General features: G+C 42.3%; 12 protein-coding genes across 13 annotated transcripts; 5 read left to right on the top strand and 7 right to left on the bottom strand.

Annotated features, from left to right (window-relative positions):
* The first annotated feature begins 34,117 nt into the window (after positions 1-34,117).
* Positions 34,118-41,776, top strand: csf2rb (colony stimulating factor 2 receptor subunit beta). The gene is made up of 15 exons (XM_070848179.1): positions 34,118-34,181; positions 35,189-35,374; positions 35,992-36,109; positions 36,213-36,394; positions 36,564-36,718; positions 36,959-37,103; positions 37,400-37,532; positions 37,622-37,776; positions 38,440-38,573; positions 38,671-38,851; positions 39,023-39,119; positions 39,374-39,440; positions 39,537-39,616; positions 39,730-39,892; positions 40,428-41,776. Exons 2-15 carry the CDS (start codon positions 35,272-35,274, stop codon positions 40,830-40,832), a joined length of 2,118 nt encoding a protein of 705 aa, XP_070704280.1. The 5' UTR covers positions 34,118-34,181; positions 35,189-35,271; the 3' UTR covers positions 40,833-41,776.
* A 5,155-nt stretch (positions 41,777-46,931) lies between these two features.
* pdgfbb (platelet-derived growth factor beta polypeptide b) lies at positions 46,932-57,358 on the bottom strand. The gene is made up of 8 exons (XM_070848699.1): positions 57,157-57,358; positions 52,974-53,070; positions 52,123-52,179; positions 50,682-50,875; positions 50,380-50,568; positions 49,156-50,008; positions 48,806-48,956; positions 46,932-48,682 (listed from the first exon to the last, which is right to left on the bottom strand). Exons 1-7 carry the CDS (start codon positions 57,220-57,222, stop codon positions 48,823-48,825), a joined length of 1,590 nt encoding a protein of 529 aa, XP_070704800.1. The 5' UTR covers positions 57,223-57,358; the 3' UTR covers positions 46,932-48,682; positions 48,806-48,822.
* A 25,991-nt stretch (positions 57,359-83,349) lies between these two features.
* tmem150b (transmembrane protein 150B) lies at positions 83,350-86,362 on the bottom strand. Its single transcript, XM_070848520.1, has 6 exons — positions 86,268-86,362; positions 85,063-85,122; positions 84,774-84,841; positions 84,485-84,612; positions 84,226-84,403; positions 83,350-83,731 (listed from the first exon to the last, which is right to left on the bottom strand). Exons 1-6 carry the CDS (start codon positions 86,330-86,332, stop codon positions 83,520-83,522), a joined length of 711 nt encoding a protein of 236 aa, XP_070704621.1. The 5' UTR covers positions 86,333-86,362; the 3' UTR covers positions 83,350-83,519.
* An 827-nt stretch (positions 86,363-87,189) lies between these two features.
* On the bottom strand, positions 87,190-93,226 carry adsl (adenylosuccinate lyase). Of its 2 annotated transcripts, XM_070848346.1 has the most exons (13): positions 92,949-93,226; positions 90,489-90,692; positions 90,243-90,287; positions 89,908-89,987; positions 89,607-89,778; positions 89,443-89,489; positions 89,084-89,174; positions 88,900-88,969; positions 88,637-88,784; positions 87,964-88,144; positions 87,716-87,892; positions 87,467-87,552; positions 87,190-87,404 (listed from the first exon to the last, which is right to left on the bottom strand). In XM_070848346.1, coding segments are annotated over exons 1-13 (1,446 nt in total). In that variant the 5' UTR covers positions 93,093-93,226; the 3' UTR covers positions 87,190-87,403. The 2 variants fall into 2 exon arrangements, with proteins under 2 accessions (XP_070704447.1, XP_070704446.1); XM_070848345.1 differs by having other exon boundaries at positions 87,296-87,552.
* Positions 93,227-94,152: 926 nt separating this feature from the next.
* Positions 94,153-98,381, top strand: LOC139217207 (GTPase IMAP family member 8). The gene is made up of 6 exons (XM_070848519.1): positions 94,153-94,583; positions 95,407-95,962; positions 96,914-97,011; positions 97,113-97,244; positions 97,488-98,078; positions 98,175-98,381. The coding sequence occupies exons 1-6, from the start codon at positions 94,553-94,555 to the stop codon at positions 98,246-98,248; spliced, it is 1,482 nt and encodes a 493-aa protein (XP_070704620.1). The 5' UTR covers positions 94,153-94,552; the 3' UTR covers positions 98,249-98,381.
* Positions 98,382-101,856: 3,475 nt separating this feature from the next.
* atf4b (activating transcription factor 4b) lies at positions 101,857-104,744 on the bottom strand. Its single transcript, XM_070848106.1, has 3 exons — positions 104,595-104,744; positions 103,372-103,827; positions 101,857-103,226 (listed from the first exon to the last, which is right to left on the bottom strand). Exons 2-3 carry the CDS (start codon positions 103,721-103,723, stop codon positions 102,241-102,243), a joined length of 1,338 nt encoding a protein of 445 aa, XP_070704207.1. The 5' UTR covers positions 103,724-103,827; positions 104,595-104,744; the 3' UTR covers positions 101,857-102,240.
* A 191-nt stretch (positions 104,745-104,935) lies between these two features.
* Positions 104,936-106,900, bottom strand: LOC139217314 (apolipoprotein L6-like). The gene is made up of 5 exons (XM_070848641.1): positions 106,813-106,900; positions 106,630-106,695; positions 106,441-106,480; positions 106,110-106,164; positions 104,936-105,838 (listed from the first exon to the last, which is right to left on the bottom strand). The coding sequence occupies exons 3-5, from the start codon at positions 106,466-106,468 to the stop codon at positions 105,097-105,099; spliced, it is 825 nt and encodes a 274-aa protein (XP_070704742.1). The 5' UTR covers positions 106,469-106,480; positions 106,630-106,695; positions 106,813-106,900; the 3' UTR covers positions 104,936-105,096.
* Positions 106,901-111,804: 4,904 nt separating this feature from the next.
* napsa (napsin A aspartic peptidase) lies at positions 111,805-116,591 on the top strand. The gene is made up of 9 exons (XM_070847244.1): positions 111,805-111,947; positions 112,295-112,448; positions 112,886-113,009; positions 113,774-113,892; positions 114,061-114,260; positions 114,430-114,552; positions 114,844-114,988; positions 115,086-115,184; positions 115,814-116,591. Exons 1-9 carry the CDS (start codon positions 111,880-111,882, stop codon positions 115,973-115,975), a joined length of 1,194 nt encoding a protein of 397 aa, XP_070703345.1. The 5' UTR covers positions 111,805-111,879; the 3' UTR covers positions 115,976-116,591.
* Positions 116,592-118,435: 1,844 nt separating this feature from the next.
* On the bottom strand, positions 118,436-121,929 carry mief1 (mitochondrial elongation factor 1). The gene is made up of 5 exons (XM_070847243.1): positions 121,805-121,929; positions 121,407-121,560; positions 121,119-121,299; positions 120,364-120,635; positions 118,436-120,089 (listed from the first exon to the last, which is right to left on the bottom strand). The coding sequence occupies exons 2-5, from the start codon at positions 121,551-121,553 to the stop codon at positions 119,250-119,252; spliced, it is 1,440 nt and encodes a 479-aa protein (XP_070703344.1). The 5' UTR covers positions 121,554-121,560; positions 121,805-121,929; the 3' UTR covers positions 118,436-119,249.
* Positions 121,930-124,491: 2,562 nt separating this feature from the next.
* Positions 124,492-129,637, bottom strand: LOC139216676 (uncharacterized). Its single transcript, XM_070847871.1, has 3 exons — positions 129,189-129,637; positions 128,663-129,067; positions 124,492-128,427 (listed from the first exon to the last, which is right to left on the bottom strand). The coding sequence occupies exons 1-3, from the start codon at positions 129,630-129,632 to the stop codon at positions 124,525-124,527; spliced, it is 4,752 nt and encodes a 1,583-aa protein (XP_070703972.1). The 5' UTR covers positions 129,633-129,637; the 3' UTR covers positions 124,492-124,524.
* Positions 129,638-136,099: 6,462 nt separating this feature from the next.
* Positions 136,100-138,839, top strand: LOC139216857 (3-mercaptopyruvate sulfurtransferase-like). Its single transcript, XM_070848088.1, has 2 exons — positions 136,100-136,692; positions 138,055-138,839. The coding sequence occupies exons 1-2, from the start codon at positions 136,101-136,103 to the stop codon at positions 138,354-138,356; spliced, it is 894 nt and encodes a 297-aa protein (XP_070704189.1). The 5' UTR covers position 136,100; the 3' UTR covers positions 138,357-138,839.
* Positions 138,840-139,132: 293 nt separating this feature from the next.
* mpst (mercaptopyruvate sulfurtransferase) lies at positions 139,133-141,060 on the top strand. The gene is made up of 2 exons (XM_070847739.1): positions 139,133-139,752; positions 140,347-141,060. Exons 1-2 carry the CDS (start codon positions 139,164-139,166, stop codon positions 140,643-140,645), a joined length of 888 nt encoding a protein of 295 aa, XP_070703840.1. The 5' UTR covers positions 139,133-139,163; the 3' UTR covers positions 140,646-141,060.
* The last annotated feature ends 411 nt before the right edge of the window (positions 141,061-141,471 follow it).

The raw sequence follows: 141,471 nt of genomic DNA, 5'->3' as shown, positions 1-141,471 counted from the left end.
TCAGCAAGTTTTTGACAAGGTTTTGCATTCAGATAAAGTCATTCCACTAAATTTATTTAGTTCGGAGCAGCGTTTGAGTGCTGAGGTTTGTGCAAAGTGACAGGCTTGATAGACATAGACATGATAGAGGCAGAAAGTCATGATGAGGAAAAAGATTGGATGGAATAAATGCTTTAGTAGAGAGTAAGTGCATCCAACAGGCGTAAGTACCAAAGTAGTTTTGAAGCAATAAGCATTTCGATTCAAAGCATACTCTAAGATTTTGATGTGCTGCTTGTATGTTAATAAATTCATGGGTCATTTTGGGGTGCTGCAGTAACATTTTACATCATACTATCAACAAATCAACTATATGTGTTGTGTTAGCCACTGCAAGGAACATAGAATCCATTTAGAATAACTGAAGGTGGTTGAGGGAATATGTACGAACGTGAAACGTCCTATGCGAAGACACTATTTTGAAAGTCATGACAGACATGTAGTGTCTATGAGAAACAGACAGAGAAAAAAAGAGCTATATTTCATCATCTTTGTCCTCCACGTACACTATTATATTTCTCCATCTCAGCATTTTTATCCCATCTGTCTCTCTCATACTGAAAAGGTGCAGAGAGAAAAACGAGTAGACTAACAATGGAGAGGGAAGCATGAAAGGCAGAAACAGATAGATAGATAGATAGATAGATAGATAGATAGATAGATAGATAGATAGATAGATAGACCTGCTTAAACATTGCTCTTTTTACAGACGTGGCAAGGCATCAAGGCAGCACCCCCCCACCCCCTTACACTATATAATCAGATCCTTTTGATGCAAAGGAACACTCCTTCCTGCAGGGCCTGCAGATATTGGACAGAATTCACCCTCTATCAGAAGTACAGAGATACCAAGAGACTAAGAAGATCGAAAGAATGATTGGCCTGTGTGTATACACAGAGACAACCTTGACAGAGAGAAGATAGAATGATGGAGGGCAAAAAGAGGAGGCAAAAGGCGGCGAAGAGGGAAATATAGATTTGTTGGATGTGATTTAGGGAGGAAGATGTATGAGTGGGATGACAGAAGACTATCAGGCGTCTTTCTGTGTCTGTCCCTCGCTCTGGACAGTCTGCAAAATTAGATCTCGCAGGTCAGTGTTGAAACTCTCCAAGCCATAAAGTGTCATGGTTGTTGTCATCGACAGCATCTTTATCACGTTCATCACTATATCGCCACTGTCATCATCATCATTGTGTTGATAAGGTTGTGTTGCTGCTGGCTTAGCTGGCTGAGGCTGGAGACTTCTGTGCTGATTTTTAAAAAATATACTAAAGTACACGTTAAAAGGAATATTCAGGTTTAAGGGCAGTAGAAGATGGAGTACTTCTCAATAAAGGGAAATGTCTGACAGCTTATTTAGTTCATTGTCATACATTTGCCACCTTTCTTCTTAATCTACTATGGCATCGCTCAAGACTATCTCAGTTAGCATGCTAACATTTGCTAATTAGTACAGAGAGTGCTGGGAATGAAAGTTTAAAGGATCACCAAAGTTATTTCAACTCACCCAGAGGGGTGAGAGTGTGCAGACTTCAATCTATTCAATAGTTAGTTGCAAATAAAACATGAGCTCGGCTACATTAAACACATAATTTCTTTTCTTTAAAAAAAAACTACGATCCAGCTCAACTCAAACTAAAAGTAAATCTTTTATTTCTATGGTAATAAAAACAGTCAAACTACAGGATTAAACAGGTTTAAATAAAGACGTTGCTTGTCTCCATTATGAGTTCAGTGTCTTGTTTCGTGTGTCTCTTCAGATTTCTTTCAGTCGCAGAGCCACCGACGAACTGAACAATAAATGAATCAATAAAATATTACCCTACCCAAGCATGCCTCAATCTCATAGTGTGAGTGGTGCCACACCAAAATTGGAGTGAGATGGAAATAAGGCGACACTCCTTTTTAAAAATTCTGCACTGCACTCCTTCCAAAATCTTCCCACCCAATCTCTCTTCTCTCTCGCACTTCACTATGCTCACATGCTCTGGTTGACATGTTTACCAAAATGGTGGACAAACCGGCTGGCTCAGCTTACATATCTCAAAAAAAGAGAATTTCTGTCCAGAGAGATGTGATCAAATTGGGCTGGAGAGCTCCGGGGCTCTTTGAGCTTTTGCTTAATTTCGTTCTGGTATCCTTAACTCTGGACTAATGTAGGCCATCTTCAATTTTAGACCTTGAAAATGTCAAATCCACTTAGATGCAACTTTCATTGTGGTTAAGATTCAGCTGAATAAGTGCCAGGATGGACAAGTGTGATCATCATCCTAATAGTCCTGTAGAGTGTCTTAACTATCCCTGATCCCCTCTATGGCCTCATTCTGCTCTGATGTGTCTTATCCCGAGTAGCAGTAACACCAAAAAAGATAATCATCATAAAAACAGCCATGATGACATGAATACGCACACAGTGCAGTTTATAGTAACAGACAGATGCACACCGCCAAAGGCCCAAACAAATGAAAAGATCCCCATTCAGATGGATATGAAACATATGTGGTGATATATTTACTAGGACAAATGCAAGAACACAGAAACACAAACACAGCAGGAAATCCCGAGGAGACCTACAATGTGTGAAGTGCAGAGTCTAGATGAGACATAGGGTGGGGGTGATTGTGTGATTCACACAGTATCTGGTGCCGGCCTTGGCTGGCAGAATAGTGTGAACCCCGGCAACAGGTGTCTGGGAATAGTTGACACTGACTTCAGAAGCAGTGTGAGTTCCAGCACCGTGATATGAGAGTCGGTGAGTATTCAAAGACACACGAAGAGAGAGGGACACAGAGAGAGAGGGAGAGACAGAGGGAGAGAGAGAGAAAGGGGGGGGGGGCAATAGAAAAAGAGGACAAAAGGACTAAATTTGATAAAAGTTTTAAACCAAAGTTAAAAATGCTAATAATAATGACAATAATTAAAGTTAAGGTATCATTGGTAAAAGAAATGAAATTGATGAAACAAATATTTGTGAGACATTCAGATGGTAAAGCAAAGCTATTAGACAGGAAAATGACTCAGAAGATGCTTGAGACATGTATGGGGATGGAAGACGACAGGGGGAAAAAGTATTAGTGGTGGTCCGAGGGTGACCACTGACTGAGTCTAGATAAAGCCTTTATGGTCACTGGTGTCCCTAGAGGAGAATATTTGCAAAACATAATTTGAATGTAGTGACACAGAGCCAAAATCACAGCTCACAAATTCTAAGCACTTAATTTATAGTGGGTGAAGTTATTCAGATTAGATAATCATTTCTTCTAATTAAATAGAAATGGCCTCTGAAAGATGAGATAAATCTTGAAATCTGGTGGAAGTGAAGAGAGTTTATGAGGGGTCATGAGGCAGTTTTCAAACTTTGACTTTGACTATAAAAAAATGATTACAGTACATGATTGAATGATGATTGAAAGAGTTTCAGCTCTCAGTTTTCTGTACTTACAAATACACGTGCATAAACACACACAGTCACACACTCATACAGGCATACATGGTACATGTAACCCCCTCCCTCCTACTCTCAGTTGCAAACACCTACACAAATTTGCCAACGTATGCATGGAAATATGCAGATATGCGCATATGCAGTAGACCTACACACATGCTACACACACACGTGTTCTAAAAATGAACAGAGAAGCGTTTGACCTTGAAGTTCTGTGTGTACAGGGGAATGTGTTGCCTATGGTATGTGTGGGGCGTGAGCAGCAAAGTATATCGAATTCCAACAAATCACTAGTGTCAGGCAATAAAAAAGAGAAAATCTCTGAAGATTTTTCCACCCTTAAATCCTCTCGAATTTGAATTACATCAGCGGCACATGGCCACATCTGCACGTTAAGATAATAACCAGCAGCGACTGTCTGTCACAGGCGGCCTGACGTTCATGTGTTCCTTTTGTTAATCCAAGGGCGACTTGGTATCACCACGCTACTAAATGCTGCACATTATAAAAACATTACAGCGATAACAAGGCCAATGTTCACGGAGAAAACAGCAGCTGCTCTGTATGCTCATCCTGCAGATGTCTGACTTTATCTGCTCTTTATGGACAGTATAAGCTTAAGAGCCATTCCTAAGTGGATGGTCCATTAACACGCATTAAACTAACTAACTGTGTGCTGTGCACTGAAATCCAGCCGCATTGCAGTTAAAATCTAATTTCAGTCAAGGACTCGCTCAGCTGAAGGATTCTTCTGGACAACACTTTGCAAGGCAGGAAGGGGGGACCCATATCATTATATCGATCACTCAATTAAACGACAATTTAAAGTCATTAGTGCACATTAAATACGGATAATGTAGCTGTGTGTGCATGCAAGTGTCTGTAGTTTAATCATGTGCTCCTTCATTAATGTCCACAATGTGAGTGTATTTGTGCTGCTGTGCATGTTTGTGTGATGGTGTGCTCATTTAGTTCAGAGTAACTACCACCACATTGGCTCAGAGAGGTGTTTCTGACATTTAGCCTACCCTCACTGATATAAATGTTGTGGACAAAACAGTAGCGTAGTACTCCTGGGGTAGTGTAAAGCATCACAGTTCAACAGCACCACAAACTGTAACCTAAAAAAAATGACCACACAGCTGAATCAGCACCTCTCTAAAAGTGGTCATTATAGCTGCCATGAGCGCAGGGCTTATTGCAGGACTGTTGCATTAGTTTGAGCTAGGTGTTGCCGGGAGGGAAGACGTGGCGTTTGACACAAGAGAGACACTATAATTAAGTTAAGTTAATGCACTGGGTTCTTGTGTGCATTGATCCACTCCGAGCTAATGTCCCATGGTGGCATGACTTGTTTGAGTTATTAAGTGCACACCGACAACCACAGTATGATCTGATTAGATAAAAAGAGCATTCACTCAACCTGCACACGGAGCCATTGTTTCTGTCACTGAATGCAGCAGCAAGGACACTAAAGGCAGTTTAATGAAGTCAGGCAAATAATGGAAAAACCTTTTTTTCTTTTCTTGTGTGGGGCCAAAGTCCTCTTACGTTAATGTAACGAGAAAACATGTTTCATTTTATGCCCTGCGAAGAGAGAAATTGGTTCCATTGTAATTCTTGGATTAAAATGAGTTCACCCACGACTATCCGCGATGCATTTTATGGGGGAGATAGAGGCAGAGCGCTGTTATAATTGAGCAGTGTGGGTGAGGTGTCGCCGGGCCTTTGAATAAACCCTGCATCATTCATGACTTCTTGGGAAACTGATCTAATTAATCTTTCGAAGTGTGGCTTGCTCTCACTGTTCCCCTCTGCAGAAATGCACAAAACTCTCGATTAGCAAAGACCGCAGACAGAGACTCACCTGTTTCATCTTGGGTTTTAGAAAATTACACGGCAAATATGTTAATGTCAAATAGTGAATTATTGTTGAATTATTTATATTCGCCATAAAAAGGGGTTAGTGTTGATGCTAGTGATGTTATACGGTAGCTAATGGAAAGTTTAAAAAATCCCAATGGAACAAGCTGACCAATGGGCTCAAGTATTAATATAATGAGGTATCCATCCACCCATCCATCCATTCATCCATCCAGCCATTGTTTATTCCCTTCAGGGTTGCAGGGGGGGGCTGGAGCAGACAGACAACCATTCACATTCCCACCTACAGACAATTTAGAGTTATAATGAGGTATGTTTTGATTGAAATAATAAAGAGATGAATAATAATCAAGTAAAATAAAACTGCTTATCTAATTCAATTGTTTGAAAACGAGCAAAACAAGAGAAGAGATAAAGCAGACAAGAAGTAGAAAGGGGAAAGAAAAGAGGAGACAAGAGAAGAGAAAAGAAGCGTTGTTTTAGGAAACTGTTTTGTCAGAGCTTCTCTTTAAAACAAAAAAAGAAAAGAAAAGAAAAAAGGACATCCAACGGCCTCGGGATTTGACTTCATCTTCAGTTTCTTTTCTCATGCTTTCATGCATAGCTTGCTTTGGATCAAACAGACTCTTCCAAATGTGGCTTTGTCTGCCCCTGGCTTTCCCTTTGGCCTGTTCATCTCTCTAAACACACACACACACACGCCTACACACACACGGGTGCTTCTCTCAGTACAGTCCTAACAGTTAGTATTACTTTTGTATTAACCTATATGACCTGCTACCTGCTATGCTACAATAGCACATGTGAAGCTAATGCACACAAATATAATACTATGATATAAAAGTGACCGTCCAGTTACTGCTCTGACCTCACAGCGTTAGTGTGCATCGGCTTTGGCTTCCAGCACCAAAAGCATTACATAATGTTTCATTATATATGTTCTGAGCAGAGCATTTATGTGTTTGTGTAGGAATGTATGCACGCATGTACATACTGTATGAACATGTGACTGTGTGTGTGTGTGTGTGTGCGGCATCTTTAATGAGTAGGATGAAAATGACTCTATAGCCCAAAGTGCAACAATAATGTAGGAGTGAGTCACGCAGCTGAGCTCCGCAACATTGACCGTTAAACTATGTAGAGGGTGTGTGTGTGTGTGTGTGTGTGTGTGTGTGTGTGTGTGTGTTTGTGTGCTAGAAGAAAGACTGGCTTCACTAACTCACATAACTTGTGAGAATGAATAAAGATCAATACTTTGACCTTTGTTGTTGCCACCTGAAGGGTAGCTGCTGCACCTGAGGCAGTCAGCGCTCTGCTGCCTGCATCAAAACTTAAACACCTCACTACTGCATTTCAGCTTTCACACACTAGGTTTTTGTGTGTGCAGTGTGTGCGCGCGTGTGTGTGTGTGTGTAGGGGCAGCACACACAGAGCTGCAGGGCATACAGTACTTCCTACATACACAAAGCTCAGTTCCAGCTCTTCACTTCTGTCATCTCGCAGAGCAAAAAGAGATGAAGGGAATGCTGGGCGGAGATGATAAGTGAAAGAGAGAGAGAGAGCAGGAAACAAAAGGGAGTTAGTGGATGGCAGAAAAGGAAGGAAAAGAAGGTGTGTTTGAGTAAGAGTGATTTCCTCTGATCTCCTTGTCCCCTAGGAAGGGTTTGGTTTATCATTCATTCAGATCGCATCACACACGTCCACAGAGACAGACACACACACTCGCACACAGAGGATTTCGGTTGTAGTAGTCGTTGAATCGGGCCTGCCAATAAAGGCTCCTGACGTGGAATCGGAGGTGACAGATGAGGCAGGTGAGGCGAGGGGCAGGGGGGTGGGGGGTTGGGCTAGGGAGAGGGAGACAAGGAGACAGACAGGGGGAGTAATCAAGAGAGGCGTGCGATGCTGGGGAATGGGGGGATGCGGGAAGGAAACGGTCGAGATGAGACAGAGAGCAGAAACAGAGTGGAGAGGTGGGGATGGAAGAGAAAACAGGGCTGGACTTGTGGCCCCTCGTTCAGCAGTGAATGTGATTCAGCAGCAGTGATGAGATTGGTGAGAGGCCGAGCTGTTTGCAGCTTCCTTACACTGTTTTCGCTCTTTTTCTGTAGCCATGCTAGCAACATGGCTCAGGGGACAGACACAAATATCTCTATTGGATGGCTTGCCATTAAATTAGATTAGCTGCAGACATTTATGGTCCCCTGATGATGAATATAACTTTGATGATCCCTTATTATGACTAAATACCCTCAAAAAGTGACATTCCCATAAGTGCCAGCTGTACTTTGTGTTTAATTAGCATGTTAATCGAAGATGGTAAACAGAAACACTGTCCTTGCCTAACATCAGCATGTGAGCGTTGCTACCGGGAGCATGTTAGCATGCCCACATTAGCATTTATGTCAAAGCACCAATATGCCTCACAGAGTTGCGAGCATGGCTGTTGGCTCTCGTGTGTAACGGACATTCATCTTCTCAGAGGGAAGAAATTCACACTTAAACTGCTCAGTTTGAGTTAAAGAAAACTTCTTTTTACCCAAACAGAAACCACCCAGAGGTGTCCATATGCAGAATATTTTCAAATTACAGCCAATTGTCTCCACTTCACGGCTCTCGCTCTTTGCATCTTGACTCGTCCCTCTCATCCGCTCTTCTTCTTCTTCTTCAGTTTCTTCCATGTCATCCCATGTTCTCTCCACTCTTCCCATCTCTCCTTTACTTGTCAAGCTAACATCTGGTGCCAGGACACCGGGATGTGTACTTTCTTTCTCTCTGGGAGAAACATCTGTCTCCCTCCCTCTCTCAGCTGGGTGTTGCCAGCTGTCAGTTTCATCAAAGTCTATGATGGGTTTCTCGTTCCTCTCATTTCCTCATGACGGCATTCTCTATTCAGGTGAGACGAGGCGAGATCAGATGCCGTGCCTCAATGGGCAGGTGCCTCTTTGCATCTCAAGCAGCTACTGAATGCCTCACATCAAGCAGAGATCACCAAAGGAGGAAAAGAGGAGGAAAAACACCCATTTTTTAAAATCTTTTTCATTTATTCTTTGGTTTAATCCCTAAAGAAATTTCGTGAAATGAGCAGCATAAGTGCAAATTTAAAAAAACTAGCAACTATGTTGCTGAAGTAAAAGTATGGTAATTGGGGTGGCGAATGGTTCTACAGTAGATTGGCTGTGAACTGTGGTGATCTGGCAGCACAACATTTAAGAAAACACACCCTTTCCCCGAAAGTGAGGCTTCAATTGTAAAGTCAGTGCCAGTCATGCCAATTTTAAGTTGGGGTTAATTTGGCATTATATTTAAAAGATGCGAAGTAGTAGTTAAACAAATTGCCTAAATGTCTTTATGCAGGTTGCAGAATCATCCATCTTTACACCTGAAAGTTTTACATCATCTATTGCATAATATTCTCTAGGTTCATCTCCATGACCGTGATCTCAAAGTCATGGACTGGGTTTCTTGAGCAAGATGTTTTTTAGTATCTATCACTTCACGTCAAGCTATTCACTCTTTATTTGTGTGATGATAAGGCCCTGCTCTGATGACATCTAGTTGGCAGCAGTACTGACATCTCCTAGCCAATTGTTTCAGGTGCATAATGCAGTGACACGGCTAAATATGTTGTGTTTTCGTCCGATGGTATCTGACAGCAGCGCTCGGGCAGTCGATTATGCTAATAATAATCAAACCTCTAGATCGTACGTGAACAGGTGCCATTTATCAGGTTGAAACAAGTGACTGACGAAAGATGTAGATGATTTTGGACAAAATGTTCCTGCAAAAGCCACATTTCATTCGTGTCCATTTCACACCGAAGTCAAAAAAAAAAGAGAAATCAACTTAAAGAAATCTTTCTACAAGGACTTTTTCATGCTCTTCAGATTACAGAGTAATTACACACTGCATCAGTTTGTCTCTGCCAGCTACACAATTTGAAAGATGCTTTTTAGGGTGAGTGAGTTTGCGAGAGGGAGAGGGAAGTGTGTCCTTGGATATCACTTTTATTCATTTAATGCCAGAATGATGTTAGAGTACCCAGAAAGTAGTGCTCTGATATTATACATTGGGACTGGAGCCAGACTGTTGGGCAGAGTGGAAATATTAAACACTAAATAGCAATAAAATGAGGCTTTCCTCACTTGTTCTTTCTGTTTTCTGTTTTGTTTCTCATTTCAATCACAGTTTGGCATCATTCTCCCTCTCCATTCTGTTTTTTTTTTTTGCTTTGTTTCTACATTTACTTTTTTTTAATTCGGTTTCCCTCATTTGCCTGTGTGGCTCCTCTCCATCCTCTTGAAGCCGCAGAGACAATGAGTCCCTGCAACCCAAATTAACACCCTCATCTATCTCGCTGCCTCTCCATCCATCTCCTCCCTCTCATTTGGCTGTCCTTACCCGAGCCTCTCTCTCTCTCTCTCTCGCTCTCTCTTCCTCCCGTCTCCAAGTCTCCTTACATTAATTTTACGCTTTCATTTTCTCTTAGCAACACACATCTATGTAGTCGCATCATCCTCCTCTCCTGGCACATTTTGCATCCCCCTTTTCTCTCACCCCTAAATCCTTCCCTCCCTTTTTATCTCTCTTCCTCCTTTCCTGCGTCCCTCCACCCCTCTGGCAGGATCATTTAGCCGCAGCAGAGGGGCTCTTATACCTCAGGTGTGGCGCATTGAATGATGACCACAGGCTCACACACATTTGCACACACACACACACACACACACACACACAGTGAGCATCAGTGCCTCCCATCATTGCAACAACCTTTCTTTTCCCATCATACCTCCTTTTTCTTTCTTCTCTCTCCTGGAAAACTTTCATGTTTTTGCCAGCTTCCTCTAAAATGCCTGAATCAGACAATAGCGTCATCACATGGTGAGTTAGTTAGTTAACCAGTTAGTTAATATTTCACATAAATATCCACATGCAAACACACAGCCACAAACAGGCATGGTCCAATCCTTTTGAGAACACTCTTGTGACAAATGTGTGCTCTATGCCGCCGCTTTGTCCACTGGGTCCTGTGCCAAACCATTACTGTCTCCTCCTCTCCTCGTCTCCGTCTCCTCCTCATTCCAAATGGATTAATTCATCTAGCCGATTAAACAGACAGCAACATCAATAGTTTCCAAGACTGCGCTATCATAATTTTGCCTCTAGGCTCAATGAGGTGTAAAAACGACCATTATAACTTGTTGGTTGGGAAAGACAGAAGAATCACTGTATCTGAATGGGAGTCTCTGAATGGAAGTAATCTTTCATGGTAGAAATCAGTGAGACATTTGCAAACGGCGAGGAGAAATTCTGAATTAATTAGTTTTCGTATTGATATTTGCGTTGAGGGACAGACTTACGTGGTTTCTGCGTTTATCGCAAAATGGAAATGCCTCCGATGTTGATAATTTCAATCAAGCAAAGCAGATGAAAAGGTTTTGAAATGCGGAGGAAAGAGGCAAAACAATGCAGATATACACTAATACATCAAATATCTCATTTGTTCGGTCCACAACTCTGCTAAACAATATTTTTACTCCTAACAGTCTCTCTCTATGAGAAGTACATAAGGTGTCACATGCACTTGCACTGGAGTTTTTTTCTAGGGGCAAGAAGACTAGTGTAATGAAATCATGTCTGAAGGAAAAGAAACACTGAGACGGCCTCTTCTGTGCTCGTCCAAGCAGGAAAGAGAATGGGTTTCGGATGGACTGTGTGTCAAGCTGCAGTCTGGGTTGAGAATGCATCTTCATAATATTGGAAACACACCACTTCACAGAAACTGAGCCACATTCTCATAATGGGAAACAATGACACTATAAATGCCTCTGACAATCCACCCACAGAAAAGAATAGAGCTTCAATGTTAAATATAGGACTGCATCTAGATAATTTGTTGCACTTTCGAACTTGTAGTTCGCTCCCTATCTTGTCCCCTGAAGATGTGTTTTAAACCCTTTTTAGATTTTTTTCGTATTTGCTTTTTGGAGCAGTAGAAATAGGTTTGAATGATGTGCTGACAGCAAGTCTCTGCAAACCCTGAAGGTGCCTCATAAAAATGTTTTTACAGACTTGGGTTTCATTCATCTTTTATACTCGTTTTATCCTTTTCAGGGTTGCAGGCAGGGGCTGGAGACAATCCCAGCATGCATTAGGTGAGAGGCAGACTACTCTGGACAGGTTTGCCGGTCCATCATTGGGTTGACACCTACAGTGTTGACCGACCGGCACTGACACATACCGGCCATTTAGAGCCCCTAATTCATCAAGCCTGCATGTTTTTGGACTTTGGAGGGAGAACTATGAGTCTCCACACAAACCATCCATGATGAGAAAAAGATGCGTTTATGCTTTGCTTCATCAGCAGAATTTAGTAATTCAAATCAATTTATCATTTATCAATTCATATGATACACACGACCTTGACTCTGACGGTGAAATGTCTTGTTTTTAATTGTTCTGTGTCACCGTCCTGCAGGCGTCACGTCAGTCAGACGGAGTCATCCTCCCTCCTCTGTCTCTTTACTGCACTGCCTCATCCTTTTTACTGTCTTTTTCGCTTCTTTTATTCCTCAGCGTTGCAAGACGGAGAGCCTGAAGAGCAGGTCGCTGCCAAAACACACACACACACACTCAAAAATCCACCAACACAATCATGCATGCATGCACCCTTAGAGAGCACGTATTGCACACACACACACACACTCACACTCTCTTGTGAATGACAAATGCTGAATAAGGCATTGACCGTAACAGTCATATAATTCATTCAGAACAGGAAGCAGGTCTTTTGAAACCAATGTCACACACACCGGAGCAGCTTCAGCATACACACACACACACACACGCATAATGCAAAAAGGAATTGCTCCACACGTATAATTTTCTTTGACACTGATGGATTCATGCAATGGAAAAACTAAAAAAGTGAAGCAAGGTGCAGAGCATCAAAGTGTAACTTTAACCTTCACCTGCGACTGCACTGAGAAAACATTCAGAATCTTCCTCTCGAAGTTGCACACCAGTATAACAATCTCTAAATACTGTTATTTGTCACTGAAGGTGCAGCGTTATAGAGGGGATGACGAGTCTACTATGGTGTCTTAAAAGAGCACCAGGGCCATGGTGTGTGTTTGTGTATGTGTGTGTGGGGGTGAGTTTGTGTCTCCCCAGCTGAAAATACTGCAGTCTTCGTCATGCCTGGCTGCCTCACAGCAGCGTGATGTAAGGGCACATTTTTTCCTTGCCTGCTTTAAAGTGATGGAGTCCAGTTTGGCCGGGGTTTGTTTAGGGAAAAGCACAAAATCAAATGAGACAAATCAATCGTGTGTGTGGATGTGTGTGGTAGCCGGTGTGGCAACTGCAAAAATGTCATGGGGTCACACACACACGCACACACACACGCACACACAAAATATGAAGCATGGGCATATGTGATCACACAAACAAAGCACCCCTGGCCTTTTGGTCCTGATCCTGCCCTCCTTCTCGTCTCCTCCTTCCCCCCTGTTCCACGTTGTTTCCTCTAATGTTGTCTCTCTGTCTTGCTCTCTGCCAGCCGCTGCATGCGGCCGGCCAGCTTGAGCGAAGCAGTGACATCCTATGGCGTGAGTGGCAGACAGGCCCATTTCTGTTGATTTTAATAAGGGTTGATGGCCTCCGAGGTCTGAGTCACTGTGTGCGGTCTACGCGGGGCACAGGACAAGCTTGCCTAGTTAAGACCAAAGGCTTGATTCGTCAGTGCCGCGGTCGGGATAGCACAGGTCTTTCATGTCAGGAAGGAATGGCCACTTTTAGCCTCTTGCTCAAAGGCACTTCAGATGCTTGTCGATGCAGAAAAAGTCTATGTCATACTGATACCTCAGTAGCCTGGAGGACTGAGCGTGGCAGAGATGAAGTTCACACACAGTACGTACATCAGCACAATCGCACAGAAGCTCCTTCAAGTGTGGTTTGAGCTCCATATTTGCTGCACGTCAGATGAAATTACAAAGGTTTACTTGTATTAATTTCCCCAGCTCTGGAGATCAGTGACAAATCAAACTAGTGATCTTCAGAAATAATTTAAAGGGCATTATTAAAGGGATGATGTCATCAGGGTTCATTTACCGTAGGGATGCTTTTCTGTGGTTGTAGTAATGAAGAGAGTAGTCCAAGATTCATTCAAGAAGTTTATGTAGGTTTACGAGCTCGGAGTCTAACATCACAGGCATAGATGAGACTAAAGAATACAGAGCAAAGCTTTCACATATATAGAGGATTTCACAAGCAAGATCTGGTTTCAGGTATGTGAGGGGGTACCCCAAAGATGGACTTAACCTTTACATGTGCTGACCATCGTCCAGACAAAGTGGAGTCAGGAAGATAGAATGCTGACTTGAGGGGAACGTGTATGTTATCTAGGACACATGTCCCTACAGCATGTTACATGAAAAAGACATTCTAACATTTACAAACTTAAGGCGTGGGGTTTGAAAGAAGTGGGCATTCAGGGGACCTGGAGAGTCTAATGAAAGATACTATGGAGGTGCATTACAGGAAACCTAAGATTCAGTATTTCTGAAGCTTGACCAATACTCGGGACTAAGAGTCACATTATTTTAGTCTCTGCTGCTTCGATTTTGAATGTTCTTACTTTTTAATCTGTCTCCTCCCAGACGAAGGTTATTGTGGGGAATGTTATTTGAGCATGACATGGCCTGATCACGTAATATACATCTATCTACTACTGTCTGGTTGCCCTCTGGTGTGTAGTAGGTACCTATGGTGGGACTCCCTCTGAATCCCGTGAGCATGGCAGCTGTTGCCTGAACACAAGGTAAAAGGTAAAATGCCCAAACTGACACTTACAGTAAAAGAGAGATGACATTTTCAGCCCAATTTCAGAGGGCAAGCGCCATGTAGACGCTTTGTAACCCTACTTAAAAGTTGCTTCACGTCAGGTCTGTGCATGCATTAAAAAATGTGCCAAAGATAAGAAAGAGTTTAATCATCACTCTTAAGTTTGATTTTGTCACCAGGACATTGCTTCTTGTTGCCCTTCATTTCAAAGCAAGCACCTCATCTGATACACCCTGCGAGATCAGAGTCAGGGGATCAGGTAGTACCTGATGAGCTGTATTATCTTACGGGGGAAAAGTCAAAGCTCCAATTGATCAATATTTTTGATCTGAACATGGAACATAAACATAATGACTCGCTGTAATATGAAAGGGTCACTTGTACTGTTGATCCCACTGAGAATCAACATCCTGCACTATTCAGCACTGTGCAGTGTCCACTATTGATGATAAAGTACTTTGTAACATTGTTGCTTGGAACAAATAATGAATCACATCTATGAAGACTATTCAACGGCCCGTCTTTTATCAAAAACAGCTCAAGTATACCAACCATTATCCTCCTTTTCCCTTTTGTCTTCATATCTTTTTTCTCTGTCTTTCCCTGTTCCTGTATCTTCCATTCATCTTAACATATTCTCTCCCTCTCACTGTGTCTCTATTTCTACCTCTCTTTGTCCTCTCTTTTTTTTTTTTGTCTGTAGAGCAGCTTTACCACCCCATTGTTACCTCGCTTTTCCCTTTCATTTTGGTGGGACATATTCACTCCCGTCTCCCATTCTGCTCTAGCCTACAGCATTATAGGCTACCCATATAAAGAAAGGAAAACACAATTTGTATTCTGGACCATGTCTGTGATGCGAGAGGAAAGGGGAGGGGGGGGAGAGGCAGTGGGGGCTGGGGGGGGTTGTTAAAGTCACAGTTTGAAGACTGGTTAAATTCATTGGACATAAAGTCATGTGTCTGGGGGCATTCGCTCACATTGTCGGCAGATTTGTTTCCTGCTAAAGATGGAAGTTTGACCTTGAGTCAGCGAGGCAAATGCTCGTGAGAGAACGTGATACAACTACACTGTCATCCACTTCATATCATAGTAATCATTCTCACTTCTGCTGCTACTTCTAATTAGGCATTCATCTTGTAGGGTGTTATTCATCCATCTAATTTTGTGCATCATTACACAAGGGATTTGTATATTGACACATGACTTGTCTGCACTGCGCTTCAGTCCACTGGTGGTTGTTTGGAATTGTCTAAATATAGACTCTCAATGTATCCTCACAGTGGGATAATGATGTGTTTAGCGGAATTGGAGAGTGAGGATGGTTATCCACGCATCAGAACTCAAGTTCTCATCGATACGCTTTTTTTTTCTCAGAGCCGGTGGCATGGTATGTGCCTCTGAATCTGTATTTGCAAGAGTGAGCAATGCTGGCCAGCACGCATGAGTGGGCACGTGGATGCCAGTTTGTACCAGTATGTGTGTGTTGCCCTGAATCCTTAACCCCGGCAGTGATGCATGATCAGCAGCAGCAGCTGACACCCTCTTGTCACTGACAGCAACTCCTGCAGTGCTTTGAGAGAGAGAGAAAGAGATGGGGGGGGGGGGTGCTCTATTGACCTTGCAGCAGAAAACCCTAACAGCAGTAGTAGCACACCCTCGACTGCTCATACACAAAGACAACCACTCCGAGAGGGGCATACACAACACTCACACACACTCTCCCTCTCAGTCATTCATGTTCATTCTGACACTCGACCCACACTCTAGTGCCTCCGGCCTGTTTGCCGGGGCCAGCCTTCGTACAAAGCAAGAGAAAGAGAGCAGGATGTAAAATGGGTGGAGGGCAGGGGGTTGAGGATGGAATATGCACATTCACATAATAAATGTGCAGTCATTCATGAAGCCACAAAAGACAGAGACAGTGTAAGTTGTAGCTTCAGGGGAAGAAGTGAATAGAGACACACACAGTTATACACACTTACATGTATGTGCAGAGATACAGTATATGGACATGGGAACAAAACTCACTCACTGTCATAAGCATACAGCCTCTGTACAAGTGAATGTAGCGTGAATTACACGGCTATATAATGCCGCCACATCCACACAGACTCCCACAGGCACCACAAACCCTCTTAACTAAAGTTAGCTGCAGAAGTCTTTGTTCCAGGAGTGTAAAATGAAAGTGAAAATAGCCTCATCAAAGTATCATCTGTCTCCAGTCTAGTGCCTCAGCCTCGCATCGCCAGATTGAATATGACACTGAAGTGAATGGGTCTCATGAAAGAGTGCAATATGGGGTAAACACAGTCATTGAGTGTTGCTTCTGCTGCTGGCCTTTGTTTATCCTGCTGGATCAGACCAGCGATAAGAATACTGAATGAAAACATCACAGACTTTGAGATTTATTTTATTGCTTACAACCCCCAGAGAAATACTACACAAGAGCAATCATTTTCCTTGCTGTATTTCAAAGAGCCTTAGTGTTCCATTATGTGAGACTGAGACAGAATGTTTTAACTGCACAAACTTTAGGACAGGTCTGTTATCACAATTGTTCACTGTGAGCTAAAACTTTACTTACATTTTGGTCAAGTATCCAAAAGTATTGCAAGACATTGAATTAAATTCAGTATTACAGTAGTACAGGGAGGTAATTACAGAATGCACATACATTAAAGGGCTATTAAAAAAAATGCTGATCTTAAATAGACAAAAGTCAGGTTTCATGGTTTCTTGTGGATTACAATTTTAGTGCTGCAGCTTTAAAAAATGGTACCAAACATACTTTGTGGAATATGTACACAGAGTGTGGAGAGTGGATCTCTGCACAAATATCTTGTGTATGTATCATGTTCCTTGCATGAACGTCCTTTGCAAATCTAAACACCTCCACCCCTCAGCAATTGTGAGTACAAGAGAGAGAATAGAAGGATGGGAAGTTTCAATATTAAAATACTGTTGCTGAGGTTGGAAGCTTCAGGTTAGATGAAAAATGTTCTTTAATCCCACAACGGGCTCTGGCCTGGCTGGGTTCGGGCTAGCATCAGAATGGCTTTTTTTCCCACTTGGGAATGTTTCTGCAAAGAAATGAGTAGCAAAGCAGGCGATAATGCAGAGGTTTAGGCAGGGAAGAGAGAGTATGGGTGATGGGATAAGGATTGCGGATTAAATGAAATGTAGAGTCAGGGAATTGGAAATGAAGGTCAGATGAAAGGGGAGTAGAGTAAGAGGAGGAAGCGATAAATGGAAGTAGAACTTCCCTGTAGCTGTCCTGGCTTTTGTTCCTGAGGGGCAGGATGTGGCCTGGGATATGACATTCAACGGGGATTGATGGATATTGTTCACAATGAATGCTGCTTTGCAAGGCCACAGCTATGGCTCATTTCGCCCAATCTCTGCTATTGAGATGAGCTGTCATTCACTTCATGGGCTGATAATGCGATTCCATCTGACCATTGACAGTTCGTTGCTCCACATTAGCTTGAGCTGTTTCAAGATTACTTTGCTTTGCATATAGGGCGCTAAGCCTGTATGGCAGTTTTTCCTTTTCCAACTTGTTCTCCTCTGTTGTGCTGGGAGCTGAGAACTTTTCACTTACTTTGAATAATCCTACTTTAAAACATTAGATGTGGAACAGGAATGGGGAGCAGGTAGAGAATTTAAAGTGGTGCTCCATTTTTGGAAATTTCTTTTTTAGATTTAAGCTTTTAAGGACACAGCTAATGAGCCTAAGCCAAAACCCATGTATCAGCACCTCTGACACACACTAATTAAGACATCGTATATTTTAAGTTTAATCCGCCTTGTCATCACTGTGGGGTTGCCAGGGAACCACTATTGTTCCTGATTGAATGGAGGAGTAATCATGTAGGTAATTAGCAGTAAAAGTAATGATTAGCTGATATGTGTTGACCGTTGTCTAATTTATATTTTGTAGTGTATGTAGTGTGTTGATGGCTTTGCTGTCATCTAAAAGTTATTTTGTGGAGAATTTGTATAATTTAGCATAAGTACACTGATACTACAGAGTCACATCATTCTAAAGCAGCCACCAGATTGAAATAAAAGGGAGAGAGAAGGAATGAAGAATATAGATTTTGTTAACAATATTTATTTTTGTATTTATCTTATATTTTCTATATTCACATTTTATTTTTATATTTATCCTCTACTAAATAGTGGCTGCACTAGTTGCAGGCTAAATGAAATATAACACGCAAAAAATGTTGCTTTCCCTTGATCTGTAAATGTGATATTCTTGAAAACTTGAGTTATGCTTTAAGAGGGGAACCTTTTTTGTTGAAGATATTATTTGCCAAGCTTGGGAGAGAAGGAAGCATATTTTGTTTGAGAAGAAGCTTCAAAATAACCAGAAATTTTGAAATAAAATGACATGTTATGTAATGAGATGTTTGACCACTGCAACTGTATGTTTTGTGTTGTGTAAACCCATCAGGGTCAGCTGATCTGGGTGCAGGACGCAAAAATAAATGCAATCAGTGGACATGAAATGCACCCCCAATTATAAACTGACTCATATACCATGACTTTTTTTCCCCAAAGATGGAGGCTTTAAGTGGCTTTGACAAAATAGGCCACATCATCATCCTACTTAATTTTTTGTTTCTAAAAAAAATGACCAAGCTCTAAAATAAGAAAAGTCTCAATCCATTTTAGCTCGCTCTGTCTCCCATCTGACCGTGGGTTTGTTAATGATCTCATTTAAGAGGTCATGGTTTTTCTAATTGGAAGTGGGCTGATTCCTGATGCACTGGGCTGACCTCTGTGACAGTCTAAAGTTAGTGTTGACTTTTTGACCTTGCTAAAAATACTTCTTTCACCGCTGTCCTTAGAAACACACCCAACCCCTAAAGTAGCTCAAACAACCCTTGGACCAAATATCTCCCCTAGGGAGAAAAAAAAAGTGCTTTGCTTGAAGGACATTCGAAAAAAGGTGAGTTAATCTTAAATGTGCATGTAGGTATGTGTGGTTTTATCTGTGTTTTGTGATATTAATTCAACATATGGTGCATGAGAGCGAGATGAACAAGGAGGAAGTGAAAAAACCTGCAGTGATGACGCTTTTAAGAAGAGGAACTACGATTGAGCTGCAGCACCTTTAAAATCAAGGGCATTTAGAGCAATGCAGGCATTGCAATTTAGACACTTTTAGGGCAGCATAACACCTGATACCTTTCCATACCTTTATGATTGTGTACAACTCCTTAACGTGACCTCAGAAAGTCCAGCTGAGCACCATTTGGCAGAACACAGTGCACCGCTACAATCCCATCGCTTATTCAAATATTAACTAAACCGCAGCATCTGATGTTTCAATAGATGCAGCTCACTTCATGCTCATAATTCCTTATTAGCAGGTGGCTCGGTTCCAGCACGGGTGCTGCCACCCACACAAACAATGGCTTGTACACTCACAACCTTACACTAGTGTCTGCAGGCACATACACACACACACACACGCAATAATAATAAGCCCCAAACAGGCAGCGACACACATGTTTTTCATTGATCATCCTGCTTATCATGGAAACTATCAAGCGCTGTCCAGATGCCAGTCACCTCACACAACATCTGTCCTTGACCTTGGCAATGAAGACTCACTTAGTGATGATTCCAGAGAGCCTGTCTGCCTATCACAACCTTCTATCTAGGCCCAATGTGATATCAGAGGCATTCATTAATGTGTGTGTTGTGCAGATGTGATTGGGTGGTTGGTGGGAGGGTTGGGGAAACGGGAAAAAGTGTTGTCATCTGTGTCACATCAGCACACACTTTGTATGTGTGTGCACCTGTACAAGCGCATTTGTGTCAGTTTGTATCTGCAGGACAAGGTTCAGTGATCTGTAGTGCTGCAGTATATCATAAGTTACGTGTTATCAACCTAGATGACTTTGCATGCAGCCCCATAAGCAAATGCAGCATAAAGTGTACTGTATGCATGCTTATCAAGCTGTGCAAGATAAATGCAATTATGGTTTCTTCTTCATTCTCTTTTATCAAAATCTGCATTTTAATTAATTCCTTTTAACAAGGGCCGTGAACACTGGGTTAATTGTGCTTTTCATGACAAAATCAGCATAACCTCTGTGGGAACAGCGTTTTAATTATCCAGACAACCTCTTAAGTGGTGGAAACAGCATAGTGACGAGGTAACCATATGCTCAGCAGCCACAACTTAATCATCTTACAAATATAGACAAGCTCACAGGTGATGGAGGATTTGAAGAAAAGGGAGGACAAAGCTGAGAATGTGCAGCTAAGATTTACACGGTAGTGACATGAGAAAGTAGTAGAAGTAGAGAAATGTGGGGAACGGAGAGTAGTCAGAAGAAAAAGAAGATAAAGAGCTGATGGTGATGTATAGCACTGGAAAAAGGTCAAGATGAAAAAGCAAGATAAAAAAAATTTTAAAAACGGCAACACGTATTTTCATTTCCCAGGGTACATCTTGCCATGGATGTTTGCCCACAGAAGCACTGTGGTTCCCTCTGACTACTTACAATTAACTGGCCCTCTGCTGATACTCTCTCACCTACGATAACAAGCCCACACAAACAACCACCCCTCTATCTTTCTCAGTAAAATTACATTTCCCTATCCAGTCCACCCACTGGCAGGCTTCCATCCTACCCACTCACATTCACAATGGAAGTCTCCACACAACAGTGAACAGCAAAGCAGAGAAAATAGACAACCAGAGGGCAATTGGCAATGTAGGACAAAGCATGGACTCGGCAACAATGCAGAGGCATAACACACAAACATACTGTATATATACCCACACACACATGAATGCCTCCACACAATCAACACCCTGACCACCAGTAGTGTTTTTTTTTTTCATTGTGTGTGGTTTCACATCAAGTCTGAATACAGCACTGCATAATGGAGCCAATGTAGCGACAGATAATGAATAAATTTTTATGCGTATATGTGAAAATGTACGTACAATTGCTGTTTGTGTGTGTTGCTGTACCTTGTGTCAGTTGGTCTACCGCTTTGGTCCAAGCCGAAATATTTCAACTGTTTTTACGTTGTTTTTTTGGTGGCATGTCTCAACTACTACTGTATAGACTAAAGGATTCACATCAACACTTACAAAATCCATCAGCTTCAGTCACACTGCTAAATATCAACACACTTTGTCATTGTGATCATGTTAGCACGCTGAGGTTAGCATTCAGCTAAAATCATCCGAGGTAACATTTAGCTCAAAGCACGGGCTACCACTTGCATGTTTTTATTCTTATTTAAATTAATGCTGTGTTAAAGATTCATAAATTAAAGGCAGTTGAGATTTTTACGTTTCAAACGATCCTACATTACATGTAATTATATTTTAAATGATTTCACAGTTTTTAGATTGATCTATCATTTGTATCAAGGCAGATCTCTGCACGCTCCATTAATGATAATCGTTAAGTATAAGGGCTGAGTCATATATTTTAGCACAGTCTTTTGAATCAAACCACTGAAGCAAGTCTTCTTGGGATCATTCATCTGATAATAGATGAATTCAAGAGCCATTATGGTATGCAGTACACACAATGTAACAATTTATCACCTCCTATATGTAACATTGAGACAGAACATATTGCAGGAGTGGCCCACAGTAGAAGAAAAATGATTCCTGATTGAGTCTTAAAATAGAAAATGCTGTTTCATTCCCAGTCTCCTTTTTATCATTTCGTCATGACAATTTTCATATGAGGATGTCCCTTCAGTTTAGCAGATACTGTATGCTGACAACAAGGTTGGTGGTCTGCCCCTGAGCCAAGCACAACATGGATATACAAGAGTGGATAATGTGTTAGTGTGAAGGACTGTGTCCAGATCCATGAACTGTAACAGCGAGAGTAGTGCAAACACAGACACACAGATGCACACTTGTTTTTATCATCTCACCTCACTGGCACAAGAGCCACCTCATATTAGCATTTAGGAGCACTTTCAGCTCTTGCAATTAACCAGAGTGCTTTGTAGGATCACCTTGACAATATTGTCAAACATACATATAAACACACGCAGACCTCATTGAACCCCCACTGTAGTTTGACTGTTATGGTACTTGAAAACCTCTCCCAGTCCACCTGTCCCAGTCTCATGGACACTGGTCTGAAATTTCTCATACACCCGTTCTCCACACTTCCCTAAACACACCAGCATCAGTAGTGCACAGCTCCATACACACTCACTCCTTTCTTTATGTACCTCTTTGTCCTTCTCACACACACTCATCCATACTTCCACCTGTCTGTCCCTCTTCTTTTCTTACTTGCTCAGTTCATACACAGACATGAATAACCTTTCTCTTTCTCCCACACACATCCCATACCCACACTGTTAGGTCTCCTCCCACAGGAGTGTTATATCACACCAGGGTATTTCACACTCCACAGAGCTCCACGCTCATTAAATCACTGAATTCCCATGAAATCAGGAGAAGATGTGCTACCATGCATCAAGTCTGACTTTTATATCAAATGGGGAAGTGATGATAAAGTTTATGGAGATGTGTGATGTGTGGACTTAAGAGTGGACAGAGGTAGCTCAAGGGACAGGAGGGAGGTTCAAGGCGTGTGTGTGGATGGTTAAAGTCTGTATATAATCTATAGTATCCTGTTTTTTTTTATTTTGTCTACTTACATGTTTAATCTCCTCTAAACTTCCTGCCTTCCTCCTACTCTTTATCTGCCTTCTCCTGGCATGTCACTCTCTTAAGTGTTTCAAATCATGTCTCATCTCTGACAGGCATTTTTCTGTGGAACTTAGTAGCTCCTCAGATCCTCAGATAGAGGTGTACCTCAAGGGTCAATTAGGGGCCCTATTCTTTTCTCTATTTACAGACGTCCCCTTATCCTTGGTCTATATATATATATATATATATATATATATATATATATATGCCGATGATACACAATTATATAACTCTGTCAACCACACTGATTCTTGTAGTTTGGCTGCCCTAAAGCGCTACTTTGAGGATGTTAAAGTCTCCACCTTCTCCAGCTTAATGAGGACCAGATTGAGATAATCATATTTTCCTCCCCTTTGTACGGGGTACAAAGTTAAAGGGGAAATACCTCCAAAGTGAAACCATTTCAATCCGCCGTTGACACAAATAAAGGTTTACATCACGTCTTCATTATTGTAACTTCCACTCAGTAAAAAGGCTCTAAATTATCTTCATTTGGTCATAATACAGCTACTCTAACTTCTAACTAGAACTACAACAAACACAGTTTAAAATTCTACTATTCACATCTAATCCATTAAATAGATTTGCTTCAAGCTAAATCTCTGACCTACAAGGTTCATTCATACAAGGGCGCACACATAGGGCAGCAGAAAAAGGTCTTCTTGCTGTCCCGAAGTCTAAATGAAACAACACCTAAATTAAAAACACTTCAGGATCCACATCACCACGATCCATTATTTTTCTGTAAAATTCACCTAAAAACACACATTTTAAAACTAGCATTTAACGGTCTTATATAATTATGAATTGCCAGGATAGTCTCATTGTCTGTTTTCATTTATCATTTTAGTTATTTTACGTTATTTACCCAGTTTTACTTTTTAGCAACACTAGTTGTGTGGCTCTCAGGATGGCAATGTTGGTCAGTCAGTCCACCCATTTGGACCAGACTAGTATGTCTCATTAGCTATTAGATGGATTGCTATTAAGTGTATAATAATTATTCTGGCAAATATCTCAACATCTATTTCCTCAATGTCTCTTCAAACTTTAGCTTTATTTTACTTATCTTTCTGTCTGTCTTTGTCTCTCTACATTGTGACCTGTGAAGGTATCTGAAGTTACCCATCTCTCCTCCTCCTCCTCCCACCTTTCACGCCTCCATTCCTCTCCTTTACCCATCACCTCTCTGCCATCCAAGCCTTATACAGTGACTACCCCCCCAAACAAATGTCACTTTTTAATTGGCCAGCATTGGCAGGAGAGGCAGGAGAGCATCGCTGTTTGGACAGCTGTTAATCTGGGATGGTTGGCGGTGGCAGTGAGATTGTGGCGGTGACGGTGGCGGGGAGAGGGATGACAATCTGGAGCAGCACCGAGAATGACGCAATGAGGGAGAAAGAGTTAGAAAAAAAAAAAGAAGTTTGAGTCTGGTGCAAGATCACCACTTGCACCCCAGTCTGTCCACACATCTGTCCATCATTGTGATGTTATGTTGTGCCAATGAAAAGATGAATCCACAAAGTAAAATGCAGCGTCACCATATATCTCTCATCTCATCCACATTCCTGTATACTTTGCACTGTGTAATACAGGTAATGTTAATGTACAAGCGCAGACCCTGCAGTTTCATTCAAGCCTCTGCCTCAGCATCACCCGCACAGGAATGTAATGGGTTTTCTTCCCCCCTCCTCCCTTTCTCTTGCTCCATCTCTCCCTCTCTTTCTTTCACATACACACACGCAATGAAGTACACAGACACACGGTGCTTGGGGAACCAATCACCATCGCCTGTTTTCAGGTCCTGTTTGTGAATGGGATTTTTACGGGAGAGGAGGAGGCAGGCATCGCTGCGTTTGTAGGCATGCAGATGCTACACCGGGGACACATCACCATCCAATTCTCATTTTTTCCTCCTATTATTTGAAATATTTATCTTGCATTCTGTTTGCAGCTGTCTAGTTCATTTTTGATGCTTTGGTTTGCTTTTTTTCTCATGCCCTCATTTTTGCATTTTTCTCCATCTCTCAAACTCTCTCTCACTCTTTTTTTTGTATTTTTTTAATGCTGCAGTCGATTGTGACTGCTGCATTAAAGTAGCCCTTCTTTTTCAATGCTTTTCTTTCACTTTTCTGCTGACACATCATCATGGTCATCTTCACCCTCATCATCGTCAAGCGCTTTTTACCCCCTCTACATCTAGTTCACTTTCCTGTCATGTCACTATCCCATATACCGCAGACAGATGGCTTTCTCCAGTACACCTTTTTTGTCTCCTCCCTTCTTCTCTTGTTTTCACCATTCATCCCAGCTGCCCCCTCAATCAGCAGCCAACGCAGGTGAGGTTAATGACCATCACTGACACGCACAGACTTACTGTAGACACTTACCTCCAGTGACAGTCTTCGTCCCGAGTGCTTCTGAATCCTCAGAGGTTGAAGGAGGAGCAGCAAGCCGGCGAGCTTCTGGTGGCTGGAGAGAAGTGAAGGACAGAAAGAGAGAAAGAGACCAAAAGAGGGAGAAAGAGAGATAAAAGACGAGAGACAAGAGAGAGAGTGAGAGGAATAAAGAGAGAGAGAGAGAGAAAGTGGACGAGAGCAGGCGGGCTGTGCGAAGAGGAGGAGGAGGAGGAGGACGGTGCTCCGGCTGGCTGGAGGTGAGATGAAGGGGAGAAAGAGAGAGGGAGGGAGAGATAAAGGAAGAGGGAGGGAGAGAGTGAGGGTGCGCTGGATTGGGATAGGAGGGGATTGTGTGATGTTTGAGAGGAGGAGGAGGGATTGCAGGGAATGGAAGGAGAGGAAAGTTGGAGGGGGGGGGGGGGGCGGTGAGGATGCGGAGATAAAGAGAAAGGGGAGGAAAGGGTGGTTAGAGGGGAGAAAGAAGGGAGGAGAATCAAAAAGGGCAGAGGCAAAGAGAGAAGCAGGTACTTTGACACTGTAAGCCTGGTGTACGCTTGGATTTGTCGAAGGAAAATAAGTGAAACCATCAGATTTCAACACAAAATTCCATTACAACTGTAACCTTTTACAGCCAGCAACAAATACAAGAACAGCTCATGTCAAGCTGTCACATGCTGCTGGTCCTTGGAGATTAATCAATTTCAGAGTGGAGAAAATGTCCTTCCATCCATTAAATCACACTGTAATCCAATCCTGTGTTGGTGTGTTGCAGTACGGATGCTGCAATTAACTTTGCGGCAATAACTTAGCGGAGCTGGCAGACGATCGGCTGGGAGAGAAAAACGGAGGCAGAGAGGATGAGGGGAGAAGAGCTGCCTGAGTTTTGTGAGAGCCAGCGACAAAAATGGAATCGGCGAACACGGCATACTTAGAAAAGGATGGAGGGGTAACGACAGAGGGCATTAGACAGGACATGGGGAGAGTAGAGGAAGAGGAGCAGATTGGCCTCTGGCTGAATGCACTCAGGGATGAAAAAGTGGTGTAGAACAGAGATGGAAAGAAAGAAGAGGAAAGAAAAAAAAAGAAGGCTAAATGGAGGATGATGTTATTGTGAAAATCCACTGATCCTTGGATTGCCTTTCAGAAACTTTAGGGAGGGTGATGGGTCACATGTGAATGGAAACAAACAGTACAGCATCGCTTGTGCTCTTCCTTTTGGTCTTTTTGTGTCTCCTCATTTTTTGTTTTGTTTGTTGTAATTTTGCATCTGTTCGTGGTCATGTTTCTAGGTTTTGTTTTTACACTCATTCAACTTCTCTCTGTTGCCTTTTTCTGTCTCTTTGTGTTCTTTTGCATCTTTGTGGACATCTTGCATCTCTTCTCAACGTCTCTTTGCAGACATTTGATTGACTTTCCAGCAAGAAATGTTAAATGTCACTTCAAACAGAGTCTTCCTGTGCCTGGCAGGCCCTGTCAGTAATCCAGCCATGATTTCAGTGTGGTAGAAGAAAGCCTGTGAAGTGCTGAATCGTGTGCAATATCGAGCTCATGTGCTTTCTTTTGGTGCAGGTGTGTGGCTATGTCTGGGACTTTTTTATTTTTGCAGATGAGCGCATGTGAAGCACCAAAAAAGTGCAGCACAGTGAAATACTTACCGTGGATGATCTCAATTAATGAGTCCAGCCTCATTCGTCACAGCAGGCCCAGAGGCCCATAAAGGGGCCTGCGATAATACAGGTGTGATGCACTTGAAAATCTTTTTGTATCCAGTGTCAGGGGTTTGGGTCAGCTGCAGTACTTCAGAGCTGACGAGGCGAGGATTCATTTTCTCAAGGTGAAGATTCAGCTGCTCAAGGACGCTCTAGCATGGTGGATGCTGGCCAACACAAAGCTTAATCCCAGGACTTCTTGTCTCCCTTTCAAAGAAACAGCTTTACTCAGCTGTTCAAACACATTACTGACAGTGGAAATCCATTTTCTGCTAAAATCAACTATACAGAGCTATGAAAATACCTAAAATGCCCCAAGGCATGCCTGTAATGTGTTGTTTTCCACACACTAATGTGCTGCACCATGGGATTCACCCCTGTGAGAATGTGTGTGTATTGTACATCTGTGTGTGCGTGGACTTGAACTGCAAGCAAAGCCCACTCACATATTCTGCGTTTGTGAACGAGACGGACAGCAAGAGAGACAGACAGTAAGAGAGAGCGAGAGATACGGGCGCTTTGAGGGATTTCATCTTACAAGCTGCGCTTTTGACTGCAGAGCTGCAGCTTCAACATCCCAGATCAGACTCGGCCCTGAACAAGCTCCACTGGCAATAAAAAAAAAAGGAAGTGACAGGGCCGGTTTTAGTCCGCTGTGTTAGGGTGGGCTGGTGGAGATAATAGTGGGGCAACTTGGGCGATAGGGAGCCCAGAGGTTAGAGAAGCAGATTTAGCACCCCGATAATTGCCGTTTCAAGCCCCTGGCAAGATGACACAAAAATCTGGCAAAATTGGAGGGTTGTAAGAGTCAAGATCAGATGCAAGCTTCTGCCATTGTGCCCTCAGGCCTCTTCAGCTTCTTCTTTAGTGTTTATGTATGTGGTGTTTGGATGGGTTAAATACTGAGGATTAATTTCCCCATGGGGATTAATCAAGTACTATTTTATTCAACGCTAATTTATAAAGAGCAATTTTAAGCAGGGACATTTAAGTCTGATTTTAATCTAAAATGAATAAATGAATAAAACCCCTCATGTGGATTCCAACGTAATCAGCTCCATAAAATGTTATTTTTATCAGTTCTCATAAAAAAACCTAATTGAACGAGTTTTGGCAAAACTGGAGGGTAAAGGACAAAGAAAATATCCGAGTCAGCTAATCAAGTAAACACAACATTTATTCATTTATTGTATATCTACACTTCTATCTTGTTTGTTTTCAATATTTAAGTGACTTAATAGGAAAAAAGCAAATGTTTCACGCTCAATCTACTGTGAAGTGAAGTAAGCAGTCAGGAAATGGTGTCATGTTTTTGAATTTATACCGATACTGCTAGCAATGGCGCTAACGGCCAGTGTTCGTCATGTCCATCCCAGTACAATGACAGGGGGATTAGAGCGCCATGACAAGAAGAGGTGGTGGGCAGTGGGCGACTGTGGGGGCAGGCTGTAGGCTGCACACATGTGTCAATTTTCCATTGGCTGAAAAAAAATAATTCTTCACTTCAGATTGGGTGGGCTGAACCTCCATTGCCCACAGCCACCGCCGGCACTGGGAAGTGAGTGCACTGCACACTTTTCAAAGTAAAACCACAGAATTGATTTATTCAGATAAAAATCATTGTTTGACTCTAGACTTTTCTTTCTACGCTGTCTTGAGGGAAAATTGAGAAAAGCAAGGGAAGCGACTGTACTATCATTGCTCCCAGGCTGTTACATGCATTGTTAAGTAGATGCTTTTGAGTGCTCATGTCATTTTAACTGGTGCATGCACCACCGCTGACACCAGCATAAATCTCAACGTGATTTCTAGTCTTGCTTTTGACTTCATTGTTCTCAAGTGATTTGGGGAAACAGGCAGTAATGAAATGCAACTGTGCTGTGACGGTAATAACATCAAGTGTGGTGTGTGTGTGTGTGTGTGTGTGTGTGTGTGTGTGTGTGTGTGCGTGCGTGTGTGCGTGCGTGTGTGTGTGTGTGCCCTGTGATAGAAAGAGAAGGAACAAAATTAATGACAGCAGAAAAAGAGCAAAACGCGTCTCCACCAGCTGTTTATCAGCCCAGAGCACTCTGCTGAGATTAAACTGCAACTACTTTATAATTACTATAATGTATTCTTATTGGACAAGTATGTCTTTCTTAATAAAGAGTCCAATAATTGACTCTCACACTTATTTCTCCTCTCTCTCTCAAACGCACTCACTATTGATCTCATTAATTTACATTACATTCTCATTAGCTTCAGAGAGTATTTAATTTTACGGCAGCAGGATGATTGCTGTGCAGTCTTGAAAAGAGCACTTGATTGTTAAAAACAACAGATTGGTCCAATCACACTGAGTTTAAATGCCATTAACTCTTTTTTCAGAGTAATAAAAATGTTATTATTCCCATTGATTCCTTTTTTTTTTTATGTTTATGTTTATATATTAAAACATTCCACCAAAACAAAGGTTACAATCTTTTAATAGAACTCCTGTGGAACTACCTGCTTTCAATTACATTGTTTGTTCCTGCTGTGAGACTTCCTCTCTTTAAAGTGAAAATTACACACTTGAGAAGCATTGTGTGTAGATTATGCTATGATCCCTAACGGTGTAAATCTATGTAAATCTTGAACATGCAAATTACTTTTACTTAACTGCAAAATTCTTGAATATGTCTTTGTAAAATCAACCTAAGACGTATAACTGAGACCATAAATCAAAGTTCTCATGCGCTGTCACAGCTACAGAGGGCAGGATTTATAACATTTTTCTTATCAGTAGAAATCCCCAAAACGGGAAGACATTTTAAGCTGAAATCTAAAAGTAGCGTACAGACTGTTACCTCAGCAGAGAGCTATTTATACCTTTAGTAAAATAAAAAGCATTGACAAAATACTGCAAATAATCAGACATAAACAAACCCTAATCTGAGTTATTTTATTCCTCTTTCTCTGTCTTTCTCTGCCAACAAGGCTGAACAGGATGCATGGTGGTAAAGCTGTTAAAGTGGTAAAGGAAATGAAAGTTTCCTGTTGATTCCTGTTCAGTCACGTAAAACAATTCAACTCGTTTTACATTTAGCCTTCAAACTATTATCGTTTCTTAACTGTAATCTAGTTTAACTGTGCATGCAGTCCTTTCACTCAAAAGCAATATATGCAGTACAACAATATAATCAACAATATAATTTATTGTATTTCTGGAGTTCAAAGTATGTAAACAGGGAGAGAGGTCAAGTTAATAAGAGTGCACATTCTTACACACTTGAAATCTGTTTTACGCGACTAGGTTGTGGTGTGTGTATTTAATGAACTGAGTCTTTATAGAACTGAGCTGGAAACACACTGTGGCTGTTGACATTTCATTTGGGGCATTTGGAGATGATGGTCTTTGGGACTGATGTTGTTTACCGTTCACTAAAACAGAGAGATAAAGCCATTCAAACAGAAACCCATTTCAACCCCCAGAGGTAGTTGCATGATTAGATAACTTCCAGTACAGCCCTCTGTAGCTGGATGTCTTTGCGTTTCTAAGAATTTCTCCAATTCATTCCAGTCTGTAGCGATTAAAGGGTTTGCTCGTTTCATTTTTTGTAGTTGCTGTTTGCTGTAACTTTAAGGTAGATTTACTTTTTTTTTTAGGCACATTGCTTGAGTGTTTAAATTGTATTTGGGTTCATAATTTCACTCCACTATATTTCAGAGGGGAATGTTGTGTCATTTGTATTCCCAGTACATTACATATTCAGATTTCACAGAGAAAACATATAATACGTTGAATTATATACATTTACAATACTGCACTATAAACCCAACTGTATATAAAGTAGATGAATTGAGCTCCACCTTACTGTATATACTAAAACATCAGTATGATAACGACAGTGTCATGTGATGCAACACTCTGAAATGGATCATTCTGCCCAACAAGTATTTTCACTTCAATATTTTAAGTAGATTTGGCTGTTTTGTATTTGGAGTACTTTACTTGTAACAATGGCATTGCTAAGTAAAAGATATATGAGCACTTCTTCCTCCACTGCAGTAAACCCCTTCAAATATATCAAAAGTAGAAAAGACTCCATTGTTGCAACTGTTCACACGCTGCTTGTTCTCCCTTCTATGTAACTCATCAGCTCATCATCGATTTGGGGACGCACTTCCATTTATTTTGTTTTTCTTTGCGGAACACCACAGAGAAGCCCATGAGCTTGCGTCCCGTCGTACATCCACACGGCCCATTTTGACCTTACATGATTATTCAGCCAAGCCAACCGCAAGTAGCTGACATGTCGAGATCAGCAAGATCACTGTCAAGTTCCTCGTTGCTTCTGAGAACCACAGGGAGGGTGTTTTTCTCTGCTTTCTCTTGAAAAAGAAGCTATTCTAGTCTTCCCAACTTGTCTGTGGTCATGCCAAATGCACTGTGAGGTGCTAATACTGACAGCTCTGTACTGCAACTGTAATCAGGTGTCTGAATATCTGTTTTGGTTTGTATTGGAATGAAAAAAAAAAGAGAATTGGTTCATATTTAGGCAAGAAATGGAGGGCGTTTCATTGTTTTGTGTCCCTTGCGCACTTGGCATCTGATGACATGTTTCGCATCTATTTTGAATCAAATGGTTTTGTTTATGACTGTTTCTTGCAGACTGCAACAAGCATTCATTTAGAAATATAAGGAATGGCGACTGCCGATTGCGCGAGTCGCAGCTGAAATGAGGAATTGTTCATTCTATATCTTCACTCATCATCAACTTTGCTGCGACAAAGGCGTTAAAGATATTTGTTAGCAGGAAGTCAGAGGGCAAGAGAGAGAGAGAGAGAGAGAAGGAGAGGGACAGCTGAGCCTTTTGAATAACAAGTAGTGAGAATAATGAAGTTGACCTGACATGAACCAGCTTTTCGACTGGAAACAATGAACAGTAAACACATCCACAAAATAGATAATACAATAATAGATAATAAAAATGTGTTTATTTATCTATCCATCTAATGCAGTGCATGCATGTGTCTGGTTTTCCCTACATGGCCTTAAAATCTCTTTAACATTTTTCATCCATTTCTCTTTGTCACATTTATTCATTTATTTATTATTGTTTGTTTGTTTGTTCGTTTATTCGTTCATTTATTTATTTGCCCTTCCTCATGACTCAAAGGCGTCAAGCCAAGACTGCCATCAGGCTATGATGTGGCTCATGATCCAGGACAAGTGAACCGCCTGGGTGTGTCAGATGTCATTAAGACTTCAGAGTACTGAAATGACAAACTGCAGCGTACATGTAATGCATAGCATGCTGCTTTGTAAGAATCCATGTGGCAGCGCAGTGTGGGGACTGGAAGCAAAATACTTAAAAGACTGTTGATACTTCGTAGAAAGAAGATGTGAAAGACAATGTGAGTCAGAGTCAAGTCACACTCAAAGATCAGTTTGTCTTTGAGGAATTGATATTCACAGCAAAGTTAAAGAGGCTGCATGTGATGATGACGACTCTGTAGAAGTCCATTTTCATTTATGACATGTCAGACCATTATTCTTGTTAACAGGTGAAAAGAGAGGGTAACTGTGGGGGTTCACATTACATGTTTCTTGTATTTATTATTTTTATCAGTCTGAAGGTGAACTGTGGATGATAAATGTGTGTATTTTGGATGAGCGTACTGGTGAGTAAAATTATGTTTCAGTGATTGTGTAACTAACACGGGTCGGTGTTCTGACCCAATATGAGTTCTGTCTCATGACTTTAGTGGACGAGAAAAAATGCCCTTTAATTACTGTCAGTATCATAACATATCTAACCCTTAGTTAAAGCTTGAAAACTTGAAACTTGGTTTCCCAACATTTAAATTTAAAAAAAGTCTTATTAGCGATTAGAATTGAAATGTTGAATTGAAACTCATACTTCCAACGACATACTTAGTTTTTAACACTTAACTTCAAAATAAAAAAATCAAATCCTAATCTGTTAACAGCAGTCTTTCATAGTGCTTTGCCCTCTTTTTTACAGTGCTGGAAGTATTCAGATCTTGAAATAAAACTTTTGAAATAAAACAGTTTTAATGTGCAGTATTACAACTAAAACTGCGGTATTCAAAATCTCGCCTCAGTAAAAATCAGAAAACTACATAATCAAATGTTTTTCAGGTTGTGATGTTATTTCATATAATATTGTTATTAGCTTATTTATCTTATAATTTTATATTCAGTTTATCTCATCTCATCTCATCTAAACACTTGTGCTTTGTACATTTTACTATCAGAGAGTTGTTACACTCTTCCCCCTTAACAGTTGTGGGAGCATCAAATGAACCAGCACTGAATGATAAAGATACTTTCACTACACCCACTCTGACTGCCAGCAAAGATGTAAAACCAGTTCTGTGGGAGTTAAAAGTCATCGTAAATTATATTTTGACAGTTTAAAGGAAAGTAGGTAAACACAATAATATAGATTAATAAAATGCACTATTGTAGTTTATCATTTTCTCAAAATATAAACAAATCCTCAACATGATATCTAACCAACAGAGGTTTCAGCTGCATAGTGTAACCGTGCTGTTATCTCAAAGCATGTGGTTGATTAACCACTGATTCTTGTGTTTAGCTGGTAAATCTAGGCCGTATCATGAAACCAAAATATGTATCTGTAGGAAACAAAACCGTTTTGATTTATTGCATTTAAGCAGGAAATGTTGCATATGACTGGCCTTGGGCAGTTTAACTGTTTTGTAGAAGGTTTCTTGAATCAGCAGGCCATCAGAACTGTATTTCATCTTAGTCTTTGTAACTGCTGTGCCAAAAAAATGGCAAAATATGCAGATCATATACATGTATTTTGCATTTTGAAGGCTTCTATGTGACCGCACGGCAGGTTATTGCCTATCACAGCTAATCACAGTTGCTAAATCTCCAAAATTATTATTATTTTTTTTTTTTTCAAATGAACCACCAAGCATGTTGCAGCCTGCACTTGAAAAAAACATCTGATTGTGTATTAAAGTGATAATGACATTAAGTGACACTGTGGATGGAAAGGGGAAGCTGAAGTCATCGCAGAGGAAACTCCCACAGAGTTTTCAACAGTGTTCATGTGGGGTTGGCTGACAAAGGAAGCAATGATGACAGACGGACAACGGAAATCAAGTCGCAGCATGTAAGGTAGGAAGCTGGGAGATTTACTCCATGTAATACTTCATGTGTGTTCGGTTCTAACTGATATCAGGACAGTAATGCATCCACAGGCTGGATTTGTCCTCATTAGAGCTGATGATGGAATATGTTGAATGACAACATGACCTCCTCCTTGCTGACATCCTGTGACTCAGATATGAATTACTGTAATTTTTTAGAATCAGGAAGTTTGTGACGCTGGTGCTCAAAGAAATGAAAGAAATGTAGCTATTTACCCAACCGCCAATAAATTGTTAGGAAGCTATACAATTAAGAAATGAATTAACTAAACCTGTCATTCATAAATATTTGTTCAACATGTCTACTACTAGACTTCATATTCAGTTATATATATGTATATGTTATATATATATATATGTGTTATATAGTAATTAGCAGTTACTATTCAGAACTGTAGAATTGTTGTTATTTTTCGTAGATTTGTTACGTGAAGTGTGTAGGCCACTTACAGATGCTTTTGCATTTTGCAGATTGTAACGTAAAAAGTAAACATAACAACACAAAATAACAAGAAATTAGACATGTAAACAGTTAAATGGAACAGAATTATACTTTAATCAATAATTACATACACAAGACAAAAGATCTAATTCTAAAAGTCGTATTGTCTGTTGTGTTGTATCAGGACCCTTAAGCTTAAGTAACTCACTCTGGCTAGTTTGAGGATCAAGAAATGTTCCCTTTCTAAAGCACTGATGAGTCCCAGACTGAATATTTAAGCATGTGGTGAACCTGCGCACCGGTGTCACCAGTGTTTGGTATTTTACGTTGACATGTTTTCCCCAGAGTTCTTTATATCACATGTGAAAGAGAGAGATAAGACGCAGGCGGATGTCTGGTGACATCCCACAACAAGCAGACACTCAAAGCGGAAGTGAGCGCTGGCAAAGCAGTCATGACTCATTTCTTCATTATTTCTGGTAAATGTACTTATTTCTCTCTGTCTATGTACCCAACCTCCCTCTCATCGACAGAGTTCTTGTAAATACACACGGTTACGTCCCCTGAGACCAAATAAAACTTCAGGGACTCCTAGCCCTGTCTGTAACCAGGAGTGATGCCTCTCTTGTGGGTTGTGCTTGGATCAATCCTCCCTCCTCTGGCTCTCTTCTCCGGTCCAGACCGTTGTACGTTCCATGAGAGCAGCAGCTTACAGAACGGTGAGTGTTCACCTGCCACGAGTACATCCTGGTTGATGTAACTAAGTACATTTACCCAAGTGGTGTACCTTAATACAGTTATGTAGTACTTGTACTTTACTTGTACATTTCTGTTTTCTGCTCTTTTCTACTCTCTACTACATTCATCTGACAGATGTACTGTAATTACTGGTTACATTACATATTTAGCAAATAATTGTTATCGGCTTCTTAAATCAATTAAACTGTTTTGTGAAAAACAATATTATGGTCAGAGATTTTTAGAACAAAGATATCTAAGATGAAATTGCCAAAATTAAAGTAGTTAACCAAAACAAACATGTAGTAAAAGCCTTTATACGAAGGCACTGGTGTTAATAATCCTAATGTACGTGTATAACACTGGGAAAGCATAACAAGTACTATATATTTTGCATCTAGAATTTCTATACTTTTGCTTGAGTACAGTTTTAAATGAAAGATCTGTACTTGAAATTGAGAATTTTTACATTGTTGAATTATTACTTTTACATAAGAATTTTTTGGTTACAGTACAATATCAATTCAGATTAATCTAGAAAAATAATTAATATATTTTCTGAAAACAACACTCTCCACCCCTCCTCTTCCCCACCCAGAGTCTCCATTGCTGAAATCCTTACAGTGCTATAACGACTACGAGTCCTATGTGCACTGCAAGTGGAGGGAACACGGCAACACATCACTGCAGGTCTGGTTCAAGACAAACAACAACAGGTAAAAACGCAAACACTTTTTGGGCCAAACCATAGGATTGTGGGCAATATGTTACTTTGGCACCAAAGTTTTTGCGTCCCACAGCTCTGTGTCGTCCTTGCAGAGAACAGTGTGTGCCGTACGGTGCTGCAGTAGAAGATGCAAGTGAGCACAGGACTGTCCAGTGCAGATATAAAACTCAGGCTTTTGCCATCGGCAACAAACACACCGTCTTCTTCCTCAAGAGGAAGACAGAGGCCCTCTGCTCATCGATCACACACAGGCCTCTGGATCTTTCTCAGCACCGTGAGTTTACATGACATCTGTCAATCATAACTGCCATCTTTACTGTGGTGTTGATTACAATAACAATAAATCAGGCTTTGAATACAAAACTAATACACAACAATTCACGAGGAAACTGAAACATTTGTATTCACTTCATCTGTTAGCTGTGTGTTTTTGTGTTGCGCAGTGAGAGCACTCCCACCAGCGACCCTTTCCACACACGACGCAGATGGCAGAGGCCGAAGGCTCACCTGGTCCAGCCCGTACCCCTCCTCCTCCTCCCTGAACAAAAACCTCAAGTACCAGCTCAGCTACAGAGCCGACAGAGAGGACAACTGGACGGTTAGCATCAAACACAGTGTGCTTACTCCACTGGCTGCGTGACAACATGACACCGTGTTTTTGAAATCATGGAGTGGGTTTTGAAAAGTTCCTAGAAAAACATTTCCATCAGTTCAAGTGAAATTGAACCTGAAAATGGATTGGACACAGTTGTAGTTCCCGAACACAATATCTGATGTACTGTTCCGAATATTTCTTTGACTTTGAGTTTAACAGCAGACTTTTTCTTCCTCTCTGCAGACTGAGGACGTCACAAATACCAGCGTGACACTAGAGAAGCGACTGTTGCTTCCAGGTCGCATGTATGAAGCCAGGGTGAGGGCCCGGGCCAGCGTGGGTCAGTGGAGCCACTGGAGTCCAGTGGTGACCTGGCAGACTGAAGAAGGTGAGTCAAAGAAAGCATTCATTTCAACTTTAACAAAATTAGGAGTCATTCCTTGCATGTGTGTCAACTTTGACATTTAAAGTAAACCATTTGGCTCACATATTTAATGCATCATTTTAGACCAGCCTTTTTTTTTCTTATACAGATTCTGCTTCTTATCTGCTTTCCTCATATTTCTAATCTTCTCCCTCTGTCCATTTTCATGGGAGCCCAGGAAAAGTCTGGAGCTTTGCAGATGTTGTTATCAGCCCTTTCTCTCTCTCCCTCTCTCTCTCCGTCTTTCGCTCTGGCTCCAGACGCTGGGCAGCTTCCCAGCTTGCATTGTGTGCTGAATGGAGAGAAGGAGGTGATGTGTAGCTGGAAGGTGAGCAGAGAGCTGGCTCACTTCATTACCTACCAGCTGGCCTGTCGAGGCGACCAGGCTGCACCGTAAGTCGAGTGTGACGCCGACAATGCCGCCTGGTCATCACTCATTCATTCACCTGACCGTTCCTCTCCTCCTTAATCCCTGCCTACAGGTCTGAGAGATGCTGCGTGAACCCAGCAGTCAGCGCTGACCTGAGCGGGACGATTCTGAGATACAGCTGCTCACTGACTGTTGCAGAGCCTGCACACCTGCAGCTGGAGCTCCTACCAACACGCAATGCCAAGATTTTCCAGAGCAGCCGTCACAGTGAGTGGACATGAGACATGAGGGCACATCTTCGTAGGACAGAGGAGGGATGACATGTCCTGCCAGATTAAAAACACACACTTAGGTGATAAAAGCATGCAGAGTGCTTTGCAGAGCAGCAGTGAGGTGATTGAGTGCCCCCACCTAGTGTTTGAATGGCACTACTGCATCTCTGTCTGTTTATTGCCAGGCAATGACAACTCAACACACAATGAGCAAACAAGAAGACACACTAACATGAAACACTAACAAATAAGTGATACTGAGGCAAAAAGTAAAAGTCATTATATATTATATATAGTGTATTTGAACTAAAATACTTAATACTTAAGTATCTCACGTCATCTGGTAAACTGTTCCAAGTTCTAATAATAATAATACATTATCATTATAACCCCCACACAGTGAAAAGATTTAGATTCATTTCCTTTGTAAGATAAAACGATCGTATGGGGAAAAATGTTGTTGCAGCATCAGAAAAAGTTTAAAAGGTAATATTTGTATAGATATTATACAGCGTAGATATTGGCAGCATCCAGCCTACCTATGCATTATACGTGTGTTTCCAGGGGTGATTACGCACATATAAAAAACAAAAGCAAAAAATGATAAACTATTTCATCATATTTATTGAATTCTACAAACTAATCTCTTTTTGCACAGTCCGTCCCAACCCACCGCAGCAGGTGAATGTGAGGGAGACAGACAGCAACTGGAAGGTGGAATGGACCAAACCCAGCACAGCTTCAAAACTCAGACTGTGTTATCACGTCCGCTATCACAGGGTACAGGATCAGGTGAGGAACTTTTAGAGACAATTTTGATATACACAAATATTTGGAATAATGCAGCTCATGAAATATAATCAAACATCTAAATGTGCTCCTTTTTCAGGGACCTTCTGTCCAGGTGAACATTTCAGGGTCCACATTCCTCACTATCCTGGAAGCTTCTCTGGCTCCGTCCCAGCGCTACCAGGTCCAGGTCAGGTCGCTCATCTTCTCTGGAGAAGGCTCCATGTATGACGGGATCCCCTCTGAATGGACTGATCCTGAGGAGTGGACTACAAATGAAGGTATTGTACAGATTTCACCTCTTCTTGTGGAAATTATTTATTGGGTTTTATTTTCCTCTGGAGAGAGTGCCCGCTTTATTTAGAGGTGAACAACACAAAATAACATTGCAAAAACATTAGGAATGGTCATCATCATTATCATCATTCATGCTGTTATCTGTCCCCTGGCAGCCACCTGGTCCCCAACCACCCTGATCTATATCTTCATCGGTGTGTTTGCTGCCACAGTCGTCCTCACACTCTACTTCACCATTCCAGCCTGTCAGAGGTACTTTATCTATGTATGCTGTATTTGTGTTTCTTCTTCCTGAAATAAAGCATAAGCATCAGTGTCATGACTTTGTTTCTGCAGCTGTTTCCATTATTATCCAATATATTGCTTAGGATGATATGAAAGTAGGACTCTAAACCACTTAGCGTGCTTTACTTACACACCAATGTGTCTTTTTAAATGACAAATGTGCTCTCAACTATCATTTTTATTAAAACTCTCTTCTTACTTTGTATATTTGGAACTAATAGGAAGGTAATTCTGTGGGGGGACTCAGTTCCTTCTCCAGGCAAAAGCAAAATCCTGTCTGACATCAAGGTGAGACGCCATGATTCTGCAGTTTGATCCGTTTGTTTCCATTTTTGGCGTATTAATATTAATATATTTGTGTTTGTCTGCTTGCATTTCATCCAGTCTGCCACCAACTGGACCCTCGTGCAGAGTGAGAGCACGTCCATGAGTAAAGTACAGCACTTGGACGGGATATCCTCATGGTAATGCGTTTAACACCCGACTTTTTAACTTGACAAATTCTTCTGATTCATGAATGGATAAGTTACTGACTGTCACCAAGCAAAAACGAGTTCTGTTCTGTCGCTCCGTGCAGCTCCTCAGACACTTCGCTGTGGCCAACCAAGGACACTGAAAAAATGGGTTTGGAAAAGTACAAGGGCTGCTGGAAGTGTGATAGCCTGCCCTCCCCAGGTGAGAAGGCTAACAGCCCTGACACATCCTCCATGAGCTTCAGCGGGCCGTACATCTTCTGTCAGGTCAGTCACTCGCTGTCACTATCATTTGTTTGGTATCCAGGTGCTGAGAATTTGTGTAAATCAAAAACACAAAACCATTAGAATAAAGGAATAGTTTGACATTTTGGGAAATTCTGTACTATTAGACAATAGGCTATTTATTGGCCTTCTTGGTCAGGCTACCAGTGCTCCTCCAGTTCTGGTCTTCTTATGCTGAGCTAAGCTAACCGGCTGCTGGCTGAAGCTTCATATTTACTGTACAGTCACGAAAGTGGTATCGTCTCATTTAACTCTTGGCAAGAAAGCTAATATGCATGTTTTCCAAAATGTTGAACTATTAATGTTAATTCCAATGAAATGACTTGGAAATATACTGGGAGCGAACACAGTTTAGGAGACAACCACTTGCAAATACTGTATGGCATGTTTTAAATGAGACAATGATAATGAGCAAGGTAAGGTATTATTGATTTGTTAATATTAATGATTAGTTGACATTATTAATTGCTTGTAGCGATTGATTGCCACACTGAACAGCATTGTTTCCATCTGACAGTCATCAGAGCAAAACTGCAAGTCAGTAGACGTCAAGAGTGAAGAGAAAGAGAAAGAGAAAGAAAGCCAGTCAGATGACTCTCCTTCCCCTGTGAACATCACCCTTTACGGGAAGGGTTATGTGTGTCTGCCCAGCCGCAGCGTCTCCAGGTCCATGCAGGATCTTGTCTCCCGCGGCGATGGCACCACAAACACACAGAGGCACGACGGCGCTGAGCAGAACCAACAGCGTCCAGATGTCACACTGTGGACTGATAAGAGAGACGTCCAGCCAGGCCTCAGTGAGCCCACCAGCAGCCAAGAACCGACGCCCTACACCTCTGGACTTTTCACCCCCTGGCCTCAAGGGGGCACCATACATGCCTCGGGTTACTGCCACCTCCCCCAAATGAGAGCAGAAAAGTAGCCTGCATCATACAAGGGAAGAGTATATAAGACTTCTCAGCAGATACAACAATTTATCAATCAGTGATTTCTTGTTGGGTTTTTTTTTTTTTTATAGCTTTCCACTTGAACCACTTCTGCTTCCATGCGAAAAATGCGCTAATTTATTTAACCAATAAGTTTTTACACATGGATTGTTCAAGCTTGTTGGTTTCATGTCTTATCTGACCTAACATTAGGCTGGATGTCTGACCAATGGAGGGCAGTAGTGAGCTGAGCATGTGGTGCAAGTCTATATGAGAGATGTACCTCAGCATGGCACATAAACTGTGTACATATGTAAAACACATATGTCTATATATGCACATGAAGCTGGGGGCATGTAAGATGTTTCACAAAAACGTAGCCTACAAATCTAAAAACCCTTTCTTAAGAGCTTCTCGACTATCTCTCTCACAACTGACGTTCTGAAGCAGAGTTGCGTAAACTGCATTTCATAACTTTACTTACCATCATGCTCGTTGTGGTCATGTCTGCACATTTGCACAAAGGTGTGTGAGTTAGGAAGTTGTTGCCAGTGTTGAAGCCAATGTGTTGCTGAATGTATATGTACAGCGTGTTGTCGAGACATTGCTGTGCTGCTGCTGCTGCTGCTGCTGTTGTGAGGTTATCAGCGTTGTCACTGTATGCATGTTTTTAGTTAAGGCCTACAGAGATAATTGAAGGATACTTATAATATGTTAAAGCATGTGAGACTTTCAGTATGAATCTATTTTCATGTAAGTAACAGACCATGAAGGAGTATTCTGTATGAAATGATAACAAATATATTAATATATAAATATATTTATATGTAATATAAATATGCATAAGTTTGCTATGGTTTGCAATGTTTTCTGCACTTTTGAATCGTGATAGTAAACTTTTCAACATTTTTGTCTACGTTTCATGAATGGCTTACACACCCCTTCGACATACAAATATAAACTAAATTGCATCATCTATTCTCAGTGGCCAGTTTATTAGGTACAGCTAGTCAAAACTGATGCAGTCTGAAAACAGCAATTCCACAATAAATTCTACCTTCATGACATTTTTGGTGAAAAGTGTTCAGTGAAACAATTTCCTAATTCGACTGGACGTTGTGGAGGCTGTTTGTGCTGCTGAATTGTATTGTGTTAGATAGACATTATTTTATTTTGTTTGACGACCTTTAGCGAATGAATCTACAAGTGAAGACATTTGAAAGCGGCCATTGGGATCAAAAGTTGACACGGTCACTACTGAGATCTGCTAAGGCGTTCTAGTTTTAGCTAGTGTTCTTCTACATCATGACTGGATTTACTGCCTGCCTCATCATAACTTTCTCAATTGTTACCAAGCTCATGCATCACAGCTAACTATCTCAGCTCATCAAAAAGGAATCATTTTGATTGCAGATAACAAAACAATGTTTTTTTACTTCAGCTTTGATAATAGCTTTTGTTTTATCAATGTAGCTGGCTGTTCATCTGTGGTCCTGTGGAGTAACAGTGACACATTTCCATTATTGTAACGGTGTTTTGACTTTGTAGGACAGAACTGTCCCTTCTGACTTTTGAAATCACACTACTCTATTTTAACTGTCATCCAATATTCAGAACCAAAAATACTCTACTAATGACAAAGATGGTGCATTTTGAGATTCGCCAGTGGTATGAAATGGTGAGCACTTCTTGTATTCTAAGTGGGCATGGTTGCCTCGTCAGAGAAACAGCTGTTTTGCAGATTTGATATAATTCATACTTTTGCTGAGTATAGGTCATAGTTAGTTGTTGTTCTATGACAGATTGATAGACTGTCTCGAAATGACTGTCAGCCTAGCGTTGGTTGATAAAATAGCTGAAAATAATCTGGTGGAGCAGGTGTAGAGTTACAGTTCTCTATTGGTAACAGCTTCAAAATACACCGAGAACATTTGCTCATCTTTGGATAGTGTTAAAATGCATACTGGTAAGGGGGATCTTAGACAAATTGCTGATTATAGGTCTGTTTTTTTTTAGTGCCAGAATATGTAGAAGATATGTGGCTTGTGAAATTTACTTCAGTGGTTGTAGGGTGAAAAGACAGACCCATAAGCTGAGATCGTAATCACTTGGACTCAACAGACTCAGGACTAACTGCTAGTCTTACAAAGGAGCAAAACCCACATGGCACAATTAAATGAAAAGACTCTGAAGTGGCTAAATAATTTTTCCAAATTTTCAGGTTAGTCATACAGGCTGCAATAATTTGGCAGCCGATTTCCCAATCAAAATGTGGATGTCACTGTGTCTGCAGAAGTGACTTACTTTCTCTCACTCACATGCAGGAGCGCACACACACACATACAGTGCTCTTTAATTTATTGCTCTGTTTATCTGCACAGATGTCTGTCAGCATTTGGACGCATGTATGAAAGTGTGATACATATGTGATTTACGTGCATGTATGAGGTTGCAATGTAATGTTACTGAAACACATTTGTATCATGAACATATTGTGCCTGAGCCATGCATGAGTCTTTTCTTGTCTCTGCGGAGAGAACAATATGCTGGAATTCCAGGCATGTTGATATCAACTTCCTGTGTTTCCAGCCCATCGCTAGGTACAACTTCCCGTCTGATGAGGCTGAGGAGCAGCTTGACACACAACAACTGAGTCATGATGCCCGCGAAGACGCTAACGCAGTCGCTTATTTGGCCTTGACAATGGTCGTGGAAGGCGAGGGGAAGGCGATTTGATGTGTTTTCTCAGCATTTCTTCACATTTCTCACAGACACCATCAGAGGACTATTGTTCACTAAGGGGGAGGATGCTTTAAGTGAGTGAGTGAGTGACTGACTGACTGACTGACTGACTGAGTCATATTGATCCTCATCAGCGAAAAGAGCAAAGAACAGATAGTGTACAAAGGCAGGTGCTAATGAAAAGACCAGAGTGTGTGTGCTTGATGATGGGGGAAGATGTGTGGTCATCTGCGTACAGCGTGTCCCCGTCCTTTGTCATACATAAAAACAGGAAAATAAAAGTGCTGGAAGGTGTAGGGAGTGCGTGGCGCCACACGGATGCTTGTGTAACCTCCTGTTCAAAGGCCTCCTGTTTCCTCACTTCTACTTCAGGGAATCCAGGCCATGCCGAAACACAGACAGCTATGGCGAAGATATCTTTTAAGGCCAATCAGAGGTATTTTGGCAAGGCAGTGCTTGGCCATTGTTGTTTAGAGTCTTGCCTTTGCTTTTTTGTGTGTCTTTTTACAAGTCTTATCACTGATATTGGACGGGATAAGAGCTGGGAGTGATTATAAAACAAAAAAGTTAGAAAAACACAGGTGGAAACAACCTTGCTGAACAATTATGTACATGCTCACTTGACACATGTTTTTTCTCCTCTGAAAGTCTGCAATCCCTCCTCCTAAATCAAAGCATGCGTTTGATACCACAGATATGTAATCATATGGACTCAGTAGAAGCTCAGCACCTACAGCATGGTAGTTTCAAAGAATTATGCTAAATGAAGAGTTTGCTGATGGAGACAAGCTATATTTATCTAAACTACAATGATGGTTCCTATTTGATGTTTAAATACAAATTTTGACAGTGTAAAAAGTGGTGGGTGCCCCCAGCCCTCCGATCAACAACATAAGAGAAAACTTAAACAGGCTTTTAGTTAAGTAACATTGGAGCTGCTCCTGCTCTGCATGAATGCACATTCCCAGAGGTCCTCCACATGTTTCAATGCCTGATTTCACAAGCACAACCTTAGAAGGACATTGCATTCATTAATTCTCTAAAAACCCTCATCTTAACAATACCCGTCAGTATCCTAACCTTAACTCAAGTCTTTGGAGACATGCTTCTTTTTCCCAAAAGTGGGAAGACTCCTCACAATGTGACGGTGTGGTTAATGTCCCCACGGTGCAGATAAACACATTCACACTCACATGTAGGAACAACCTGATTCCAGCTCACCTAACCAGTATGTTTTAGGACCAGATAATCAGGTAGACGCGCAAACAGAGCGGGTTATGTCAGTGGTCAACGATGCAAAGTTCAGTGCTCCAACACTTCAGCAAAAGGACCAAATAATTAAAGGATCCCAACACAGTTAATGATATTTAACAGGGTTCGATTGGAACTAATAGTAAAGGCTGGGTCATGGTTCGTAATCAGGTTGGTCTTTGTTAAATTGTTTAACAGGTTATGGTCATAATGGGTCATTGTATTGTTCCAGTGGTTGTTTGCTGGTTAGGTAACCGTGTTGTTGAGACCCAACAAGCCATATCATTCTTTAAGGTCAAGCAGCCAGCTATGAGCCACGTTGTGTCTTTAGTCACAGTCTCTGGTTCTTCAGAGACCCTCCCACACTGTCATGGTGGTTGACCCCTGTGTGTGTTTGAATGAGCGCGGGCATGCCTGTGTGTGTTTGTCACAGTCAACAAGCCTCCACGCATTTCTCTTCCCACTTCTTGTTTGAAGTCCGCAGGGGGTGGGGAGCTGCTCGGACATCCACGGAAAAGCAGGCATCCCACCTCGATGCTGAATTTGGAGACGGTCTGCTGTTTAGAAGTAGTACGTCCGTGTGAGATTGACAGTAGGGCAATGGGAATAAATGCATGAATACACATTGAATTTAAGGAGTCGTATGCAGGGCGATTAAGGCAGAGACGCAGATGTTGTGTAGCTTTCTGCAAAATTGTCAGTTGGTACAGAATTCAAATCTAGTGATTCATGCAAATGATGTGAAGTCAAGGCAAAGCATGTGGTTCTTTAAGCCCAAACTGTGTGAAAGCCATAATTACAACTATATACACGTATGTAAGCCCCCTTTACTCTAAAGACGGATTAAATCTAAGGGTATTAGCATTTATTATGCTTCAAAGCCATTCCGCGTATGATTCCATTTAGACAGGGGAGCAAATGACTTCTTGACTTGATGATTAGCAGACGTTGCCTTGCAGCTGGCTGCTGAGTTGGGGATTTTTTTGCAGCCAGCGTCAAGTGGGTAAATGTGAAAAACAAACCACAAAGAGAGTGCGTGCCAGAGTTCATCTCTACAGTACAGTACATCAACACCCACTTTTTTCTTTTCTCTCTCTCTCTCTTTTGTCAGAGTGAACAAATGTCACTGCACAGTGCTGCACCTGGTGAATTTAAGGAGAAGATATGACGTCTCCGGATCCGAACAGCCTCAGAAAATACATCAGAAAAGTCAGGTTTTATCTTTGTTACTTCAAATGAGTCCTCTGAGAGGTTGCGGTTTAAAAAAACACGTGCTTGATGACTATACAATGCTATCGCCTACAAAAAGTAAGATAAACAGTTGAAGTGTAAATGGTAAAAAAAAGTATCTTAGATTAACAGGATAATCTGAGATAATTTTGTCTCCAGCCTTGAAATCTCCTGTAAACTGGGCAGTGACTGGTGTTGCAAAGCCTTGCATACTATAACTTTGTTTTTAGCTAAATTCAGTTAAGTCCATTTCTGTTGCCAAGAGGCAAAAAATCCAAATAACTTTTTTTAAAGCCACCTTAAATTTGACACATTTGTCCATTAGTTAAATGTGCTGACAATTATTGGATGGATTTCTCTGAAATTCCTTACACACAGTCATGTTCCCTTCAGGATAAATTGTAACCTTAGTGAACCTTTTTACTTTTCATTGGGTATCAACATCTGGTCAAAATTTCTCTTTGCCTGCAAAAACTAATGAGATTTCCTTCAGCCTCAGCTGCACTTTGAATTATCAGTTAGCGAATGTTAGCATGCTATCACCCTAAACTAAGACACTTAACATGACATTATAATCAGCATGTTAGCATTTAGCTCAAACCACCGCTGTGCTTAAGTTCAACCTCATGGATTTTCTAGCCATGGACTCTCAGTCTTGTTAAAATCAGTTTTGCTTCGTTTGTGTCATCATGTGTGCAATATACAATTCACAGAAACTGTCAGTGGGCCGCCACTGACAGTTTCTGTGAATTGTATATTGCACATTTCATAACAAAGAGTCTTTTGGAAACAAAGTCATTGGCATCGAAGGAAAATTGGTAATAAAAACACAAAGCAAGGTAGATTTAAGCACATTAGCTTCTTATACCCATATGAAAATAGCATTAGGTGGCAAAGTTATCACAAACATTCTGTTTTTCATCATATCATATGTATATACATAATAAAATAGACAAATTAAGTAACAGTTTTAGGTTGGCATGAAGAACGTACAAGCCATGTTTTTCAATAACTTAAAATGCTGATTGTGAATTATTTGACACAAATGGCATCACCAGTGTGTTTCTACATGTTGTTACTAATGGAAATATAAAAGACATAAAAACAATATCTACATTTGCAATGTTTGGCTTTTTTTCTGTCCTTTTAAGTGACAAATGATATTTGTTTTGACCTCTTTAGTTTCCTGTAAAAGAAATGTCAAAAACAATGTGATGCAGATTAATAAAAACAAATACAGTGGGGGGCACCTGAAGAAAAATATGCTGTAGGTATTTTCTTTTCCTTCCTCCCAGAGTTTAAAAGGAATGTGATTGTTTCTGCCAAAAGGTAATCAGTGGAGGAGAGCCACCTCTCCATCATCATAGACAGAAACAAATAGATGCTTCTACGTGAGTATTGAGATGCATGACGGAAGTGTAGGTGCGGGACGAGCCCAAACATACACTGCACTACACACTTAGGGCATACAGTACAAAACAAACACACATGCACACATTTTTTTTAACATGGAAGTTAAACACTGCATGATCCTGGGAGGTCATAGGAGGATTTGGTCATTTTAAAAACGTGTTCTGTCTGTTTGAACCACCCAGCCATCATGAAGCATTGTTACATATCTCAACCACATCTTGTTTGCCGTATTTTCATAGAAAGTTAATCCACAGTCATGGCAGAGATAAAATAAATAAGAAACATAGCACAATGACAGGTCACAGGTGTAATGCTATAGCCCAGTACTCAGATAGCACCTTTTTCTTACCACCTGTGATGAGATTTGATGCACACAAACTCAATAATGCAACATTTTATATTTTTGTTCTCTGATCACACCTGCGTAATTCCAGTGTTTGCAATGAGTTAAATATAATTAAATATGGTTAAAGAGAGATGGCTGTTTTATGGAACTAATAAATGATATCAGGCCTCGGTGTGTTAAATCTACACAGCTTTATCTTCCCAACACTCAGTATGTGAATTCTATCTCACATGGAAATACTGCTCATTTTAGTCAACATTACTTGTCGAAGTATATTGATGATTGTCTCCAAGATTATCCAATCACAACAAAACAGATTGTTGAATGACACAGAAGAGTTATGTCCGTCCATTTTTCCACCAGATGCACTTTGTAGTCCAGTCTGACCGTGGTTTTCACAAACTCAAGTCTTTCTGCAACAAATTTTGTCATTTAAAGCCCATATAGACTTGGTTTTGTCGACATCTAAGTGCAGTTTCTCTCTGTTGATATCAAAACAAGGTTTCAAGAAGAGTTTTGAAATTGCACTATTTTTCCACAGTTCTACAGCAATGCAGTTTCAGTCCCCCTCAGGTACTGTGCTTGCAAATAAATTGTCGTCTTCGGGTGCCACTCGTTACTTCATACCAGCAACTGTCATTGTAGACGCAAGTGTCAACCTCTTATTTATATTCCATTTTCTTCTTACCCTCCTCTTACTCCATACAGGTGTAGTTACAGGTTCACCAGACGCTCATTAGTAGTGTTACGGAGGAGATCTCACAGGACGAGCAGGTTACTGACAAGTGAATAAATATTTATATGACGGGAGTCACTCTGCTTCACCTCTGGATCCACGAAATACACCAAGTTCACTTTGTGTCCCTGAGGGGCAAATGGAGAAAACAATCAAATCACTAAATAGAAATATTATATTCACTAACACAAAACAGACTGGTTCATAAATTCATTCACATTTTCCTTTATCTGAATATTCAGTAAACTCACCTGGGTTTGTTTTAGTTCTACATTAGCATTGCTCTCATAGCTGCCTTGCTGATCCGTTTGCGATTTTTCCTCATCCTTCTCTTTGGGCGGGGTGGGGGTCTGGGGCTTGCTGGAGCTGATGGCTGCCGTGTGGTAGTCGTAGATGTTGTCGCTGTCGGAATAAGATTTACAATTTACTGACAAACATTCCCAAAAATCTATGATTTTTTCCCCATTTTATTGTGAGAATACTCTTGAGATCAACACCAAAATTTGATAGGTTACCAAACTTTAGTATTTCAGTTATTTGCATCCTTTCTAATTCGTACTTGTGTTTTTATTAACCCAAAGGATTCAGTAAAAGCTATTACCTGGCTTCTGAGTTGTTGTTGTTTGCAGATGATGGTGATGTTTACCATGCAGGTGATGTTGGCTATCCATTTCCTTTTCTTTTTGCCTTTCCTCCTCTTCTCTTTTCATCTGCTGCTGTCTCAGTATTTCCTTCTCTTGGTCCAGCCTCTTGTGGAGAAGTAGAAGCTCTTTTCTTTCCTGCTCCAGTTTTTCCTCCTCTATCTGTAATATCCTCACCTCCTCAGGGGTCTCATTGTCTCTCCGTCTCACCTGTTCTCGAGGATCTGGATTTGGCTCTTTGGTTGGTCGCAACCTGCTCCCAGCTCGCTCACCGGGTGCATCAGTAGGACTGAACTTGTCTTGAGGATTCTGAGTAACAGGGTGAAAGAAACCACTCGTGTGGCTCTTTGAAAATTTGGATTTGTCTTCTTGCCATAATGGACTGTGTGTTTGTGTGCCTTCGTCCCTTCTCCCGTTTCCCTCATTATCTGTCTTTTCAGTCCTGTTGAGCAGCAACCCATCTCCACCTTCTATCATTTTGTTCTTTAACTCAGCACCAACATTATCCACTGAGGAAACAGTCTTGTTTCCCTCTGAGATCCTACCATTCTTCCTCTTCACGTTCTCGGGATTCACATTTTGGTGTTTAGTCCCAAGGAGCCAGGTGGAGTTATGTGTCCAGTGCGGAGCAAGAAGAATAGCCTCTCCAGAGCGAGACATATCTTCCCCAGTCAGGCTGTACCCTTCTCCTGGCTGAGTGAAGGTGTCTCCTCTGGGGTTCCAGTGCTGCTCCAGTAGATCCTCCAAGTGGGCCCTCTGGTTATGCTTCAGTTCATCCCACTGATGGAGTTCGTCCTTGGAGTGCACCTTGACCTTTGACAATAAAATTCAACAAAATCTAAATCAGAATGCAGCTCAGTCTATTAACTCTCAATCAAAATCCTACATATCCAAGTGCATCCATTCATTCATGTAGCAGTCACAAAAGAAGTAGAAGTCAGTGTGTAGGTAGATAAAATACATGCGTGTTCTTGGCACTTGTATGACACATTCAATGTATCTATTAAACTAATATTATAAAATATGTCAACTTCAATGTACATAAAAATAGAGACATGTTTGTCATGCTATTATTCTGTGATATTACTATTTTTTTCATGCTTAAGCCGATCAGTATACAGTATATATACGCACATCCTACTTAAGTCAGATATTCATGCAACAGCTGGTAGCCGTAGCCAAACCTGTTCATGTCCGTGTCCATGGCTGAGCGTCTGGTTTCGATGCTGGTGGTTGTGCTGTCTGCGAGATGATTTCTTCTTGGGCAGAGTGGCACGTGGAGCAGGCTGACATCGGCACTCCACATGATCAACCACTGACACCACTGCTTTAGCATAAGTGGGTCTTTTGTTGACGTACTCAATCTTCATGACCTGGAGAGGTTGAGAAGAAGATGGGAGTCAGAGGGGATAGTTCTGAGTATAACACAAACATAACACAGCCTTTCCAGGATGTGTGTGTTTTGTATGTGGGTGTGGTTATATACCTGCAAATATCTGGTGTGCGTGACAACAGGGACACACTGCAAGCTCTTGGTGTTGCAGCAGCCAGAGCAACGCTGCACCTCGACGCAGGGCGGCCATAACAGGAAGTTAGCGTTGCTACGGTCCAACATGGCCCTGGTGACCTCAACCACCTCTGTACGAACTTTACACAGAGCCTGCTGTGCTGGCTGAGCATCTGAGGGTTAAGATATGATTGAGTGTGAGCGTGGATGGATTAATGAAACCGTGGACACACACAATTCACACATCTTTCCTAAATTCCAGACTCAAAGGAAAACACACAAATTTTGTATCTCCTTGTGGGTTTTTTAGCATCTCCGTATTGTAGTTTTGTGGCTCCATGTGGTCCCCTTGCAGCTCCTCTTAGTCATTTTGCACCTCTCCGTGGTCATTTCTTCATCTCTTTGTGTTCGTTTTGTGTCTCTTTGCAGTTGTTTTTATGCCCATTGTCATTTTTTGCTTGTGTTTTTTGAAACAATAAGTAAAAGACAAAAATCTAAGTGCACATGATTTGCCGTGAAATGGCTGGGAGATGAGCGTGTCAAACATGAACAGCTTAATTACTTTCAGTTCTACTGAGATTACTCATTCATCCGCTGTGACTCACACAGCTTGTTTTCATGTACCTATATGTGTTTCTAATCAGAAACTCTCGTCATTGATTCTAAATTTAGCATTTTGCACCATAGTGGCTACGGCTTGTGCAGTTCACCTACAACTTTCCTGTATTAGCACGGCAGCCAGTTTCTAGTTGTTACACAGCAGAAACAAGCAGGAAGATTATAATGTGAAACTTGTGCATTTCAAACAAGTAGATATACTACAGCTTCTTCAAGTCAGACTGTGTTGCCTGTTTCATTGTACTGGTCAGTTACTTTGCTTCACAAAGGTGTACTGTTCAATTAGACTGTTCTTATTGAACTGAGGACACATATATAAGATATTTGGAAGGATTAATTGTAGGGTCATTAGTATCTCCTCATGCTGGAGGGAATCCAGCAAAGTCCCCCACATTGTTCTGGTAATTCAGACATCTGCTTTATCATGATAGCGAAAAAAGGTTAATGGGAAAGACTTTACCGTGTCACTGAAACCATACCTGTCACATTAATCATCTCCCAGGAAGGCGAACAGAACACACCCGTAATCCTCCGCTAATGAGGATGAAGTGCTTTTAGATTCATGAGGAAAATCAGGAATCCTGCATGCCAGCACTACAACCTTCTATCAACCATTTTTTGAGCATGACAGATATTTATCCTCACAGAATGATGCATTTATAGTCCACTTTAAGATCTAAAGAAGCAGTGATTTCTTTGTCTTTCATGATATACAATAAATTCACATTTTGGGCGCGACAGGAAACTTTCAAATGACACTCTGAAGTAATCAAAAGGAAGAGGGGGGGGGGGTTTAGCTCACCGAGGCTCCTTGGTAGTCTGTGACCTCCACTGGCTGCAGAAGTCCCTCCCTCCTCATCTAAGACACAACAATAAACAAATACAGCATTTGACTTATGTAAACACGGCGACCAGTTTATGAATGGTCTGTTTTTGGCACGTGGTGTATATTTTATTGTAAGGCTTTCTAGCGCCCTCTGCATGTATGGAGATGAAAACATGAGCTCAGTTCCTTGCATGTGGGCGTGTAGATGTGAGCGTGCACAAGAGGACAGAACAAGAGAGGGAGAAACAAAGAGGGTGTGGGGGTAGTAAATGTCACATGTGAGCAAGAGAGACAGAGAAATAAGAGATCTAGACGAAGCCTAAGTAGCTGCTGTTGTGAATAAAGTTCATTCTGACTTTGCGCATTTTCATGTGTGTGTGTTTCTCTCTTTTTCCTTATTTCTCCGTTTGTTTGTCTGAGTTACTTTTATTACTGGTGATGTTTACTAGTCACAATTAGGGTAGAGAAGCACCCACTTGTTGTTGCCATGTTAGTGTTTGTTGCCCACACACATTTTATTAATAATGTAACATTATTTGATAAATTCTTGAATTAAATCTTCTACTTTTAAAATAGCATCTCAAACTACAAATGACAAAGTTGGCATTTATGAGAAAACATCTTTACATAAGTCAGCATATTGAGTTTGCTGTCTCTGCATCATTGGGCTTAATTAATTGAGCTTTCTTAACCCACACAGCATCATCCTTTAAATTAAGGTGACAATACATTTTAGAAAAATGACCACAGTTAGAGTTCCTACTTAGGATTTGTGTTGTATTCTAGCATATGTATCCACAGTAGTATGAGAATGAGCTGGTCTTTACCTACGGAGTCAGAGAGCAGCAGCAGCTGAAGGTCCTCTATGGACGAGATGGGGCTGTTTCTAACCAGCTCCACCAGGGCTGCAGGCAGAGGGTCCCCCTGAAACACACAAGTATAAATACATTAACATAAGAGGCCAAACATACCAGATACATCACTCTGGACCGTCTTGGAACATTATTGTGGGTAAAAGGGAAAAAGCACGGAACCATATTTGGACAATTTTTTTCTGCAGTGTACACGACAATAAGAATAGCTGTTTGAGAATTTCCCGTTCTGTGTCCATCCTGCATTAGACATTAGAGTTTCCCAGACAGTTCCTTTGAGGAAATGGAACAACACTGCAGGGCGTCTGCAACAAACATTTCACAAGTGTTTCAGGGTGTGTGCGAATGTGTATCTGCTGCACTGAGACACAATTAGGTGATCCAAATGTAAACAGATCAAAATTGGGATGTTTTTTTTAATGCAAACACAAGAAGCATAACAACTAGATCCAAAGGTGTTTCGTGCTCTCTGGGGCTGTGAGTGGGTTGTTTGCATCAGTGATGGCTGTAAACACTAAGTTATCGCACTGAAGGAATATAGCACACACTATGGCTCCTCCGTGTTTTTGAAAGACTTTTATAGCAAAGGACTGTGTCTCCACATGAAATGATTGTTAGTAGGAAAATCAATTCTTTCTTTCTCATGGGATTTGTTGAGAGGTAACACCAGTCTTACCCTTAAACAACATGCATTTAATCAAATATTTCCTTAGCACCACACCAAAAACCAAGCAACAGCTCCGCATTGTGATTCTATGGACTGACTGTGGGTTTAACCCCCCTAGTCATTAATGGGGAGGACAGCTAGGGAGGGGTGAGTGCAGGGGGGGGGGTGAGTATTAACCATAGCAGACACACAATGGTCACTAAGAGGAGGGTGAATGACTATTGGCGTTGTGTCTTCTCATCTGCTAACATTTAGGGGTCAAAGGAGCAAGGAAGGAGTCAGGAAGTGGGGGAAGGAGTGATGGAGAGGAGGAGAGGAGGGAGGCGCATCTGAAAAAAGAGGGATAATAGATGAATAAAAGGCGGGTTAAAATGGATAAGGATCAAACATGGGTCGAGGCGCTTCTTCGCTTTGGTTTAAATGCTGCGGATGTGCTTCATTTGGTTTGCCAGCTCACGGTGAGACTGAACCAATGAATACAGTGACAAAGGAGCAAATGCGCTGTGGCTAGTGCACCGACAAACACAATATTCACTGTCTTAGAAGTAGCATGCATTAGCATTTAGAAATATACAATATCTGAAATATTCCACGCCTTAACTTTTGTGTGCGTGTGAGATTCCTTTCAGGTTCTGGAGAATATAATGAATCCCTACGGGAAGCAGGCTTTAGCCAAAGGAAGCGGTCATCCATGCATGAACATGTATTCTCATCCTGCCCATGCTGTACACCACTGGCTTTCCCCCATTGTTGGTTGGCTTGTCAGAGAGTCTACTTTTACAGCAGGGAAATGCCTGCTGTATTACACTTACATCTCTGTTGTAGAGCTGCCGATGCCCCTGAGGAGTCATCATGATGATTTCTTCCCTTCGCCAACGGAGCAAACCTGGCCGCCTGGCTAATTGTGTCTGATGTTAATTATAGGATGTGTGCCTTTGTTCACAGTGGTGCCTGCTGTCATGACGATTTGTGTCTAAGCAGGAAATATTAAATAAACACTTTGGCTCTGATAAACAAAACAGATGTAAACAGCTTCAAAATCCACAGACAGACTGTGTAAACACGCATTGATAATGTTGGGATAAAGATTATGCTGCTTTTAATATATCAGGATAATAAAGTAGCTGATTATAGGGGACTTGACCTGATCCAAAAAGGTGAGCACTTTTTGTTACATGGTCAAAAGAAATGCGGCATAATTTAGCATTTGAAGCGCACCTCCCACCCCCCTGAAGGTCTGTTGGACACATTGAGGAATGCCAGGTACAGGCAGTGGCTGCAGAGGGCCGGGGAGGAGAGAGAACATCCACCCGCACATAATTAGGGGGTCGAGGTTTGCTGCAGGAGCAGCAGCAGCACACGTGTGAGGTTTCACATGTAGTCACCGAACGTACGCCCACACGTGCGCTGGATCGTGTGGAAAAAGTGTGACTTTAATTAATTCCTTTGTCATAATTTAACTGTGAGTTGGAGAGGCGTCAGATGCAATTCGTGATAATGATGAGTTTGTGTAAAAGTAAATTCCTCCTTGGTGGTCCACAGCTGAATGCATAAGCTCGCTGTATGTACCGCCTCATATATTAGCAGGCTTTTAAATTATCACTCACGCTCAAGACTAGATGTTTCTTAAACCCATTCTGTTACGATAATGTTCTTTTCATAAAAGACGTGATTGAACTTTGCACACAGGCTCTTTTTCACAGCTGCCACACTATAACTTTTAAATCAGACATGGGGAATTCCTGGTTGTACTCCTCAAAGCCTTTGTAGCTTTCTCTAAAACACTTGGCCTGTCAAATTTGAGCTTTCTTTTACATGTGGTGCCTACAGAAGCCATAAAATGAAACGACGGCTTGATGACAGGAATTTAAAGTCGTCCATAATAAATGTGTTTCACCCTAAATCTGCCTTCACGATCACAGTCATGGTGATGGTAAGATACACACATACACTACACCGTTTGGTGAATGAAACTACTTGTGACGCCAGTTCTTGATAAGAAGCTAAAGGACAGGTCACATCCTGCAGAAATTCTGTGTGCACATTTTCCCTCTTCTTTTGAATTGTTTTTTTCTTTTAATTGCCGACTAAAAGCTTCCAACACGTGCAGGAATTACTCAGTCCCGGGAGCAGAACTCCATCTGACTGGGCAAAATCACAAATGGGCTGTCCCCTCTTTGTTGACTTGTTTAAATCTTCATTTCCTTTGACTGACTTGTTAACTGTGTGTGTTTTGACCCCATTTAGTTTCACAAGTGACTGACCCAAGCAATTCATTGTGGAGATGAACTGCCTGGGTCAGAAACACGGATAACATCACATTCAATGTGCATGTGGACCTCCTTCTATAGACTTTATTTAAGGAAAATCGGCCTTTTTTCTACAATGAACATAACAATGTAAGTTATTGTCAAGCCTCACTTGACCTAGACAAAACCCTCAGTTAAGTGTCTTCCTGTTTGACCTCAGCAGACGGTCAGACTTTGCCCATGTAGCATACATCTATACCTCACTATTGCTTGTTCATTCTTGCTACTTTTGAAATGAGACGGGGTAGCAGAGAAGAATTGGGTTACTGGAAGTGAAAAAAGCGTCAGTAAGTGCATCAGTCTACAGCAAAATGCCCGTCACATACTGAAACCTACATTTTCAGCTGAATTTTGTAATGCGGTTTGGCACCATCTCCATTTTTGTGTCACTGTTATGCACATCCAAGACAAGTGAGTTGATGCATGACAAATATTTCTCACCACAACCCACATTCTGTGTCACCTTGCCTGGCGGATATACACATTTCAGCCTGGCAGTCAAAGTTAAATTTAAAAGAAAAAAAACAGTGTCACTGCGACTGTGGTCTCTCCTGGCTGTCCTGCAGCGTGATGTTACACTTTTACACTTCGATGCTGCTCGCTGACTCATTTACGGCCCTGCTCAACATCTGGAACAGCATCTATGAATGCATCACTTCACCACGTGGAGCATCCAGCTGTAAAAGAGCCTATCTGGGCAGCCTCTGTGTCACAGCTCATCGTCCACAGAGGCCGACCTCTGCAATGTGCCCCTGGGCGTCCATTCATAACGCCAGTTACTTTCTGCACCCCTCTCAGAAGCAATAAGACTGGATTTTGTTATGAGAATGGAGCAGGTGCACTAGATACAGTTATAAAATTTTAAAAAATCACCTGGATTTGATTGTCATGTTGTTGTTGTGTTTCTTGGGAATAACACATTGTTGGTTTTGATAAATGTTGCTCATAATTTAGGCTCAAAAAGAGAATAGATTATCAGAACAGATAAGTTCAATGTAATTTGTTACACACAGTTTGAAGTTTTAAAATAGTTGTTACAAACTTACAAAACGGGATTGAAACTTATATAGTAAACTTATATTAGCTATCAGCAGTGCAACATGGGAGCACTTATAGTCGTTCCAGTGAAGGTGAAGCATCTCTAAAAGTTGGTCTCACTCACCTCGGCCACGCCAAAGCGCAGACACGCCGCCAGCAACGCGAGCAGCAGCTGTACCCACGAGCTCATCTTGCTGCCCAGCCTCGAGCCTCTTCGACGGACCGGGCATTTATGGAAGCGCGAGAGTCCCTCTCTCCTCAGCACTGCGCGCGGGGGGACAGCGGCTCGCCCAGCGGAGCTGCGCGCGCCGAGACGGTCCGTACGCACTGGGGTCCCTCCAGCAGAGACAGGAGAAGACGGAGGAGGAGAAGGAGGAGGAGGAGAGGAGGCAGCTGCGACGTTTAAGTCCAATTTGTGAGAGATTAAAAGAAGAAAAAAAAAAACTCCACCGTGCTGGATGAATAAGAAATCTCCTTCAATTTAGGCGCTTTTCCTCTTTATTTAGTTCACTTTGCGCACAAGTGTGCGTGTTTCGGCTAAAAGCGCAGATGGATAGCACTACATTTAATTATCAAAGGGTTTAATATCTCCAAGAAACAAGAATTAACAAGGCAAAACTATCCAGAACAGTCAGAAAGTAAGTGAAGTTGAATTATTCCAAGCGTGTCCCCATTTCTTTAAAATACAACAAATGAAAAATCCAGTTAACTTCTCTTTTTCCTCTAGTTAAGAGTCTCTTTATCCGTGATGCGTCCCAAAGTGTTAAATAACGTCGCAGGTCAGCACAGTCCTCTTCTTCCAAGGAGTCTTATCAACAAGCAGAGCTCTGTGTGGCTCGGTGCGCCTCAGCCCTGGACCTGCCTGATTACGCAGCGATGGCGGTGGTGGTGGTGGTGGTGGTGGTGAGGGGCAGAGCAGATTTCCAAGAGTCTGTCGTACCGTTTTGCTCAAAAAGTAGTCTCTCTCCCGCCCCCTGCCTGAAGAATGGGTTATAATCTGCGCGCAAAGAAGCAACACCCAAGTCCACGAACGAACGACCGCCGCGCAGCAGCCACTCTGAGCAGTACTTCCTCTGTCGTGAGTCATTTATGCAGATATTCCTGAGGCTGGGCCAAGTCCTGTGAGGGGCTTGTCTGTTCATCTGAATGCTGGCCTGAAGTTTTACACCACACAAAGCAAAATCATGAGTGTGATCAACTAACATCAACCTACTGTGAGCAGTGGACATGAGGTAATTTTTTTTTAATGTCAGGTCGTCGTAAACTACTCCACTACATTTAGTGAACAACTTTAGTTATAGTTACTTTTCAGATTAAAACACATCACCAGGCTGAGGACTATGATGTGTTGTTGCAGATTAATCCATTAAAATATATATAAAGCAGTTAAAATTCCCTCCAACCTGACATGCATTACACCACTTATACATGAATGTGACTGTATCATAATCTACACTTTCTGCACTCTGACTACTTTAAATACTTTAAGTTCATTTATATACTTTTTACTTCATTAAGATTTAGAATGCAAAACTTTGTAAGCGAGCTCTTTTCCTGTGGCGTTGCTAATATTGTTACTGCTAAAGTAAAGGATGCGAACGCTGCTATTGACTGCACAACACATCCATATTATACTTTTATTTTAGTGTTGCAGCTACATGGTCAAATTCTGAATGTGATGGACAACAACTCTGTAATCAACTGTTAACAGCTTCAAATTACTGTCTCTAAGTAATAATAATAATTATAACATTTATGAACAGTGAGAAAACCCATTTGCATTCATGTGACTTTCCACTAAGCGTGTGATCAGCTTCTATTCACTGTTTTAATTCATGAAATGTATGCAAAACAAAAGATGCTTTGAGCAAACTAACAACACTTATGAATAAGCGATGACCCTACATTCAGCCTATTGCATAACAGACCTTTATGTCAGTACTATTGCGGGAGAGGTCACAGGGATAGTTGCCATGCCAACTGACTCCTCTTGTTACCTCAGCATCACCGCTAGCTGGGCTACCAGGAAACAAAAGGTGTTTCTAAATATCACAGGAGTTATTCTAAGAGATCTGACCTTTGACGGTCGCTCATGTTTAGGGAACATTTTTGAACAATGCCTCTCGGTGACTCTGCATGTTCAAACTCAGCCGACCCAGGCCCAAAAATAGCGTATCAGCCGGCGAACCTCGAGGATTTATAATAATACGTGACAAGAGGGAAAAGAGCAAGAAAGTTTTTATCGTGGAAAAAAGCATTTGAAAGGTGAAGTGGAGAAAAAAAAAAGAACAAAATAAATTCGTACGTTGCTTCTGTCTGAGGGCATTTTGGACAGATCCTCACAAGCACCACTGAACTGTGACTACGAACAATGTCCACACAGTTAGTCAAGTCTTTTCTTCCAGTTCAATCACGGCCCGGTGAATAATAGGATGCCATTGTTTTTCTAACAAGAGTCAATGGAGGAAACAGCATGAGCTATGAGGCTATATTTACACTCCGTTTCATATTCGCACGTTTGGCCAAGGCCACTGGCACTATGGGGGTAACAATTGTGACTTAGGATTCTAGTTCAATGAAACACTAAGGAAACGGTAGTGGTGTGAAGTGAAATGATCAAACTTAACATCAGATCTTATAGTGTGCATACAGCACAGATGTAAATCTATACTTACGTTGCCATTCATGTTCATTCTACAATTCTACAGTACTCTTACTTGTAAACAACTTTGAAAAGATTTTTTTTTTGTGTACTAATGGACTATTTTTTAACAATTAAAGTCTGTAGATGTGACCAAGATGAGTAAAATGTGAGCTGGATCTCCATCACAATAATAACACAATACAATAACTCTACACTTGTAAAGGATTTATAAATGGTTTATAATTAGGTAATGATTAGGGTGTAAGCAGTTTATAAATGATTAGTGAACAATTAAAAAACAAGTTATAGCACAGTTGTTTTGCTGCTTACTAAGAGATAAGAAGCCTTTAATGTCATTATAAACACAATAAAACAAAACGGTGTTGCATTAATCTTAATTACTAATGAGTTACTAGTATTTATACCTGACAAAGGGGACCGTAATGTCGAGGGTTACGCACAGTACCATCAAGATAAACATTGCCAAAGCTTCAGTGTATGAATCTTGTAATTTGATAAGATAATATTAAGATGGCTGATGGAGAAGACAAAGTCAGCTAAGTAACCAATGAGATCTGAGGCCTCACAGCACAGATAAATGTGAGCTCACTATTTGGCAAGCAACAGGTCACTGTGGCCCTTTTGATCTAATGTGTTATCTACAATTTTAATCAATTTTAAATCCTGTATGGTACAAGATGAGTTGTTATTTTTGATAAGGTTCTTCCTCTCACCTATGCTATCAGTGTTGGCAATTTTATGACTCTGTATACATCAAATTATACTGTATTTTACTCTCAGGCTGTGGCTCCCAAAACATGAGTCTGTTGTGTGTTTGGTTTCTAAGGAGAAATGGAAAAAAAAAGAGGTGGAGGAAGAGGAGAAGAAAGAGGAGGATGGGGTGGTCGGGGGAGTGGGAGTGGGCAAGTTCTTGACTAGAGGTAGGGATTTTCCCATCGGGACCTGACTTTCTCTCTCTCTCTCACACACACACAGACACACACACACACACATACACACACCTGTGCCTGTAACATTTCACCACATTCCCACTGAGAGAAGGCCGTCCATCATGTTCTACAGAGGCGACAACTAGGTAAGAAACATTAATAAAAATACTGTATATTCTCAGCAGTGTGTGTGTGTGTGTGTGTGTGTGTACGTCCATAAACACGCACAAACTTTTGACACATGCAAGGATACATATATCTGATACATGCATGTAACTGTGCACACACACATAGATGTACATGTGCAAGTACTGTTGTGTGGAACAGATCACACCCCGTCAAATATTGTCTCTCACACACACACACACACACACACACACACACACACTGTCCCAAGCTGACAACCGATTTCAGCATGAGCGGAGGACAGAGGGCCCTCTATGTTTAACAATCGAGTGAGAAATGACAGCACTCGCTCAAATATTTAAGCGCTTTTCAGAAGATCCGGAGAAGGTCAGCGCACCCTGAACTAATCTCCTATTGAACAATGATGGCATTTGATTTCATGCGTTCTTCCATCGTTAGCTGAAAAGCTTCAGTGGTTAATTTGACACAGAAATCACATAGTTGGGCCTGCGGTCAGATGAAAAGCATGAATCTACTGTATTTGTGTTGCACAAAAGGACCCTGGGTTTGTGTATGTGCACATGTGTGTGTGCAGCGGTGCACATTCGGCCGCTGTCACATCAGAGTTGGGGGGGTGGGGGGGACAGTTGACCCTCGATTAGTCGTGGGGATAGACTCTCTGCAGCGCGTGTCTGGGAGATAATGGAGGATCATGTTGACCAAATGGACTAATGGGAAGTCATTAGTTGGCCCCTCGAGCCTCGAGTATGACCGCTCACCCTGGCTCTCAGGTTTCCCAATCCTGGAATGAGGAATGTGGCTGAATCCGATCAAAAGAGAAAAACAGGATTCAGGTGCAGATACTAGTGGATGATTTATACATATTCAGCGAAGGCATAAACACAAAAAACGACTCTAAATACTCTATCTGTACAGCTAGAGCGAGCACTAAACCAGTAATAATGCAGCTTAGATGTGTTATTATGGTACTGACTGTGTAATAATGTGCTCTCAGGTGCAATTTTTTAATCTATTTTGCATCCTTAACCCTGCAGGAATGAGCTGAGTGTGTCTGCGACCAGTTTGACAGAATTAAAGCAGCTCAAAGTCTTCATGTCTCAGCAAGAATCTGTCAACAGTAGCTAACGAATGGGTCTGAATGAGAGAGAGAGAGAGAGAGAGAGAGAGAGACTGACAGTGAAGAATTGTTGGAATGCACTCTATTGAAATAAGGCCGCAGAGAGAAGAGGTATAGAAAAGGGTACAGACAGGTACAGACAGAGAGACTTAGACATGGAAGTGACAGAATAGACATTAACCCAGAAAAATGGCTAGTAGAAGTATATTGGCTAATGCGTCTATCTATCTATTCTTAAGGAGAACACACAGAGTCAGTCAGTTTCTCTGGACCAGAGCCAACATCGTTCCCTCTGATGTTTGTTGAAAGTGAGGCTAATCTACAGACATGCGACCCTCACAGCTGACATGGACTCTTTCAGGCTGCATCATAATGTGGTTGACCATATAAAAGTACCATCATGGGCAAAGTGTTGAGGAAACATGGGTTTTTATAAAGTGCAAAGGGGATAAACCGCTGTAACTAATTCTTAATAATATGGAGCTCAAGCCAAACTGACTTATGAGCAAATTTATCAGCAGCGGTCCAGACGTTTTTCTGACTGGACTGATAAAAAGAAATAGCCAAAGCTCGTCATGTAAAGTGATTTCAGAGCTACATCTAAAGGGAAAGGTACACTGGGCGAAAGAACCTGAATCCTGCATTGCTCATTCATGAAAGCCCATCTTTTATTTATTTTATTATTGGCAGCATATGTATGAAATGTGACCTGAGTGATCATCACATGGCAAAAAATAGTTCTGGGAGATTTTAGAGAGAAATTTAAAAAAAAAAAAAATGTATCTGCCATCCAATGACAGGTGTAGGAGCTTAGGTTTAACAAAGTAGTTGAAGAAAAGATATATTATCAATCATCCAAATAAACAATGCAGTTTCTTTTCGTATTTTTCTTTGTGCAATTGAAAAATGGCAAGAACTACTGTCTGGAGTTTTATATCAGGAGGCAAACCAAGCTGCTGTTTACAATATGGCCACATTTCTTTTCTAAGTGTGTTTTATTTCTGTTGGATGAGCATTCTGCTGACGATGACTTTGTGAAGACACTAACAGATCCAGGGAGGATGGACCACACCACGCTGCAGAGCATAAACACCTCCATGAGGAATGCCTGGTTTTGTTCAGCTCCATGGGGCTGTATACAGCAGAATTCCTCTGCCTGCCCCCCCCCTACTCCCTGTCCTGTTTCACGGGGGACCTCCCTGTTCTTTACTGTACTGGGACTACTCCAAGGAATATTACATAGGCCTACTGTACTGTAAATAGCTGTATCATTAACATCACCATGTGCAGGGTGCTAATGAATGTCCTCTGCCCATTAAAAGCTGGGCTGATCCTTTAATTTATTCTTACACTGACAACTGTGACACTCTACTTTTAACCTCAAACAAACAGTCCAGTGTTTTCACAATCTGTGTAACTGTGTGTTACTCCAATGTATTCACTCCAGTATTAATGAATGCTGGACTGAATGTAGCGCTGAGTCTATTCACAAACATAAATGCGCTGAGCCCACTTGTTGGCTAGTCAGGCCACTGTGCAGTCGGAATAAATTGAAAATGCAAACATCAGCAGAAAAGCAAAAAAATGCCTACGAAAGTGTCTCTCAAATCAAGTCAGTTTTTAGGATCAGCCTTGTAAGTCAGTCCACAGGTTTAGTCTGGACAGCAATATCTCTGCAGCCACTGGTTGCATTGGGATTAAATACTATACAGATATTCATTATCCTCAGAGGATGAATCCTACTGACATGTTTGATCCTCTGAAATTTCCTCTAGCACCACCATGAGGTTCACATTTGTGATTTTGAGATGTGAAATGCATCAAGAATTATTGGGTAAAACTTGTTTTGCACATTTCATGTTCCCTGGAGGGTGTACTATGACGAAGTGTACCTAGTGTTGAGCGCTTATTAGGAAATGTTGGCAATGCTAGCACATTAAACTTAATACACCTGCCTAACATCAGGATGTTGGTTGCCAGCTCCTATGGTGCACGAAGAGGGAAAACAGGCTGAAGGAGTCAAAAATTTTGCAACAGTTGTAGTGTAAAGAACAACGTTAGCGTCGGACCAGTGGGTTTCAGCTTTATCTGTTTTATCCAACATCTAACATCAGCTTCTTAGCACTGTCACTGTGGGCATCCTAGCATGCTGAAGTTATCTCTTAACTCAAAGCACTGTAGTCACCTACAGCACCTAACATGAGCTACCATTAGGGTATCCTTACATTTAAGACCAAAGCTGTGTGTTTAGCAACTCTTGTTTTAATGGTTTAATGTTTGATTTCCACCCCACAAGATGTAAGCTAACGGAGAGTTCGCACAACAGAAAATAAAGAATAAAAAAATACAAAGTGATACAGGAAATGCATCCCTCATTTGTAATGATGATTTGTAATTCATCGCTGGAAACTGATTATATATGTATTAATTGTCTACTGATCTTAACTTTTTAAATTCAATTTTTAGTTCAAACAGAACAGAAAATAAAGAAAAATGACATATTCTGTGGGACAGACAGACAGACGAGAGGGTCGCCGAGAGTCATCACATGACAGAAATAGAAAGGGAAGTAACATTTAAAAAGGGGGGGTGAAGGATTACAGGTGTATTTGTAACAGTCAATCTAAAAATGCCTCCATGAACTTTGTTTCTCTCCGGGGTTTTTTTTCTGCAGAGTGGCCGAGCCTCCTCCCAGTCATTCCTGTTTACAAGGTTGCTTCCTGATGACGCTGTGCTGAGTGTGTCATGGTCCGTCATCTGGTATTCCTCTCAGAAACCGGGACCCCTGTATGTATGCTGTGTGTGTTTGTATGTGTGTGGCTTTAGTAATTGACCCTGTCCTTATTAACGGCTCCATAGAACAATTTTATATAGATTTCATATACAGATTCAGACACACTCACCTTCTTATAGTATCTCCGAATCAGGTTTCATATCATCTTGGTGATGAGTTCATGATTCTAAACTTGTGGGCCTCAACTGTCCTGTCTGTGGGTTACATGTGTCCACATCCTGGAACAGAGGACACAACATTGTTCTCTGACGATATGAAATTACTCATTTCAAATTGTTGATCTTGTTGTCATAACCCAGTCCATGGGGCCGTAACAAAAATGGGAAAATGACACACAACTACCAACAAATTAACCAAGGAAATTAAGTTGTGATGTGTGGTTGTTGCATTATTTGAGAAGAAGCATGTGTGTGTGTGTATATATATACTTGTGTGCATATACTGGAGTGTGGAGTGGTGTGAAGTCTGAAACCAAACCAAGACACCAAACAAAACCCAAAAGGGGTTGAAAGCTACATAAGCAAATTAAGAAGAAGTGGTAAATAGACCAAAAACACTTGTAGCATGCTTAACTCTCGTTATTAGATAAAATCTGTCCCGCTGTGTTGCTGCTTTATCTTAATCTCTGTGGTTATCACACCAAAAGTTTCACTTTCAGTTTCATTTATTTGTTCATTTATTTTTTTGCTTAATATTTGAAGCCACAAAAATGTGACATCTATTGATTCATTTGTTGAATCTACACTCATTTTACCAGCATATTTTACCAAGAGACATTAGACAGCAAACATACTGAAATTTCTATCTCAGTATTAACTCTCAGGAGGGTCGGGGGGGAAAACTCTTCTTCACCATTTAAGCACCCGTCCACACACTGATTTGTAACTATCACCTATAAGCTCCCCCGTGTGTCATATGAATCTGCGTTAGGTCTATTAAGTGGAACATAAAGACTCTAAAGATCCACTGAAAAAGACATAAAATACAAAGTCAGGAGGCGGCAGCTTATTAATGTGACACACCCAGGCAGGCTTAACACCTTTGTAATTTGGTAGCGCTTTTCTTTGTTGCTTTGCCATGCAGCTGCTCACCGAAAGTTGAAAATCCTTAGAGTGCCATAAATTACAGATGTCAGGTCCTCCACAAAGATTCTTGGAAGGCCTTTATACGGAGAGAGCGTGCACACCTGCATTCACAGTCACATGCATGTGTACACACACACACACATACAAGCACAATGCCTACAAACACTGCATCTGCTCCGCACACACTGCAACAAACACACACAGCCTCTGCACTCTGTCCCTCTGTACAGTATCTCACACATACTTAGGAGGAAGTTTTAATACTTTGGTTGATCCGAGGACCCTGTAATCAAAGCAAACAATCTGACAGGCCCAGACAGCACAGAAGTGGTGCAAAAGGAACACTCAGTGAATACCAAACGGTATCCGAAAATGCCTTAAATAGCTCTGCTGTACCTGCTCATTACATTACAGAGGTAATTACTTATCCGATGGATGTGTGTATGGGGAGGGGAGAGAAGAATAGGAAGAAAGCAAATAATGTTGACTATGTCTATCAAGGTGGCTGATGTAGAAAAGTGGGTACTCTAGGGAAGCACAGAGACTGTTGGTGATGCGATTTTTGTCATTTTGGTATCCAATATATGATATCGGTGGGGCAGGTTCAGTGATCAGAGCAGGTAGGCACAGAGGAAAAAGGGAGGAGGAAGGTTTTTGAATAAAAGGACATAATGGTTTAACAGGGGAGGAGAGGAAATGAGAGGAGTGGTGCTAAATGAGAGGGTGAGAGCGGGGCGTTAGTTGTTAAAGAGCTGGGGAGAGTGGAAACGGGGAAATCCAGGCTTTACCTCCCAGAGGACAGGGGTGGGAGGGTGGAGAAGGGGAACATGACGGAGGGGGTAGCAGACAAGAAGACCCGCAACTGACTCTCGACTGCCAGTGAGGGTCATTGAGTACAAAACCGCCTGGCGTCTGCTGCAGCAGTGATTTCCATCCCCTCCTACTCCAGATACAATGAAAATTGTGTCTGAAAACAATGCCATCTGCAGAGACAGAGTGGGAAGAAACTTTGGAGTGGCCCAGTTGAGCTGCATTGCAGCCAAGGAACTGTGTCAAGGATGTGATGTCTGGACAACTACAACAGACTCTGTGTGCCTCGTTTGTTAGGAAGGGCCAGTCTATGATGGGTGTCTGTGTTACTTCGTGTCAATCTTCGTGTCGTTTTTTTAGACAGAAAAAATATTTTCATTTTTATTCCAGTTTTTCTCTTGAGCCACGCAGTATAAGAGCACTATGGTACTGTTTAGGTTTCATGTGCTGCAACAACCTTGTGCTTTCATACACTCTCAGAAAAGATGGCTCCAAAAGGGTTCTTCACAGAGATATTGAGTTTTAATTATCACCACTGGAACCTAAAGAGCCCGTCTCTTTTGACAAATTTCCAGATCTTATGGAGTCAGATGGTTATATAAAGAACAATTCCCATTTAAGGAATCCCTTTGAGAAAGAGTTCCCAAAGGAACCTTTCGAAGGAAAACATGTTATGTTTGTTTTAATTTAATGCTAAACACTGCTTTAGTTAATCACAAATGAACAGCACATTTATTAATAACATCTGTATCACAGTCAAATGGCAGGTTGATTAACCTCCGGTCATAATATGGTGGGATGTTTCATGTAGGAGAAGCACTAAACAATACCTTTCAAGCATTCTCATTTTGTTAGACTGTAATTAGTAACAGGAGATTGGAAAGTGAGGCGGAGAGAGGGAAGAAGAACCAGCCAAGCCAAGAGAGCGCAAGTTTTCAGTACAACTAAGTCTGGCTGCAGTCACATTAGACTATACTTTGCCTCACTTCATTTCAATGATGTTGCCACGATCGCTGGATATAATGTGAGATTGTGCAACAGCTTCGCCTAGAGTTCTGCTTTGTCGAACTTTGACCAATAGCACTTGACCTCTGACGAGTCTGACATTGCCCGTGTTTGATCAAGCTTGAAAGAGGCCGCTATTTCACAGTTTGCATGATACTTCTCGATGATACCGATGAGACAATACAGTAGTCTTGGCAGAACTCTGTAGGAGGGTTCTAGGTGCATTGTTTGAGGTAAGTTACTTTGTTGAAAATTCATGCTGGATTGTTGGTAGAATTTCTTGGAACAGTCCTAGTGGCCAGTAAAGGTCTGCTTGAGAAACAAAGTGAAAAACTTTTAATGGTTCTACTCGGTCCTTCTTTTTCTGAGAGTGTAGAGGGCTTTGAGTGCAAAAAAGGTGTCGTATGGTTCGACAAAAGTGCTCCTCAGTCGAGCATCTGAAAGCATCCTGAAACCTGAAAAGCCAATTCGCAAATAGTGGTATGTTTAAGGGTAAGACAGGATATGAACTTCTCTCTCAAGCTCTCTGTTTTCATTCTTCAATCAGCTACTTCTATGACTTTTTGTGTGTACAAAGTTTGTAACAGATGGATGCCTCCCAGGGGAGGCTGTCTGACACTGTGAGCCACTTTCCCCCTCTCTCAGCTGTGAACACTTTTGCCCTCAGGTGTCATCAAATAACACATCATGCAAATCAGTTCCTTCCAAGGATACCTAAAGACACTCGGAGCTCAGGTGAGGCTGTGGACGGCTGGTTGTGTGATCACTGTTACATCCATTTTTGAGATTATGTCAGCTTGTTAGCTTTCTTTCTTGTACTGTGAGTGATTACAACAGCAGGTACAGCTTGTAATGCAGAAGACACGCGTTACAAAAGAGAGAGGGGAGCTTATGGCAGTGTAATACATGAGTGTCATAGTAACAAGGAATTTTTCGACAGTGGGGAAGAAGTGATTCCAAAGTGGGAGAAAAAGGAAAATCCCCATACATACATACATTGTAAAGCAATAGTTTGACATTTTGAGAAATAGTTAATTCGCTTTCTCATTGAGAGTCAGATTTATACCACTGTCATGTCTGTCACTTCAATAGGCAGAAGAAAGCAAATCGGCGTAGTTTCCTAAATATCAACTGTTCTTTTCTCAAACTATCACATTCAGCCACAAGCTTCTGTTCAGTGGGCACAACTGAAACACTCTGAGCTTGTATATCTGGAACCAGAGAGAAATCTGATCTGCAAAAACATTCATGAAAGCCTAAAATTACTTAAGCCGCCTAATCCCGCTCTGGCCACTCACAAACCAGCTCAGTCTCAATGATGCTACAGTGACGTATAAACCGGAACTCTTTTCTTCCCCGTACCTCTTTCCTGGACTCCACATGGCTTCAACGGCAGCTGGTCTCTCTCTCTCCCTGCCTCTCCTCTCCCTCTTCTTCCTCTTCCCTCCTCCGGGTCTGTTTGTTCTCCCTCAGCTCCCAGGTGTTTTCCTGCACGGCTCCATGTTCCGCTGAGCAGAGGGCCGCTTAAGCTCCTCTTCCGTTCTGACTCAGGTACAGTGTACCGCTGGCTTCCGCTCGCTGCCAAACACAACACACTGATCGATATACACGCACGTGACAAACTGTGTCACATATTGAAACGCAGACATAAATCACATACACATACTGTAGCATGTCGCACACACACACACACACACACATATATATATATATATATATATATATATATATATATATACACACACACATTGCTGTATTCCAGCCCCCTCGTTCTTTCTCCCTTGTCCAACAATAACACAGCAAACCTTGCTTCCTGTGTGTGGGGGAACAATAGTAGGATAGCTTTGATGGCCAGAGGTGGTTTGTTGTAGATATTCCCTTATCAGCCCAAACATCACCAGATCAACTATAGATCCCGGCAGCATCCGACTGTATGGAGATGCTTTATCCTTAACCAGTATCAGGATGTCAGGATGTATGGATGACGTGCAACAGCATTAACAGACAAACAAATGGTTATATGTATAATGTGATAGGGTTGATTCATAATGGGAGAATCAGCATCCTGCTGTTTCCCTCAGTTCGCTGAAGCGTTTTCGTTTTACGCCCACAGCTTCAGGTTGCATTCATTTTGTTTTAGTTCAGTTTCAACTCTGTCAACAGCCACATTAGGAGGCTGTGTTCAGCAAAATACCTGCATATTGACCGATAGGCAAAGGTGGTGACCAGTGGGTACACATTAGCAGCAATTCCCACCCAAAGAGTCACATATTTCCCTAAGGTGTTGGTGGAGACCAAAACAGAGGTAAAAAGAAAGTGAATGTTAAATTCTTTATGTGGCCACAAACAAGACTGAACATGACAGTTGCTGTTTAGGCTGTTTGCTAATCCAAGTAAGAACTTTACACGGTGAAAATGAGCTGGTGTTGTGTTTACAGCTTGCTCCATTGCCCCCATGGAACAAAAATCAATTAATACTGCTTGAAGGAAGCAGTAGCAGCATTGGTTTAACTGTTCATCATATCAGTTGGTTGTTGTTTTTTGTTAAGTTTGTAACCTCCTCAACTCCGAACTCACCTGTGGTGTTGCAAAGCCAAGTATCTGGAACACAACTGCAGCAGCACGAAAGCTCCTTAAAGTGAAATATAATGTAGACAGGAATCAAACTTCATTATTTAAACAACATTAAGTACAATGTTTTCTGTCTTCTGCTCCTGAAGAAAATGCATTTTTTTGTCCCATAGATACTCACATATGTGCTTATAATGCTAGAGAACACATAGAGGGGTATGTGGGTCGTAGACACACATGCACACACACACTGCACACCCTCTACTTTCTATCTCATCTTATCAGCACACACACATAAATACACACATCATCCCGGGCACTGAATTTCGGCATTCGGTGAAAACAATATAAGTATACAAATACTAGTAAACACTGTGATAAATCATAGAAGCTCAGCAAATAATCACACACGTGCACACACTCACACACACGGTCCCTCTCTCTCTTCTGTTGTCTCACTCTCTCCGTGAGTATCAATACTGCCATTGATTCAATAAGCCAAAGGCGTTAACGGGGTCACTGTTGTGTTGGGATATCAGTTGCCCCTGGCAACATTTCCATCGATCCGCCCCCACATCTTACATGCAGCCCCTGTCCCCTTTGTCCATGCACTGCACTGTATACCCACTAATGCACCATGAGTTTGTATATGTGTGTGTCTGTGTATCACTATGGAGCTCGGGCTGACAGCAGCTGTGCACGGCTGTTAAAGTGTGTGTGTGTGTGTATTTGTGTGTTAACCACTGCGTGTGTGTCCTGCGTGGGAGAAAGGAGGCGATGAGTCATAGCACACATACCACCAGGACACAACAGCTCCCCCTGTTGCCGGGGCAGGGGAAGCCCCGGAGATGTGGGTGTATTGTCTGGAAGAAAAGAGCTCCGCACGCCATCATAGAACGTCTCTCTCCCACAGCAGTCAGTGGAAGAGGGGGGGGGGGCAACAGGTGGAGGCAGTGGGTCTTTCTTTCCTCACTCCTTCCTTTCTTTTTATTTTCTTCTTTTCTTCTCTTGTCTTTTCTTTCTTTCGTAAAGTTAGGGACAAGCTGCTGCTGGTGAAAGCAGAGTCCCTCACTCACTCCGGACTTGTAGTAAATCTTTGATAACTGCAGCTCTCATCAGCTATTAACATTTATGAATGAGCCTCACTGTTAGAAGTTTTTTTCAGTAGGCTTTAGCAAGAGCATTGATTGAGATGTGATGCAGAGGGAAGAAATTCTTACTGTTGGTTCTGTTTGTGTGTGTGTGTGTGTGTGTGTGTGTGTGTGTGTGGGTTTGTGCTTTTCTGTGCACTTTACTGTGACATGTTGACACTGTGAGATCATATTCATTCCTGAATGAAATAACATCTTTGCAATGTGGTTACAGCAGCCACTGATGATAATCATTCTTAAGCATAAAGAATGAATACAATTATTTATGAGAACACTGAGAACTAAGTTATTATTTTCTATTTCATGGTTGCCTTTTTTCTGAAATGATGAGGGAAAATAACTCATCATGACATAATGGACTAAAAACACTTTACTGTAACATGTATGCCATTAAGAAAAAAAAATCAACTCAAAAAAGGGGCATGTTGTACTGTTACATTTCACATATGTTTTTAGCATTAAATGGCATCACCACATGGTGTCATCATATGCATCCAGTTTACTGAAGGGATTTTTTGGCCAAATTTTAAACTCTGTATTGATTTTTATCTTCAGCTTTGTATCATCTCAATATTGGTGGTACATGCAAATGAACGGTGGTTGAGGGTGCCTGCATCAGAACTCCCTGGGGCTCCCCGCTCTCAAAGTCGGGACATTTGCTGGCTCTGTGGCTGTCGTTCAACTCATCAGTAAACTAGCATCATTTGCATTTGGAGCTGGCAAATGTCCCCTGCGTGATGCAATTTCTCATCACCAGGCAACACAGAGGAAAGTTAAATATTGTTCATTTTGCATATACTGAGCAGTTGAAAAGTCAGCAAAGCCCTGTTCAGGACCCAGACCTGTCTTGTGAACATATACACTTTGATCCAAATGCAGGAAATCAGCAACTCTGCGCATGTGTTTGTGTTTGTGTCTGTGTCTCTGCTGTGCGAGGGGTCCAGTAAGTGTCAAACAGCATGCGTCTCTGTTCAAGCCTCCATACCTTTGTTGTACGCCGGCCTGGTTCACTAAAACACACACACACACACAGATATACACAAGGACAGGATCCCCGCACACGCATCAACTCATACACTCACTCTCACACATGCACACGTGCACACTCGCAGCAGGGAGAGGAAACTGCAACACAATGATAAGGTCTGGGAACACAATGGGCTCAGCAGTGCACAGACAGAAGCCAGGACCAGTTTAGCTCTGAAAGGTCAACAAGCCTCTCCAAGCTTTCATTCAGTTCCCCCAGTTATTATTGTTCAACATTATAATGATTACTCTGATGGCCTTTATTTTGCAAATGTGGGAGCCATCCGGAAATACCAATGAAATATGAAAATCTAAGCCAGACCAGAGAGGAGAGGGGAAAAAAGGTTACTTATTTTGGAGGGTGAACTTCTTTGACGTCAAGTTTCCCATGGCCCGGCCCAGCCTTGGATCAGACTTCACGTTCATCAGAGATCTCTGGTCAGGTGCCAGTTTAATGGACATCTGCTTATATCAACATAACAGCCTGATAATCAAAATCAAAATATAGTTTAAAGCTTTAAAGCACCTTTAAATTATAGCAAGAATAACAGAGAATCCAGAGGTGCTTTGTGAAGTTATAACTTGTCCTGCAGTGAAAATGTCATCAACCAATGTAACAAGAATGTTAACCAGATGAAAATATTTCTTCAACAATAAATACTGTTGTACTAAAGAATACTAAAGAAATATTTTTGGCGTTTGCCTTCCACTGTACAGATTAGACAATATATTGATCATAGAATACCCTTAATCATTCACTTGCTATAACTTGCAACCTAAAAATTTGTAATTATTCTTCCATACGGGCATGACAGACTTCATTATATGTGACAAGTTAGATGGAAATAAACATACAAAGGATTCATGTGTGGTGAAATCAGATTGTCACCATTTCTGCACCTTAAAACAAAAATTGAATAATTTTTCTTTCAACCACTTTCAACCAAGTTTAAAATTATGCTTCATTACATTGTTAATCGATTAGTGGGCAAATGCTTAACTGCCAGTTTGCCATATGAGGTGCTGTGTGGCACTGATAATGACGTCTTTGTTGTCTTACATCACACAGAATGAGCCTATGGCGACCCTTCCTACTGTAACTCCACTGATGCTGCATCAAGACATCAATTCAGCCCCCGGGTGGCGCCGACCTCGAGGGTCCGTCTGAGCGAACGTCTGACTGATCCTCAAAGCAGTCAAGGAGCAGAGCAGGTCACTGCCCACTCCAAAATGTCACGGCCCTTACATAATCTCGTTGCACACCAGCTATACCCCTCTCCCTGCTCTGAAGCCCTCCAACAGGACCAAAAGGTCAAGACATTAGAGAGGAGAGAATGGTTCTGACGAGCTCGCCCAGCATCATGCAAAAGGTTAGCACAGAGAGTGGGAATTTGGACCATTAGAGAATGAGTTTTCTTGACCCCACTCTCTGACCTTGATGCTGATTAATTGATTATGTCACAGTTTGTCCTATGAAGCTGTGTATTCAAGTCTGAGTCTGGCTTTGTTAAACTCTTATGATGAGTGGGCAACTGTGACCTCAGAGGGTGGCTCAGATTCCCATTATTCAAAGTGACTAATTTGTCAGTTTAGTCATTTTATATTGCATCAGTCATCATCAATGGTAGCGCTAAACACAAATCATAGATTCTGTAATGTATTTTTTAGGGACAGAAGTCAAACTAACATGACATGCTGTGAAAAGAGTTTCATTTTGTCTTTAATTCACATTCCTTGCCAGTAAATCTGACCTCTGCCCAATTACTTTTTTTCCTCTGGAAAATGTTTGTCAAAGCTTTGAGGCAATGCAAACCTCTGGGGACAAACAAAGCTTAAAAGATTGTTGCCAACATCTAAAAACAGCCAGATTAAAAACAGAAAAGAGAAAATCTCTCTCCCATTTCTACTGAGATAACAGTTTCTCACCATCTTCAAAAACTTCTAAAGCCCAAATATAGTCCTGCAGTACAGCGTTACATGTGAATGTCTTCTTCAAGAGTGCGGAGAATCTGTAAATGAAGGGGGCTGTTTTTGTTGCCATGAGAGTGATGCATTCGACCATAAGATCTGTTTTTCCACGTGTTCGAAAGCAGTAATCTCACCAAAGAGACAGACAATTGGAGCCTCGTAAGTGCTAATGACTGTTTGCTGATGTTTGAGGCACACAGTCACCTGTAGTTATGTGAGACAAAGAAGTTCTTTACAGGTCCTTATCTGCAAGAAATTCACTTCTCAGCAAATCATGCACTAAGGAGAAAATATCATATGTATAGCAAATGGAAAATGTAATAAATCACATACTGGTACTGCATGTTTTAGCTCATTATCTACAATAGTGCACATTACTTTTCCCACACACAGACTGAGTTTCAGACTGAGTTTCTGTCTTCTAAAAATGGAAGGTTGGCCAGAAAGTAAAAATCAATCAGAATCAGAATTATAGCTTGCATACAAAAAATGTACAGAACTAATGAAAATATGTAAGAAAACTAAGTTACACAAAATTAGAATTGTAGTTCTCTGATTTAACAAATATAGCCCTTGTTGGTCTTTTACAACTTTTTTTGTTCTGGAGGAATTTATCTGAAAATGTGCACTGGCGTCTGAACAAATATGTCATGAATATTAATTTTCACTATCATTATCATCAGGACTATCAGGATTTTCACTATCATTTTAGTACTATAAACTGTGTTATCTAATAAAAACAGAAGGGCCTCACCAAGATTTTGTGGCAGTAAAATGGAAGAAAAGTGGCACTGCTTATAATTACATATTTCTATATAACACGTATGTAATTATAGTATATAATAATATAATCAGTGATGGTTTGCTCAGCATCAAAAGGGGTCATTTCCCATAATGACATCTTGATTATATAAGGCATATGAAACTCAATGGCATTTATTGAACACTTACGAATTCTTCATAATGCTCCTGTCCTAGATGTTTGTATTTCTGTTGACAATATCAAGAAAGCTTTGGAGAAAGCTTTCACCATCCCTCAGCATTACCTTCATGGAAGTATATTTCCATTGTGTCCAGTAAATGAACAGTTGACGTACGGATTAACATCCCTGTAAATACAATTTCATGTGTATGACAGCAAAAGAAGGATGGCTTAAAGGAATAGTTTAACATTTTGGGAAATTTATCGTAAATGTGAAGCTACAGCCAGTAGCCGGTTAGCTTAGCTCAGTACAAAACACTGGAAACAGGGTGAAACAAGCTCGCCCCATAAAAAGGTAACAAAATCTGCCCACAAAATAATACAGGACCATTTCTTAGCTGGGAACAGGAGTCTGGTTGTCAATGTGAGGTTGCACGACAATCAGGAAGCTACAGAAGTCATTGATCCCGGCCAAGAAATAATGCCGCACATAACCTTTTAATTAAATCACAACCCATCGGTCATACACTTCAGTTTACGTGCGAGTTACACAAAAGAGCTACAATGTGATAATTAGTGAGTTTTTGCTTTATGAAACATCAGATGCCTGGTGTTCCACCGAGTTTCTGCTGCTCCATGTATCTGGAAACACTGAGGGAAGTCTGCGTATGTGTGTGAATGTGTGGTCCTGCATCATGCATGTTGGTGGGAGGGGAGCCATGCTTCATTGTCCATGTGCTTTTCACTCGCTTGTTAAAGGCTAATTTCCCTCTCCGCCATCTCCCGTCCCCCACCACCACCACCACCACCACCTCCTTCTTCTTCCCTTAGCTCTCTGTCTTGTGCGATCAACAATAGTCTATTCTGTGCTGTCCCGTGCGAGTGGAGACACACCCAAAGCCAAGGCCACGGTGCGAGGGGAGATTGTTGGGTGGTGGCCAAGTGAGCGGGACACTGGCTCGATTCTCGTCTGGGAGCGTGGATCCTGCCTCTGCAAGGGGGAAGAGGTGGCCTCATCTGTTTGGCTGTAATTTCTAGTGGTCATTTAGTGCAGTGATTTCCCCAACCAGTTGCAGGGGGAACTTGGCAAGATTGGGGAGAAGTTCAATTAATTAGAAAAAATAACTATATACATATATTAAAATATTATATGATGTTATCATTTATTATGTACAATATTTACATAATGTGTTTCCATAATCGTATTCTTATTAAATCAGTAACCACTGAATAGCACCATGTGTTTTTGTGTAAAAGCACAGAGAACTCCAAATGAAGTGAGCTAAAAGTTTTACATAAATCTTGTTGAAATAGCTGGTTGAACAGAATTGATACATGTTAAACATAGATAGTTAAAAGAAGTGGATAAAAGGTGAAAAAGCTCAAATGAGGGGATAAATGGCTGAGATATTTAGCTAAAACTTACAGATAAATGGTTGAACTTGATAGATATTGTTACTTTTGGAACTGACCTAAACATTGACAGTTCACATAACATTGACGGGGGTGGGGGGGGTTGATGATCCTAGGAGATGTGGCAATAGCCCCTGCTAGAGTACCCCAAGGCAAAGTGGTTCCAGGGGGAGGGACATACTAAAAGAGATTCAAAGACCCCTTGAGGAAGCGTAACCATAAGAGTTATGTTCCCTCGCCCGAGTTAGGGATACCAGGCCCTTATGGAGCTGAACTTGGGAGAGGGGGGTGGCGTCGGGATGGATCAGGTGCTGTGTGAGCCAGGCAACAGGCAAAGGAGGGGGTCCGAGTGCCCCTGACCCTGCATTGACGGTTGGGAACCACTGATTTAGTGCATGTTTCTGTGACCAATGTGGATAAGCCATTTCTTCTCTCTCTGTTTAACTTTAATTTAGTCTTTCACCACCTCAGTCAGTTTATATTGACTGCTGCTGTCGGACCCCAAAAGTCCCCACCTCTTCACATATCACAGGATCCCAGCACACACACACACATACACACACACACACACTCCACAATACAGGCCCTGATCTCGGCTGGGCCACAGGCTGAAGGTCATTCCAATGACCTGTTATTCTCTATCATGACAATCTGTTCCTAAGTGCCACAGCTGGAGCCCCCTACACACTCTGCAGCCTCCTCTGATAAGGCCAGACTCTCTTCATTGTCCGATAACATAAATATGACACACCAACACACCATCTGAGAGTCCCTGTCTGCACCAGCCAGCCTAATTATATAATTATCCCTTGTCTGATTGTGCCTGTGCAGCTGAGACGAGGGAGGGCCTTTGTGTGGCTGCTGGAATGCGGTACGCTTGGCATTTTTCAGCGAAAGGGCAGTTTTCTGGAAGCCACTGCCAAAGGAGAGGAGAGGAGGGTGAGATCACGGCTGTGGGTGCCCACTCCTCTTTTTTCTCTCTCTTCTGTCTCTATCACTCAGTCCATCTTTACAGGATTCTCCTGCCTGTCTCTGGGTCTCTATATCCGTCTCTGGATCTCTCTTTTTCTGGACAATCCCACCTCTCTTCTTTGTCATTCTCACCCTGTCGCTATCCCTCCTCTTGCCAAACATTCTCCCCAACACTCTGCTCCCCGTTCCCTCTAAAACCTTCGAGTTTGGCCGATCCAGCCGCCTCGCAGATAAAGTGGCCTTTTTGAGATGGAATGCACAGGATTTGGTTCTCCGATGATAAGAGCTGACAGGCTGCACAGTTACGGCTGAGGGCTACCACTCCGATGTCTGATAGTGGACTTGGAGGCGAAGGCTCCGCTGCATGATAGGAAAGCATTGCTATTGTTTCTGGTCGAGAGCTGTTGAGGGGATAAGAGAGACTAGAGCACGAGCAGGTGTTGGGAGAGATTACAGTATAGGCCCAGAAAGCATGTGTGCTATTACCTCCTTCTTGAATCAAAGTCAAAAGCAACAAGGCAGGCGTCACCTAAACCATGTTCTCCAACACTACAATAGAGGATCCAGACCTTTTTCTGACATTTACATCAAGGGCCTCCCAGTCTTTGCACGTCGCTACAGGTGATTTTATGAGTTTTATTACTTTATCAGAAGCCTTTTATACTCACTAATGAAAACAGCAGGGTAATAGGTGTTTTGGCGCCAAAGCTTTCCCTCTGAATTCCTCTGTATGAGCTGCTGTATAATTCAAGAGCATTGTGTCATATCAGCAGACCTCGCCAAGATATTCACACTATCTGAAGTGAACTTAAGTGTCAGATCCTGACCAGCTCGGTCAGGGAAACTTACTCTGGTTTTCAAATGTACAAAATGTACTTTTTTTTGCTCTGCACATGTCTACGTTTTAGAGTAAATATAGGCGTCTCAAGGGAGACCTGAAGTTCATGTTGCCAATGGGCTGCAGTAAACAAGTTCATCGCACACCCGAGACAGCATTGTCTAACACAAGTGTAAAACCTGCATGCCGTCTGCGGCAAAAAACACTGGTAACCAACAGCACTTGAGAAATTCCCATAGAATTCCGAGCTGTCCGTCTGATCCCTGTGCCCGCTCGTCAAAGCCCCCCTCTGGTGATCACACAGCATGGAGTATGTGAAAGAATGCTGTTGGGACATAGCAGGACACTGGGGGCCCAGTATTCCCATCTCAAGCTTCCCTACATGCCCCTGGTGATTTTTATAATGACATCGATACATGATACAAACAAAAGTGAAGATTTGATCACAAAGTGTGGTCAAAGTCAGCGCCAAGAGACCGCAACACAATATGTTTAAATAAATAGAGATCATGGATGAGAGAAATAGTTTGAGTGCTGGAGCCAAGAGAAGGACCTCTCCCACTGTCAGCATGGCTATGAGAGCTCCATTGTTTTGCCCATCTCAAATGGCCCTGACAAATTGTACTGAATGCAGAACCTCTGTTTAAACTAGAGGCATCTTCCAAAAACATGCTGGCACAACGCCAGAGCTGCTTTTTCCCATCAGTAAAATGATCATGAGCCAGGTTCACTCGACGGTGCCCCTGCTGGTCAGTGCTGTTTCTGAGGATGTGAAGGGCACCTTTTTTAAGATGAAGGGAGAATATATAGTGTTGTAGACAGATGTCTTAAGACTTGGACCTAAGCTGACCTGGAATAACATGGTTTTTTTTTTTTGTTTCTTTGAAATAAAAGCACCATAAATGTAATGTGGGTATCAGTGCTTGAGATTAATTTATCTTTAATGCCATTAAGGATGATTATTGTTTCATTAACTCAAGGAAACAAACTGTATTATCTCTGTATAATCAAAATGTTATTACACAAAAACTAAAGGTTGTTTCCTCTTATTAGTAATGCTAATCAGAGATTAATGGTGCCATGCTACACTGTAAAACATCACAGCCCGTTTTAGTTATGTCAATTTACATTTTCTCTTTAACTCAAAGTGCTCTGATTAGTTTTAGATTTTGAACTCAGCTATTCTAGTTTTTGTAGGTTAAATTTACATTTATTCGTTGTCTTGACTAATTGAACATTTTGTCAAATTGACTGAACTTGCTTTATCAAGTTATCAGTTGAAAAAACAAAGCGGAGGATTCTGTTAATGATCCTGAGGCATCACCTTCATATTGTGGCATCGGCAGGGCAGCGTCGCAAGGACTTATGGGTAGGGTTAATGTGTTTTGGGGAGAACCACAAGTTAGGTGGGCATTGGGTTCAATAACATGCTGTGATTTGTTCTGTTAAGTATGTTCAATAATAAATGATTTTCTGAAGCAATACTTGTTGTGATTGCCTAAGAAGTCAGCCACTTCTGTGTAGCTGCAATATGATTCTGGTGCTGAACTTCCTCTTGGAAGTGGAGAGGCAATTAAAAACCAGCTGGCATCTTTATTTCTCTGGATTCAAACCATTTTACATGTTTCTAATTCAGCAATACAGGAATGAGTTACTTGATATTGGAGAACTTGCTGGTCAAAATATGAAGGAAATTATACAAAGAGTCTTGGAGGAAAGCAACTGTTAATTGTGATTAATAAATCAAGCAAACTTGCACTATCCTCTTAACTTGAAATGGCAAGTTATATAAATACTGAACTTGAAAGTGTGAGTTATAACAATATCAAAATGTGAGTTTGTTTGACTCGGTAAATGAGGTTTTCTTGCACTGATAATATAAGGTTAGTTGTTTTAACTCTGAGTCCAAAGTTAAATCAATTTAGACAACTTAAAAAACAATGTTGAGACAACTAGAACATTGTAGTCATATCAACTAGATGGACTTTAATTCACGAGTTGAAACAAAGGTTGTCTTCAAGTTGAGTTAATTTGTGTTTTCAAGGCAGCAGGTGAACTTTCATTTGCAAGTTGAAATAACATGAAATGTCTTACAGTGTAGCGTGCACATGCTGCAGGTCCCAGATGGAAGATCAAGCAGCCAGATAATGATGTCCTGCTTAACAGTAGGAAGTATCAGACAGGTCACTCAGAATGCAGATGAGCTGTCAGTCTGTGGGTGAAGGACTATCTATGGTAAAGGCAAAAAAAAACACTCTGCTACTGCCCCCCATTGGCCTGGACAGGATCCAGCATCAATCCACTTACAAAGGACAAACAGAGTATTACTCCCAAAAACAGCTGATTTTACTTTAGTATGAGATAAACACACAAACAAAAATATGACTACATTCTGTGTGGGTCACACATAGATCCTGACAGCAGTCGCAGCTGATCTAAGCTGAAAATGTCAGATCCAGGAGTGCCCATTATTGATGATCGCAGACTGTACTTCAGTCAAGGTCTAACACAGGCAGAAATTGCATTGTCTCTCTGTTGGAGATAACCTTCAGGAGGAGACTCCCCGACAGTCAGGACGGTGATCTCGAAGGCTGAAATCAGGCGTGATCAAATGAAGCAGACACTCATATTCAAGTTTTCCAAAATTATACAGTGAACTCCATCAGTTATTTAATCATCCCAAAAATCTGCCTTTAATTTTCCCAAGATAATGAGATAAATTAACCCTTTATTATGAGAAAAGGAGCCTCACAAAATAATTAACTCATTATCTCGAGATGATAAAATAATTAATTTTAATGCCGAGAACAGCATTAAAAAAATATTGCAAGCATGGCCGCTCTGGGTCTCTCACGCCTCCATCCTCCTTTTCACTTCCCCTTCCTCTATTGTGTTACCCAGCTGACAGGTGGGAGAGTGAGGGAGATAAAGACCAGACTTTTCCTGGTATTCACCGTGTATGAACTAATCGTGAGCTCATGTCACATTCTTAAGATGAAGACTACGTTATAAAGTATAAAACACCACACTGAGAGGGGAATATTAAAGGGGGGGCGGGTTAACACTATATGCATGAATGGTATTTATAACTGAGTGAGAAAACATTCATGTATGATTCTATTTGAAGGGCAATTGTTGTGTAATAGTCAAAACACAGCAGCTGATGAATGACAGCTGAACAGTGCCACTATGTGTTAGTCTATATTTATTACAATACGGACCAGGACACGTCGGGGTGGGAGTCTTATAGTAAGTTTTGCTCCTTGGTGTTTGCGTCAGTCTCCTGGGCAGGTGCTACCCCTTGTTTACCATAAGGGTATCCTATTGTTTAAGTTTAGAGAAAAAAGTTAACTTGAGCAGCTGATCTTCAAGGTTGGTTCATTAGAGAAAAAGGAGTTTTGCTTGTGCAGAAGACTGAAGCAAAGGGAGTAAAGTTGAAACGTTGGTCTGACCTTCGAGGTCAGGTCAAAATGGAGTTCCCAGGAAGATACTGTTAAGACCATGTAAGCTAAACAAGCATATAAGAACTGATGATAATGAGAATATATGATAACACACAGAGGATATGAAAATTCTATTACAAGCTACATGCAGCTTCCACTATTTCTAGAGCTGGAAAAAATTAGTCTGTAAATCAACTGCATAAAAACAGCCACTATTGTGATAACTGAATAATTGCTTGTGTTATTTTTCAAGCAAAAAAAAGCCCAAACGAGGTTCCCCACACACAACTGGAAAAAGTGTTTGTAAAGTATGCATTGAGGAAGGGTATTATCTCAGACTTTTACAATTTGTTGTTATGTAACACATCAGAAAATTCAACAAAGAAATTAATTTCTTGGAACGAAGACCTATCTGCCAATATCAGTGAACAGGATTGGGAAAGGGCATGCAGTAAAGTCCATAAAGTGTCAATTAATAGTCGTCTAAGGATACTGCAATTCAAATGGCTAATGCGTATATATACAACACCTGTGAAATTAAATAAGTACAATAGGAACATACCAGACATATGTATGAAATGTGGCTTAAAAGGTACGTTAATACACTGTACGTGGGAATGCAGTCAAATAAAAACTTTTTGGGTAGACGTGAAAAACTTAATTGAAAAGATCATTTCAAAACAGATTGATTATTTATAATGGCTATATATCCGGATAAACATAACTTAAGTAAAGCAGAAAGTACTTTTATTGATTTAAGCTCAATGATAGTAAAAAGATGTATTGCTATAAATTGGAAAAATATGAATGGACCTGGCATCTCCCAATGGTTAAAACAGATGTTATCTAGCTTACCTTTGGAAAGAATAACATATATACATAAGTCAAGGCAACAAGAATTCGAAAAGATTTGGGGACCCTTTATTGACTTTACTAAGGACTTTGATGTTTCTGATGACTTGACTAATTTTTGAATCCCTTGCAACCATGTACTGTATCTAGAGATGACCATCTCCTAAATTCAAAAAGAGAAGCTATGTTCTTGAAAGGCCTTGTTTTATGTGTTATCTCGGTTTATTCTATTTCTGTTATTGCTTTTCTTTTTATATTTGTTTTCTATGTTTGTGCAAAGCATGCGATACTGAACTGCTTCGTAAGAACGAGTATAATCGAAAATTGTATCACTTTGACACAAAAATTTTTGAAAAAAAATGTTTATGGAAAAAAAAAAAGCCCAAACTTGTGGAGATTTTCGTTTTTGTGATTCATTTACTGCAAACAAACATAAAAACATTAGTCAAATTATCATTTTAGAAAGAAATAGAAAGATAATGTGTTCCTTCCTGTGTGTATGTGTTGATAATAGAATGGCAAGAACACAAAAAAGTAAAGGAGGTGAATCCTGAGACTGAGATTGTTCAGTCTTCAGGTTTGTTTTATTGCTATAAAACAAACCTGTTATTAATGCATCTTTCGAGATGGCAAATACTTAATGTACATTATGAATCTAGTGCACAGGCTTTGTACCGACATTACAGGCAATTCTGCACCTGCAGCTACAGCCCAAGAAGAAGGCCAAGTTATTTTTGAACGACGTATGCTTGTGCGTAATTGTACGCACGTGTGTGTGTTCAGCTAATCTCATTGGCGACTTGAACATTAATTTCTGTTGAGGCAGGAGTGCAGACATTCCCAAGAGCTTGTTTCTGTACAGTGAGGTGGCAGCCGTCGATGTGTCTGAACTCAGCCGCAAAAAGGCCAAACAGGCAGAAGAACAGCATGACCAAGGCCCATTCACTCGCAGCAGCCCCGGAGCGATAGCCTGTGTTGCGGAGAACGGACACTGAAGGAGGGGGGAAGCGGTCAAGGAGCTTAATACTGACTAAATGCACGTCATAATAAATCAAAACTTGTAGGTTCATTGACAGTTCCACAGGTTGAACTTGGGTGCACGATAATTTTGCGTGACCCATAAGTCGTAGTTCATGTTCGTCCCCTTCGTCTTGTCTGTAGTTTCCTGTTCTAACCCGTGGCTGCGTGGTTGCAAACAATGTGTGGGACCTTTCAAAAAAAGCTACATCTCACGCTTTATACATATCTAGTCCCTTTCAACAAGAGCTAAATCTGCCATTTAAAAAGATTTCAAAATAAGCAAACCAACAGTCATGACAGCTATTGCTATTACTCCCGATTATCTTGTGCCAGAAGGGCACCAGGGCTAAATGTGATGGATACAGTTGAAGTAGTTACCTAAAAGTTCTAGATATACAGCTCAAATAGCTGGCTAGCCTAAAAAGTAATGGAGGAATGAGTCAGCAGTGCGGACAGGAAGGATACTAACAATGACCAGGATTGTACAGAGGATGCAGCAGGTGGCCCTGGCAGGCCCAACCCAGCCTCGGTCCTGAGACGGCCCGGCCCGATAGGTTAGAAACAGCTGTACCCAGAAGTAGGCCAGGCCGAGGAAGAAAGCCAGGAACGCTCCCAAAAGGTGAACTTTCATTAAGACTGATTGCTGAGACAGAGGGAGAAGAGCTTTACATGAGCACAGAGTGTGTGAGTGTTATTGTTATTCTTTATTTATTTCAGCTGTTACCTGGAAGTTGCCCGTGACAGAGATTCCTACAGAGGAGATGAACCCCAGCACAATGCTGACTATGTTGGCCTTCCCGTGGTTACCAAAGTCCCTAACCTGCTGGAAACGGATCACCACAATCCACAAGCCTGGGGGACACAGACGGGGAGAGAAGAGGACAGACGATGGCGGAAAATGGAAGATAAGTTACTTGAAAAGTCACCTTAAAATTGTGCCGATACTGCTGCATACGTTTGAGACCTGCCTCAAATACGATTTCTGTAAAGGCAATGAATACATCTGTCATCACCTAAAACAGAGCAGATGTTGCAGACCTGGGAGAAGAGACAGCTCTGAGGGATGTAAGTGCCACACTGACTAACAGAACAAAGAGAAAACCGAATCATTATCATTCAACATTAACTTGTCAACAAAATGAACTCACATTATTGCTGTAAATATTAAAGAAAGCCGACACAGATGTTCATTTCACTTGTCAAGTTTCAGTTCAATTGAACTTTTTTATTATTTATTTATTCGTTTATTTACCTATTTATCATCATCATCATCATCATCATCTGTCGGGGAATCATACCAACCTGATATAGGGGATTCCCTCTGTGAGGTTGACTGATCCATTGGTTACACTTATGGCAAACCTAATGGCAAGAAAACACGCACATTGTTCATGGGAGATAAGAAGAAGATAGTCATCATCATCATCCTTAATTACTTGACAGCCCTTAGTCATAATTATCCATGTTTTCTTAAACGTGTATGGATTACTTATTAATCAGAGCAGACACCTGTTGGTCTTACCATAATCAGGTATAAGACTCATATTATAATGTAAATTCATTTATACAGTTAAGCTTTAGATTACAGCCAGCACATGCAGTGTAACAGTTTAGTACATACAATGTCTCAATAAAATACTACAGTACAGGGGCATTTAAACTTAAATATAAATATGTACAAGTACAAGGGAGGAAAAGAAGAGGTCAGAAGTAAATGACACTCTAAGTGGAGTAATATTGTTACTGGGTAACAAGACGGGAGAAACAGGTAACAGTGTCAATACTGCAATACAATGACATACAGTATTATTCATTTCAAATTTATCATATAGTTATACCATAAAATACAGTGCAAATTGCATTGTAAAAAATGTACAGTTATATGTATTTTACATTATATGCGTCCAAGTTGTTGTTTATTTTCACTTAGTTAAAGTGTCTGGCTACTTCTCATGACATAGATATTGATACAATTTTAGAAAAAGAAATTTAAAAAAGAAATAAACTAATGCTGTTGTTACCCTGTCTGTATTAATTCAATTATTTAATATGTATCAGGGAACCAATAACATATTTACATTGTAATTGCTCGATCCCTCCTAAATGCAAATGTGTGGCTCCCTCATTTCCTGTGCTTCTTCCCTTCTATCTACTGGTAGGTAAGTATTTTATATGTATACAATTTTTTAGACTGCACTTTGCATCCTATAGTCTAAAGCACTGCTAAACAAGTAATGAAACTTGGTAAAAAAGTAAATTGTTTGCAGGTTTGTTTGTTTTTTACAATAGTTTTCTTACAATAGTACTAACCCATAATCACTGTCCAGGCTGTGCTGGAGTAGTAAATGCTGCTCTGTTTGTTGTGGACATATCTCGGTTTGCTTCACTGTGTTACACTCAGCTCTCATTAACTATCACCTCCCCTGCGGTTCAATCTTGAGAAATGAGGTAAGATTATAAACTAGCATTTATGAAAGAGTAAATAAACTTGAAGGAAAAATACTCACACAGTCCAAATGCCCACAGTGCCGAAGACAGCCAAGCCGATGGGGAGCAGTACCCACAGCCACATGTTGCCATACAGCTGCTGCTTGGTTCAAACGCACGCCACCACCACCTAACCACAAAACACAGTGGTGATTGGTAAAGCTAAATACACAAAGTTGTAAAGTAAAAAGAAAATATTAACCTATGAAGTTAACAGCGTGTGAAGACAGTTGTACTCACTCTGTGCTGAGTCTCTGGTAGCTTTACCATTACCTTAATGACAATAGCAGACAGAGGTGCATTTTGTTCTGATGTTTCACACATGGAGTGATAAGCTGACTTAGTGTCAGTGTAGCAGCATACCATGAATATGATCACAATGGTTTTGTATGAGGTTACTACTGGACGAAGCCTGTAGCCTGAGGGCGGGGAGCAAAGTGAAAATATGAACGCAAAATTTGAAAAAGTTGCGATTCTAAAACAAACCAAAGATGCTCACTTCACTCCCTGCACTGTTATCAAGTGGTGCATTGCACCATAAGGTACGGTAACATGACATTCTATTTAAGGGCTGTGCTGGACTTTGAGCTTTTTTTTTTTTTTTTTTTTTAGATTTACAACCTCATGCACAAGTTCCTCTCAATTCTAACAGTGCGTTTCCTCTCCTCTACAGTTTACCTTTCTGTTTCCGGTAACTGAAAACCGACCCTAAAGTCTAACTGCTCTAAGCAAGACCCTGAATTTCCTTTACAGTAATCATAATAAGTGAAACACAGCCTCAGTAACCATATACAGGCCTTGGTATCTCGCTCGAGGATTAATCATGTCAATGAATCAAATCAAATGTTAAGTAATAAAGTGGTAGATTAATAATTCACTTGAAGCCTTGTAAAAGTCCTTCCGGCACATATGACCTTAGGTTCTTGTCAAAGAGGAACACAGGAATTTATTACCACAATTTTATTATACATTATCTTGTTTAAGTTACATTTAAGTCGTTCAACTTGAAATAAAAATGTAACAGTATGGAGGCAGCACATTAAAGAGATCAATTCAATCAGTTCTTTATTGAGGCCACACAGAACGATAAAGTCTTCTTCTCTTGGCTTGTGTTCAAGTCACAATATCCATTAGTGTGTGTGTGTGTGTGTGTGTGTGTGTGTGTGTGTGTGTGTGTGTGTGTGTGTGTGTGTGTGTGTGTGTGTGTGTGTGTGTGTGTCAAAGCTCAAGCTCAATCTTGACATCCATCTTAGCCTTGTAAGGCTCCAGCAGGGGATGTACTTCTTCGGACAGGAACTTGGCCACCTGCACAAGAGGACATCGCAGAAGGAGGTAAAAGAAAACACAGATTAAATGACACATCAGTAGCATACGGGTACTTAAAAATAAACCAGAAGAGCTCTTCTAACGGCAGACGAGCAGTCAGGACGGCAGCTCGAATACAAATGAGGAACTGTTTGTGTTGTACCTGCTGGGGAGCACGACCAATAAAGGTCTTGGGGTCCAGAATGGAGTCCAGCTGCCCCAGAATGGGGGCGAAGTAGGGGTCTCGCTGGACTCTGGCCAGCAGGTCGTTATCACCTCCTTCTTGTTTGACCACAGCTGCCGCTTCCTGGGACAGGACACGGATCTTCTCGTGGCAGTCCTGAAGGAGTGCGAAGATGTTATTTCGAGGACGTCACGGTGGGCTGTTGTCACGTTAACCAACGCCAATACCTGTCTGTTTCCTCCAGCCTTCACCACAGCCATGATGATGTTCTCTGTGGCCATGAAGGGCAGCTCGTGGCGGATGTGTCTCTCAATGACTTTGGGGTAGACCACCAGTCCCTCTGTGATGTTCTGCAGGGTGCTGAGGATAATGTCTGCTGTCAGGAAGGACTCGGGCAGGGAAATCCTCCTGCGCATGAGAGAGGGGGGTGAAATTAGTAAATATGTGGAGGAGCCGGGAGAAAGAAGCCTGTGCATGAGTCCAGATACCTTTAGCTGATTGACAGTCGCTTAATAAAAGTGTGAGTTGCTACACGCATGTTAAAATATCTCGTATAGGATTTAAAAAACAGGAAGATGCTTTTTGCACCTGGGTGTCAGTGGTCAACAACACTATTTGCACCCAGGTCTGACTCATTATTATCTTTTTCTAAACCAAATTAAGTAGTTCTAACCAAACTGTGGCTGAAACAGTAATAATAAAAGAAAACTGGCTGATACTGATGTAGTAGTTAAAAAGGATGTACCTAAACCACTCCAAACACATCAAGATGAACAGGACAACACATGCCAGGTGTAAATAGCTGCATAGCAGCCATGTGGCTATTTGCACCTGGGTGCAAATGGACACTCCGCTAGAAAAAAAAAAAGAAATTCAAGAAAACTGTCTGATGTGGCAGACCTGTTGGCACTGTCGTCCAGCGTCCTCTCCAGCCACTGGACGGAGGCCGTCTGCAGCGGGTCGGCCATCAGTGCCACCAGATGTCGGGCCAAGCTGCAGCAGCGCTCGGCCCGCATGGGGTTCCTCTTGTAGGGCATGGCACTGGAACCTGGGGGGCGACAACTTCATGCTGACATATGATTTGTGCCGTTGGTTGCACTATGGGATCAATGTGTGTTTGAATGCCAGAATGTGATCCAACTGTGTATGTCGGGTGAGCATACCAATCTGCTCCTTCTCAAAAGGCTCTTCGATCTCCTTCAGGTTGGCGAGCAGACGGATGTCTGTGCAGATCTACAGCAGTCAGGAAGTCAGATAAAGAGATAAAGATAAAGAGTCTTGCGCATTTCCACTAAACACCACTAGATGGAAACGTTTCTCTATGTGCCTCCAGTTTCTGCAGCTTACCTTGTGGACGGTAGCTCCCAAACTGGCCAGGCTGGACAGGCAGTCTACGTCCACCTTACGACTGTATGTCTGTCCAGTCACCAGGTAGGCTCTGGGTAGCATGGGAACGACATCATCATGGTTAGTATCAAAGCAAGTGTCCATAACATGTTAAACGACACCACTCTTATTTTGGTGATGGCGCTTCACAGTTTATACAGCAATTTTTTCCATTAACTGTTTTTTTATCTCCATGTCTGCTTGTCTTGTGTCATCAATAATCACTTTTCTTCCATTAAACTTGCAGAACAGATATGATTTTTACTGAATATGAAGAGTCAGGAATCATAAATCTCTTCCCATTTTAGCACAAAACTTACTTTTTGAAGCCAGCCATCTCTGTCACCTTTCTGTCAAGCTCTTCCACCTGGTTGAAGAGTGTGTGAAATGTGAGAATTATTACATTTGAATCCATCGTAATACAAGGATTCAAAGTCGTCATCTCTGTCACTGTCTACATGCCAGTTTCTTGATGACTTATCACCTTTTCGTGGTCCCCTTGAAAGAGCTGCAGGAAGCTGGCCTGGGTGCCAGTGGTCCCCTTGACCCCGCGGAAACGCAGGTCATCGCGGGCTCGCTGCAGGTTGCGCATGTCCATGGTCAAGTCCTGCAGCCACAGGCAGGCTCGTTTTCCAACTGTGGTCAACTGGGCGGGCCTGGAGGCAGAGCAGGCGCAGGGAGAAGGGGGGGGGCACATTATAAACAATGCACACCAGGCCGACTGTTTAAGAAAACATTGCAAATAGGATGCATCTGATGGGACAGCCGTCAGTGTTCAGACTCACTGGTAGTGTGTGAAGCCAAGCGTGGGGAGGTCAGCATATTTCTCTGCAAAGTTTGCCAGTCTGTCAATGACTCTCGCCAGCTGTGGAAAAAAGGACAAAGGCTTTTATCACTGAATTATTGCATAACAAACTTATTACTCATGCCCATATTCCCCCACATTACGCTTATGTCTGTTTGCATTCTATGTGTGATGTGACAAAACACTGTAAAAAAAATTATTTCTACATAGTTGACTTGTTACCCAACAGCTGAGGCTATGCCCCTAATTTCACCAATTTCATAGATGCACAACTGGATGAGTGTGCATGGATTCTGGCAAACAGCTGAGCCTCACCTTAGGCAAGAGAATGTCAAATCCATCGCGCAGCATAATCAGATCCTGAGGAAGAAGAAGAAAACTACTTAGAGAACATGAAAGCGTTTGAAGAAATAACACAAATAATCCCAATGCAGTGTGAGGAGTTTCAAGGGTGCACACACACACATGGCAAGTGGAAGAAAAAAAAGATGAGATTACTGATCTTGTAGTCAAATGAATAATGCGTGTTACAGTAGTATGTACGATGTCAGTCAACATTACAGTATTGTCTCCCACGTAGCAGGAGGTGGCGCCGAGGTGGATGATGGGAGCAGCAGTGGGGCAGCAGTGTGCGAAGGTGTGAACGTGAGCCATGACATCGTGCCTGAGCTTGCGTTCCTCCTCCGCCGCCATGGCAAAGTCGATGTCCTTTTCGTGGCTCTCCATCTCAAGGATCTGGGCGTCCGTGATGGGCAGATCCAAAGCCTGAGGAGGAAGACGATGAAGGCGGAGAGATTAGTCAGGTAATTCATGCTTAAAAAGGTTCCATGTTATGTAAAATGTACCTTTTCTAACATAAATGTGTCCCCAGTGTGTCTAGAGACCCTCAAACTATGATAAAAGACCATCCTCTCTCTTTTTCTCCCGCTCCATTTTTCAGTGAATGTGTGCGAAAACACACCGTTTAGACTCAGCTCCCTTTATGAGGTCATAGGGGGATCTGTTGATCATGTGACCTCTTCAAGCCCTTAGGCAGGCCGACAGTTCCCGCACACCGAAAACTTCCTGAATCCACCTCGCTGTCCATGTGTTTTTTTTAAACATTAAACCACAAAAGCCTGCTCAAGTAGGCCCTGTCAAATGTAAGTATGAACTTCAAAATTAGCAGAACGTGACAACTTTAAAGTTCTCTGGTTTCAGTTTCTTAAATGTGAGAATTTGATGCTTTTCTTTGTCATACATCATAGTAAATTAAGTATCTTACAGTTTTAGACTGAAGGTCAAACAAAATCCACTTGAAGATTTAATGTTGGGAAGCATTTAACATTTTTTTGGAATTTTTCATAAAAAAAAAAAGCCTTAATCAAAGCACAGGTAATCTGGGAAAAATCTACACGCTACTGTTTGCTGATAGTAACGTATGGTAAATATTTCTTCAAGAATCACATGTCACTTTGAGATTTCTTTTAACCAGGCGGAAAACAGCCTATAATGACATCAGTTGTCCTTGTGTCTTTTCTACAGTCTGGGCAGGCATGCGCTTTCCTCGTGACAAGGCACTCAATATCTTGATTAGATTGGAGGTTTTTTTCTATGGGGCGCCATCAGTCATGAGATGGGACTGCAGAGTGGATTAATTGAGAATCTGTGGTACCTCCATCTCCCTCTTTGTTACAGTTTACGTTTGTTGAAGACCAAACGACGTCAGACGTGTCAAAGGTCAGAATGTGCGCAAGCAAATGATGACTCAACACGAGAAACAGCGCTACAGAAAATGAGAAAATGTTTTGAGGGGAAAGGCCACAGAAGTTAGGCTGGGCAAGACTTGGACTGCAAATGCAGCCTCTCGAGGGGGGCGTTCTCCAGTTACTCTGACATTCTCTGCATGCTATTTTCTCACACGAACCACACAGCGGTAGCCACGGGCCTCGCTTACTCTGCAAAGGCAAACTATAGTGAGCATAACCCTCTGCAGAACATCTAAAAATACAGGAAAATAGAATAAGCTGGACTGATCAGTGCTGATTGGTGTGTGTGACAGGCCATGTGAGCAGATGCATGTGAAAGAGGGTCAGTAAACAGTTAACACCCCCCCCACCCCCACCCCCACCCTCCTGCCCTCTCTAATAGGATGAAGGCAGAAATCACTTTCTTCATATTATGGGAAATAAGCTTTAAGTTTAAGGAATGTCAGTAGATATTCTGAAATCATCTGCTTGGTACATATGTCGATTCTTCTTGTTAACCCTTGCATGATGTGTAAAACATAGGGTAGTGTTGGCCGGGGGGGGGGGGTCCACATTGTGTGATGTCAAGTTAAATGTCAAGTTTCTCATAACCCCTTGAGCCATCTTTTTATACTGTGCAGCAAAATATTGTTTAAAGCCACAGAAATGTTTGTCTTGTTTTCAGTTTTTTAGTGAAGGCCACAAGTTAAGGCTGATTTTTGTAGAAACGTGCATAAAAATGTGCACAAGACATAATGAGTATTTCAATTTGATAGAGTAAAGAGCCGCAGGTCTGAATACTTCAGTTAGTGTCAAAATCAAAAAGCTTGTATGCATTTGTATATGTGATACCGTGAGGGTGGAGATGATTTTAGCAAGTCCAATGCTACATAACAGGGGTAGAAAAAATGTTGATTGAACTCATGTTACTTAAAAGGACAAAAACTATTGGAATTTTCATTATATTTTCAAAACAGGTTAAACAACATTCATTCATTTGGTTTCTGTGCAGGTCTAAAAGACTTTATGTTCCCTCTAACCTAAAACTTTATTCTTTATCACGTGTGTTGTGTCTTCTTATTGTGTGGCACCAGGAGTAGACAGAGACCTGACAGCCATTCAGGGGGCTCTGCGGTGGGGTCCTCCTTAAAGCTATATTTAGAGCAGAGAACTTGATAGGGCCCTTTGAAGGTCGCAAACTTTAGTTCATGAGACTTATAAAGCATAAAACAACGCCTATAGTTTTAATTAAGGACAATATTAGCAAGAACACAGGATGCGTTTGCTGCCAAACCTTCTCCGCCTTGGCCAGGTAGATCCACAGCTTCCTCCAGGTTGTGAATTTCTTCCTGTCGCTGAAGTTGTAGGCCATTTCCTTGCTGGCGTACCTCGACACCAGCGGGGAACGGTACTTCATGAACTCGTCGGCTCCCTCCATGTTCGTAAGACTAGTTGGTGTCCGCTAAGACTCAAGCTTCAGCCCGGCAGCCTCACGTTTCTCTCTCTCACACATACACACACACACACACACACGCTCATTCACAGTAGCTTCCCCAGTAGCCGCGCAGCATCACGTGGGACGAGGCAGCGCTGGTTTTGCGACACCACGAGTCGGCGTACGGCGTGAGGTCTGAGTGGGGACACTTGTGACGTTGTACGGCAGAGTGGCACAATTATGTCATCCAACAATTTTGCTCCTCGGTTGTTTGTTTAAAACTGCCGCAACTACAAAAGAGTTAAAACACGGCTCCGATACGTGAAAGTGCTTCAACAGCCGTTTTAAAACGCATCACTTTGGTTACGCTTACAAGGTTTTGTGTTTTACGTGATTTCCAGTGGGTCCGTGAATGTGTCTCGCCATACAGCGTATATAATTAACCTGTTCAGGAGCCAAGGATGAGCTCAGACACTCAGGATGACTTGTATCATTTTTTTGGCCAACATCAAATGGTTGTGATGCGATCCTTCCGATATTTCTCACACTAAGGTGACTTGCTGCTTTGAATTCAATGCAATGAGATAACGTCTTGCAGTCATTTGCTATTTATAGGAGCTTTTTATGTATTATGTAAGCTGTGGGTGCATGTCTTATATCAATATTTAAATTTATTCATGCAGTATACATCCCCCTCCCTGCCTCACAACATTTCTGTATCTGCAGGCATCATATAAATAGTTCTGTTTGTGCATGATGCAGCAGCTGGGGAATACATCCAGCTGTAAACAGAGTGTTCTCTCTCTCTCTCTCTCTCTCTCTCTCTCTCTCTCTGTCTATCCATCTATCTGTCCTCCTGACTGCAGTCTGCATACAGTGCCACACTGCTGCTGCTGCTGCTGCTGCTGCTGCTGTGTGATACGAGCAAGTGGGAGGAACAGCTTCCTCTGTTTTGCCTCAAAAAAAAAAAAAAAATGACGAGACATCTTCCTGGAGCTGCTGCAGCAGGGGTGGATTTGGCTTCCAGTCTCCTGCATTGCACAAGCTTTCCCCTCAGCTTGGACAGATAAATAAGACAAAAGACGGGGCGCTGGAAGACGAGAAGAGGGGAAGAAGAGCCACAAAGGAAAGGACGGCAAAGAGCCCCACTGGGGTGAGGGGGTGTGGAAGATACTAGATTAAAAAAAAAAAAAGAGGAAGAGAAGTTGAATGGCAGAGGAGGTATGAGGAGAGAAAGGCAGGCAGGGGTAGACAGAGGGAGCAGAAGATAGAGTGAGTTGCACTGCAGTAGAATGAGGGTTAGAGTGAAAGAGAGAGCCAAGCATTTGAGCTGCCAGCCTTTCGCACGCCACTCAGGATCCGTTGCTTTTTGAAGAGGCAAAGAAGAGGAATCCACCGTGGAGTCGAGAAGGAGAAGGAGGAGGGGGGCTGAGGAGGAGGAAGCCAGAGGTTCTACACACAAGATGGCTGCTGTGTCCTCTGCCTCTGACACTGGTAAGTGGGTTTTCATCCTTTGCTGCACACCTCGCTGCAGGTTCCCACCTCATCACCATTCATGCAGTGACACACAGCATCCGGGGTAAACACTCAGAGCCATTTCACGTTTGGATCCAGACGTCTATGATACCGGGAAACTGTTGCTTGAGACAACTTCCTGTGTTTAGCAGCTCACATGGAATGTGTCAGCAGCAGTAGTAACAGCGATAAATCAATTAACTTTCTCCTCCTCCTTCTATGGTCTCTCCACTTGTCATCCTCACAGAGCAGGCATCCTTCCTCTTGACCATCCCCTGAATATTCCTATTCCCCTGTGATGCCGTTTATCAAAACATGTATCTTCTTCGTGTAACTTTTACTCAAAGTAAATCATATTGTGTCCACATGCTGTTCTCCCTGGAAGGGGTCCAGGGTTCCTCCTCTCTGACCCAATTTTTCCAAAGGCTAAGGACAGAGGAACACAAAGAGGAGGCATGCTGGCTGGCTGGTTAGAGGGAGAGAAGGGGATAAGGACAAGAATGAAAGAGGAGGCAGTTAAGGAGAAGGGGTATAAGGTAGCAAGAGGCTCAGATAAGAGGGGCACACGGGGGAAATCTAAGGAGTGAGGACAGAGATGAGGGGGGGGGGCAGTGTATGAGAAGGAGAGGGATAAGGCTATGTGTTGCAGAAAGCTTGCACAAGTTTCCTCATTTCCAAAGAGCACTTTGGGGACTAGACAATACTTTAGAGACAACTAACTGGTGTGCCTTATGTTGCAGTTAGAAAATAAAATCAATTAATTCATCCTTATGGGGAAACTCCTGTCTAATCTATGTTTCAGGGGACCCCAGAGGCCGGCACCCCCCTGAGCGCAGACTGTTGATCCTAGGGGGTCCACAGTCTGGGAAGACTTCCACAGCGAACACCATCTTGGGGGACGAGGTCTTCGACTCTGGCACAGAAACAACCCACAGCAACGTGGGCCAGACGGAGATCTATGGCCGACGGGTCACCGTGGTCGACACCCCACCGTGGGCCATTCCCAGTGACCCGGAGGACAGCGTCGAGGCTGACAGCAACGACAACGCAGGCGCAGAGTCGGACAGCCCGGCACGGCCCCCACCAAGCCTTGACAGCGAGGGGCCGTGCATGGGGGCCATTCTCTGCCCTCCGGGACCCCACGCCATCCTGCTGGTGGTGTCGATCACCCAGCCCTTCACTGACACCCAGAGAAGGGCAGCAGAGGAGCAGCTGGGGGCCCTGGGCGGGGGGACCTGGAGGTACTCCATGGTGGTCTTTACTGGGGTGGACAAGCTGCCCAAAGGTGTCTTCATTGAGGAGCACATAGCGAACACAGGAGAGGCCCTGCAGTGGCTGGTGGAGAGATGTGGAAGCAGGTACGATGTCTGTCTTTCTCTCTTTGCCTTTGTCTCCCTCTCTCTCCTGTTTGATTTCACAAGAGCGTGCTCCAAACATGTCTGTGTCAAGTCTCTGTTAGTACCGTACAAGCGAAGCAATCACAAATAATTACTAAATCTTGCGGTTGGAGCATCCATGCAGCAGCAGCTCAATAGACAAAGTAAAGTGAATCATCATCAAGTGTGTTTACAGGTCTTGGGGAGTGAGTGATGTCACTTGAGTCATCATCAGTTAGGGATGAAGACTAAGTTTGAAAGTATGAAAAAAAAATCTGAAAGTGAGGAGTTAGAAAGAAGTGATTTTAGCCTGCTCCTCATCACTGTTGAACAGCTTGAGGCTACATGGGCCGCTACTGGCATAACACATTGATTTCTGCCATGTTGCGTCAGACATTAGACAGGCGGCAGGTTGTGACATGGAAGAAGAATGTGTGGAGTAAAAAAAGAGAATAACTCTTGTGTTGTTCTGTCTATTCTGAGTCGAGTTAGGACCCCTAATGGCGATCCAAATAAAGGATAAAGATATGTTAAGGAGTGCAACTCCTTTCAAACAGTGCATCTGGACACGTCTGATCTTTGAAACTATTAAATCTCGTTTGATTTAGTTTTGTGTTTCCATAAAAATTAATTTTTAAAGAAAAAAATCATGGTTTTTAGTAATTGATACATCTCATTTTCCTTTTAATGTCAGGCTTTCTCTTAAAAATGTAAGTCTCATGCCCACTATGATAACCCTAATGACATTATTATGACATCATCAGGGTTACTTTTTTTTTTTCTTCATATTTTGGAAAGCTCCCTTCAGAATACATTATACAACTGTTTTTTTTCAGTGGCTGAGTAGGACTCCTTGTGGTGAAGAAAGTGAACATTATATGTAAAACTGGTGGAGTGGTCCTTTAAACGTGCGTGTGTTTTTCCCGCCTGTAGGTACCACGCCTTTGATAACACTCGGAAAGACACGGAGGACAACACACAGGTCCCCGAGCTGATGGAAAAGGTGGAGGAAATGATCACTGACAACCAAGGTTTGTGATGCGCTCGTCGCACGTGATCTGTGCGTTCTTGATGAATACACCAAGTGTGTTATAAAAGTGTGTGACAGCATTTTATTGGCGCTGTGATGCAGGCTGGTACTTTGAGGTGAACGAGTTGATTTTGCTGGAGGAAGAGCAGGCCAGGAGGGCTCTGGAGGAGGAGAGGATGAGGATGGAGGAGCACGCCAGACAGAGGGAGCAGATGATCGGAGGCCCTCCCAGAGGTACCGTGTGTGTGTGTGTGTGTGTGTGTGTGTGTGTGTGTCAGTGTGTGTTGGTGAGTGAGTCATGCGGTAATAATGCCATTCCTGGGAAACTAGAATTGGTGTTCTAGAAAATAGATCGTTCATTAGCAGTCAATAAATATGTTCTGTTATTCCTAATGGTTTCCCATTCTCTCTCACTCTCAACATCCTCCTCACCATATCTCATTTTTGGTTTATCTTTGTGTCTTTCTGGGTTCACAGAGTTGAGGCTGCTCTTGTTAGGCTGGAAGGGTGTTGGCAAGAGTTCAGTGGGGAACGCCATCCTGGGCCGTCGCTTCTTCGAGTCAGGCCAGGAGACGGAGCTGTGCCTTAGGAGGCAGGCACTCGTATCCGGTCGTCGGGTCACCATTGTCGACACGCCGGGCTGGGATTGGTTCTCGGTGAGGCGAACCCCGAAACGCATCCGGCAGGAGTCACAGCGCGGAGCCGCCCTCCTGCGACCTGGACCCCACACCCTGCTGCTGGTCCTGCCCGTCGTCTCGTCGCTCACCGCCCGGAAGAGGCGAACGCTCCTGGCTCACATAGAGACTCTGTTCGGGGACAGCGCGTGCCTCCACACCATGGTGCTGTTCAGCTGTGGTGACTGGCTGGGCCGCACGCCCATCGAGGAGCACATTCTCAGAGGTGGAAGGGAGCTGCAAAGACTACTCGAATACTGTGGGAACTATTACCACGTCCTGGACAGTAAGACCCCCGGCAAGGACAGGAGTGTGTCGGTCCTGCTGGATAAGATAGAGGAGATGATCAGAGAGAACGGCGACAAGGCTTTCCTCCCCATACAGACCGAGTGGTGTAAGTCACAGTTTTAATTTCACATACATGTATCAAGGTTGTGTATGTAATCGGTGAAATTTCACGCCCTACGTATGTCTGTGTTGCATTTGACAGTGAGCGAGGAGAGCTCTTACTCGTCTGACAACACTGAGCCCGAGGATGACTGTCGAGGATGCCAGCTACAGTGACTCGATCGCACCAAAAGGAAAGTGGTCCGGCTTTTTAATCCTCTTGTTCTGAGTCTCCAATAGGCCCAAGCATCACCTCATGTAACTTAAACCTCATCTAGATATCCCACTGCGACTCTGAAGAGTTTTAGGGAGAACGGTTCGGAACAGGAGTCTCATCACGAGTAGCTCTTTAGTTAGAAATGTAAAGACCGAACTCACTGATCTCTGAGCAAAAGCTCGACCCCGGACTCGAAGAGCGACGAATGAGCTCGTGTGAGACTAAACGTTTGAAACACTCACCTCAAAACCAAGAGGAGGGGAAATGTTCTGCTTCTGCTTGAAGGGACCCGAGCTCGATCCCTGTTTATGAGCATGTACACAGACATCAACTGCTGCTAAAGAGACCCTGTTCCAACACTGCAGAGTAAAGAATTACTCCTCATTGTACTTCTGTTCAGACCACACTGATACAGGTTGAAGGCATAAAATCAAAACCAAATCGCATAAACTTATGAAGACAGTGCTATCGTGACCAGTCAGAGACGGTGGTAGGACTTTATGTGTGACTTTCACCATGATTATGATTATGATTTTACAATATAGTCAACTCCTTCTGCATCAAGTGCCATTTCTGTCACTCAGTTTGAATCAGGGTTTCAAAGAAACAGTTTGAATGCCAAACCAAAACATGACAACAGATAATCATGTGCACACAAAAAAAAAGGTGACTTGTGTTATACATACAGCTGCAGACATGAAACGTCCGGGAACTTTGTGATCTTTCACATGCGCAATCTAAAAATGATCCTCATTAACACTTGGTTAGTTTCTGCTCAGGGAGTCAGGGGTGAAATGGTTCCTCGAGGGCAAAATCTGGCACATTTACAGAAACACTGATTAGTGCTGATTCCTAAAACTGCAGACGTGAGTCTCATATTAATTTTTTTCTGCAAGTGTTTGCTTTAATTCGCTGGATGTGAAAGAGAGTCAGTGTTTGGTCCTCCCGTGCTAAAAAAAAAAAGATAAATTGAATCCACCTAAAGCAGTAAGTGTGGTCATTCTGAGCTCGCCTCTGCTGTAGCGTTCCGGCTGTAGCGTTTCGAGGAGCCCGAAAAAGCAGTTAGGCTGTATTGAAACTGTGTGCAGTTTCAGATCCCTGCGGAGCAGCTTGGACCGGCTCCGCTTCGCTGTTTCTGGTCATGCATCCAGTGCATTTATCGACAAGGTAGATTCAGCTACGTGCCTCAGCATCAAAGCCTGAGAGTGGGAGTACAGCCCTGCGGCAGGGCAGTATCCTATGGGTTACATCAAGCTTTCGCATGCTACAGAAACAACATAACCTCATCAACCATTCGAGCTCACATAGGGCTTTTAACTACCTTTTTCTACATCATCGAGGCATCTGTTCCTAACATCAGCGCCGATGTTTTGAAAAGATAAAATATATATATATTCAGCTCTCAGAGGCATGTTAAGACACCGCATGCAGATAAAACGAGTGCCTATGGAGTTGAAGGCAACCTCACTTCTTATTCCTCGGGCTCCAGCTTGAGCAAAACTGTGGGATTTTCTGACATCACATCGTTCTACTGTTACGACTGCAGAAACACGAACAAAACAAAACAAAAAAAAAGTGGAAAAAAGCGAACTCACGCTCTGAAAGGTACAAATAAATACATATATAATATGTGACCGATACCACTGCCATGCTGTAAAATGTTCTTTTATACAAATGACGTAGCCTAAGGAAGAAACCCCGACACTGCTCCCCCTGTGCTTTACTGACTGTGCTTCATCTAGTGGTGTAGGCTACCGCAGCACTTAGTGTGGCAAGCATGACTTTACAATTTGATATGAGGATGTTTCGAACATTCATTTTGGAGTCTTAGAGTCCCACCTCACCTGTGGATATATTGTATAAGCCCTGTATATTTACAGTGTAACATATATGTTTACATCTTGTGCTTTTAGCGAAGCATTTTGCACTGTATAAGTTCTACTCCACTTCACCGTAGCCAAAGTGACGTTACTTCCTGTGTGGTCCTCCCTAAAGTGGTGATTGCATCATCAGTACTTTGCTCATCCTCTGACAACAATAAAAGATATGGATATATTGTTGTGTATTTTCGGCTTTCATCTTATTATTTAACTTTCTTTTTTAATCTGCTTTGTGTACTTTGTCGTCATCAGCAGACGTCTGGGGGGGGGGGGGGTGTCACTAGGTAGCATCACTAGGTGGCACTGTAGCAGGCAGATATCTGTGCCACCATGCCCACAGGACACCGACTTCGAGGATAATAGTGCTGAGAAATGTGTTTTAAAAATGATGTGAATGAAGGCGTTTCGAGTATTATCTTCTCTCCTAGGGAAGGGTGTAAAAACAAATCCAAGATTTGGCTGCAGGCAAAAAAACAACAACTTTATTTTATGTTATGTTTTATGTTCATGCAGTATAAAAGACATCGACAAATTAATTTGAAGTTTACTTTGCATTGCATTTGCACTTTTACATACAGTACAGAACACTGTTATTGGTGGTAATTGTGGGGTTTTATTGATCTTGGCTGCCTTATCTGGTCATCGTTTATACTGTATGTCACTATGTTGATTGTTTTTTAAAAAAAAACAAGACTGTTCAGAAAGAAATAATCTTGAAAATACCCTGGATAATGAGGGCATTTGCATAGGCAGGATGCACAAAGTTAGCCAAGTTTTTTTTTAAGGGTGAGATGTTTTTCCTATTCTAAGTAGCTCTGCACCATCTTGACTCTGGCGACCCTCCAGGTATAGATCGTCCCTAAGCTATCTGGATGGGAGCCTGGACCAATTACAGGGCGCACACCTCGGGCCTATTGTAGGCTGAACGCACGCATTTTTGTTGGTAATATTGTTCAAACTGTCCCAGTCAGCACTCTCTTTCTTTCCCTCTCCCACATGCTCTTCCATTCTCTCACAGCCCATGAAAAATACAGTGTGTGTGTCCTTTAAAGCACACAATGTACACCTCAGCAAGTGTCTTAATGATCAGCAGAGGGACGACACCAAGACGCATTGTTTTTATCTGACTCAACTAGTTTCCCTTGTACATAGAAATGGCATTTTTATCCTCACATGACTGTCAGTTGATTGCCTGTCCTCATGTCTGCAGCATGCTGCCGGTCAGGCGGGCTCCATTATCCTCCTCCTGGTTTGTTTGTGTCAGAGGCTCCACTCAGGAGGACATCCACAGGCTCATTGTGATGTATTGTCAGGCTGGGAACGTGGACTGTTCAGGACAAGGTCACATTGTGAACAGACTGAGGTTTACTAATGTAAACTCTTAAGTTTACAGGTTATGTGCAAATCAATTGCACTGCAGCAAAAGCTTTTGACTTAGTTGAAGCCTGTGCTCTGGACTTTCAGGCCACCCACGCTGCTGCAGTTCATGTACCATAACTCATTTGAGCTCATTCACTGAGTAACCTCCTAGACAGTTTAACCACGCTATTATAGTAGCCATTATAATTGTTGTATACATTCACACCATTATAATTTGTAAAACAAGACCCTATGGCCCCCACTAGTCTACCACTATCCTTCCAAGATACATCATTGATGCCCAGAGGGAAATGACACCATGACTGCAATTATGTTTAAGACTCTTTATTAAGAGATTCATAATACATACGGTCCAGTTATACTATAATTCACAAACTTTAAAAAGACACCCTACTGGCGAGGAGGTCCAGTGATAGGAAAAATTCACATACATTACAAGAAACTGCAGACAAGCTAGTATACTGAATGGAAAATACTTGTTCCCATAGCGCTACTCTATACATAAATGTATTCTATATTTAATACCAGTATTAGATATTGGAAAAAAAAAAGGATGTTTTCAAGCATCAGTTTTACTGGCTTATGCATCCAAGTCATGCGGTGTGGACAGAACACATCATTTACTGCTGAGCCCACTTTCTCAATTGTCACTTCATTTTACACACATCATCTGTCATTGTTGGGTCCAACCACTAGGAGTCAGCACTAAGACTTTTCCTGGCCCTGGCCAGGCGGACCTCGTCCATCAGCTCTTTGAGGTACTCGATCTCCCTGGCCATGGATTCAGCCTTCTCCTTCAGCTCCATGTTCTTCCTCTCCAGCCGCGTATGCTCATCAGTAAGCGACTCCTGCTCAATTTTCTTCTTCTGCCTGTAACGGGTGGCAGCCGTCTTATTCTGCTCCATCTTCTTCAGTTTCTTGGCCTTTGGTGCTTTCAAAGCTGCCTTTTCACCTGCACCTTCACCCCGGAGGGACTTGACTTTGACACTAGTGGAGGGTGGACTAGCTATATATGAAGGCTCAGGGTACGGTCTGCTTCTGGAGGACCTTGGTGGTGGGGAGGAATGAACGACCTCTGTTGTGGTGGTTACGGTCGTGGTGGTGATGGCGACTTCGTTTTTGGGGGCCAGCACGAGGACGATGCGGGTTGGTGAAAGGGAGAGTACGAGCCTCGGGACCTGAGGGACGACGGACGCCATCACTGGCTTCACGTCACTCTCCAACACATCCACTTCACTCCCCAGGTCCAGGGTGTAGGCTGGGGAGGAGGGAGAATCAACTGAGGGGGAGGAGGGGTCTGGAGAAACAGGCTCAGATTTGATTTCCAGCTCCTCTTGTGGCTCTGGGACACACAGGAGAGGGGTGGGAACATCCTGATCATCAATGTGGGATTCTGGCTCATCCACTGTGATGGGGAGCAGCTCTGAACAGACGGCAGGAGGAGTAGGGGGAGGAGAACTTGGAGGAGAAGCAGAGGGAGGAATTGAGAGGGCAGAAGTTGAGACAGTGGGCAGTGGGAGGGAGTCGAGCTCCATGGGGCAATCAAGGGAGGCTAGGAGTTCTTCTGGAGAACTGGGGGACTCTTGAGTAGGACTGCAGGAGCCGATCAGAGAGTCCAGGTCAAACTCGCTCAGATCCACCTGCTCAGCCATCCAGTCCAGGTCACCTAACATATCCTCTGTGGATGCAAATCAGGCATTTTGTTATTAATGAGCTTGGCTTTTCCTCCATTACACTGACACTGGTTGTGTATGTCTTAATATTTAATGTTATTAAGAGTTTACTTTCTAATCATGAGTACAATGTTATTTCACAGTCACTACCTTTGCTGTCATCTGAGACTGCCTGTCTCAGCTGATCAGGGTGGCCCAACCAGGGGAGGGAGAGCAGGTCACACTCGGTCCCGGATTTGTCCCCAAGGAGGACGGCCGGCGGCGAAGGAGGAGGAGAGTAGAAGGGAGGAGGAGAGGAGGAAGAAGACAGTGATGAGGAGGTGAGGGGCGACACAGGTGAAGTGTCCCCCACCAGTGAGGTTCCTCCTCCTTCCTGTTGTTCTTCTTGGTCAGGGTGAAAAGATAGGAAGCCCATGCCGTCAACCATGGGAGAGGAAGGTCCCAAGAGAAGGGCCTCCATGTCTTCCAGGCCAAACTGTGAGTTTGTCATCATCATGGTCATAGTGGCTGTTGTTGGTCACGAATGGGGTACGTGACGATGCCGAGAGGGTTTCGAACTCTTTTATGCTGTCGAATGCAGCAGTGGTGAGGGTTTCCGTGTAGGACCTGAGGATGAAGAAAGAATAAGCCATTTGTTGTGAACATCTGAGCATAAATATTGTAAAAATAGTTAAAAGCTTATTGAAAGATTTGAGGATTTTAACGTTTAACAGCCCAAGAAAGCGCATCGAAAATTATGATTGTGATTTGAGAAGGCACAGCACATTGAGGCGCAACACTGCCCCCATCACTGCAGTGCACCTGCTGCAAAACACGTGTTTCCACCAGTCTTGTGACTATGACGTCAGCACGTCTCCAAACAAGCGTCACGTAGTGCGTCATGCAGCCTCGCTATAATAAACAGCCACACTTTTGTCCCCATCCGCCCACATGAAGTCGCCATTTTGACACAAAAGGAGGAAACGAACCATTTTCCTACTGCCACGTCGACACTCAAAAGACCGTCGTGATAACACTTTAGACTTATATAAAAAGGTGGCAACGCGTCCCTACCGATCATTAGTGACATTTAAGCCAACCATAAACACGGTATTTCATATTTATGTCCTGAGTTACGTCATCTCTACAGCTAGTGCTGTTTTTAATTAATTGTATCAAGCTATTCGACGTTAAAAATAAAAAATGATTCATGACAATAGTTGGACTAAATTGAGCATTTTATTTTATTTAATATAGTCTTTCAATCTTAAGTCTCGCGGTACCGCCAGGCTGCGGAGGCACGTGGATATCACAGGCCAGACAGCTGTCGGCCAACAACACCCGCCTGCATTTGTTATTTAACAGTCACTTAAATAACTAAAAATAATACTTACGACATGTTTCTGAATTAGAAGTGGCTCAGTGCACTGGTTGGATGCACTGTTTTGTTGGCTGCTGCTGGGTGGCGGCACACTTTACACTGCCATTTCGACCAATAGAGCGATGGTCAACAATGCTGCTTCTTGGTTTGATGCTCCTCAGGAAGGAAAATGGCGCCGGCTGAGGCGGAGTGTTGTTAAAGAGCTGCAGCGAGGACCGGAGGTATCCTTCCGCAGAATCACTCCGCCTGTGATTATCGCCTCTGTCATCCAGAAAAGTAATCACGGTGCTGAACTAGATCAATACAAGACTCCTTTAAAGCGCAGCGAGTGTGAGATTGATTTCAGTGGTTTTATTTATAACAGTCATGAATGGTAGCAGAACTCCGATCTTGAACTGGCCTTAAATACTGGCTTTATTAACTCACACATTACAAATATAAAATGTTTATTTAAATATAAGTGGTAATTAAGGCATTTAATTACACCAATCACAACCTCCTGAAACAGATCTCTCTCACACACACTCAATTTTACTGAACATTTCCCACATACAATTCAGGTGATCGAGTTCATCCTGCAGATTTAAAGCCAGCAGGCGAACTCTACCAGAAAATTTGCTCTTATTCGACTTCTTCAGCTTCTGGCCTTCATTTTCTGTGAAGTACTGATCCATCTCCTTAGCAAAAGCCTGAAGCAGTCTCTCAGACGACAGGCCACCTGTGCGTGCTCCAGAGATGTTGTCCAGAAACACAGACCGTGACAGATGTGCCACCTTCATAGCGTCGGGCTGGGCTCCTGCCCTCTGCAACCTGGCAATGTCGTGCCTTCGCAGCTCGTTCATACCAGAGAGGATGAAGTCCAGACAATGTTCCAGGTCAACAATATTTGCCTTATAATCGCACACTAGTTTCTCAACTGTCATCCTATTCGCAATCGTCTTGTTGGCCTTGGCAGCTTGGATGCCTATTCCCCCAGCTGTCGCCACCATGCCAGCACCAACTGCTGTGGCAATCAGCGAGGCCCCCATGGTCATAGGGGCCAAGGCGATACCCAACACTGCTGTCACCCCTCCTACAGCGCCTGTGGTGCCTCCAGCAACGTTGACGGTTTTGGTCTTCTTCTGCATCTTGTCCAGGCTGCAGGAGATGGAGCTGAACTCTGCGATGGCGTCCCGCAGGCTTTCGTTGCGTTTCATCATGAGAAGGTTGTAGAGACGCAGGGCCTTTCTCACATTCGTGGCTCTCTGACTGAATGATCTGCACGGAGACAGTGACAGAATGGACTTGACGAAACTTTGTTTCTTCATCCAGGTCATTTAGATAAATTGGATATTAGTCATGAAATAGTTTAGCTCATTGAGTTCTATTATCACATTTAAGTTGTTATGCAAAAGGTCGTGTCGTAATTAGATATTTAGGACTGGTGACCAGAAAACTGCAAGTGTTCTATCCTCTATTTTTAGAAATATTGCAACATGAATTGCACCACAGTTCACAAAGACGAATTCATATGTTTCCGTGCGGTTACCTCATTTCCTCTTCTATACTGAGGCCATACACTGACGGAGCCATGAAATCAGATTCTGTTGGAGTGACAGCACAGAGAGATCAGACACTGCACACTCGGTCTGGCTCTCTTTCACTGAGGACACTGACATTTTTGTGCAAGTATGCTTGATTAATTGATTTACTTAGTGCACATTTCATCTGAAATTAATTAATACACATTGATGGTGGTCAATATAATATAAAGATAAAGATAAAAACGAAAAACATGACACACACCAAAGGTCGATGGTTCTTTAGGCTTCGGAAAAACAATGCAATATTTATCTAGAAGACTTTTTTTTCTTACTTACTTGACACTCTTTTCAACCATCTCAACATCGTATTGACGTCCTGAGGAAAACAGGATATTTTCTCGTCAGAAACCGTTGCAGAGGGTCTATTTATCAATGATACCTCTTTGAAACTAGTTCTAAATTAAACGATGATAAATTACGGTTTATTTGCAGGTGAAGGAGGGGAGAAGATGAACTGAGCCGTACCTCCGTGTCCTCTGCGGCCTGTTGATGAGAAGCAGAACGCTGTCTGGAACCCACTGTCGGCCTCCCCTGAGTCCAGCAGTGGTTAATGTCACAGATTAGTGAATCAGAAAAAAATAAAGCATACCATTGTCTAAATCTACTGAAACATGTGTTTGTGTGTAAACTGTGCACAGTCTCTCTCACCGTCTTATCTTCTCTGTCTGGCAGAACGTCCAGGTAGGGCCGATACTCTACATCACTGTACAGTGTCTCAGATGGTCTCCCTGTTGGAGGCGGGGGTGGCGGGTGGAACTTTGGTGGTGGTGGTCTGGTCTGTAACACACAAAATAATCCTAACAATAATTTTATCGACTGTTCTGCGCAAAACTGCAACAACAACACATCTCCAGAGAATGCTGTTAGTAAACTGATGATGTATAGCATGATGAAGGCATGATTTTAACTGATGGGCCTTTTTCACAGAAGACATTTTGACCTGTCACAGTAGGGAAAGCACAGGTTTAAGAAATCAAATGAATGATGGCTGAATTCCATTTTGCTGCTGTAGATTCAGGGTGCTGGCAATGTGCATGTTATCATGCCACTGTCACGGCTAACCCGTACACAGCCATCATTTATGTTGAGTTTAACATGTGCTTTTCCTATTATAACTGCTACCCTAAACATTTAGTCATGCTAGACTTTGCTCTACGTATGGCATCATCGTCAGCCTATTCTACTGACTTTTTCTCTAACACCATTATGAGATTCACATTTGTGGTTTTGGAAAAAAAAATTGTTAAATCTGTGCAAAAAAAATGTAAAAAATGTAGCCAAAAAAAAGGCTGACGTCTGACGTAATCAATTTTCCATGACAGCCTGAAAAATAGATGTTTGTCTTTTGTTGCTGTTGCGCCACCTGTCCACACACAGCTCATCACCTGTGGCTGTCTCTGCCCTGCAGTGGCTGTCATACCTGTGGAGGTGACGTCTCATACACTGCAACAGAGCCCTGGAGGGAGGGCTGCCCGAGCTGGGGTGGAACTGCAGGTCTGTCTGTGGCCTGAAAATCAAAAACGTTCACAATGTGGTTGCATGACGTAGTCGAGTATAAGCAAACCTTCGAATGTGTTTCAACATTTCTTTTTGTGGGCTTTTATGCTGTTAAATGTTGAGTTGGACAATGGATAAGAACACTGTGGCTGTTATGCATGACTTAGCTTCCTGTTTACTGCTGTTTACCTATGTAGCTCTATCCAAGAAAATATTAACAAGATAGAAACAAAAATTCAAGATTTGACTAGTTTTAGTCAGGAAAAGATGAGTCGATGTCTAGCTATATAAATATTTTCATAGGTAAGGTATTTAGGCCTTCAGATGTGTCTGAAGGAGGCTAACGTGATGCAGCTCATTACCTCGTATTTTAGCCTCGGCGAAGGTGATCCGTCATAATTAATGGAGGGACGAGGGGGCCGCGGTGGAGGAGGAGATTGTGTTCTCTCAGTGCTGACAGCGGGAGGCTTGCAGAGAAATTAAGAGGGAGGAAGTAAAATATTATCTCCCCAAGTGCCACAACAATCAAAACCCTCACAACACACAATGTTTGGAAAAGTAAAAAGAAAAAAATGTCCATATATATTAAGGCTTTTGTTGGCAACATTCATTTTGAAAGTCATTAGTCATTAAACCCATTTAAGTCGCAAGAACGTTGTGACATGGGCAACATTTTAAAGGAATAGTCTGGCATTTTGGCAAGTGTTTGATTCCTTGCTGAGAGTTGGATGAGAAGATAAATGTCATTCTCATATGTGTCTGTTCAATATGATGCTAACAGATGAAATGAAGCTCAGTCTTTTGTTTGAAATATCACCGGTCTGGGAGGAGGACAGACAGGACGAGGCCTCTTGTAGTCTGCAGGGTATTCACTGAGTTGGGAACTCTGATGACAGAAGTACACAGAAACATTAAAATATGCTATCAGGAGCTAATCTTGCTGATATAATCACCAAGTGGCGGGCCTGCTGAACGTACCACTGCATTGGTTGCACTGCTGGTTTTGTCTACAGAGTCAGCGGTGTCGTTACTGGCGTCAGATGGCGCCTTTGGTTGTAATTTAGAACGAGGACGAGGCACAGGCCTGATTTTCACCTCTGACTGACTTCCAGCTGTACCAGCAGGCTGACAAAAAAAGCACAAGTGAGCAGACATTTCCAATAACTGTTATCTAAATTATACACTCTGTACCAAAAAGTGATAAATATAGATATGATAACAAGAACTTCACCGTTGATGCATCTGGGTCTTCGTAGGTAGGCTGCAGGGTATCATAGGAGATGTCGATGGCGGACTTCATCATACTTGTCCTGGGGGGTTTGGGCGGCTATGGGATTCAACAGTGACAGAAATTGTCTTTCTACTTTTAGAAGAACTCTTAAGAGCAAAGGCTGCCAAACAGCCAAGCGCACTCTATCACTGCGCCGTCCTCTTTAACTGAGATGTTCTTTTTGTCTGGTTGCTACCAAGGAAGTTTCAGGCTTCTAGTCACATTGATAGTTTAGTTCCTGGAGCAGTTTATCTCCACACATGACTGCAGGAGTGTGAGAAGTAATCTCTCACGAAAATCTATCATAGAGCTGCAACGTAAAATCTCATGATTACCACACATATCCTACATGAATCAGTAGACACACACTTACTGTCTGGACCAGCTTTGCTTGGTTAGCAATCTTGATTACAATACTTTGAGCAGGAGACCACTATTGAAAATTTGTGAATCGTGGACAAGTGTAATACTGTTTGCCAAGAGTTATTAACAACAATAATGTTCCTCTCAGGGTGCATATTTCATCAGTTACTCATTGTGTTGATAACATGTGCTTCTCTAATGAGGCTTGTGTTGTAGTCTGTTGAAAACATGTGGACATTTGTTTGAGCACTGACATTATAGTGATACACTAAGCATTTCAAACACACCACTCGTTTGTTACCTTAAAATGTCGGTTTCTGGACTCCCACATTGTGTCATAGATGCTCTGATTGTAGATTTTAGTTCTTTTTCACAGTTTTGGCTAATAATGTACAGAGCTTCAGATATTATCTGAATGTACATGTTGTTAAATATTATTATTAGTAGTAGTGGTATTATTTGTATCATTATTATTATTATTGAATAATACAGCTCCTTATTCTGAGTGTACATGTTGTTATATGTTATTATTGGTAGTAGTAGTAGTGATAGTAGTATTATTAGTATTATATAGTACAACGCCTTACTCTGAATGTACATGTTGTTATGTTATTATTATTAGTAGTTATTATTATTATTAGTAGTAGTATTATAAGACTCTGGACTCACCTGGTGCAATAATTTACCTCTGTGTAATAATTTGTAATAATAATTTTTAATACATACTTTTTTATATATTTATATTTTTTACTTTTGTGTTTGAGGTTTATTCTTATTCTTTTGGAGCTGTGTGTAACAAAAAGCAATTTCCCCCTGGGGATTATTAAAGGAATTCTGATTCTGATTCTGATTCTGATTACAGTCATGTATTGAATGAATTGGTTGTACCTACAAGTCACATATGAGGTGCCACACTGGCATGTTTCTGAGTCTTTGAATGAGGCTGGTGGAAGAAACAACATGGACATGAAGTTCACAGACAAAAGCAGATACACCCTAAGTTGTTGTTTGTCATGTAAGCCCGCCCGTCCTTTCAGCCCAACTCTTTTCTGAAACACGTAGAAAGAGACGATTCTTACCATCATGGTCCACTTTAGGAGTTCCTCTCTGGTTCACTAATCCGTTTGATCCTTAAATTGTAGATCCAGCATAAGAAATGGCTCAATAATTCTCCCATGTGTTCACATGCCTGCGCTCCTGTCAGGCCACAGATGCCACAGATGCTTTGTTCCTCTGTCTCTGTCCTCCAGTCTGAATAGATCTAAGGTGTGATTTTCCTGCAGCGTCATAACAGAGAAAAAAAGTGTGTGTGTGTGTGTGTGTGTGTGTGTGTGTGTGGGAGAGGATCCTCGTTATGCAAAAGTTCAGCATAAACGACCAGTGGATAAAATATGTCAGCGCTGTCATTCAGACATCTACACACACACGTAAAAACTTCTCGTTTCAGCTAGGAAGACATTGCATTGATTTACATTTATTCCCTGGAGACTTAGTCCAACCTTAAGCATAGCCACTGCACGCCAGACTGAACCCTAAGCTTAACCAGGAAACAAGCCTTAACCCTAAAGTTTAATGTTTTGCCTCATGGAGACCAGCTTTTCTCACTGTCAGCAGCTAATTGAGCTCAAGTCTGATTGATGATGATGGCGCGTGTGTGTGTATGAATTTTTTGTGCTTTCATAAAGCTTTTGTTTTCCGTGTTGTGGTATTTCGCCCCAAACTTGTTCAACAAGTCAAGCGAGTGGCTATTTTGAAATCCTCTCTACGACTGCTTTCATGCTCTGTCATTGTTTTGTGTCAGAAACGTTGGCCTGGATGACTCATCTTGAATTTTAATTCACTGTTTGGATCTGAAAACTCAGAATTCATAATTACTCATTATTACCGAGAGCTTCCACCCCATGGCATATTTCGTCTAACCTACAATTGGATGGCAACAAAGGAAATGTCGAATCCAGTATTTCTAAAGCTTGGCCCGTGTGATAGTAAAAACCTTGACCACTATTTTTATTAGAATTTGTTTCTCCGACCATTTGAGCACCCCTTTAATCGCAGGTTACATCTACGCCTTTAATTTGGTGTGTAGAATCAGACAGGAGTTTCATTTATTAGGCTTCTCAAATGCAACAAGCTCTTCACTAAAAGTGCAAGATTTGATTAGCAGGGCCAAAGGCAGACTCACATCGAATGATAAGGTTTCTGGACTCTGTGAGGATAAAGATATTCGACTAACTATTTGAGGAATGTTTTATTTATTATATGTTTTCTCAGCTGGATTTTTTTTCAAACATTTACACTACGTGTCCAATCACTCATGTCTCCATCACAGCACACCTCGTGACCGCTCACAGACCCGGTTCACCGGTGTGTAATGCGAAATGATGGCCATCCTCTTCAACCAATCAGAGCACAGTACCGATTATTCTCCTCCAATCACCGAGCGACAAACCGGCGGAAACCGAGTAAATACGGACATTGCCGAAGCGCTCTCGCATTGCTTTCTGCGTCAGTTGAAATAGTGGTCTGTGTTTGTGAAACTGGTGTCGGAAATTAGAGAAAAGCGCGTTATTTCTGCGGGGACCGACATGACACGGCTGCAGATATGTTGTATCATCGGGGCGCTGCTGATGATTGAAAGCGCCGCCATCATCAGGTAAATACTGTTTATCGGCCGATGCTGCCAGTCAATATATACATTTCAGGTTAAGTTACACAGATAAAACACGCTGCTTTGAATGCAGATTATTGCGTGTGAGCGTTAACTTCCGTGTTTGTTTTGTTGTTTTTTGTGTGTGGCATAATTAGCCACACGTGTTTCCATTTAAAATGCGTCCGAAGTGCAAAAGTACTTCCCGCAGATTAAGACACACTGGTGCAGTCCCAGTGATCAGCACGGTTTGCATAGTTTCGTTAAACTCGGATCGGAACTCTCTGTACCAGGAAGCACGAGCCTTTACGCGCGCACCTGTGACATTTAAATCCAATGGTGTCTCATTGCAGAGTTCCTCTTCATAAAACCAGGAGCGTCCGCCGCCTCATGAGCGACAATGGGATGTCTGTCGAGGAGCTGCTGGCTTCGGCGAAGAGCACCGGAGCACCGGGCGGCTCCCCCTCCCCTAAAGTGCCCGTAGAGAGGCTGACCAACTTCATGGATGTAGGCCTGCATGATGGGTTTTGTTTCTAAGTCATATTTCTGCCCCCTCCTGATGTTAAAAGTGTGGTTGATACTGAGAGAGGGCTCCTTTAGTTGGAGGGAGGCAGCTTCTAATAAGTCCAGATGTGCAAAGCCTCCATCACACTAATCCAATTGTCCCCTCTTCCATTAAATAATTTAGAATAAGGCTGACATGGGGTGAGAAATACAGTTTTCTCTGTTTGTCCTTTAAATTTAATTTGACTCTCATGGACAAAGATGTCATTCTCAAAGCTCCAATAAGGAATCCTGTCTTTAGTTATGTTGCAAGTTACGCTTGTGCATTCTTACTTTAAGTTTTTGGTCCAAAGCTGTGTGTGGAAAAACGCCTGCTTAATCTTTCTTCTGATGCAGATGTAGGGGGGGGATTTTGACAGCAGACTCTGTCGTCTCCTCAGGCCCAGTACTACGGGATGATCAGCATCGGCACCCCTCCGCAGGAGTTTACTGTGCTGTTTGACACCGGCTCCTCCAACCTCTGGGTCCCCTCTATTCACTGCTCTTTCTTCGACGTGGCCTGCTGTGAGTTTGCTTCTTTTTTGGGGGAGAAATGATCCACTGTGCTGTACGCGTGTCTGTTGACTACTTCCTGGAAAATGTTCCCTGTATTTATCCACCAGCGGTGACTACAAATATCACACTTGTCCTCGCTATTCTTTTAACAGTTTACCTAAAGTATGCATGCAAAAGTGCTGCTGTGTCATTTCCATTAACTGTTGTGTATTGCGCACACACAGGAATGTATAACTTAACTGCTTAAGTAGGACAGAAGTTCAAAAGAAACAAAGGGGTGTCCCGTTTAAGAAAATAATAGGAAGTAGACCTAATGCATGACCTCAATTACAATCTAAAGGCCTAACACTCTTGTCATTGTGAAAGATGCGTTGTCACATGATAGATTCTCTTTGGCAAAAAGAGTAAAGTGTTGAGACTTAAATTTAAAGCCCTGGTTCTTTTACAATAATTAACTGTACATTATTAATGGTAATCTTAATTAATAGTCACCGTTTGGAACTCTGAAGAGTGTACAGCCTAGATTAGACAGATTAGTTGGCCCCTGGACACAGACATCATGTACAGTACAACACCCCCCTGCCTCTCCTACATAGGAGCAAGATCCCCCCCCCAACTGAAAGAGACTCAAAGCAACATTGTCGATTTGTAGTGGTTTTGCATCTTTGTGGTCCCTTTTTTGATTGATTGCCTTTCTGAACTGTGTAGTCATTTCACACAGACTCTCTGATACTAACAAGATAACTGATGGACCGTCCTCTCTCTCTCTCCAGGGCTTCACCATCGTTACAATTCTAAGAAGTCGAGCACATACGTCCAGAACGGCACCGAGTTCTCCATCCGGTACGGCAGAGGCAGCTTGTCGGGCTTCATCAGCGAGGACACTGTCTCTGTTAGTTTGAGACGCACTCACTCACATTCCCTCCCCCCCACACGCTCACTCACGTGGCCCTTTTCGTTTAACTGCATTCCTCAATTTTGGTGGTCACGCCATTCCTATCAACCCATTAAAAGACTTGTGTTTTCTACTGACCTCTCCCTCTCTCTCCTGTGCTCGCAGGTTGCCGGCCTGCCTGTTCCCGGCCAGCAGTTTGGCGAAGCAGTGAAGCAGCCCGGCATCACATTTGCAGTGGCACGGTTTGATGGGGTCTTGGGCATGGCCTACCCCTCCATATCGGTGGCTAAAGTCACCCCCGTGTTTGACACGGCCATGGCTGCCAAGCTGCTGCCCCAGAACATTTTCTCTTTCTACATAAGCAGGTTGGTTTCTGACCGAAGAAGCAAGAAACAAACAGACATGAATAACACAAACTAACAAGACTTGCTCTGTATGGTCACAACTGTTGGTCAGAGAGTGGTTAATTCAGGAACTGTGGGGTTTTCGCAGTCCTGAGTCCGGAGTTTCACTTCTGTCCGCTTCGTCTCTTAGAGACCCAGCAGCAACAGTAGGAGGAGAGCTGATGCTGGGTGGGACAGACCCACAGTACTACACCGGTGACCTGCACTACGTCAACGTCACGCGAAAGGCCTACTGGCAGATCGAGGTGAACGGGTGAGAAAACCCCTTCTGTGGCTTCATTATTACAAGGAACTGACGTCTTGGTTTACACTTTCCGTTCCGGTTGTCATGGATGCGTTCCTTTTACCATTGGGGAGTGTTATTTCCACAAAGCAGGTGCACACATTGAAAGGGAAATCTGTGTGTAAAATCATAGTTTTAAATTGGCGGTTTTCTCCGTCTGCAGTACGATAGCATGACAACAAATCTCTACGCAAGTGTTGGAAATAAACCGATGCCTCTTGTCTCTGCCCCACCCTGCTGCCCCCTCTCCATCCCTTCCAGAGTTGAAGTTGGCAACAAGCTGACTCTTTGCAAAGCCGGTTGCCAGGCTATTGTCGACACGGGAACGTCCCTAATCGTCGGCCCCGTGGAGGAAATCAGGGCGCTGCACAAAGCCATCGGCGCTCTGCCCCTGCTGATGGGAGAGGTAGAACCAACACACGTCAACAAAAGCACCAACTATTAAGGGCATCGGTCATGTTATTCCTACGCTTGCTGTAATATTGGCTCTGTATCCTCTCTAGTACTTGATCGACTGTAAGAGGATCCCATCTCTCCCCGCCATCTCTTTCAACATCGGAGGGAAGATGTTTAACCTGACTGGAGAGGATTATGTCATGAAGGTACACACACTCGCGTCAGAGGGATGACATTCACTTTAATTTCCATCACTGCCAGTTATTCAAACTAATTAAAAAGTGTAGTGTTACTTTTAAATGCAATCCAATACAGTAGCCATGACACTTTTTTTTTTCAAAGCACTTTGACTGATCTTCTACAGCTGCATGAAGACGCTTCAGTCTTTTTTTTTTTAAATGTTCAAGGCCTGGGGGTGGAGTATTGGTATTTTATTTAGGTTTCCAATATTGTGTCTTGGGTGTATGGAGAAAGTTCGACATAACATTGCAGCGGCCTTCTTTGGATTAAACTAAGTCAAAGTCACTGATACTAAAGAATAGGTTGACATTTTTTGTATTTTAATACGATTCTCCCTCGTCCTGTATGTACATTGAAAAACTTGTTGGTTATTCTAATTGTTCGTACTCCATACATTATGTCAGCTGAAGTAAATGCTCCTGAGCAGTTTGACTTGGCTGAATTAAGCGAGTATAAAGTCCCTTTTTAGTGCGACCAGTAGCTTTCATGTGCACGCGAGGATGTGAGCGCTGTCGTAGGGGCACACAAGTCCGTTGGCTTTTTTTTTTTTTTTTTTTTATAGATTTAAATGTCTACTTTTTCTCCTTGGCTGCAGGAGTCTCAGATGGGTACATCAATCTGTCTGTCAGGCTTCATGGCCATGGACATCCCGCCCCCTGCAGGCCCCCTGTGGATCCTGGGAGATGTATTCATTGGAAAGTACTACACTGTGTTCGACAGGAACGCCGATCGTGTGGGGTTCGCCCCTGCCAAGTAATTTACCGATCATTGATTTGTAGGAAATGTTGCAGTGTATTTCAAGCGGTGATTTTGACTGAAACGACCACACGCTTCACCAACAAGGTTATGTTTGTCGGTTTTTAATGGTGGTTGTGTATCACTGCAGGGCCGTTCTTGCCATATACATTATCTCACATCTGCTTAGAATAATGCTGTTTACGCTCAGCATAAGTATGGATGCTACATTAAAAGCCATTACCACATTTAGTGAGGAGCGTAGAGGATTTCTGCCACTGAACAAAGGGACTGCTTCACTCTGTTTTCTTGCACTTGTCTGTGAAGCTGCTTTATTTTTCCAGTTTGAGTTTCATCTTTTTGATAAGTTTCATTCAACTAGAACTATGCACTTCAATGTATTTTGTGCTGTTTTGTAATTTCGACGCTTTGGAGGAACAAATGCACCTCCATGGTTTGGATGTAACTTTGTTAACTCCTAGCAAATAACATTTTCAGCTTCCAAAGTCTAATAATGGATAAAATTAGAATTGGGGCTGCGTTTGAACAGTGAAGGTACCTCAGGATGTTTCTTTTAACATGCCTAATATGTATTGTAATACCAAATGTCACTTGAATAAAGCTTTAAATGTCTCGAACTGCGTGCTTCCTTGGGGGGAACAAAGATGAACCTACAGAATGTCATTTGTAACATTTAATGAAGTATACAAAGTGCTGCATCGTTCAACTCCAGAGCTGAACTTAAAAAGTGGGGGAGGAGGGGAAGAAAAAAAAAAAAAAAAGCTGGGGAAAATACACAGCATGCAACACAGCAATATGGCCAGTATGCTCTCCACAAGGTAGAGGTAGTATCTACTTTGGGTTTCATTTTACAACGATATTACAAGTGTGGCACAGTGACTCCCCTTCCTTCAGCACAGTAGTAATTTGTAGCAAATTAGGTCTGCAAAGGAAGACGCTTAATATGCACACAAAGAAGGTCCACTGTGGGTTCACTCTATACGAGTACATCCAGAACAAAGCACTTCATGAAGGACAATTAGTGGGACTGAATCAGTGCAAATAAATATTCAACTCTTTTTTGGTTACAAATGTACAATAAATACAAAAATATTCACCTGTTTGTATCATTTGGATGATTAACTGAATGCACAGAGGAACTATAAACCACCTAAATCCCTCCATATTGTACGCTAGACAAAATGTAGGTTAAGGACAGAGGGGACACTAGTTCCACATCACTGCATTTTCTTTCCCCCATTCTAAGGCTAAAAGTGTCAACGAAAAGCAGCCATGTGATTATTCTGGATAATGTGTTTTGGGTAGTAATTCAAACAGAGACACAAACTCCACCTGCAATGCAGTGATGGTGAACTGAGCTCCACTGAGTATCAGGCTAATCACATATCAGAAAGAGGCTTTTATATAACAGGACCTGTGAGTAGATCCGCCTCAATCAGATCATGAACTAAAAACAGATTAGCACCTGTAATCTATTACTATACACACAGACTTGACAGTAGTGATCATCACTACAGCTCATGCCGTTGTTTGGTGCCATATACATCATGTACAGGGCCACAACTGACCTGCAACACCCCCACTATATTGCATTAATCCACGTCTGGCAACCTACTCTAGACAGACAGGCACCTCTAAGTTAATCTGGGTTTAAGGTGGATTTAAAACATACACAAGTGTGCACACAAATACAGAACTACAGAGGTAACAGGGCCCATGCTCTGAGGGCAGTTAGGCCATGAACAGAAGGTAATACTGAGACTAAATCACCAAATGACAAACACAAAACCTTCTCTAGCAGGTCGGTGTCATGTTTACAGCAGCGTTTTGTTGATAATGGACCTCTGAAACTGCAGAGGGACTGAGAGCTTAAGAACTTTAAGTCTGGTCAAAGGTATGACAGAGTTTGCCACAGATCAAGCAAGTGTATGCAACCCATAGGGAGGGCAATGATCTCGATTTAAAGTGAACTTTAAATTAAAGCAAAAAAAAAAAAAAAAGCAGACAAAAGCACTTCCACTTTGTCTCAATAAGCTTTGTTGCAAATCTACAACAGAACGCTAAACATTTTGACAGTGCAAAATAACCCGTGACCAAGGTCGTACCAGATGAAAAATGGGTTAATAAAGCATATTAGACCTCTGCACCGACGCAGCACGTGCGAGACTGGAGAAGAAACCCCCCTTTCATAGCGAACAAAGAGCTGCTCTGGATTACTCAGACAGACAGTCACATGGAGGGAGACCTTTTCTCTTCACGCCAAAATAAGTTTAGGATAAAATGGTGGTGCTGTATTGTTCAAATTTCATTCTCCAACAAATCAGAAACTTCACATTTCCATATACGGTATTATATATGCCATTTGTGGACGTATATTTAACTTGATATCAGAACCACAGTTGAATGGCGCAAATTGGGAACATTAGAAACAGACAACACATACCTCAGCTCATATTCACCCCTTTGATTTTTTTGGTAGTTAACACATGCAAGCTGCAGACGCTCCAGCCTAGCGTTTGCCTTAACAGATCTCTGGAAATGCGTAAAGCACACATATTATAACGTAGCCACTGTATTAATGAAGCTTTCTTACAAACCCTTCGAGTTCGAACTGAACTTGAAACTGTTAACTTGGCTCTTTAATTCAAGAACGTCGAGTCCTTCGGGCTGATCAACACTGATTTATTAACTTTTGGGTTGGCATACACACAATCAGCATCTCATTCTGTCCCCTTGACACAGTGGCACGGACCCATCTCAACACAGAGTGAGTAACATTTAATTGCGTCGCGTTCTCTTAAAACTCAACCAGTTAAAAAGAGCTACAATATAATGAAGAGGTACAAACTGCTTCTCAGATTCCATGTTTTCTCGTTCCATTTTGCTATGAGTCAACCAACGCAGATTTTATTCCAATGCATTCGGCCCTATAAGCACATCTATTCTTAACTTCATTAATACAATGGCTGAAGTGAGGGCCATAAACTCCAATGGGGAGATAAAAAATAGTATTTGCACAGTCACACCACATATAGCTCTCATGTCAAGGCTCGTACGGATCTCAACGTTGACAAACTGCTACTGTACGTATCGTGTTTGTGAGGACGCATTTACGAATGAGGAGACCACGTGTTTCTGGAGAGAGACTGATTCCATGCAGTTTTTTTTTTACCCCCCAGGAACCTCGTAATGGCTCAAGGTCACCATTGCCCACAAAACGGTGGCGAACATTTCCGTGCCTTGTTGCTGTGTAGTAATGCTCTCATACGAGGTTGTCAGGGTTGGGGTGGCTGTTCCGCAGCAGTTCTCAGCAGCCCCTCTGGGTCTGAGAGGGCGCAGTAGAGTGTGTAGCCCAGCTCGTCTACTTCGTGCTCAGTCAGCTCGCAGAATAAATTAACTTTGGGGCTGAGGGCACAGGGCAGCCTCCCAGCCTCTAGGTGTCCCACTAGCGCTCGTAACAGCTGAAGGAAGCGGTCGGCCAGCGCTTCCTGGGTCCAGTCGCCTTCTTTTTCGCACAGCAACAAGATGGCGTTGGTGAGCTGGCTGGCGTTGAGCCTGTTGAGGGCGGGGTTGAGCTTGCACACGGCCTTCGCCACCTTCAGGCAGGCGCATCGGCAGCCTCCATCCTCCTGGTCCAGCGCCCTGAGTCGCGCCGTCTCAGCCACGCGGAAGCTCTGCCGCCAGAGGTTTTCGTGTCGCTCTGCGGCAAGACGATGTGGTTTGGCGATTAGCGAGGTTCCATCCTCCATCACAAGTAATGGTAGGAAGTCCACGTACAACTTCCGGTCCTTCTCGTATTGCACTTCCAGGGTCAGTGTTTCTGAGGGAACCACAGGACGGATGATGTAGTCCAGGACGCTCCCTATGGCTGGCCAGTTGATAGAGCCAGCAACAAGCTTGTCAAAGACCTCCAGGACTGATTTAGGGGAAAGGTAACCTCCGACCATGCAGCGGTCCCAGTAGCTGCTGTTCCGTGGGAAATATTCCAGATTCTCCCTGCGGACGAGCCAGAAACCTGGGACGTTCATGATGGTGTCCTCCCCAGGGATGGACGACCACAGGTTCTTCTCCAAGATAAGAGGCACCATGAGCTGGGCATGATCTGCTGTTACCACCTGAGATGAACAGGAAGGTAAAACATTAGAGTTATTGAAGAGATGGCAAATTCAATATTCGTGTTATCTGTATTTTCTGCACCCGTATCATTTTATATATAAATAACTTTCTCTGCACATGTTTGTCAAGGGAGCAAATAAATTCTAGGTGAAATGTAGATACATTTTATACAAACTAACCAATGAAAAAAAAGTTCACAAAAAGTTTGAATCGAATCAATATGTTTGAATAAAGTAAAATCAAAACCACAACCAAATGCGTGTAACTCCTTACTTGCAGGTCATCATACAGACTGCCACTCAGGTACATCTCTCTGAGAGGCATGTCAGGTAATTTGGCGTGAAGAAACACTCTGAGCTCAGAACAGATGTCTATCGCTGCCCTCCTAGCCACAGCCTGCTCTTCCGTGGGGATGTTCACATTATTTTGGTAGAACTCCCACAGATGCTCCTGCAGGGACAGACGCATTCGGGCCCGCAGCATGTCTGACTGAGTGGCGCCACTGCCTCCCACAGCAGCTCGACCCATAGCCCTCCGCAGACAGTCTGAGGGGATTGGAAGCAATTGAAATGTAAAATATTAATTTGCTGTAATCCATTTTAAAATCTTCCCTCATCCACCATTTCATATAATGATTTTTGAAGGGGGGGGGCAGCAGGTAAAGTTGATGGGAGAGGCATGGGTGTGTTTTCATAATATTAGAAACTGAAAAACTTTATCTACAAATACTAAATTAAATACTAAATTCTCCAGCATCTGAGAAATAATAACAATAAGGATCCACTACATCATATAAAACTAATGTAAAACATCTGACTACAGTGCTACAGAGAGCAAACACCCACTGTAAAGGAAGAGCAAGATTCCTCCAATTAGGCTGCCTGTCAACAGATAAAATGACAGCTGGCTGAAAGTCTAAACCACAAAATTGGCTTGTCAATAATACATGATAATATGAGGAAGACAAGTGAAACAAGGACGAAGGCCATATTCAACTTAACTTTTACAAGACACTTTGTTTTCCTCACCTGGTTCAAAAGCATGTGAGGAAGTGGGCAGAGACTGCAGTGACCTGCTAACTGTGGACTTCATGTCATGGTTCAGCACCCGTGGCGACGAACCCATCCAGGCGGGCTCCTCCCAGCTTCTCTTCCCAGTCTGCTCCATCTTTGTGGGGCTGGTGGGAGCACTTATGGCACGGTCATACATCTGCACAACAAAGAATTGGGTGCACACTGGTATGGGTGGAGTAAGAGAATTTAAGTGGAGGGTTATGAGGCAAACGAAAAGTTGGAAATAAACCACTTCTCTCTTACTCTTTTGACAGCTAGTGTCGCAATGCCAAGCATGGCTGCTCCTCCCACTCCCAGCACAAGCTTGGCATTGGAAAGCATGAAGTCAATGGCTGTACCAAGCCCATTGTCATCTTTCTTCCCCTTACGGTCTCCATTCACCCCAGCCATCTTGCCACTGAAAACAGGAGATAAAGAGAGACAGTAAGACAACAGGACACTGGCTACAACACGATATGTGACTAGATTATCAAGTATTACACATACAATTGAGCATTGTACTTACAGAAGGAAAATCAATGTGTAAGCACACACACAGTGATCTGTGACCTTTGCTACAAAACTAAATTGTCCACCATCACCCACAAAATCTCAGATCTCCGATCTAAAAACCCTCACTGCTAACCTCTTTGTAAACCCACCTGGGAGATACACCTCCGGACGACCTTTAACCCACCTCCAGATGACCCGTGACCCCTTGCCCCTACATAAGCCCACCCAATCGGCTGCTGAGGAAGAACTGGCCCCTCTTCAGTGCGTCCTCCTTATCCTCGGGTATTGTCAGGGCTTGGCAGCGGCGAAACTCGCGGGCCACAGCACGGCGGTAGTAATTACGGTCGGTGTACTGAAGGTGACGCCCTGCTCGGAGCAGCGCCCGGTACAGCTCCAGCACGGCACTACGAGACCAGCCGCCCATTAGGTACCACACATGGAGAGGGGGGACACCCTGGCAGCGGGGAAAAGGAAAGGGAAGGGATGAGAGGATTGCTGATTACAACGGAGAGCAAAGTTGCACCATTTTTGATGACGTGAGCAAATAAGTGACACAGCAACCATATCAAAAATATTAGAAAGGTAACATGGGCCATCACCATGCTAGATCTATGGTCATCAGTAGATCTATGGTCATCAGTGGATGTAGCTGGCAGGAGGTGGAGGAATGAGTTTGCTGCTGTAGAGTTTAACTTGATTGATAACTTGATAACAGTTCATGCACTGCTCTTAAAACCCATGCAAGAGGTTGACATGGAAAGATACCAGCCTTTGTTACTGATCAATCAGTTCTTAATTACAGAAATAGTATTTAAGGAGATAAAAGCACACATTATCTCCCAGTTTATCCATAAAGGAACGCTGCAAATATTAACGATGTGTTGACTCTGTCTCTGCTTAGTGGTTAACAGATTTAGTTTAAAAGCTTTATACCAGAAGGTCACACCAACCTGCTATTTTGCTAGTTTATTAGTTTGTCTTGTTGTATCGGATAAATGGTTCACAATCAAGCACAGCTCGCACAGACTACAGCGCTGGCTAACGCTACCAGCAATGCAGCTTAAGCTAGCTAAACATCGTGGCTTATCGACTCCCTCATTTCCCACAACTGTTATGCGACAATTGACTCTGCCGAGTGAGAAAGACAGGCTGTGCAGTCTACTGGGGTTCATTTGTGTTTAGAAAATGGCTAGCTCAACGGAAAGTCACTCATCTCTCGAGCAGCTTGTTAGCTTAACATGCTAACTAGCTGCTAGGCTAGGAAGGCGCTGACCTTACCTTAAGTCAGCTTTATTGCCAAGATACACTTGTAAAAAGGTGCTGAGGACACGGTGAAGGCAAAAACACAATCTCACACAGGAAAGAAACACGAGCCAACCTACGTTTCAGAAATGGGACCAGAGATTTTGTTAGACAGAGGCAGGGCTCTGCTCAAGCCGGGGGTCAGAGTCGACAGCGGAGCCGGAAACTAACTAATTACCACATCCGGGAACTTCCGCTTGCGACACGTCGTCCCCGCCCCTTTCTGGGAGACAACAAACGACACTCACTACAGACTTAAATGTGAGATAGCACTGCAAAACAACTCCAATTGAAAACCACCAGAATGAATGATTACATAATAAATTACCTATAAGCATTCTGATCGTCTGAAAGTACGGGTATCTTTGATTGGCCGAAATTCTGAGTGACCATTTTAGCTTCCTCTTAGAGTTTTAGACTTTTTAGTTAAATTCTTTATAGTCTAGTTTAGTCATTGGTTGTTTTGTTTAATTATTTCTGCAAAAGTTCAGTGCTGTCATCCAAAAATATATCATTAACTGTTGTACTTGTAGCAAGACATCTTTATCTGGCCCCAAGAACTTTTTATTAGGAGTACTGTCAGATAAAAAAAAAAAAAGTCCCACATTTACCAGTTGAATTAATTGTTCCATTCACAGCAGAAAACACTATTGGAAAAATACTACTGATGATGTTATCTAACCTGAATGAATACTTCACTACATATGTCTGTAAGCTTTAGTTGCTGTACCAGTAAAATAATCTCCAAATTAGGTTATTATAAATTTGAGTGTTCTCATAAATTGAAGGATTAAGTGTTCCTTGATGGGCTGAGAAGATTCTTCTTCTTCTTCTCGACTTAAATCATTGAACCGTGGGTTGGATCAGCTTGGTTGGATCAGAGGCCACTGGATAAGGCCCTATTGCACATGGTGTCTATTACCTGTTTAAATTTAATTTATTACTGCGTTAAAAAGAGTAATGATACACAATCCATATGACTTTCACAAAAATCCTTTATATACAAAGACAATGTGGTAGAAACAGAACAAAAAATTATATTGAGATACAATATGAAGAATTTGCTTGAATAAATGATTATACAATATTCATGGCCAAGATTTTTTAACAAATATGTTGCTTTGTGTTGTCCTTACATAGTTGTAACAAGTTATTTATACCATTTATATCCGTTAACTAATTATTTTGTTGACACTCACACAACATGTTTAACACAGTGTCTAGTCACTTTGATACTAAAACTTTACGACTGAAAAGGAAACCAAGTCTTAGTGGTGACATTTCAAGAACAACTAAAGATTTACTTACTGAAACCTCAATTTTAAAATATGCAACATACATTGGATTTTCTCTTTAATTTTCAGCTTGTGTTACAGTGCTAACATAACATTTTCAGAAACATTTGACCTCAAAGGGTTCGAGGGTCAGGTAGGACTATTGAGTGTAGGACATCTTTTTTCTATCCATGGACACAGCAGGAAAGATCATTGGTGAGGATTATGAACAACACAGAGCTGAATGGAGGTCTGGCCTACATTATGCCCGATAAAATGTAGGGAACTTATGATCAGGGCATGTATGTCATTCCTTTCATCCTAGGAATGATATGTATATCTCTGATGTCATCATGCTGGAGCAGCCAACACAAGTAGCGCTCTGTCCCCATGCCCCATCCACTGGTGAGGAGTGGTTTCACCTGCCGCATATTAATGTACCATTTGTAGGACTGCTCTGGCACTCCATGGTGCTTGAGGGCCTCTTGTACCATCTCAGGGGTGGAATGGCGTTCGCCAAGACCAACGGTCTCCCCCAGCCCCAGGAGAAGATCAGCAGCTTTGGCTTTGCATCGCCCAGTGCCCTCCACATATGCCTGGTAGAAGGGAACTCCTAGATGGTCCATCTCAGTCAGCCAAACAGCACCACCATATTTCTCTATCAATACCCGCTCTCCCTTGCGTGTTAGCTTTCTGCCAAACTGTGGCTGGCCATCTTGCACCCACTCTGAGCAGTCAGTAGATGGCATCATGGGAATGGCCTGGTCTAGAGGGACTCTTGGGAGTGGGGTTTTTCCATCTAGCTTGCTCAGCATGGCTGTGACATGTGTTAGGGTCCCAGCTGTGTTGAGGATTATATCCGAGTGTTTCTTCAGCATAGACCTGGTAAGATGAGCCACGTATCCCTCTGCTATGGACATGGCATTGTCCATGTCACCCAACAGCTCACACTCCACATGGTAGAACTGGTTCAAGTGTGTGGCATCAGGATCTTCCCCTCTAAAGCTGGGAGATATGTAGTACGTCCCTGGCAGGTTGTCCTGGAAGCGAAGGAAGTATTCAAGTACAAACTGCATTGAGTCAGCCAGGTAGATGTCCCGACCCAGCAGGTTAACAGAAACTGGCTCTGAGTCAGATCCCAAACCCATTGGCGAGGAGATGGTGTCCGTGGTGAGAGGGGTTAGAGCATAGGAATACTGGCAGGAACTGTGGAAATATTCCACTGTGCTGTGGAAAAGAGTGTTTTGAATCTGGAACAGGTTGCGATACCACTGGCTCTTGATGGCAACTGTGGAGTGAGACAGGGGGTCTTCCCATGAATGAGGAGGTTTGCACTTTGTAATTTTTAAGTGGATCTCCTTGAGGGCGTCAGGGTCAGCAGTTGGGCCACTAAGCGATGACACATATCCAGGGTAGTTTTGGAAGCATTCCCGTTGCATTTCAGCAGGCTTAGTGCCATCTGGTGAAGGTAGCAGAGGGATCAGCTTGGCATGGGCATAGTCAATCTCAAAACCCTCAAAGATCAGTGCAACACCTGGAGCTCTCATCCCTTGTTCCAGTAGTTTGGCAACTTTATAAACAGCAAAGATGAGCGCATTGTAGTCAGATTCCTCCAGTTTGAAGATGTCACTGGACAGTGGTTTGCGTGGCACCACAACAGTTAGTCCAGGAGTGTTTGGGTATGGTGTTAGGAAGGCAACATGCTCACTGTCTTCCCACACTCTCCACTGCTGCTGTTCGCCCCGTACAATACGACTGAACAGGTTATCATTGGAAGCATCTCCAAAAAAGTCAAAGCAGGAGGGTGCATTAGGTGTTGGCAGTCCACTTCTAATTTTGGCTTGAACCTGGGTCAGTGCCTCATCATCCCAGCGTGGGCCACTTTTTGAGGTGCAGTACCCAGGATCATAAGTGTGGAATTCCTCTTCAGCAGCAAGATGGGGCTGCCACTTCGACTCTAGGCCATGAAGTGGGAGCAGTCTGATTTGTGCTGGCTGGTCAGGGCTTGGATTGAAAACCAAGGCACATCGCTGCACTCCCAAGTGCTCACATAGCAAGCTTGACACTGCTCTTGCTCCTTGTAGCATAGCCACAAAATCAGGTGTAGCCAGGTGGAAGATGCTCCTTGCCCCACTTAGAGTTTTTCTCGTCAGAATGGTTGACCCAGGGATCCAGGGGTTGGGATCAAGGTAGGCAACCAGCTCCTCTGTTTCCCAGATTACATCAGAGAAGCTCTTTAGGGGCCTCAGAACCTCTACTCGTGAAATGCCACTTATCATTGAAGCGACAAACATCACTCCAGCATTTGTTTCAATGATGGCATCACCTTTAATGTCGACGGCAATGATTCCTGCACAGACACCATTCAGATTTTCAGTCATCACTTCTCTACATGCCTGCCTGAGGCTATAGCCTTTGTGATGGTAAAGACTGGCTACTTTCTGTGCAACTGTGTGCCGTAGAAACACATCTCCATCTCCAGAGCAGGTAATAGCTACCTTGTCATCAGCATATATTCCTGCCCCTACAACTGCTGTATCCCCGACTCGCCCTTTCAGTTTTCCTGCTAACCCACCTGTGGAGGATGCAGCAGACAACTCGTGCCAACGATCCAAGGCCACAGCTCCGACTGTCTGAGGGTGATTGTTTTTTGAGCTATTTCCATCCCTGAGCTTTGCAGTCAACTCTCTGTGACGTATATCAGTGTAAAAATACTCAGGCCCAACAGGCTTCTCTTTCTCCTCCAACCCTTGCAAAAACTCCTCAGCGCCATCTCCCACAATGAGTGCATGTGAGCTTTTCTCCATGACACACCTTGCAGCTTTTATTGGGTTCTTCACACTTTGCACACAAGCAACAGATCCTGACGTCCTCGCATTGCCATCTACAATGGTTGCCTCCATTTCATTTTTGCCATCTTTGTTGAATACTGAGCCTTTACCTGCATTGAAGAGGAAACAGTCCTCCAGAGCTTCTACTGACTTCTGAACTGCTTCCAGACTGCTGCCACCTTCCTGAAGCACTTGGGATCCAACAGTTAGGGCTGTCTGTAGAGCAAATTCGATAGCACCAATGACTTCCGTGTTCAACATCATCTCCTCTCCAGCGCCACCATGGATTACTAGAGTGTAGTCTGTGCTAGAGGTGGAGTCAACAGCAGCCTTGCCATTGTTTGGGCTCTCTGGACAGTAACATGTCTCTCCATTCATTTTCTGTCTTTGACCCTGTTGAAGTAGACAGTCCAAGGCTCCCATTTGGCTTGCAATGGCATATCTAACAGCTAGAAGCATTACTAACTTCAGGTTTTTCTTCAGGCTTTCTTGAAGCTTCTCCAGTGCCAGAACAAAGCTCCCCTTCCCATTGAGCACAATGCGAACCCCGTCTCTCTTCCCAAGGTAGGTTACAGCCAGCTGATCTTGGGCATAAACATTTCCTACTCCGCATTCCACACCTTCACCCATCAGATCTGTACCTGTGAGATACACAGATGGACATCCAAAGGGGTCCAGGAACTTCCTCAGTGGATTATCAAGTGGTAAAGATCGACGCAGGGCAGCGAGGTGGGGACCAACTCCTTGACCATTTTTGGTGTTTTTGATGAGGCTCTTATGTGCCAGAAATGCAACATGGAACAAGTGAAGGAGGTCAGCAGTGTATTGGATTTTGTTATCTGGACCAATGCAAGATGCCAAGGCACCTATAAACTTACGAGAATGCATGGTGAGTGAGTATGTAGGATCACAACGGCCATGTTTGTAGTGCCGCATATGAGTCGGTGTGACAAGCATGTGATAGGCAGCAGACTCCCCAAGAGTCTGCCTCAGGGAAAGCTGCAAAGAGAAGTTGATCCAAGCATCATAGAGGCCTCTCTGCCCTCTGAGAGTAGAAAAGACATCAGGATAGGATGGCACATCAAACGTGAGAACTGGATGTGTTGCTTTTAAGTCAGGCCTCAGTTTGGGAGTATCTATGTCTTGCAGGGGGAATGTTAGGGAAGTTGGGCAAACAGAATTAACATTGTTTACCAAAACAGACCCATTCACATTTTCTGTGTCAGTATGGACAAAGTTTAAGTCAGCAGTCTCAGAGAGATGGTATACACGTTCTGTCACAAGGCCAGCCACCATTCCATCCACAGCACTGTGCTCAAACACTATTCCAGCTGTGCTATCCTTGAACACCACCAGGTTCACCACCTGTCAATAACAGAAAAACAAAGATGATAGCACTAATAGCACTAATAACATGCTGATGGTTCAAACTTGCGCTTAAATTTGTAAAATTTTTGCACATATCAAAATCTATCTTTTTATGCCAAGATTATGATTCAATACAAAGTTCAACAGTCTGTGTGTATGAAATGTGTATGAAACAGGTGAGGAATCTGATCTCAGCTTGGTTTAAAATTTCTATTCAGATTCTATCCAATACCTTGTCATAGTATCTCAGGCATGGATTGTCTCCTCCTCCTCCTCCCAGCCTCACTACATTGAGGATATCAGCCAGTTCAGAGGGCGCATTGCAGTCTTCCAGACAGAGTGTCAGCACTGCACTCTCCATCAGCCCCAGTGATGCCGCTGCTGCTCCTCCTTGCTCTAGGATCTCTTCCCTGGTGGCAGCCCAGGTTTTGCGCTCCAGAGCTGAGAGGTTGCAAATAACAGAGGGATCATTCTGTTTTCCTGCACACGGTTGATCCATCACCTGAGCCAGCTGGTTGTAGATGTCATTGAACGATCGAGCAGAAACTGGCCCACCAGTACTGGGATGCCACAGTATGTCAATAGGAAACACTCCTCCAACACAGGTGATGATGGCATGGAGGCTATCTGGGTAGACCTGGAGATAATAGAGTTATAGATCAGAAATAGGAGAGACCTGACGTATTGAAAAATTAAACCTCTAACTTCTCAGTATGCTTTGATACATCTTATCAGTTGTGCACTGCCAGTAATCTCACCTTTATCTCATCTTGACTCCGGCCAGGAATTCGGCTGGCAGCGAATACTTCAGACTGCTGTGTGTGCTCCATTTGCGCATTGCCCTCCAGTAACATGGGCTCACTGTACAGCTTAGCTGCTGCCCAGAGCAGAGCGGCTGCCCTCCCCAGCTGGGTACATTGCTTTGCTTGGGAAGGAAGAAGAACAACAGGGAGGGCTGTGGAGGTGGGCAGGGAGTCAGCACAAGACAGCAAACCTCTCTTGAACTGCTCCGTCACCCAATTCTCTTGGCCAACAGCGATGGCTGCTAATTTTTGCTGTGCCTCTTGGAGGAGCTCTCTCTGCTGTTCCAGTGTACTTTTGAACTCAGGGTAAAGATCAGGACTTAAAGTGAGCTGAAGGACACGGCTCACTTCTTGCAAGGTAACATCCAACTCTGGAACAGGGTAGTCGAGAAGTGTCATTTTGTCAATATGGAGGAAGCTTGATAAAGAAGGAGAGAAAGAGAAATTACTGGTGATGCCAGATTCTTTGTTTGTGGTTCTTTCATAAGTTAGACTGTGCAGTGAAGATGCAGCTGCATTTGAAGCATATGAAGAACACAGAAGAAAACATGTGTGTACATATATGTAACTGTACAGAGGACAGGTATAGGATATGAGAGCCATTGAGGTTACTTATCCTTTGTTTCTATTTTATTGGTCGACCCACAACTATAGTGGGACTGAAATACAAGTCCTAATGACTTTGATGATACTCTGACATTTGGCAATGACATTTTTTTCACAGATGCATGTCTCCCTCCAGATGAAGTGTAACAAATTTAACGACCTTTTCATCAAGCAGTATCAATTGGTCAAATACTTTGATCAAATCACTGCAAATCTGACGTCACTCCCATCAAACTCAGCTATGCTTTGTGTTTAGCGCTAATTAGCAAATGTTAAGATGGTCAACACAGTCATTGTGAGCATGCTAACATGCAGACAGCATTTAGCTCAAACCATCCCTGTGCCTACATAAACCCTCACAGAGCCCTCAATGCTTCCCTCACGTGATGTCCAACCATTTTCACCTTAGTGGAACCAAGTCAATTAACTGAATTATAGTTAAGGGGCAGCTGAGTCTAACACAGATCCCTTTGTGCATAAATGTGATAAACATGAATGGAATGCATCCAGATTTTACTTCCATGTGAGACAATACTCCCTGCACTATACAGATCATGCTAATGACTGGTAACTAAGCTCATCTGCTCACACGTGAAAGCAGTTACACTCTTTTCACCATCCCTCTGTGCAAAACTAAAGCTTGGGATGTTTAGTTGCTGGTTGTCAAGGGAATGCCTCCCTCGCCGTGCTGGGAAATTAGATTTCTCCTGATTTGTCTCATCAGTTCAAGTCACCCACACAATGCTTGCTGTCTGTGCTCTATCTGACGATGGACTCAAGTTTAGCAAGGATACTGGCCTTGTGATTCCAATAGCTCAATTAGTGAATACACAGCAGCACTACCAGTAAATACCACTTCAATGTATTACATAATACACATTTTTCATTGTAACTCTCAGAGACTTTTGACTTAAATTCTGTCAGATTTTATGGATATTGAAATGATTTTTACTAATTCTGTCAAAACAGGCAAAATGAGCAAAGCACAGAAACCTCATTACATTTTTTTTAAAAACCTTTTCTCTATTTTCTAATTCTCTTACTTTAAAGGGTCAGTTCATCCAAATTGCATAAACATTTACTGCAACATTTCTTTCCAAAAACAAAATCCCAAATACTTACGATAAGCCAACATCAACTATTTACATTTGAGAAAACTTCCCATCAAAGTAATAGTCTCCATAGAAAGTGTTCATGGTGAGGTCTGTGGATCATCATGAGTTAACAGCACAGTGAAAAGACTGCACTGTTCAAAATGTGAAAATATGCGACATTAATATGTCTCAGATTTCACTCTGGTCTCAATTAACTTCCAGAAAACGGAACTTTTTCTTGTATGAAAAATAATCACTGTCCAATTAAACAAGCAATAATAATGTATAATTTGTATTGATAACTTTTAAAATTATTTGCCAGACGAGAAATCTCCCTAACATACATACATACACACATACATATAGACATACATACCAAGAATGTTACTGCAGAAAACACAGCATGACTCACACTTATCACTGAGCTAGTATACATATACTTCACATAGGAGTAAGTTATTCTAAATCTATCATTTCATGACATTTTTCACACCGTCTGTTATTTCAGGAGAACCAACTTACCTCAGTCTGGAAACGTCTCTAAGATCTGACCAGTTGGCAGGATGGCAGAGCAGTCAGTGGGAGGAAAACTTGGTCGGACTACAAAAACAAGGGTTTGTCCATAATATACAAGCAGTGACTCCAATTAAGCAATTCAGTGTCTCGCCTCCCCCCTCTCCCTCTCCAAATTGCACAGTCTCTCCCTGCCTCTCTCTTCCCCATTTGTTCATGCGTTTATGATACCATTGCACTTTTGTTTCAGTCTAACTTCTCCAAAACCAAATAACTCACCCTCCTTTTCTCATTCTCGTTCATTCTTATCCGACAGGAGACATTATGTTTATGGAGAGGATCATATCAAGGCTTGGGCAAACTGAAAAATGCACTGATCTAAAGCTATAATTATAAAAATTAAATAGAAATTCAATAATTTTGAAGATATGATTTAATCTAAAACTAAAGCTATGGCATATACATCAAGCTATGGCATATATACACAGATATGCATATGCATATCTGAGGAAGGGAAGCCACCATATTGGAGAGGTGGCATTTCATCCATCACCATATTTGAGAGGCCAGAATCCAATAATTTGGAAATATCTCACCACATTAAATGTTACAAATGACAAGGAAATACATAATTATACCAGTCAAATATACACGTTAGGTATTTACTTTAATTTAATTTAACTTGTTTTGCTTCAGGGTCAGGTCACTTTGTCCTTTGTAAGGCTATAGTAAAAAGCATGAGAAACATATTACATAGCTCAATTATTGCTACTGTCAATATAGTCCAAGCCGGTTTCTCACACAAGTCTGGATGCATTCCATTCGTGTTCACCTCATCATTACACAAAGAGACCTGTGTTATGGCCTCTTAAGTGTAATTCACTGACTGGTGAGAAAGAGACGGGGGAGAGACAAAAGTCCATCGCAGAGATGCAGACAGTGATGCAGTGTTGAGATGTCTTTTGATACATATTGCACACGGGGCATGGGCATAGAGAGATGTCCTCTACTTCAGCATAGCACCACCAAGAATCACAAAGACACTTTGTCCTTAATAAGCCTGACATAGCACAGTGTTTGGGGAATTCAAAAATGATTTCTGCATTTATTATTTTTTATGTTGAAACGTAATATCACAATCACTAAGGCTTAACACAAAATAAGTAATTAAGTGGCGTGATAAGTGAGTCGTGTCCTGCAGCTCCAAAGTACGCTGGAACAACAGAGAGAGTGAGCTGTTGGGTGACATGGACAATGCCACGCCCGCAGAAGAGGGATACGTGGCTCATCTTACCAGGTTTGCGTTGAAGAAACACTCTGATATGATCCACTGCTGGGACCCTAACACACGCCACAGTCATGCTGAGCAAGCTGGATGGAAGAAACCCCACTCCCAAGAGTCCCTCTAGACCCGGTCATTCCCATAATTCTCGGTCTGCTGACTGCCCAGAGCTGACACACAAAGGAGAGGGGCGGTGGTGCTGTTTGGCTGACTGAGATGGACCATCTAGGAGTTCCCTTCTACTCTCTCCCTTCTCTAGGCATATGTGGAGGGTACTGGGTGGTGCAAAGCCAAAGCTGCTGATCTTCTCCTGGGCCTGGGGGAGACTGTGGGGTTTAATGAAGGGCCCTGCAGGCTCCCAGGCAACATGGAGTGCCATCACAGTCCTATGAAGCGTACATTAACATGATGACATCAGAGATATACATATACTGTAATTCCTAGGATGAAAGGAATAACACGCATGCCCTGATCATAAGCTCCCTACAGGTTGTTAGGCCTTTAAAGGTGAAGCTGTGTATGGGAAGTTCACAAAAATATGGACACAAAGCTGTAATGACTAAAATCAAGATTACAAAAAAAATACTATATATTTTTTGAGTATATCTTTCCAGCCGAGGAAATATTTGATTTGATAAATTTACACATCCTGCTATAACCACTTTAGATGCATGATTAGTCTGTGCATTTGAAAATGTTACTTTTCCTTGCAAACACTTTGTCTCATATTGATCTCTGTTCGTGGATGTGTGCTGTATTTGCTTGGTGTGTTTGGAAGTACTCTAATGAAATCACCGCTAAAGTCAATCAAGGAATCAGACCTTTGTAATTGCCATATGGAACCAATTTTAACCATCTGTCTCTAGTGAACTTTGACTTTGTAAAACAGCTCTTAATGTACAAACTAAAATGTTCTTTTGAGAGTAAAGAGTCAAATTAAGAGTGGTAAACAGTGCACTTGTATAAGTTAACTCACTCTAATCTTTTAATTGTTAAAGGTCATGTGGACATTGTTAGGGCTCCTATTAAGGCTCTGACATTTGGACTTCTTATCTATTTGTCATTTTTGGCAATCCAAATTACAGTTATCTACTCAGAATCAGAGCCCCAGCTCATTTTCTACATTGTAAAAGGGATTATTTTTAACCACGTCAGCAGCAATTAGTCTCTGTAATGACTTTTATAATGTCATCAACATATTAACTCCCAGAGAATTTAAAGCCAATTCTGCGTCACGGAAGAGTTTTGTTAACCTATGAGGTCTTAAGAGCTAAACATCTGCACAACTGATAATATCTTCTGTCTGAAGTGTATTGCATTATACTGAAAGGTGCTTTTAATATTTTGTTACTCCATTTATATCAATGACGTTGTAAGTTTAAATGGTATTTTTTCATTTTTTGGCTCCCCTCTGCTTTGACTCCTCCATTTCCATTTCCCGCGTGTGTTAAATGTTGTCTGAATTCCCTTAATATTAACATTATGGCGACAACAGCAACAATGTCTTGATAAAACACCCACTTGTAGCACCTCAATCTTAAGAAAAAACATCAACAGTTTTAAAACTTATAATACAAGCTAGGTTTAGCACGTTTGACACTGTTAGAATAAATGTATGAAGAAATGAAGGTTAAATTTTCACTACAAATATAGTGATAAAACAACTGAAGGTATTTTTTCCAAGTTTCACCATCACCGTTTTATCAGTGAGAGCTGAAATGAATCCTGTATCTCAACATTCAAAATAGATTCTCTGTTTTTTCCCCTCCAGATACCAAAGTGAAAGTACTTCTGCTTCATATTGCAAAGACAACATTTAAATAGTAATTACCACGGGCCTTTCTGAGGGCGGACATTTAGACTTGTCATAGTATTCAATGCTCTGATGTTGTTAATCACATTATCAACGGCTCCGTCCTGTTCAGGTGTCCAAAGAAGCCATGACAGTGTGACAGTGAGCCAGTGTGAGCAATACTAGGACCCTGAAACTGAAGCAGCCGCGTGGAACTCAGACATCTTTCATTCTGTTATGCTGCATCTGCATTCAGTGACTGGGAGGCTGTGGAGAAATGAAGAAAGAGAGAGAGTCAATGGAAGCAAAGCTCTTACGGCTCATTGAAAAGAAGGCTGGTGATATTGGCAAATGATTTTTACAAGGCAAAATTTGACCATATCAATAATTATTTTGGCATATTTTTTATTGCACTTGTTGGGGAGAGAAAAGATTTGCTTTGGGGTTGCTTAATAATTGTGTGTATTTATTTCCATCATTTCTTATGAATGTTCATATATTTTCCATTTGAAAAGGAAAAAAAATTTAATTTTCTTTGAATAACAGACATTTACAGGGTTCACAAAAAGTTAGGGATATTCGACTTTCAGGTGAAATTTATGGAAAATGTAAAAAGTTAATGCTACAGTGATATTATATCATGAAAGTAGGACATTTAAGTATCAGCATGCAATGGTAGTTTCTTCATCTTAAACAATTTATTGAAAGAAAATCTAACAACAGTGGAGGGTAAACGAGGGTAAATGTAAAATTGGGATGTGGCCAAAGGACGTCCACTCCTCTCCTTTCTGTGACTCTTCCAGTCTCTGTATCTCTGTTGCAACCTGCTGATGACACTCTGTGACCCTCTAAGCTCAGTGGACACTTCTGTCTGAGGACCTGTTTGAAGCCTCCAGTGTTGAGGTGCTGCTGATGGTGTCGTTTTGGTCTCATGATGTCAGAATGTGAACAGCATGATGAGGAGGACTGTTTAAATACCAATTCTAACTGAAGCAGGAAATGTATTGGTGGTGGTTCATCCTGAAATTTCACCTGAAAGCCGAATATCCCTAACTTTTTGTGAGTAGTGTATTTGCACAGTAAGATTTGAGATTTACTTATATAATATCTAACTCGCTTCATATAATAAGAATCCAGGGAATTTTACAGGCTGGCAAACGTGGTCTCAGGATGCTTAGGACTTATCATAAAAACAGAAATATTATTTTGTGTCCACAGACAAGCAGAATATCTTTCAGATGTCCTCAAAGTGCAGAAGAAGAGGCCCAGAAGTTGAATGATGGAGGACTAAACCTGGAATACAATAACCCAATTCACCAGGGAAATTAATTTTAGATAAGAAAAGACAGAAGATTATATAAGGCTTCTCTGCCCTGGATATGATATTGAGAGGAAAATACCTTATTCTGAGCTTTACAACAATCAATCTAATGACTCACACAGGTCTGTTGTCTTGTTGTAAAGTTATATTATTATTTTATAGTATCCACATCCCAGGCCAGTTGGCAGAGGTAATGGATCGATTCTGTGATTGAAAAGTACACTATAAGAGGCAGATGAGCAGAGTCCAGCCTGGAAACATGGGAGCGCAAACCCAGGCGCTCGTCTCTGCGAAATGGCTCGCAAACATGATCAAACGCAATCTGGTGGGAACGCGTCTGCGCGTCCTGGACACGTCCTGGTACCTGCCCATGATGAAGCGAGACGGCAAGAAGGAGTTTGCACGGTCTCACATCCCGGGAGCGTCTTTCTTCGACATCGACGAGTGCTCGGACAGAAGCTCTGAGTTTGATCACATGCTCCCCACTGAGCGCTTCTTCGCAGATTACGTCGGAGGTCTGGGCGTCGGGAACGACAGCCATGTGGTGGTCTACGACGCCAGCGACTTCGGGGCGTTTACCTGCACCAGGGTTTGGTGGATGTTCCGGTTGTTTGGACACCCTAGGGTGTCGGTGCTGGACGGGGGGTTCAGGAACTGGGTGAGGGAGGGCCACCCGGTGTCAGGGGCCCACAGCAGGCCCGAGGCGGCTCGCTTCACCGTCACCAAGAAGAACAGCTGCTGGGTGAAGTCATATGAGGACATCAGAGGGAACATTGAAGCACAGCGCTTCCAGGTGGTGGATGTGAGGCCGTACGAGAGGTTCTGTGGAGATGAACCAGAGCCAAGAGAGGGTAGGTCTTATTTAGATTCAACATTTACTCTCAAGCAATTAAAACTCCTGAATTCATTATTTTTTAAGAGATGTTTTGTGAGCTTATGGGAAAGTAGAAGCTGGATCTCATGGCTTTATTATGCAACCATTATATCCATAATCCATAATTATTGAGATTGTTTATGGGGTTTACAAGTGATTTCAAAGTTAAGTTTTTCATTTTCACATTTTCTTGTGGGCAATGGAGAGAATGAGGACGCCTGCATAAATGACTCATTAGTTGAATCCAAATTACTTGCATGGGTTTTGTGGATAAAATAAGGCAACTTAGTAAGTTTGCTGCATCAGGAAAAAAAAGGAGATGCTTTATAGTAAACTCTTATCTTGTGTTCATGCAGTAGCACAGAGGGGCAGTGCTCACAAACCCCCAAAGAGACTCAAAGTCAGTATTTACTGCAGGCTGGTTACTTGGATCATTTCGTTTATTTTGTTCAAACTTAAGTAGTCAGTGTAGTTTACAAGCGCTCTACCATGATCTGAATCCAGATTTCAACTTAAAGCCCCCTGAAAACTTGGTGTCACGTGCTAAGTATCTGTAAGTAACAGCCAAAATTAAATGTTGGGCAATCACATCCTGAGATGTCAAAAACTGATGGCAACATAAGCAAACTGCCCTGCAATGACCGTGACGGTTTAAATGGACTATTGCTGAATCCTGATTGGTGCACAGGAATTTGTGACCTCACGGTTTTACAAGTGAAAGCAGTGAGAAGAACCCAGATGAAAACACAAATATCCTACAGAAAATGTTCACTGTGTTCACGTTGGCGACCATCACACAGAGTAAGAGAAAATATGTTTTCAGGGCTGCGTATTTTTATTTATTTCATCTTATTTGTAAGGAACCATGTGCAGTATTAAACATTAATGTTAGCATCCAATGCCTCGCACCAGAGTTCCCCGTGGACTGATTTTCATCTGCACACACAGCGACTAAACAAACTAGAAAAAAAAGAAGAAGCTCATAACAGAAATTACATCACACACACCATGTCAACATCACGTGTGTGTGTTAGATAGTTAAAGATAAAACAAATAAAATACAAGGTTAATGGTCACAGAGCTGAGCAGCTTTTTCAGTTTGACTTAAAAGCTCTTGATCGCTCTTTATGTCTCCTGGTGACGCTCCACTGAGTTGTGGCTTTCACAGAAAATGCTGGCTGCCCAAAGGCAATGGAAGGGTGCTGTACAATCCCTTACAAAAGATACTTTATTGGGGTTTTACAAAATTCTCTGATCGAAAGTAACCAGTCACATGGTTTGAGTGCACCTTTACTGTGCTGTGTGCAAACAGGTAAACTCACTCAACGCTGTCCCACAGGTGTCCGGTCGGGCCACATCCCCGGCTCCAAGTGCATGCCTTTCTTCAACTTCGTTGATGGCGAGGGCATGATGCTCTCCACGGAGGAGCTGAGGAGGTTCTTCGAGAAGTCACAAGTGGACCTGAACAGGCCGATCTGTGGATCCTGTGGCTCCGGAGTGACCGCCTGTCACATGGTGCTGGCTGCCCACCTGTGCGGCGCCCCCGAGGCGTCCGTGTACGACGGATCTTGGTACGAGTGGTTCACCAAGGCCCCGCCAGAGCACATCGTCTCAAAAGCTAGCATGAAAAAAATCACTTAATATGACTGATTCATCATGGGTGGAACTTAATATTCCAACCTCAGAAAAGAGCACAGATATGAACTTTAAATCTACACTAGAATGAACAGAAATGATTAGAAAAGCAGATTTGACTGTGGATTTAACACATAAGCTATATTTGAATGTGAAACCAGGCTTTAGATAATAATTGCTGGCGGCATAGAAGTAGGTCTGAGCGTTCAACTCACTTCTATTTATGTCTGATTAATGGTTACAATTTTCTCTGAATGTTGAAACATTAATTTCAAGATTTAGCTGTAAAGCAGACCTCATGAAGACGGTCCAGATCTGTCCAGCAATGACTTCAGCATAGACACCACTTTATGGGTATAAGTGTGTATTCTGAGCAGCTTTCAAGCTCATAATTCAAAGAAAATCTTGTATCTTTAAAAGGATTTTTCTATTCCAGTATCTGTCCTCTATGTAGCACAGCCTGCTGGTGCTTTAGTCAATGTGCACTTTAAAAAAAAAAAAAAAAAAGATGTGCCTTGAAGAATTTGTAAGTCACCTTTCTTAAAGCAGCACTTTTGTTCGTACCAAAGCATAATAGATGAATAATATTGATTCACCGAGTTGTATTTCAATGTGATTTAAGATGATGATCACAATGGCTTCTTATTAAAAGCAAGCGTGAGATTGTGCAAATTCAGTTTTGTTCTTGTACTTTTTAAACATCCAAAGTCCAGGTGTGCCAGTGTGCCACATGTTAAACTCTCCGTGATGTCCTGTCAGAGCTCAGTCCCTGAACGCCTCCCTCTAGCGCCTGGAGCTTGTACTTCCAGCATCATGGCGGCGCAGACCCGGGCTCTGGTGTCAAGTCAGTGGCTGGCAGATGCCGTCAGAAACAACCTCATCGGGCCCAAGCTGCGCATCTTGGACACTTCGTGGTACTTGGCGAAAACCAAGCGCGACCCGAGAGCTGAATTTGCGCAGAGGCACATCCCGGGCTCCTCATTCTTTGACATAGACGACTGCTGCGATAAGACCTCTGCGCTGGATCACATGCTGCCAACTTCCAGCCACTTCTCGCAGTACGTGGGAGACCTGGGCATCGGGAACGACACGCACGTAGTCGTGTATGACACCAGCGACTTCGGCTCGTTCAGCGCGCCCCGGGTGTGGTGGATGTTCCGGCTGTTCGGACACAATCTGGTGTCGGTGCTGGACGGAGGCTTGAAGAACTGGCTGGCCGACGGAGCTCCGGTGACATCTGAGTACTCCAAGCCGGAGCGCAGAGAGTTCACGGCGGCCGTGAATCAGCCGTGGGTGAAGAGCTACGAGGACCTGCTGGAGAACGTCAGCACCAAGCAGGTCCAGGTTGTGGATGCCAGGCCAGCGGGGAGGTTCAGGGGCGTTGAGCCGGAGCCCAGAGATGGTGAGCAGGACTTTAAAGGGTCTAAATGACAAGAGGTGGTCAGGATTTAGTTTGTTCTATAATAAAGGGAAATGTGTGATTAGTGTACAGTTTAGAAGATGCAGGCTGTTGCATGAAAGTAGTAAAAGAAAAGAAAAATGAAATAGTTATCTATCTACGGGGACATAAAACACAATAAAAACAACACACAGAAATGTTAAAATTGAATGTAAAAGTTAAAATGGTTAAAGCTTAAGAGAAGACGCATTAAAAGACAACGATCTATTAGTGAAGTATTTTTTAATTCGCTGTTTATCGAGCACAGTGTCAAGCTTGCAGAACTAGTTTGACAAGAAAAAAACTCCAAGGTTCACTTTTTCTTCAGGGGATTTTTTTCATCTCGTGGCATTTATCTGCAGATAGAGTTCATTGTCATGGGCAGTGTTGAGTTGTTGTTGTCAGTCGTGGATGACAGCCAAACCATCTCCATGATACGAAGATATGAATACGTTGGTGAAAGCCATGAGATTTGGCTGAAAGCTCTCGTAGGTGTAAGTGAAACTTGAGTCAGTCTGTTTTTTTTCAATGTCATTGTCCTCTGTGTCACCGTCGCAGACACGCTGCCAGGCCATTTCCCCGGAACCATCAACATGCCTTTCGCTTCCTTCATGGATGCCTCTGGAAAGGAGCTGGGAACTGAAGCCCTGTCCAGCCTGTTCAGAGAGGCGGGGGTGGACCTGGAGCGACCGCTGTGGGCTACCTGTGGGTCCGGTGTCACGGCGTGTCATGTCGTCCTGGCTGCTCACCTGCTCGGCCACCCCGGCGTGTGCATTTATGACGGCTCCTGGTCTGAGTGGTTCAAAAGAGCCTCACCGGAGCTCATCATCTCAGAGGGAGAGGGAAAGAAGGCGTGAATGGAGGAGGAAAGGCAGTGGGTCACCACAGTACAGTGATGGATCAAGACTATAACACTAACCCCATAGTGTACTTTCTACTAACACCTGGGAGATAGTACATGCTGCATAATACTGCGCACAGCGAGCTGGTTATGACACCTAATTACCAAATTAAGAGTTGCAAGTTTGTCACTGTCAGAAAACTTTAATGGAAACCATCTTTATATTATGCAATTTATCTAACTTACCATTAAAGGAAAGTTACATATTCTCTAAAGGTTGAATATGGTAAGTTTTGTTAGTTTGTTGATGTGACTTTTATGTCTAGATGAAGACACTCAAGGAAGAAGTGCACTTTGTTGATAGCAGCAGCTCATGTGGATGTATTGAGGACTCCTTTTACAAATTTCAAAATAAATAAATGCTTGAGGTCCTTGTTTTCTCCTGCTACATACTGGTAGGCAGTCATATCTGTTTTTTCCCTTTGAAATATATTAACTTCATGTCATGGAGGAAGAAATTCCTTTATTCAGTAACCAGAAAAGTAAATATTTAGCTCTGCTAGAGGGGCCATGGAAGACAAAAGGGCATCTATGAAAGCATACAAATCAACCAAGTCTCCCTCACAGTTCATGGGATTATAGGAAACAATTTCATTCTTTTTCTTCCAGGCTAATGCTGATTTTCTTTTGTTGCTTTTGCCATTGTATTTTCACTACATAACATTTTAATTGTTGCAAAGTTACATGTTCGGTGTGAAAAGGTGAAGCAGACAATAGGCCCACAAAGACTGCATTGTTTGCTGAGACGTGATACAGCACATTAAAAAAAGAAAAAGAAAGAA

The sequence above is a fragment of the Pempheris klunzingeri genome, chromosome 17 (assembly GCF_042242105.1).
Source record: "Pempheris klunzingeri isolate RE-2024b chromosome 17, fPemKlu1.hap1, whole genome shotgun sequence".
Classification (NCBI taxonomy): Eukaryota; Metazoa; Chordata; class Actinopteri; order Acropomatiformes; family Pempheridae; genus Pempheris; species Pempheris klunzingeri.
Note: the sequence above shows the minus strand (reverse complement) of the source record. Positions and strands in the feature narration are given on the sequence as shown.

Bases quoted from the DNA above. Each gene is read 5' to 3' on its own strand.
- LOC139216857 (XM_070848088.1), top strand. From the start codon at position 136,101: ATGGGAGCGCAAACCCAGGCGCTCGTCTCTGCGAAATGGCTCGCAAAC. The intron at 136,693-138,054 runs GTAGGTCTTATT...GCTGTCCCACAG, and splicing joins TGAACCAGAGCCAAGAGAGG to GTGTCCGGTCGGGCCACATC.
- tmem150b (XM_070848520.1), bottom strand. From the start codon at position 86,332: ATGTGGCTGTGGGTACTGCTCCCCATCGGCTTGGCTGTCTTCGGCACT. The intron at 85,123-86,267 runs GTGAGTATTTTT...TCTTGCCATTAG, and splicing joins ACTGTGGGCATTTGGACTGT to GTTTGCCATAAGTGTAACCA. The intron at 84,842-85,062 runs GTTGGTATGATT...TTGTTCTGTTAG, and splicing joins GAGGGAATCCCCTATATCAG to TCAGTGTGGCACTTACATCC.
- adsl (XM_070848346.1), bottom strand. From the start codon at position 93,092: ATGGAGGGAGCCGACGAGTTCATGAAGTACCGTTCCCCGCTGGTGTCG. The intron at 88,970-89,083 runs GTAAGCTGCAGA...TGACTGCTGTAG, and splicing joins TGGGAGCTACCGTCCACAAG to ATCTGCACAGACATCCGTCT. The intron at 87,893-87,963 runs GTATTGGCGTTG...GCACTCCTTCAG, and splicing joins AGGCTGGAGGAAACAGACAG to GACTGCCACGAGAAGATCCG.
- pdgfbb (XM_070848699.1), bottom strand. From the start codon at position 57,222: ATGAGCTCGTGGGTACAGCTGCTGCTCGCGTTGCTGGCGGCGTGTCTG. The intron at 53,071-57,156 runs GTGAGTGAGACC...TGTGTGTTTCAG, and splicing joins TGCGCTTTGGCGTGGCCGAG to GGGGACCCTCTGCCTGCAGC. The intron at 50,876-52,122 runs GTGAGCTAAACC...CTTAACCCTCAG, and splicing joins CAGACTACCAAGGAGCCTCG to ATGCTCAGCCAGCACAGCAG.
- LOC139217314 (XM_070848641.1), bottom strand. From the start codon at position 106,468: ATGTTGAGATGGTTGAAAAGAGTGTCAA. The intron at 106,165-106,440 runs GTAAGTAAGAAA...TCACTCCAACAG, and splicing joins ATGGTTGAAAAGAGTGTCAA to AATCTGATTTCATGGCTCCG. The intron at 105,839-106,109 runs GTAACCGCACGG...GTCTCCGTGCAG, and splicing joins AGTATAGAAGAGGAAATGAG to ATCATTCAGTCAGAGAGCCA.
- napsa (XM_070847244.1), top strand. From the start codon at position 111,880: ATGACACGGCTGCAGATATGTTGTATCATCGGGGCGCTGCTGATGATT. The intron at 113,893-114,060 runs GTTAGTTTGAGA...CTGTGCTCGCAG, and splicing joins TCAGCGAGGACACTGTCTCT to GTTGCCGGCCTGCCTGTTCC. The intron at 115,185-115,813 runs GTACACACACTC...CCTTGGCTGCAG, and splicing joins GAGAGGATTATGTCATGAAG to GAGTCTCAGATGGGTACATC.
- csf2rb (XM_070848179.1), top strand. From the start codon at position 35,272: ATGCCTCTCTTGTGGGTTGTGCTTGGATCAATCCTCCCTCCTCTGGCT. The intron at 36,719-36,958 runs GTTAGCATCAAA...TCCTCTCTGCAG, and splicing joins ACAGAGAGGACAACTGGACG to ACTGAGGACGTCACAAATAC. The intron at 39,441-39,536 runs GTGAGACGCCAT...CATTTCATCCAG, and splicing joins AAATCCTGTCTGACATCAAG to TCTGCCACCAACTGGACCCT.
- LOC139217207 (XM_070848519.1), top strand. From the start codon at position 94,553: ATGGCTGCTGTGTCCTCTGCCTCTGACACTG. The intron at 97,245-97,487 runs GTACCGTGTGTG...CTGGGTTCACAG, and splicing joins GATCGGAGGCCCTCCCAGAG to AGTTGAGGCTGCTCTTGTTA. The intron at 98,079-98,174 runs GTAAGTCACAGT...TGCATTTGACAG, and splicing joins CCCCATACAGACCGAGTGGT to TGAGCGAGGAGAGCTCTTAC.
- atf4b (XM_070848106.1), bottom strand. From the start codon at position 103,723: ATGACCATGATGATGACAAACTCACAGTTTGGCCTGGAAGACATGGAG. The intron at 103,227-103,371 runs GTAGTGACTGTG...TTGCATCCACAG, and splicing joins AGTCTCAGATGACAGCAAAG to AGGATATGTTAGGTGACCTG.
- mief1 (XM_070847243.1), bottom strand. From the start codon at position 121,553: ATGGCTGGGGTGAATGGAGACCGTAAGGGGAAGAAAGATGACAATGGG. The intron at 121,300-121,406 runs GTAAGAGAGAAG...TTTGTTGTGCAG, and splicing joins CGACACTAGCTGTCAAAAGA to ATGTATGACCGTGCCATAAG. The intron at 120,090-120,363 runs GTAAGGAGTTAC...TGTTCATCTCAG, and splicing joins GTCTGTATGATGACCTGCAA to GTGGTAACAGCAGATCATGC.
- LOC139216676 (XM_070847871.1), bottom strand. From the start codon at position 129,632: ATGACACTTCTCGACTACCCTGTTCCAGAGTTGGATGTTACCTTGCAA. The intron at 129,068-129,188 runs GTGAGATTACTG...TATTATCTCCAG, and splicing joins GGAGTCAAGATGAGATAAAG to GTCTACCCAGATAGCCTCCA. The intron at 128,428-128,662 runs GTATTGGATAGA...TGTTATTGACAG, and splicing joins GCCTGAGATACTATGACAAG to GTGGTGAACCTGGTGGTGTT.
- mpst (XM_070847739.1), top strand. From the start codon at position 139,164: ATGGCGGCGCAGACCCGGGCTCTGGTGTCAAGTCAGTGGCTGGCAGAT. The intron at 139,753-140,346 runs GTGAGCAGGACT...TCACCGTCGCAG, and splicing joins TGAGCCGGAGCCCAGAGATG to ACACGCTGCCAGGCCATTTC.